Genomic DNA, 144179 nt, shown 5'->3' on the forward strand with positions numbered 1-144179 from the left:
CTAGCTCCACGGGCTCTACCCATGGGAACCCTCACCCTAGCTGCACGGGCTCTACCCATAGGAACCCTCACCCTAGCTCCACAGCCCCACCCCATAGGACCCCTGACCCTAGCTCCAGGGGCCCTGCCTATGGGACCCCTAACCCTATCCGTAGCTCCACGGGCCGTCCCCATAGGAACCCTCACCCTAGCTCGACGGGCCCTCCCCATGGGACCCCTAACGCTTGCCCCAGGGGCCCTGCCCATGGGACCCCTAACGCTAGCCTCGGGCCCTGCCCATACGAACCCTCTCTCTCTCTCCAAGGGCTCTTCCCATGAGAACCCTAACCCTAGCTCCACGGGCCCTACCCATAGCAACCCACTCCCTAGCTCTAGGTGCCCTACCGAAGGGACCCCTATCCCTCGCTCCACGGGCCCTGCCCATGGGACCCCTATCCCTCGCTCCACGGGTCCTGCCCATGGGACCCCTAATCCTAGCTCCACGGGCCCTGCCCATGGAAACCCTAATCCTAGCTCCACAGGCCCTACCCATAGCAACCCACTCCCTAGCTCTAGGTGCCCTACCGAAGGGACCCCTATCCCTCGCTCCACGGGCCCTGCCCATGGGACCCCTATCCCTCGCTCCACGGGTCCTGCCCATGGGACCCCTAATCCTAGCTCCACGGGCCCTGCCCATGGAAACCCTAATCCTAGCTCCACAGGCCCTACCCATAGCAACCCACTCCCTAGCTCTAGGTGCCCTACCGAAGGGACCCCTATCCCTCGCTCCACGGGCCCTGCCCATGGGACCCCTATCCCTCGCTCCACGGGTCCTGCCCATGGGACCCCTAATCCTAGCTCCACGGGCCCTGCCCATGGAAACCCTAATCCTAGCTCCACAGGCCCTACCCATAGCAACCCTCCCCCTAGCTCTAGGTGCCCTGCCCATGGGAACCGTATCCCTCGCTTCACGGGCCCTGCCCATGGGAACCCTATTGCTCACTCCACGGGCCCTGCCCATGGGAACCCTATCCCTCGCTCCACGGGCCCCGCCGATGAGAACCCTAATCCTAGCTCCACGGGCCTTACCCATGGGACCCCTAATCCTAGCTCCACGGGCCCAGCCCATGGGAACCCTAATCCTAGCTCCACGGGCCCAGACCATGGGAACGCTAACACTACCCCAGGGGCCCTGCCCAGGGGACCCATAACACTCGCTCCAGGGGCCCTGCCCAGGGGACCTATAACGCTCGCTCCAGGGGCCCTACCCATACGAACCCTATCCCTCGCTCCAGGGGCCCTGCCCATGGGACCCCTGACCCTGGCTCCAGGAGCCCTACCCATGGGACCCCTAACGCTAGTTCCACGGGCCTTACCCATAGGACCCCGGACCCTAGCTCCAGGGGCCCTGCCCAATGGACCCTTAACCCTAGCCCCTGGGGCCCTGCCCATGGGGACGCTAACCCTAGCCCCTGGGACCCTACCCATAGGACCCTGGACCCCTAGCTCCATGTGCCCTGCCCATGGGACGCCTAACGCTAGCCCCTGGGGCCCTGCCCATGGGACCCCTGACGCTATCTCCCAGGGCCCTGCGCTTGGGACCCCTAACGCTAGCTCCCGGGGCCCTGCGCTTGGGACCGCGAATGCTAGCCTCTGGGGCCCTGCCCGTGGGACCCCGGACCCTGGCTCCAGGGGCCCTGCCCATGGGACCCTGGACCCTGGCTCCAGGGGCCCTGCCCGCGGGAACCCTAACGCTAACTCCAGGGGCCTTGCCCGTGGGAACGCTCACCCTAGCCTCTGGGGCCCTACCCGTGGGAACGCTAAACCTAGCTCCAGAGGCCCTATTCGTGGGAACGCTAACCCTAGCTCCACGGACCTTACCCATAGAACCCCAGAACCTAGCCCCAGGGGCCCTGCCCATGGGAATGCGAACGCTAGCCCCAGGGGCCCTGCCAATGGGAACGCGAATGCTAGCCCCTGGGGCCCTACCCATGGGAATGGTAAACCTAGCTCCAGGGGCCCTACCCATGGTAACGCTAACCCTAGCTTCATGGGCCTTTCCCATAGGACTCTGGATCCCTATCTCCAGGGGTCCTGCCCATGGGACCCCTAACGCTAGCCCAAGGGGCCCAGCCCATGGGAACCCTAATGCTAGCTCCAGGGTCCCTACCCATGGAAGCACTAACCCTAGCTCCACGAGCCTTTCCCATAGGACCCCGGACCCCTAGCTCCAGGCGCCCTGCCCGTGGGACCCCTGACTCTGGCTCCAGGGGCCCTGCCCGTGTGACCCCTGACTCTGGCTCCAGGGGCCCTGCCCGTGGGACCCCTAACGCTAGCTCCAGGGCCCTGCCCATGGGAACGCTAACTCTAGCCTCTGGGGCCCTACCCGTGGAACGCTAACCCTTGCTCCACGGGCCTTACCCATAGGACCCCAGGTCCTAGCTCCAGGGGCTGTGCCCAAAGGTTCTGTAACGCTAGCCCCTGGGGCCCTGGCCGTGGGAACGCGAACGCTAGCCCCTGGGGCCCTGGCCATGGGAACGCAAATGTTAGCCCCTGGGGCCCTGGCCATGGGACCCCTAATGCTAGCCCTGCCCATGGGACCCCTGACCCCTGTCTCCAGGGGCCCTGCCCATGAGATCCCTAGCACTAGCTCCAGGGGCCCTGCCTATGGGACCCCTAGCGCTAGCTCCAGGGGCCCTGCCCATGGGACCCCTTAACCCTAGCCCCTGGGGCCCTACCCATGGGAACGCTAGCCCTAGCTCCAGAGGCCCTACCCATAGGCCCCCAGACCCCTATCTCCAAGAGACCTACCTATGAGACCCCTAACCCTAGCTCCATGTGCCCTGCCCATGGGACTCCTAACCCTAACCCCTTGGACCCTACCCATGGGAACCCTAACGCTAGCTCCAGGGTCCCTACCCATGGGAACCCTAACGCTAGCACCAGGATCCCTAACCCATAGGACCCCGAACCCTAGCTCCAAGATCCCTGCCCGTAGAACCCCTAACGCTAGCTCCATGGGCCCTACCCATAGGAATCCTATCCCTAGCTCCCTGGGACCTACACATGAGACCGCTAACCCTAGCTCCAAGAGCCCTACCCATAGGAAACCTAACCCTAGCTCCACGGCCACACCCATAGGACCACTGACCCTAGCTCCAGGGGCCCTGTCATTAGGACCCCTGACCCTAGCTCCCAGGGCCCTGCCATTAGGACCCCTAACCCTAGCTCCAGGGGTCAGCCCATAGGACCCCTAACCCTCGTTCCAGTGGCTCTGCCCATAGGACCGCTAACCCTAGCTCCTGGGGCCCTACCCATAGGAACGCTAACCCTAGCTGCAGAGGCCCTACCCATAGGAACCCTAACCCTAGCTCCACTGCCCTACCCATGGGAACCCTAACGCTAGCTCCAGGGGCCCTACCCATGGGAACCCTAATGCTAGCCCCAAAGGCACTACCTATGAGAACTCTAACCCCAGCCCCTGGGGCCCTACCTATGGGAATGCTAACCCTAGCGGCAGGGGCCCTACCCATAGGAACCCTAACCATGGCTCCACGGGCCATACCCATGGGACCCCTAACGCTAGCTCCACATGCTCTGCCCATGGGACCCTTAACCCTATCTCCAGGGGCCCTGCCTAGGGGACCCTTAACCCTAACTCTAGGGGCCCTGCTGATGGGACCCTGAACCGTATTCCAGGGGCCCTAGGCATAGGACCACTATCCCTAGCTCCAGGGGCCCTACGCATAAGACCCCTAACTCTAGTTCCAGGGGCCCTACCCGAATGATCCCTATCCCTAGCTGCAGGGGTCCCACCCATACGACCCCTATCCCTAGCTCCAAGTGCCCTGCCCATAGGATGCCGAAACCTAGTTCCAGGCACCCTGCCCATGGGACCCCTATCCCTAGCTCCAGGAGCCCTACGCGTAGACCCCTAACCCTGGCTCCAGGGGCCCTGCCCGCAGGACCCCTAACCCTGGCTCCAGGGGCCCTGCCCGTAGGACCCCTAACCCTAGGTCCAGAGCCCCTGCCCGTAGGACCCCTAACCCTAGCTCCAGGGCCCCTGCCCATAGGACTCCTAACCCTAGCTCCAAGGCCCCTGCCCATAGGACCCCTAACCCTAGCTAGATGGGCGCTGCCCATAGGACCCCTAAGCCTGGCTCCAGGGGCCCTACGCATAGACTCCTATCCGTAGCTACAGGTGCTCTGCTCATAGGACCCCTAACCCTAGCTCCAGGGGCCCTGCCCATAGGACCACTATCCCTAGCTCCAGGGGCCCTACGCTTAAGACCCCTAACTCTAGTTCCAGGAGCCCTGCCCATAAAGCCCCTATCCCTAGCTCCAGGGGCCCCGCCCATTGGACCGTGATGCCTAGTTCCAGGTGCCCTGCCCATAGGACCCCTAACCCTGGCTCTAGGGGCCCTGCACAGAGGTCCCCTAACCCTGGCTCCAGGTTCCCTACACATAGAGCCCTATCCCTAGCTACAGGAGCTCTACCCATATGACCCCTAACCTTAGCTCCAGGGGCCCTGCCCAAAGGACAGATAACCCTAGGTAGAGAGGCCCTACCCATGGGACCCCTATCCCTAGTCCAGGGGCCCTACCCATTGAAAACCTAACACTAGCTTCAGAGGCCCTGCCAATAGGATTCCTAACCCTAGCTCCAAGGTCCCTACCCATAGGAAACATAACCCTTGCTCCACGGCCACACCCATAGGACCCCAAACCCTAGCTCCAGGGGCCCTGGCCATCGGACCCTTAACCCTAGCTCCAGGGGCCCTGGCCATCGGACCCCTAACCCTAGATAGAGTTGCGCTGCCCATAAAACCCCTAACCCTGTCTCCAGGTTCCCTACGCATAGAACCCTATCCCTAGGTACAGGAGCTCTACCCGTATGACCCCTAACCTTAGCTCCAGGGGCCCTGCCCATAGGACAGGTAACCCTAGGTAGAGAGACCCTGCCCATGGGACCCCTATCCCTAGCTCCAGGGGCCCTGCCCATAGGACCGCTATCCCTACTACCAGGGCCCCTGCCCATAGGACCCCTATCTCTAGCTCCAGGGGCCCTACGCATAGTACCGCTATCCCTAGCTACAGGGGCCCTACCTGTGGCACGGCTAACCCTAACTCTAGGGGCCCTATCCCGATGATCCCTAATCCTGGCTCCAGGGGCCCTGCCCATAGGACCCCGAACCCTAGCTGCAGGGGCCCTGCCCATAGGACCCGTAACCCTAGATCCATAGGCCTGGCCGGTAGGACCCCTCACCCCAACTCCAGGGGCTCGCCCTGTGGGTCCCCTCCCCCTAGCTCCAGGGGCCTGCCCCGTGGGTCCCCTAGCCCTAGCTCTGGGGGCCTGACCCGTTTGTCCCCTAACCCTAGCTCCAGGGGCCCTGCCCATAGGACCCCTATTGCTAGCTCCAGGGACCCTGCCTATAGGACCCCTAACCCCAGCTCTAGCGGCTCTGCCATTAGGACCCCTATCCATAGCTCCAGGGGCCCTACTCATAGGACCCCTAAACCTAGCTGCAGGGGCCCTGCCCATAGGACCTCTAAACATAGCTCCAAGGGCTCTGCCCATAGGACCCTTAACCCTAGCTCTAGGGGCCGTGCCCATAGGGTCGCTAACCGTAGCTGCAGGGTCTCTGCCCGTAGGACCTCTAATCCTAACTCCAGGGGCCCTGCCCAGAGGACCCCTACTTCTAGGTCCAGGGGCCCTACCCATAGGACTCCTAACCCTAGCTCTAGGGGCCCTGCCCATAAGACCCCTAACCCTACCTGCAGGGCCTCTGCCCATAGGACCTCTAAACATAGCTCCAAGTGTCCTGCCCATAGGACCCTTAACCCTACCTCCTGGGGCCCTGCCGATAGGATCGCTAACCCTATCTGCAGGGTCTCTGCCCATAAAACCGCAAACCCTAGATCCAAGGGCCGTGCCCATAGGAACTCTAAACCTAGCTCCCGGGGTTCTGCCCAAAGAATCCCTAACCCTAGCTCAAGGTGCCCTGCCCATAGGACCCCTAGCAGTAGCTCAAGGGGCCCTGCCGATAGGACCCGTAACCCTAGCTCCAGGGGCCCTGCCCATGGGACTCCTCACCGCAGCTCCAGGGGCCCTGCCCATAGGACCCCTCACCGTAGCTCCAGGGGCCCTGCCCATGGGTCCCTTAACCCTGGCTCCAGGGGCCCTGCCCATGGGTCCCTTAACCCTAGCTCCACTGCCCTACCCATGGGAACCCTAACGCTAGCCCCAAAGGCACTATCCATGGGAACGCTAATCCCCGCCCCTGAGGCCCTACCTATGGGAACGCTAACCCTAGCTGCAGGGGCCCTACCCATAGGAACCCTAACCATAGCTCCACGGGCGTTACCCATAGGACCCCGGACCCCTATCTCAAAGGGCTCTGCCCATGGACCTCTAACCCTAGCCCCAGGGGCCCAGCCCATGGGACCCCTAACGCTAGCCCCGGGGGCCCAGCCCATGGGACCCCTAACCCTAGCTCCAGGGGCCCTTCCCATAGGACCCCTAACCCTAGCTAGATGGGCGCTACCCATAGGACCCCTATCCCTGGCTCCAGGGGCCCTACGCATAGACCCCTATCCCTAGCTACAGGAGCCCTATGCAGAGGACCCCTAACCGTACCTCTAGGTGCCCTGCTCATAGGACCCCTAACCCTAGCTCCAGGGGCCCCGCCCATAGGACCGCGATGCCTAGCTCCAGGGGCCCCGCCCATAGGACCCCTATGCCTAGCTCCAGGTGCCCCGCCCATAGGACCCCTAACCCTAGCTGCAGGAGCCCTGCCCATAGCACCCCTAAGCCTGGCTCCAGGGGCCCTACGCATAGACCCCTAATCCTGGCTTCAGGGGCCCTGCACATAGGACCCCTAACCCTGGCTCCAGGTGCCCTACGCATAGAGTCCTATCCCTAGCTACAGGAGCCCTACCCGTATGACCCCTAACATTATCTCCAGGGGCCCTGCCCATAGGACAGATAACCCTAGATAGAGAGGCCCTGCCTATGGGACCCCTATCCCTAGTCCAGTGGCCCTACCTATAGGAAACCTAACATTAGCTTCAGGGGCCCTACACATAAGACCCCTAACCGTAGCTCCAAGGGCCCTACTCATAGGAAACCTAACACTTGCTCCATGGCCACACCCATAGGACCCCTAACCCTAGCTCCAGGAGCCATGCCATTAGGACCCGTAACCCTAGCTCCAGGGTCCCTGCCCATGGGATCTCGAACCCTAGCTCCAGGGTCCCTGCCCATAGAGCCCCTAACCCTAGATAGAAGTGCGCTGCCCGTAATACCCCTAACTCTGGCTCCAGGTTCCCTACGCATAGAACCCTATCCCTAGCTACAGGAGCCCTACCCGTATGACCCCTAACCTTAGCTCCAGGGGCTCTGCCCATAGGACAGATAACCCTAGGTAGAGACGCCCTGCCCATGGGACCCCTATCCCTAGCCCCAGGGGCCCTGCCCATAGGTTCGCTATCCCTACTTCCAGGGGCCCTGCCCATAGGACCCCTATACCGGGGCCCTACGCATAGTACCGCTATCCCTAGCTCCAGGGGCCCTACCAGTGGGATCGCTAACCCTAGCGCCAGAGGCCTTACCCCAATGACCCCTCACCCTGGCTCCAGGGGCCCTGCCCCGTGGGTCCCCTCACCCTGGCTCCAGGCGCCCTGCCCCGTGGGTCCCCTTACACTAGCTCCAGGGGCCCGGCTCGTGGGGCCTCTTACCCTAGCTCCAGGGGCCCGGCCCATTTGTCCCCTAACCGTAGCTCCGGGGGCCCTGCCCATTTGTCCCCTAACCCTAGCTCCGGGGGCCTGGCCCGTTTGTCCCCTAACCCTAGCTCCAGGGGCCCGGCCTGTTGGACCCCTATCGCTAGCTCCAGGGGCCCTGCCCATAGAACCCATATCACTAGCTCCAAGGGCCCTGCCCATAGGACCCCTAACCCTAGCTCTAGCGGCTCTGCCATTAAGACCCCTATCCATAGCTCCAGGGGCCCTGCCCATAGGACCCCTAATCCTAGCTGCAGGGGCCCTGCCCATAGGGTCGCTAACCGTAGCTGCAGGATCTCTGCCCATAGGACCCCTAATCCTAGCTCCAGGGGCCCTACACATAGGACCCCTATCCCTAGCTTCAGGGGCCCTACACATAGGACCCCTACCCCCACCTGCAGGTGCTCTGCCCATAGGACCGCTAAACATAGCTCCATGCGTCCTGCCCATAGGACCCTTAACCCTAGCTCCATGGCCCGTGCCGATAGAATCGCTAACCCTAGCTCCAAGGGCCCTGCCCATAGGAACCCTAAACCTAGCTCTAGGGGTTCTGCCCATAGGACTCCTAACCCTAGCTCCAGGGGCCCTGCCCAGAGGACTCCTAACCCTAGCTCCATGGGCCCTTCCCATAGGACTCTTAACCCTAGCTCAAGGGGCCCTGCCCATAGGACCCCTTACCCTACCTGCAGGGGCTCTGCCCATAGGACCTCTAAACATAGCTCCAAGTGTCCTGCCCATAGGACCCTTAACCCTACCTCCTGGGGCCCTGCCGATAGTATCGCTAACCCTATCTGCAGAGTCTCTGCCCATAGAACCCGAAACCCTAGATCCAAGGGCCGTGCCCATGGGAACCCTAAACCTACCTCCCAGGGTTCTGCTGATAGAACCCCTAACCCTAGCTACAGGGGCCCTGCCCACAGGACCCCCTAACCCTAGCTGCAGGGGCCCTGCCCACAGGACCCCCTAACCCTAGCTCCAGGGGCCCTGCCCACAGGACCCCTCATCGTAGCTCCAGCGGCCCTGCCCACAGGACCCCTAATCGTAACTGCAGGGGCCCTACCCATAGGACCCCTCACCATAGCTCCAGGGGCCCTACTCATAGGACCCCTAACCATAGCTTCAAGAGCCCTGCCCATAGGAGCCTTATCCCTAGCTCCAGGTGCCCTGCCCATAGGATCCCTAACCCTGGCTCCAGGGGCCCTACGCATAAACCCCTATCCCTTGCTCCAGGAGCCCTACACATAGGACCGCTAGCCCTAGCTGCAGGGGCCCTACCCGTATGATCCCTAACCCTAGCTCCAGGGTCCCTGCCCATGCGACCCCTAACTCTGGCTCCTGGGGCCCTGCCCACAGGACCCCTAACCCTAGCTGCAAGGGCCCTACCCATAGGAACCCTATACCTAGCTGCAGGGGCCTAACCCATAGGAAACCTATACCTAGCTGCAGGGGTCCAACCCATAGGAACGCTATACCTAGCTGCAGGGGCCCTACCCACATGAACCATATACCTATATGCAGGGCCCTTCCCATAGGACCCAAACCCTAACTCCAGGGGCCTTGCCCACAGGACCTCTAACCCTAGCTGCAGGGGTGCTGCCCATAGGACCCCTAACCCTAGCTGCAGGGGCCCTGCCCATAGGACCCCTAACCCTAGCTGCAGGAGCCCTGTCATTAGGACCCCTAACCCTAGCTCCAGGAGCCCTGCCAATATGACCCCTAACCATACCTCGAGGGGCCCTGCTCATAGGACCCCAAACCCTAGCTCCAGCGGCCCTGCCCATAGAACCCCTTACCCTAGCTCCTGGGGCCCTAGCCATAGGACCATTAACCCTAGCTTCAAGGGCACTACCCATCGGAACCCTATATCTAGCTGCAGGGGCCCTACCCATAGTAAACCTATAACTAGCTACAGGGGCCCTAACAATAGGAACCCAAAACTAGCTGCAGGGGCCCTACCCATAGGACCCCAAACCCTAGCTCCAGGGGCACTGTCCATAGGACTCCTAACCGTAGCTGCAGGGGCCCTGCCCTTCGGACACGTAACCATAGCTCCAGGGGCCCTGCCCATAGGACCCCTAAGTCTAGCTCCAGGGGCCCTACCCGTGGGGCCCCTCACTCTAGCTCCAGGGTCACTGTGCGTGAGGCCCCTAACCCTAGCTCCAGGGGCCCTACCCCTGGGGCCCTAACACTAGCTGCAGGGACCCTACCACTAGGGCTCTTAACTATATCTCCAGAAGCCCAACCCGTGGGACCCCTAACCCTAGCTCCAGGGACCCTACCCGTGGTGCCCCTTATCCTAGCTCCAGGGGCCCTACACCTGGCGCCCCTAATTCTAGCTCCAGGGGTCCTACCCATGGGTCCCCTAAACCTAGCTCCAGGGGTCCTACACGGGGGGCCCCTAACCCTAGCTCCAGGGGCACAGCCCCTGGGAACCTTAACCCTAGCTCCAGGGGGCCCGCCCCTGGGAACCCTAACCCTAGTTCCAGGAGCCCTAACCGTAGGGCCTCAGACCCTAGCTCCAGCGTCCTTACACGTAGGATCGCTAATCCTAGCTCCAGGGGCCCCACTCCTGGGACCCCTAACCCTAGCTCCAGGGGCCCTACCCGTGGGGGCCCTAACCCTAGCTCCAGGGGCCCTACACCTGGGACCCGTTACCCTAGCTCCAGGAGCCCTAGCCGTGGGTCCCCAAAACCTAGCTCCAGGGGCTCTACCCCTGGGACCTCTAACCCTAGCTCCAGGGGCCCCACTCCTTGGGCCCCTAACCCTAGCTTCAGGGTCCCTACCCCTGGGGCCCCAGTCACAGCTCCAGGGGCTCTACCTGTCGGGCCTCTAACCCTAGCTCCATGGGCTCTGCCCCTGAGGCCCCTAACCGTAGGTCCAGGGGCTCTTCTGTGGGACCCCTAACCCTAGTTCTAGGGGCCCTACCCGTGGGGCACCTAACCGTACCTCCACGGCCCTGCCCGTGCGACCCATAACCGTAGCTCTAGGGACCCTGCTCCCAGGACCCCTAACCCAAGCTCCAGGGACCCACTCCTGGGACCCCTAACTCTAGCTCCAGGGTCCCTACCTGTGGGGCCCATAACCCTAGCTCCAGGGGCCCTACCCGTGACCCCACTAACCCCAGCTCCAGGGGCCCTACCCGTGGGGCCCCTAACCCTAGCTCCATTGGCCCTACCATGGGACCCCTAACTCTAATTCCAGGGGCCCTACCTGTGGGCACCCTAACCCTAGCTCTAGAGGCCCTACTCGTGGGGCCCCTAATCCTAAGTACAGGGGCCCTGTCTGCGGGGACCCTAACCCTAGCTCGTCGGGCCCTACCCGTGGGCCCGCTAACCCCAGTTCCTTGGGCCTTACCCGTGGGGCCCCTAACCCTAGCTCTAGGGACCCTTCCCCTGGGACCTCGTACACTAGCTCCAGGGGCCTTACCGTGGGGCCCCTAACCGTCGGTCCAGGGGCCCTAGCCATGGGACCCCAACCCTAGGTCCAGGGTCCCTACCCGTGTGGTCCCAAACCCTAGTTGTAAGGGCCCTACCCGTTGGGCCCCTAGCCCTAGCTCCAAGGGCCTTACCCTGGGACCCCTAACCCTAGCTCCAGGGGTCCTAGCCGTGTGGCCCTTAACCCTAGCTCCTGGGGCCCTACCCTTTGAACCCTTAAGCCTTTCTCCAGGGGCCCTACTCCTGGGGCCCCGATCCATAGCTCCAGGGGTCCTATCCATGGGGCCCCTAACCCTAGCTCCAGGGGACCTACCTGTGGGGACTCTAACTCTAGCTCTAGGGGATCTACTCCTGGGGCCCCTAACGCTAGCTCCAGGGCCCACACCCCTTGAACCCATAACCCTAGCTCCAGGACCTCCACCCGTGGGGCCTCTTACCCTAGCATCTGGGGCCCCACCTCTGGGATCCTTAACCCTAGCTCCAGAAACCCTACCCGTGAGATCCCTAACCCTAGCTCCAGGGGCCCCACCCATGGGACCGTTAACCCTTGCTCCAGGGGCCCTACCCCTGGGGCCCCTAACCCTAGCTCCAAGAGCCCTACCCGTGGGATACCTAACTGTAACTCAGGGGCCCTACCCGTGTGGCTCCTAACTCTATCTCCAGGGGACCTACCCCTGATATCCCTAACTCTAACTCCAGGGGCCCTACCCTTGACGCCCCTAAGCCTAGCTCCAGAGGCCATACCCTTGAGTCCCCTAAGCCTAACTCCAGGGGCCCTTACCCATGCGAACCCTAAATCTTGCTCCAGGATCCCTACCCGTTGGGCCCCTAACACTAGCTCCAGGGGCCCTACCCCGAGGCCTCTAACCCTAGCTACAGGGACCCCACCCGTGGGACCACTAACCCAAGCTCAAGGGTCACTACCCCTGAGACCCCTAACCCTAGATCCAGGAGCCCAACCCCTTTGGCCCCTAACCCTAGCTCCAGCGGTCCAAACCGTGCGGCCGCTAAACCTAGCTATAGTGGCTGTACCCCTAGGGCCCCTAACCCTAGCTCCAGGGGTCCTACCCATGGGGCCCCTAAACATTGCTCCAGGAGCCCTACCCCTGGGGCCCTACCCCTGGGGCCCCTTACCCATGAGGCCCCTAACAGTCGTTCCAGGGGCCCTACACGTGGGGCCCCAAACCCTAGCTCCAGGGTTCCTACCCGTGGGGCCCCAAACCCTAGCACCAAGGGCCCTACCCTTTTAGGCCCCTAGCCCTAGCTCCAAGGTCCTTACCCCTGGGACCCCTAACCCTTGCTCCAGGGGCTCTACCCCTGGAGCCGCTAATCCTAGCTCCAGGGGCCCTACCCTTGGAACCCTTAAGCCTTCCTGCAGGTCCCCTACTCCTGGGGCCCCTAACCATAGCTCCTGGGATCCTACCCATGGGGCCCCTAACCCTAGCTCCAGGGGCCCTACACCTGAGGCCCCTAATGCTAGCTCCAGGGGCCCCACCCTTTGGACCCGTAACCCTAGCTCCAGGAGCTCCATCCGTGGGGCCTCTTACCCTAGCATCAGGGGCCCCACCTCTGGGATCCTTAATCCTAGCTCCAGAAACCCTACCTGTGGGGTCCCTAACCCTAGCTCCAGGGGCCCTACCCCTCAGACCTCTAATCCTAGCTCCAGGGGCCCTACCCGTGGGGCCCCTAATCCTGGCTCCAGGGGCCCAACCCGTGGGACCCCTAACCCTACCTCCAGGAGCCCCACCGTGGGACCCCTAACCCTGGCTCCAGGGGCCCTACCGCTGGGGCCCCTGACCCTAGCTCCAGGAGCCCTACCCGTGGGACACCTAACCTTAGCTCAGGGGCCCTACCTGTGTGGCTCCTAACTCTATCTCCAGGAGACCTATTCCTGGGATCCCTAACCCTAGCTCCAGAGGCCCGACCTTTGGTGCCCCTAACTCTAGTTCCAGGGGCCCTACCTGTGGGGCCCCTAACCCTAGCTCCAGGGGCCCTTCCCCATAGAAAACCTAAATCTTGCTCCAGGGGCCCTACCTGTCGAGCCCCTAACACTAGCTCCAGGGGCCCTACTCCTGAGGACCCTAACCCTACCTCCAGGAGCCCCACCCGTGGGACCACTAACCTTAGCTCAAAGGTCACTACCCCTGGGACCCCTAACCCTATCTCCAGGGGCCCTACCCATTTGAACCCTAACCCCAGCTCCAAGGGCCCAAACACTGGGGCCCCTAACCCTAGCTCCAGGGGTCCTACCTCTGGGGCCCCTAACTACAGCTCAAGGTGCCCTGTCCATGGGACACGTAACCCTAGCACCAGGGTCCCTACCCATGGGGTACCTAACCCTAGCTCCAGGGGTCCTACCAATGGGACCCCTAACCCTAGCTTCAGGGGCCCTACCCCTGCGGCCCCTATCCCTAGCTCCAGGGGCCATAGCCCTGAGGCTCCTAACCCTAGTTCCAGTTGCCCTACCCCTAGGGCCCCTAAACCTAGCTCCAGTTTTCCCTACCCCTGTTACCCCTAACCCTAACTCCAGGGGTCTTATCCATGGGACACCTAACCCGAGCTACATGGGCCCTACCCCGGGGCCCCTAACGCTAGCTCCAGGGGCCCTTGCCCTGGGACTCCTACCCCTAGCTCCAGTTGCCATACCCATGTGGCCCCTAACCCTAGCTCGGTGGCTCCCGACCCCTGGGACCCCTAACCCTAGCTCCAGGGGCACTACCCGTGGATCCTCTAAACCTAGCTCCAGGGGCCCCACCCCTGGGATCCCTAACCCTCGCCACAGACACCGTACCTGTGGGGCTCCTAACCCTAGATCCAGTAGCCCTACCCCTTCAGCCCCTAACCCTAGCTTTAGGGTCCAAACTGTGGGGCCCCTAAACCTAGCTACAGTGGCCCTAGTCCTGGGGCCTCTAACCCTAGCTCTAGAGACCCTACCGCTTGTGCCCCTAACCTCAGATCCAAGAGCCTTACTCATGGGGCCCCTAACCCTAGCTCCAGGGACCCAACCCGTGGGACCCCTAACCCTAGCTCCAGGGGCCGTACACATGGGGCCCCTTACCCTAGCTCCAGGGGACCTGCCCGTGGGGCCTCTAACCCTTGCTGCAGAGGCCCTACCCATGGGGTCCCTAATCCTTTATCCAGGGGCCACACCCCTGGTACCCCTAACCCTTGCTCCAGTGGCCCAATACCTGTGGTCCCTAACCCTAGATCTAGGGGCCCTACACATGAGGCCCCTAACCCTAGCTCCAGAGGCCCTACGCGTGGGGCCCCTAACCATATCTCAAGAGGTTCTACCCGTGGCACCGCTAATTCTAGTCCCAGGGTCCCTAGCCGTGGGGCCCTTAACTCTAGCTCCAGGAGCCTTACCCGTGGGGCCCCTATCCCTAGCTCCAGGGGCCCTTCCCCGGGGCCCCTAACACTAGTTCCAGGGTCCCTAGCCGTGGGGCCCTTAACCCTAGCTACAGGTGCCCTTCCCATGGGGCCCCTATGCATAGCTTCAGGGGAGCTACCCCTGGTGCCCTTAACCCTAGCTACATAGGCCCTACCCTTGGGACCACTAACCGTTGCTCCAGGGGCTCTACCCATTGTACAACTAACCCTAACCCAGCTCCAGGGGCCTTTCCCCTGAGGCCCCTAACCCTAACTCCAGGGGCCATACCCATGGGTCCCCTATCCCTAGCTCCAGGTGCCCTTCCTGTTGTGCCCCTAAACTTAGCTCCAGAGGCCCTACCCTTGAGACACCTAACCCTTGCTCCCGGGGCCCTAACCCTGGGGCCACTATCCCTAGCCCCAGGGGCCCTATCCATGGTGCCCCTAACCCTAGTTCCAGGGCCCCCACCCCTTGAACCCCTAAACTTAGCTCCAGGGGCCCTACCCGTGGGGCTCCAACCCTAGTTCCAGGGGCCGTAACCGTGGGGCTCCTAATCCTAGCTCCATAGGCCCTACCATTAGGTCCCCTGACCGAAGCTCCAGAGTCCCTACCCATGGAACGCCTAACCCTAGCTCAAGGGGCCCTACCCATAGGGCCCATAACCCTAGCTCCGGTGGCCCAATCCGTGGGGCCCCTAACCCTAGCTCCAGCGGCCCCATCCCTAGGACCCCTAACCCTTGCTCCAGAGGCCCCATCCCTGGGGCCCCTATCCCTAGCTCCAGTGGCCCTACCCGTGGGGCCCCTTACGCTGGCTACAGGGGCCCGACATGTGGGGCCCCTAACGTAAGCTCCAGGGGCCCTACCCATGGGGCCCCTATCCCTAGATCCAGGGGCCCCATCCCTTGGGCCCCTAACCCTAGCTCCAGGGGCCCTACAAGTTTTGCCCCTAACCCTAGCTCCAGGGGCCCTACCCGTGGGGCCCCTAACCCTTCCTCCAGGTGCCCAAACCGTGGTGCCCCAAACCCTTGCTCCAGGAGCCATACCTGTGGAGCCCATAACCCTAGCTCCAGAAGCCAACCTGTGGGACCCCTACCCATAGCTCCAGGGGCCCTACCCATGAGACCCATAAGCATATCTCCAGGGGCGCTATCTGTGGGGCCCCTAACCCTAGCTCCAGGGGCCCTACCTGTGAGGCCCCTAACCCTAGCTCCTGGTTCTCTACCCGTTGGGCCCCTAACCCTAGCTCTTGCTGCACTACCGGTGAGACTCCTAACCCTAGCTACAGGGGCTCTGCCCCGGGGCCCGTAACCTGAGCTCCACGGTCCCAACCCCTGGGGCCCCTAAACTTACCTCCAGGGGCCCCACCCCTGGTACCCCTAACCCTAGCTCCAGGGGCCCCATCCCTGGGGCCCCTATCCTTAGCTCCAGCGGCCCTACCCGTTGGGCCCTAACCCTAGCTTCAGGGGCTCTACCCGTGGGACCCCTAACCCTAGCTCCTGGGGCTCTACCTATGGGGGCCCTAATCTTTGTTCCAGAGGCCCTTCCTGTGGACCCCTAACCCTAGCTGCAGGAGCCCTTCCCCTGGGGCCCCTAACCCCAGCTCCAGGGCCCTACCCGTGGGGCCCTTAACCCTAGCTCCAGGGGTCCCACCCCTGGAAACCCTAATCCTAGCTCCAGCGCCTCCACCCCTGGGAACCCTAAACCTAGCTCCAGGGGCCCCACCCCTGGTGCGCCTAAACCTACCTCCAGGGACCCTTCCCATCGGTCCCCTAACCCTAGCTCCATGGGCCCTACACGTCATAACCCTAACCCTAGCTCCAGGGGCACCACTCCTGGGACCCCTAACCCTAGCTCCAGGGGCCCTAACGCTGGGATCCCTAACCCTAGCTCAGAGGACCTACCCTTTTGGCCCGTAACTATAGCTCCAAAGTCCTTACCCATAGGACCCCTAACCCTAGCTCCAGGGGCCCTACACCTGGGGCCATAAGCCTAGCTCAGGGGGCCCTTCCTGTGGACCCCTATCGCTAGCTCCAGGGACCCGTCCCCTGGGGACCCTAACCCTACCTCCAGGGGCCCTAAACATGGCTCCCTTTATCCTAGTTCCAGGAGCACTTCCTGTGGGGCCCCTAACCCTAGCTCCAGGGGCCCTATCCATGGGGCCCCTAACCCTAGCTCCAGAGGCCTTACCCGTGGGAACTCTAACCCTAGCTCCAGGGGCCAAACCCTGGGGCACCTAACCCTAGCTCCAGGGACCCTATCCCTGGGGACTCTAACCCTAACTCCAGGCGACACACCCCTGGGACCCCTAACCCTAACTCCAGGACCACATCCCTGGGGCCCTGAACCCTAGCTAATGGGGCCCTGCCCGTGGGGCCCCTAACCCTAGCTCCTGAGGCTCTACCCGTGGGACCCCTAACCCTAGCCCCAAGGGCTCTATTCCTGGGGCCCCTAACCGTAGCTTCAGGGGCCACACAAGTGGGTCCCCTAAACCTAACTCCAGGGGCCCCACTCCTGGGACCCCTAACCCTAGCCCGAGGGGCCCCATTCCTGGGGCCCCTAACCCTAGCTTGAGGGACCTTCCCCGTGGGGCTCCGAACCCTAGCTCCGGAGTCCCCACCCCTGGGACGCCTAACCTTAGCTCCAGGGGCCCCATACCTGGGTTCCCTAACCCTAGTTCCAGAGGCCCTACCCGTGGGGCCCCTAACCCTGGCTCCAGGGGTCCTTCATGTGGGATCCCTAACTCTAGCTCCAGAGGCCCTAAACGTGGGACCCTTAACACTAGTTGCAGGGACTCTACCCATGTGGCCCGTAACCCTAGCTCCAGGGGCCCTACCCATGGGGCCCCTAACCCTAACTCCAGGGGCCGTAACCCTGGGGCCCCTAAACCTAGCTCCAGGGGCCCTACCCTTGGGACCCCATCCCATGGTGACGGGGCCCAACCCCTGGGGTCCCTAACCCTGGTTCCATGTGCTCTACCCGTGTGGCCCCTAACCCTAGCTCCAGGGTCCCTACCCGTGGGGCCCCTGACCCTAGCTCCAGGGGCCCTAACCCTGGTTCCCCTAACCCTAGCCCCAAGGGCCATACCCGTGTGGCCCCTAACCCTAGCTCCAGGGGCCCCAATCCTGGGACCCTAAACCCTAGCTTCATGGGCCTTAAACATAGAGCCCCTAACCCTAGCTCCAGGGGCCCTTCGTGTAGGGCCCCTAACCGTTTCTCCTGGGGCTATACTCGTGGGTCTCCTAATCTAGCTCCAGGCGCCCTTCCAGTGGGACACCTAATCCTAGATCCAGGGGCCCTACCCCTGGGGCCCCTAACCCTAGCTCCAGGGGCCCCAACCGTGGGACCCTTAACCCTAGCTACAGTGGCCCTACACATGGGGACCCTAACCCAACTGCAGGGACCCTATGCGTCGGGCTGCTAACCATATCTCCGGGGGCTCTACTAGTGGGACCTCTAACCCTAGCTCAAGGGTCCCTACCTGGGGGCCCCTAACCTAGCTCCAGTGTCCCTAAACGTGGAGCTTCTAATCTTAGCTCCAGGGGCCCAACCCGTGGGTCCCCTAACCCTATCGAAAGGGGCTGCACCCCTGGGACCCTTTACCCTAGCTTCAGAGGCCCCATCCCTGGGGGCCGTGACCCTAGCTTCAGGGGCCCTACCGGTGGGACATATAACCCTAGCTCCAGGAGCCCCATTCCTGGGGCCCCTAACCGTAGCTCCAGGTGCCCTACAAATGGAGCCCCTAACTCTAGCTCCAGGGGAAATACTCATGGGGCCCCTAACCCTAGCTCCATGGGCCCCACCCCTGGGAACCCTTACCTGAGCTCTAGGGACCCAGTCCCTGGGGTTCTACCCAAGGGACCCCTATCCCTAGCTCCAGGGGCCCCATCTTGAGTCCCCTAACCCTCACTCCAGGGGCCCTACCCTTAGGGCCCCTAACCTTGGCTCCAGGGGCCCTACTCTTGGGGCCTCTAACCCTGACTCCAGGGGCCCTACTCGTGGGACCCCTAACCCTACCTCCAGGAGACCTAAACCCTTGCTCCAGAAGAACTACCCATGGGGCCCTAAACCCTGTCTCCAGGGGCCCTACACGTGGGGCCCCAAACCGTAGCTCCAAGAGCTGTACCCCTGGGGTGCCTAACCCTAGCTCCAGTGGCCCCTGGGAACCCTAAGCCTAGCTCCAGGGGCCCCTTCCCTGGGACCCCTAATCCTAGCTGCAGAGGTCCTACCTGTGGGGCCTTTAACCCTAGCCCCAGGGGCCTTACCCGTAGGGCCCCTAACCCTAGCTCCATGGGCCCTACATGTGGGACTACTAACCATAGCTCCAGAGGCCTCACTCCTGGGACACCTAGCCTAGGTCCAGAGGTCCCACTTCTGGGATCCTTTACCCTACCTCCATGGGCCCCATCCCTGGGGCTCCTAACCCAGCTCCTGGGGCCCTACCCTTGGGGCCCCTAACCCTAGCTAAAGAGGAATTACTCCTGGGTCCCCAGCTCTAGCTCCAGGGGCCCTACTGTTGGACCCCTAACCGTTGCTCAAGGTGCTCAACCCCTGGGGCCCCTAACCCTAGCTCCAGGGGAACTACCTGTGGGGCACCTAACCCTGGCTTCAGGGATCCTACCCCTGGGGCTCTTAACCCTAGCTGCAGGGGCCCTACCCCTTGGACCCCTAGCTCTAGCTTCAGGGGCCATACACTTGGGACCTCTTACCCTAGCTCCAGGGGCCCTTGGCTTGGGACCCCTAACTCTAACTCCAGGAACCCTCCCCCTTGGCCCATAACCGTAGGTCCAGGAGCCCTACCCATAGGGCCCCTAATCCTATCTCCAGGGGTCCTACCCATGGTGACCTTAACCCTAGCTCCAGGAGACCTACCCATGGGGTCCCTAACCCTAGCTCTAGTGGTTCTACCCCTGGGACCCCTATCCCTAGTTCCAGGGGCCCTACAAGTGGGGCCCTTAACTCTAGCTCCAGGGGCCCTTCCCCTGGGGCCTCTAACCTTAACTCCAGGGCTCCTACCCCTGGGGCCCCTAACCATAGCTCCAGGTTCCCTACCCGTGGGGCCCCTAATGCTGTGTCCAGGAGCCCTAGCCTTGGGGAACCTAACCCTAGCTACAGGAGCCCTACCCGTGGAAACTCTAACCCTACTCTAGGGACCTAACCGTGGGGCCCCTAACCCTTGCTCCAGGGGCCCTACCCCTGGGGCCCCTAACCCTAGCTCCAGGTGCCTTACCTGTGGGGCTCCTTACCCCAGCTGCAGGTGCCCTACCCATGGAGACCTTAACCATAGCTCCAGGGGCCCCACCCCTGGAAACTCTATCCCTAGCTCCAGGAGTTGGACCCCAGGGAACCCTAACCCTAGCTCAAGGGACCACACGCCTAGGGCCACTAACCCTACCTCCATGGGCCCTTCTCGTGGGTCCCCTAACCCTAGTTCCATGGGCCCTACCCGTGGGTCCTCTAACCCTAGGTCCAGAAGCCCTACCCGTGGGATCTCTAAACCCAGCTGCAGGGGCTCTACCCGTGGGGCCCCTAACCCTAGCTCCAGGGGCCCTACCCATGCGTGCCCTAACACTAGCTCTAGCAGCCCCACCCCTGAGACCCCTAACCCTAGCTCCAGGGGCCCCATCCCTGGGGACCCTAACCCTAGCTCCTGGGGCCCTACCCGTGGGGTCCCAAACCCTGGCTCCAGGGGTCCTACACGTGGAGCCCCTAACCCTAGCTCCAGGTGCCCTGCCCGTGAGGCCCTTAACCCAAGCTCCAGGAGCCCCACCCCTGGGAACCCTAACCCTAGTTTCAGGGTCCCCATCCCTGGAGCTCCTAACCCAAGCTCCAGGGGCCCTTCACATGAGGCCAGTAACCCTAGCTCCAGGGGCACTGCCTGTGGGGCCCCTAACCCTAGCTTCAGGGTCCCAACCCCTGAGTCCACTAACCCTAGCTCCAGGAGCCCTACCCATTGGGCCACTACCCCTAGAACCAGCGGCCCTGCCTGTGGGGCCCCTAACCCTAGCTCCAGGGGCCATGCCCGTGGTTCCCCTTACATAAGCTCCAGGGGCCCTACCCGTGGGGCCCATTGCCCTAGCTGCAGTTGCTCCTCCATTGAAAACCCTAACCCTAGCTGCAGGTGCCCCACCCCTAGGGCCCCTAACCCTACCTCCAGGGGCAAAACCAGTGGTGCCCCTAACCCTAGCTCCAGAGGGCTTATACTTGGGAACCCTAACCATAGCTCCAGAGGCCCCACTCCTGGGTCCCCTAACCCTAGATCCAGGGGCCCTACCAGTGGGGCCCCTACCCCTAGTTCCAGGGTCCCTTCCCTTGGTCCCCTAACCCTTGCTCCAGGGACCCTACCCGTTGGGCCCCTTACCCTAACTCCAGGGCCCCAACCTGTGGGGCCCCTAACTCTAGCTCAAGGGGCCCTTCTCCTGGGGCCCCAAACCCTAATCCCAGGGGCCCTACCCTTAGGGCCCCTAACCCTAGCTCCAGGGGCCCTTTCTGTGGGACCCCTAACCCTACCTCCACAGGCCCAACCCTTTGGGCCCATTACCCTAGCTTCAGGTGTCGTACGCATGGGGCCCCTAACCCTAGTTCCAGGGGCTCTACCCATGGGGCCCCTATCTCTCGCTCCAGGAGCCCTGCGTGTGGGGCCCCTAACCATAGCTCCAGTTGCTCTACGCGTGGGGCCCCTAACACTAGCTGCAGGGGCCCTGCCCTTGGGGCCTCTAACCCTAGCTTCCAGGGCCCTATCAGTGGGGCCCCCAACCCTTAGCTCCAGGGGCCCCATCCCTGGGGTTCCTAACCCTAACTCCAGGGGTTAGGAACCCCAGGGATGGGGCCCCTGGAGCTAAGGGTTGGGGGCCCCACTGATAGGGCCCTGGAAGCTAGGGTTAGAGGCCCCAAGGGCAGCTCCAGGGGCCCTACCGTTGGGGCCCTTGCCCCTAGCTCCAGGGGCCCTACCAGTGGGGCCCTTGCCCCTAGCTCCAGGAACAAGCTCCATGGGCCCAACTCCTGGGACCCCTAACCCTAGCTACAATGGCCCTACCCGTGGGGCCCCTAACCCTAGCTCCAGGGGAACTACCTGTGGGGCACCTAACCCTGGCTTCAGGGATCCTACCCCTGGGGCTCTTAACCCTAGCTGCAGGGGCCCTACCCCTTGGACCCCTAGCTCTAGCTTCAGGGGCCATACACTTGGGACCTCTTACCCTAGCTCCAGGGGCCCTTGGCTTGGGACCCCTAACTCTAACTCCAGGAACCCTCCCCCTTGGCCCATAACCGTAGGTCCAGGAGCCCTACCCATAGGGCCCCTAATCCTATCTCCAGGGGTCCTACCCATGGTGACCTTAACCCTAGCTCCAGGAGACCTACCCATGGGGTCCCTAACCCTAGCTCTAGTGGTTCTACCCCTGGGACCCCTATCCCTAGTTCCAGGGGCCCTACACGTGGGGCCCCTAACCCTAGCTCCAGGGGCCCTTCCCCTGGGGCCTCTAACCTTAACTCCAGGGCTCCTACCCCTGGGGCCCCTAACCATAGCTCCAGGTTCCCTACCCGTGGGGCCCCTAATGCTGTGTCCAGGAGCCCTAGCCTTGGGGAACCTAACCCTAGCTACAGGAGCCCTACCCGTGGAAACTCTAACCCTACTCTAGGGACCTAACCGTGGGGCCCCTAACCCTTGCTCCAGGGGCCCTACCCCTGGGGCCCCTAACCCTAGCTCCAGGTGCCTTACCTGTGGGGCTCCTTACCCCAGCTGCAGGTGCCCTACCCATGGAGACCTTAACCATAGCTCCAGGGGCCCCACCCCTGGAAACTCTATCCCTAGCTCCAGGAGTTGGACCCCAGGGAACCCTAACCCTAGCTCAAGGGGCCACACGCCTAGGGCCACTAACCCTACCTTCTCGTGGGTCCCCTAACCCTAGTTCCATGGGCCCTACCCGTGGGTCCTCTAACCCTAGGTCCAGAAGCCCTACCCGTGGGACCTCTAAACCCAGCTGCAGGGGCTCTACCCGTGGGGCCCCTAACCCTAGCTCCAGGGGCCCTACCCATGCGTGCCCTAACGCTAGGTCCAGCGGCCCCACCCCTATCCCTTGTGCACCAATCCCTAGCTCCAGGGGCCTTAGCCGTGGGGCCCCTAACCCAGCTCTCGTGTCCTACCCCTGGGGCCCCTAACCCTAGCTCTAGGGGAGCAACCCCTGGGTCCCCTAACCCACTTAAAGGGGCCCTACCTGTGGGGCCCCTAACCCTAGCTCCAGAGGCCCTACTACTGGGACCCCTAATCCTTGCTCTAGGGGCCCTACCCCTTGCTCCCCTAACTATAGCTCCAGAGGCCATACCTGTGGGAGTCCTAATCCTAGCTCCAGGGACCCTACCTGTTGGGCCCCTTACCCTACCTCCAGGGGCCCTACCTGGTGGGCTCCTAACCCTAGTTCCAGGGTCCCTATCCGTATAGCCCCTAGCCCTAGTTCCAGGGGCAGCACCTCTGGGACCCCTGACCCTAGATCCAGGGGCCCCATCCCTGCGGCCCCTATTCCTAGCTCCAGGGGCCCTACCCATGGATCCCCTAACCCTAGCTCCAGGGGCCCTTCACCTGGGACTCCTAACCCTAGCTCCAGGGGCCCAACTCTTGGGACCCCTAACCATATTTCCATGAGCCCTACACGTGAGGCTCTAACCCTAGCTCCAGGGGACGTACCCCTGTGAACTCTAACCCTTGCTCAAGAGGCCCTACTGTGGGGCCCCTAACCCTATCTCCAGGAGCCCTACAAGTGGGGCCCCTAACCCTAGCTCCAGGGTTCCTACATGTTGAGCTCCGAGCCCAAGCTCCAGGGGTCCCACCCCTGGTACCCCTAACCCTAGCTCCAGAGGCCCTACCCATCGGGCCCCTAAGCCAAGCTCCAGAGCCCCACCCTTGGTAACCCTCACCTTAGGTCCAGGCCCCCCCCCCCCGGGCCCTAGCTCCAAGGTCCCTACCCGTGAGTCCCCTATCCCTAGCTCCAGAGGCCCTTAATATAGTACCCCTAACCCTACCTCCAGAGGCCCTACCTGTTGAGCCCCTAACCCCTAACCCCGGAGCTCTACCCGTGGGGCCCCTAAAACTAGCTCCAGGGGCCCTATAAGTGGGGCCCCTAACCCTAGCTCCAGGAGCCCCATTCATGGATCCCCAAACATTAGCTGTAGTGGCCCTACGCTTGGGGCCCCTAACCATAGCTTGAGGGACCCTATACGTGGGGCCCCTAACTATTGCTTCAGGGGCCCTGCCCCAGGGACTCAAATGCTAGCTACAGGGGCTCTACACATGGGACCCCAAACCCTAGCTCCAGGGGGCTACTCGTGGGGCCCCTAACAATATCTTCAGAGGTTCTTCCCGTGGGAACCCTAACCTTAGTTCCAGGAGCCCTCCCCATGGGGCCCCTATTCCTAGCTCCAGGGGCCCCACTCCTTAGACCCATTACATTAGCTCCGGGAGCCACATCCCTGGGGCAACTAACCCTAGCTCCAGTGGCTCTACCTGTGGGGCCCCTATCCCTAGCTCCAGGAGAGCTAACTCTGGAGCCCCTAACCCTAGCTAAAAGGGTCCTACCTGTGGGAGCCCTAAACTTTGATGCAGGGGCCGTACCCGTGGGGCCCATAAACCTAGCTCCAGAGGCCCTACCCGTGATACCCCTAACCCTTGCTCCATGGTCTCTACTCCTGGGGCCCCTATCTCTAGCTCCAGGGGCCCTACCCGTGGTGCCACTAACCCTAGCTTCAGGGGCCCCAACCCTGGAACCCCTAACCGTAGCACCAGGGGCCCCATTCCTGGGGCTCTTAACCCTAGCTCCAAAGGCCCTAACCGTGGTGCCCCTAACCCTGTCTCCAGGGGCCCTAAGCATGCGGCTCCTAACTCCAGTTCCAGGGCCCTTCCCTTGGTGCCCCTAACCCTAGCTCCAGAGTTCCTACCCGTGGGAACCCTTACCCTAGCTCCAGGGGTCCCATCCCTGGAGCCTCTAACCCTAGCTCCAGGGACCCTACCCGTGGGATCCCTAACCCTAGCTCCAGGAGCCCCATTCATGGATCCATTAACCCTAGCTCCAGAGGCCCTACCCATGGGGCCTCAACCCTAGCTTGAGTTCCCCTACACGTGGGGCCCCAAACTCTAGCACCAGGGGCCCTATCCCTGGGACCCCTAACCCTAACTCCCAGGACCCTACCCGTGATACCCCTAACCCTTGCTGCAGGGGCCCCACCCCTGGGTCTCCTATCCCTAGTTCCAGGGGCCCCACCACTGGGACCCCTAACTCTAGCACCAAGGTCCTCATCCCTGGTGCCCCTTACCCTAGTTCCAGGGGCCCTACCCGTGGGGCCCTAACCCTAGCTCCAGGGGTCCTACATGTATGGCCCCAACCCTAGCTCCAGGGGCTCTACCCGTGGGACCACTAAACCTTGTTCCAGGGGCCCTACTTGTGGGGACCCTATACCTAGCTCCAAGGGATCTACACTTCGGGCCCCTAAACCTTGCGCCAGGGGCCCTACCCGTGTGGACCCTATCTCTAGCTCCAGGGGCCCTAACGCTGGGGCCCCTAACCCTATCTCTTGGGGACATACCCGTGGGTCCCCAAACCCTAACTCCAGGGGCCCCGCACCTGAGAACCCTAACCATAGCTTCAGGGGCCCCATCCCTGGGGCCCCTAACCCTAGTGCCTGGGGCCTTATCCATGGGGCCCCTAACCGTAGGTTCAGGGGCCCTACCCGTGGTGCCCCTATCCCTAGATCCAGTGGTCTTTCCCGTGGGACACCTAATCCAAATTCCAGGGGCCCTACCCCTGAGGCCCTAACCCTAGCTCTAGGGGCCTAACCCGTAGAGCCCCTAACACTATCTTCAGGGGCCCCACCCTGGGACCCCTTTCCCAAGCTCGAGGGCCCTATCCCTTGGTCCCTACACCCTATCTCCCAGGGCCCTACCCTTGGGGCACCTAACCCTAGATACAGGGGCCTGCCCGTGGGGCAGCTAACCCTAGATCCAGGGACCTTACCCCTCGGGCCCCAACCTAGCTTCAGTGGCTCTACCCATGGGACCCCTAACCCTAGCACCAAGGTCTCCATCCCTGGTGCCCCTAACCCTAGCTCCAGGGGCCCTACATGTATGGCCCCTAACCCTAGCTCCAAGGGCTCTATCCGTGGGACCACTAACCCTTGTTCCAGGGGCCCTACCCGTACGGCCCCTATCCCTAGCTCCAGGGGCCCTACCCGTGGGACCCCTAACTGTAGCTCCAGGGGCTCTACCTATGGGGCCTTAAACCCTAGCTCCAGGGGCCCCTTCCCTTGGGCCCCTAACCCTAGCTTCAGGGGCCCTACCCTTGGGACCCCTAATCCTAGCTCCAGGGGCCCTACCCCTGGGGCCCCTAAACCTACCTGCAGGTGCCCAACCCATGGGGCCCCTAACACTGGCTTCAGGGGCCCCAACCCTGGGACCCCTTACCCTAGCTCCAGGGGCCCTATCACTGGGGCCCCGAATCCTAGCTTCAGGGGCCCCATCCTTGGGGCCCCTAACCCTAGCTCCAGGGGTCCTACCCATCGGGCCCATAACCCTGGCTCCAGAGGCCCTACCCGTGGGACCCTAACCCTAGCTCTAGGAGTTTTACACCTGTGGCCCCTAACCCTAGCTAAAGAGTCCCTACCGTGGGGGCCCTAACCCTACCTCCACTGGCCCCACCCTGGGACCCCTTACTCTAGCTCCAGTGGCTCCATACCTTGGGCCCCTAACTCTAGCTCCAGGGGCCTGACCCATGGGGCCCCTTACCCTGACTCCAGGGACCCTTCACGTGGGGCCCCTAACCCTAGCTCCAGGGGCCCCATCCCTAGGTCCCCTAACTCTACTTCCAGGTGCCCTACTCGTGATGCCCCTAACCCTAGCGGCAGGGGCCCCACCCCTGGGACCCCTAACCCTAGCCTCAGATTTCCTAGCCCTTTGTTTCCTAACTATAGCTCCAGGGGCCCTACCGTGGGGCCCTAACCCTAGCTCCAGGGGTCCAACAAGTGGGGACCCTAACCCTAGTTCCAGGGGCCCTTCAAGTGGGGACCCTAACCCTAGCTCCAGAGGCCCTACCCTTGGAACCGCTAACTCTAGCTCCAGTGGCCCTACCCCTGGGGCCCCTAACCCTAGTTCCAGGGGCCCAATCCATGGGGCCCCTAACCCTAGCTCCAGGGTCCCCACCCTTGAACCCCTAACCCTAGCTCCAGTGGCCTCATCCCTGGAGCCCCTAACCCTAGCTCCAGTGGCCTCATCCCTGGAGCCCCTAACCCTAGCTCCATGGGCCCTATCCCTGGTGCCCCAACCCTATCTCGTGGGGCCCCTTCCTTTGGGCCCCTAAACCTAGCTCCCAGGGTCCTACCCGTCGGACCCCTATACCTAGCTCCAGGTTCCATACCCGTGGGGCCCCTAAACCTAGCTCCAGGGGCCCCATCCCTGGGACCCCTAACCTTAGCTCCAGGGGCCCCATTTCTGGGCCCCCTAACCCTTGCTCTAGGGGCCACACCTGTTGGTCCCCTAACCCTAGCTCCAGGGGCTCTACCCGTGGGACCCCTAACCCTAGTTTCAGAGGTCCTACCCATGGGGCCCCAACCCTTGCTCCAGAACCTCTACCGCTAGGTCCCCTAACCCTAGCGCCAGAGGCCCTACCCATGGAACCCCTAACCCTAGATCCGGAGGCCCTACCCCTGGGGCCCGTAACCCTCATGGAACTCTTTGCCAGGGGATGGCGTGAAGACTAAAACTATAACAGGATTAAAAAAAGAGCCAGATAAATTCCTGGAGGATATGTCCATCAGTGGCTATTAGCCAGGAAGGGGAGGGATGCAATACCATGCTCCGAGTGTTCCTAGCCTGTTGCCAGAATCTGGGAATGGGCAACAGAAGAGGGATCACTTGATTACCTGTTCTGTTCATTCCCTCTGAAGGACCTGGCCTTGACCATTGTTGGGAAACAGGATTCCCAGGCTATATGGACCACTGGTCTGACCCAGTATGACCATTCTTATGTAAAAATTAATTATAATAAAAATAATGTTTAGTGCAGAAACTCCCCAACATAATGACCCCTCAAGATAGCAATGATGTGAGATAACAACCTTGGCAAATAATGCATTTTAAAAATCTTGGCCTACTAGGAAAGACATTTATATAAATTTCCATTCCCAGTCACAAATCTAGTATCTTGGAGCAAGGTCACTGAAATATAGTCCAACAAACAAATGTTTATTTAACGTGCCCCTCATTTTTCCTTCCACCTCACCCAGCTCATTGGTGTTGTCCTTGGTCAGTGGAGACTCAGAGTTCAGAGGTGCTTTCATGTGAGTACACCTCCCAGGTTGGTGACAAGAAGGCATCTTGCTTGTTCCTCCAGCTGCTCACTGTTCGCTCTGGCCACTGTCGTTCGTTGTGCCACCGTTCACTCCATCGCTCTGTTGCCAGTGGCCCTGCGCCATTACCTTCTGCTGCCACCTGCCACTGTGACCTCTGTGAGTTGGTCTTTTGAGGTTCCATCCAGCTCTCAGTGATTTCAGCTGAGCTCTTAGTGGGGAAACGTCACTGCTAGTGCAGTCTGGGCCATCTCTTACACAAAAACTCTGTACCCACAGGAACACTGTCCCAGCAGCAGGACTAAACACTTAGACCTGATTATCAGTGATTTCAGCTATAGTGATCACTTAACAAAACAAAAGACTATCTATGGAGCCTAATCAGCTCTGTCTTCAAACAGTGCAGAGGAGCAGGTCAAAGAGTACTTGTGACTCAGACAGACCATCAAGCAAAACACCTGTCCCCACCCTCCCTCTTGATGCCCGCAATCAGTACAGGTTAAGTACAGTTCTACTGCTCTTTACTCATACAATAAGAACAACAGTTCATTCTGCCACGCCCCTGCATTCAAATGATTTGTAACTCAATCACAGCCAAAATCTGTCACTTGGGCAACACAGCTGTTTGCTGGATACCTAGGTAGATTAGATGTAAATGTAAATACTATCTGGTCCTGAAGCCTTTCCCCCAGCTCATCACTAGCTGTCATGGAGAGCTCATTTTGACTTTGCTTGCAAATCATAATGTGAAATTATTAGGTTGGCCAACATCACCAAAATAAATGCACTGACATTGTCATAAAAAACAACAGCTGTATAAGGAAGCTAGTTTATGTTCATACTTTTCAAATCTACTATACTTTTTCAGACACGCATATCTTATATACGGTATACGCTTTTAAAGTGTGTATTAATGTTTCAGTTTCAATTCAGATTTCCAAACAATCACTAAATTGGCATGTAACTAGTTCACAAAAATGAGGCAGGGTGTTGGGGAAATTCAGGGGGGTATACACCCCCATGAGGGGTGTAGGAGTAATCTTCAATTTGTTTTTGGAGGGCTGGTGAGTTCAGGTAGAGAGTTTCTGGCCCAATGAGAGTTAAAAATAGGAAAAATTGAATAATCTAGTTTTATGTGTGTGTTCTAACCCAAGTTCAAGTCAGTATAAAATTAATTAAACAGTATCCCACTGTTCAATCTAGCAGAGCATTCAAAACCTGACCATAAATTGAAGGTGATTGAATATTGCCACAGTTCCAGGGAGCCACGGCCCCCAATAGATAGTAAAGGGTTGAATTGGCTGTACAGTTGTCAGTGTCTGGCAAAGAATATCAGGGTTGGAAGGGACCTCAGGAGATCATCTAATCTAACCGCCCGCTCAAAGCACAGCAAATCTCCAGACAGTTTTTTTAGTTTGTTTTTCACCCCATTTCCTTAAGTGGCCCCCTCAAGAATTGAACTCACCGCTGGATTTAGCAGGCCAATGCTCAAACCACTAAGCTATTCCCCCCACGTTTACAGGTAAGTGGGATGTTAATTGATAGGTCTTTGTAGCATCCATCAATGTGTGTATCCCTGGTATAAGATGCAGCCTGTCAGTTTTGCTGCTGAGGACAGAAGGGCAGTTCGAGGGCACTGACTAGGAGGCACAGACGTGTGTGTGTGTGTGTGTATGGCGAGGCGGCTCTAGACATTTCGCCGCCCCAAGCATGGCGGCATGCCGCAGGGGGCGCTCTGCCGGTCACTGGTCCTGCAGCTCCGCCTGTGGGAGGTCCACCGGAGCCCTGCCTGCCGCCCTCCCGGTGACCGGCAGAGCGCCCTCCCACGGTATGCCGCCCCAAGCACACGCTTGACGTGCTGGGGCCTGGAGCCGACCCTGGTATGTGGATGGATGACACACATAGTGGTGCAGGTAAACAAAAGTTCTAACCGGTATGGGAGGGGGCGGGCACACCAGCTGGGGGCACGTGACTTCCCCACGTGACTCCACCCACCTCGCAGCCCACGACCTGCCATTCTCTTCCCCTCCCCACGTCCCATGGGGGCGGGGCTGGGAGCGCTATGGCAGCTGAAGGAAGCTGGTGCTGTTCCGCTCCTTTCCCCCTGGCCCTGCCCCTCCCGGAGGGGAAAGGAGCAGAACCCCCAGCCCCGCCCACCTCCATGGGAGCTGCCACGCCTGCATGCGGGGCTGGGGGAAAGGGGCAGAACAGCAGCAGCAGCTTCCTCCGGTGGGGGCGGCGCTGCCAGCCCCACCGTGTGCGCAGAGCCGTGGCAGCTCCGGGGGAGGCGGGCTGGGAGGGGTCTGTGCGCTGCCCCGCACCGGCTACACATCACCTAGGGGCGGGGCGGCCTGGGCCCACTTGCACCACTGGGTACATAAATTCCTATGGTGCATATGGGGCGGTGCGGGAGGGGTGTGTGGCCTGGGTCCTCCCAGTCTCTGCAATGGGTTAGCGCTAGAAGGGTGCAGCTCAGTGACCCCATTCGGGTGCTTGTGCATCTCCCTCCTCCAGGATGTGCCCGGAATTGTCTCTTAAATGTAACTTTCCCTTTTGTGGTTCTAAAAGGGAAAAAAAACCGGAAAGTGTTCTGCTAATATGTATTAATGAGTATTTGAAACCTTAATTCCAGTTTAAGAACACCTTTTTTTCACTGGGAAAGGGGGAGGGCTGATTTTAAAGAGAAAATGCGGAGCCCGAATGTAGAAAGTGAAATGCTCTCAGTCTCACCGGATTGCGGAGTCCAGTGTTTCCCCCATTTTAGCATGAAAAAAGTTCTCAAATTCACCCTAAACACACTCTCTTTGGTGCCTCAGGGTGAGTCCACAATACATAATATTTTATTGAGTTATGTCATATTGCAATAATCAAGTTCTATGAAGAAAGGCAGAGTCATCTGTGCAGATAGAAAATGAACACATAGTGAGCTCTCTGCTCCCTTATCGGTACATGTCAAGTATAATTCCCAAATCTGGACCTTAGCGTCCAAAATATGGGTACTAGCGTGAATTCCCCTAAGCTTAATTACCAGCTTAGATCTGTAGCACTGCCACCAATCAGGAATTTTTTTAGGGCCTGATACCCTCTGGTCCCCCCAAAATGTTCCCAGGGGACCCCAAGACCCAGATTCCTTGAGTCTCACAACAAAGGGAAATAAACCATTCCCTTCCCCCTCCTCCCCTCCAGGTGTTCCCTCCCTGGGCTCCTGGAGAATTATACAGATTCAAGCTCCGTGAATCTAAACAAAGGGATTCCACCCTTTCCCCCCCTTCTCCTTCCCTGTTGAGTACAGACTCAATTCCCTAGAGCTTCAACAAGAGGAAAAGAAAATTAAACAGGTCTTAAAGCAAAGCTTTTAATAAAAAAGAAAGAAAAAAAGTAAAAGGTTTATCTCTGCACTTGAGATGGTAAACAGTACAGGGTCTTTCAACTTATAAACAATAGAAAGAAACTTTCTCCAGCAGAAACACAATTTAAGCTACTTCCAGCAAGTACACATATGCAAATGAAAAAGAAAACAAATTAAAAGCCTATGACAGCATTTTCTACTTACAATTCTGAACAGATAAGAGACTGTAGAAGGGAGATTGGCAGAAACCTGGTTACACCTCCAGCCCCGTCCAGGACTCAGAGAGAACAAAGTCAAACCCCAAACCCACAAACAAAGGCTTCCCTCCATGAGATTTGAAAGTATCTTGTCTTCTGATTGGTCCTCTGGTCAGGTGTTTGCAGGTCACTGTTTGTTAACCCTTTATAGGTGAAAGAGACATTAACCCTTAGCTATCTATTTATGACAGTACAAAGAGCATATGTTCCCACGGTCAGTCACGTTTTTCTGTGACTTCTGTCTTATGAAAACCTGCAGCAAGAACGGTGGCGTGTGCTCTGATTTCGGAACCTCTTGAAAGATCTCTGACAGTAAATGAAAGTGGCTGGGTCAGGGCAAAGGCAACGGCCAAGTGCTCCCTTCTATGCCTGCAAGAGGAGAGGAGATTGGATCTTAGGATCCCGGCCCTAGAGAAAGCTGTACTTGATCCACACCATCCTTCTGTTTTTGCCCCAGTCCCAAGGAGGCCCTTCCACAGAGCTCAGAGGGGAAACAGTCATGGGGAGGGTAGGGGAAATAGTCCTTGGTATTCTCTACAGTTTGATAAAAGGCCATTCTTTATTATATCCTCCTCACCCATTTAACTCCCTGTTCTCTATCTACATCAGGGGTTGGCAACCTTTCAGAAGTGGTGTGCCCAGTCTTCATTTATTCACTCTAATTTAAGGTTTCGCGTGCCAGTAATACATTTTAAAGTTTTTAGAAGGTCTCTTTCTATATGTCTATAATATATAACTAAACGATTGTTGTGTGTAAAGTAAATAAGGTTTTTAAAATGTTTAAGAAGCTTCACTTAAAATTAAATTAAAATGCAGAGCTCTCCCCCCGCAGACTGGTGGCCAGCCCCCCGGGCAGTGTGAGTGCCACTGAAAATCAGCTTGCGTGCCGCAGGATGCTTATCCTTGATCTACATTATATTGAATAAAAGTCTGTGAAACTCATTGTGCATCTGGTATTGCAGCAACTGCACAGCTGCTTCAGAGGCTGTTTTATAATACTGTGTGTGCTATTAGAATAGTCCTGATAAAGTCACTGTAGGAGCCTTAACTTATGAAATTTTCTGATTTGTATAATTACATTTTCCATCCTTCATGTCTGATTACCATAGGCTACAGCTGCATATAAATACAATGCTTTGCTCTTAGTACTCGTACTGGGACCCGTATCACTTCTGCTTCCAGTACAGTGTTCACTTTCCAGTTTATACGCAGCCTGATTGGCGATGATAAATGAGGGTAGAGGCTGAAACAAAATACAAAGACCCGTGAGCTTCTCCCTAGCTGCAGGAAATGTAATTGAAAGATTTAGAAAAAGAATCTGTGCATTTTACATCAACTTCCTTAATTAAAGAAAGCAAGATCCATATTTCCAGAATACTGACCTCTAAATACAGAAAGTCTTTTGTCTAACAACTTAATGTAAAGGATAGCCAATACACCCCTATCCTGCTATAACGCTGTCCTCAGGAGCCAAAAATCTTACCGCATTATAGGTGAAACTGTGTTATGTTGAACTTGCTTTGATCCGCTGGAGTGCACAGCCCCGTCCCCCCGGAGCACTGCTTTACCGTGTTATATCTGAATTCATGTTATATCGGAGTAGAGGTGTATTATTGTAGTTTGTTTTTAGAACAGCTGTCAGTGGTAAGCCTCACTGCACTTAATGATTGAAATAAACATATTGGACCTGATTCTTCACTTCCCACGCTATTTTTACACTGGCGTAATTGCACTGGGAACAGTGTGGTGACCCCAGCATAGCACCAGTGACATGGAGCAATGAATCAGGCCTATGTAGTTCTTGGCGGCAACTTTTCTGATACTTGAATTAAGAGGCATTTTCCCAGCACAGAAAGAAGTAAGGAACTGAGGTTTTACCCCACATAAAAGTGAAATTATTGGTCGGTCACCCTGGTGACACATCTATCACCATTAGGTAGTTCTGAAGATCCCAGGACTTGCTGCTCCCCAACACAGCTTATTTCTTCATGCGGAGTGCTACTCCAAGTCAAACTCTCTGTCCATCTCCATTTTGCAAGTGCTCGTTGAATAAGGAAATGGGGTTTGAATGGGTACATCTTCTTGAAGTACCGAAGATGTTAAACACGCTTGCTAGTTTGCAGCTGCTGAAAGCTTTCAGAAATAAAATAAAGATGATATGGGAGAGATGGGACACCATAATCGTAAGGGGACAAAACGGCAGTCATGGTTGTGGAACAGAGCCAAAGGGGTAGGTAGCAGAACTAAAAAGGAATCCTAAATTCCATCTTCAGAGAAGACTGTCAGGTCAATACAATATAATGAAGCAATGAATCTGGTTTCTTTGTATGGGCTGTTGAAGGATTGTTTTGTTCAAATTCTAAAAAAGGGAGCTAATTTGTTTAGAACTCACCAGAACCCATTTTTCCTATTCCCAGTCAAGTTTTCTATAATATTTGTCCCAGGTTCTTTTATATCAAATAACTGTCTATGGGAGGCTTGTTCTTTTACTAGTATGTCATCAGGAAGAATTTTGATGCATTTGGGAGATTAGGCATGAATTGGAATTTTCTAGGGTGAAGTCCTGGCCCCAGTCAACTCAATGGGAGTTTTGTCACTTACTTCAGTGAGGCCAGGAGTTAATGCTTAGAGCACATGCCCCTTTCCCAGGGTGACCCAGTGATATCACTAAGAGGTCTGATTGGGAGCCCAGGATTTCAAAGATGAAATATGGTTAACAGAACCTTTGCCCACCCATTCTTTCAAGCAAACCTCAGCACTGTTAGGTTTTTTTTTCCTTTTTAAGAGATAGCATGGTATTAGTGAAACAGCACCCTACAGTGATTTATTTTAATATAAGCTCATACAGAGGATGGAGCAACTCTTCTCCAAATCTAAGACCACTGCTTTAAAGATTTTCCCATTTTAATTTCCAGTTGCATTTTCCTCCATATCCATGTGTATGATTTCTGTGTAGAAACTGGGAATTAAATATTTCAGCTGGGATTGTCAAAAGTAACGAGTAATTATCAATGTTCAACTCGAGACATTTGAAAAGAGCCTATTTTTCAAAAAGCGATAAACATCCCTTTCCCCATCTGAAAATCAGGTTCTCCCCTTCAATGTGTCTCACTCTAGGCACCCAAGTCACTGGTCACTTCTGAAAATCTTGGTCTCAGCCTATAAACCAGGCTATTACAATTTTCACTTTGATAAATGGTATCTAAAATCCTTCACATCCTGAGCATGAAGTACATAGATTCAACTGTTGATAGGGGAGAGTAGGGTGATTGAAATCTTTCCATTCTTAAATTGGCTGTTCTGTTGAGAAAATGGTCCTATTTGCTCCAATGCACTTGTTTCTTCTCCTTGAAACCATGGTCCTCATCAGAATAATTTTCTCCCCCAGTACAATCTGACTTGCAGACCAGAAGTGTATTTGGTCGCTACTGGGTAGCATAATGGCATAGAGGTCACCCCACCACATCCTCTGCTGTCAGGTGTGGCACAGCAGGTGAGCCCTTACCTCATTCTCCTCTCACCCAGGATGTGACCAAGTCCAAGCAGGCCTTTGTCATACCAAAGAGCACCCCCTTCAGAGTCTCATTTATTTAACTGGAAAGGACAATGTGAAAACATAAAAAGGTTCAATCAGCTACTCCACCGAAGCTCCTCACCTCTGGGTTAATCACTCACTTGTATACCTTGCCCCACCAGCCCCAAAGTGTTCTCAGACTGGATTCCTTGCCTGGAGCTTGGCCTTCTGCTGGGCATTTGGATGGATGCCACTCTTGCCGTGACACTCTTCTCTCAGCAAGTCCTCAGTAGCTCCTCAAGAGGGCCCATACCCAGTCCATTCTGGGCTGCTCAGGTCTCTTGCCTGGGAGCACTTTTTCTTTGGGCCTATTCTCTCTCTGGGAGCCTCTGCTCTCCAGGGGAGACCACTGGTAGTAGCTTCCTAACCAGCAACGCTGAGGAGTCTCTCTCCTCAGGAGATTCCTCTGTTTTAGGGCTTCCTCACTGAGCCCTGATTAGCCTTTATTAAGTCCAGGTACTTGCTAACTGTCTCCTAGCCACCTAGGTAATTAGTTACTCACTAGTGGATCTGGCTTGACTTGTTCTCTGTAGCAGAGCCTGTCAGAGTAGGCTAGGTATTTGACTCTCTCAGAGGGCAGCTACCCTGTGACAGTAGGTAACTCAGGAAGAATACTGTGGGTTTGGTTTGCTTTCTTCACCATTCATCTTAATTTTTGGTTGTTAAACAATTTTTGTTTTTTCTTTTCATTTTTATTATGGCTTCTAGTTATTGGTGACTAAATTAATGATTCTTTTGCAACTCTGCTGAAAATTCTATTTAAGGGCATTTTTTTAAAACAGACTTCCAGCTTTGCCCCTGTCATAAACAGATAAGAAAAGTTAATAGCACAGAAGTACTTTATACCTCTTTGACTGTAAAGGGTTAACAAGTTCAGTAAGCCTGGCTGTCACCTGACCAGAGGACCAATCAGAGGACAGGATACTTTCAAATCTTGAGGGAGGGAAGTTTTTGTGTGTGCTGTTAGTTTTGGTTGTTGTTCACTCTGGGGGCTCCGAGGGATCAGACGTGCAACAAAGGTTTCTCTCCAATCTTTCCAATACAGGCTCTTATAGTTCAGACTAGTGAGTACTAGGTAGATAAAGCGAGTTAGGCTTATGGTTGTTTTCTTTATTTGCAAATGTGTATTTGGCTGGGAGGAGTTCAAATGTGTATTTGGCTGGAAGGAGTTCAAATTGGTATTTTGCTGAAAAGATTTTAATTTGTACTTGTATACTTAGGCTGGGAGGGTGTTCCCAGTGTCCATAGCTGAAAGACCCTGTACCTATTCCATTTTTTTAAAATTTACAAAGGTAATTTTTACTGTTTTTTCTTTCTTTAATTAAAAGCTTTTCTTGTTTAAGAACCTGATTGCTTTTTTATTCTGGTGAGACCCCAGGGGACTGGCTCTGGATTCGCCAGGGAATTGGTGGGGAGAAAGGAGGGAAGAGGGAGAGAGAGGCTGATTTCTTTCTGTGCCAGGATTACTTTCTCTCAGGAAGAGTCTGGGAGGGGGAAAGAGAAGGAGGGAGGAAGGTTAATTGTCCTCTCTGTTTTGTGATTCAAGGAGTTTGAATCACAGTGATCTTCCAGGGTAACCCAGGGAGGGGAAGTCTGGGAGAGGCAACTGTGAGGGAAAGGGTTTACTTTCCTTGTGTTAAGATCCAGAGAGTCTGGGTCTTGCGGGTCCCCGGGCAAGGTTTTTGGGGGACCAGAGTGTACCAGGCACTGAAATTCCTGGTTGGTGGCAATGCTACAGGTTCTAAGCTGGTCATTGAGCTTAGAGGAATTCATGCTGGTACCCCATCTTTTGGACGCTAAGGTTCAGAGTGGGGAATTATACCATGACAGCCCCCCTAATCCATTGGAGGCTCTGTACTGAGACATCAAATAATCTTGGACTCCAGTGTTGGCATTCAGAAGTCTTTCTGATGTGCAGGCACCATCAGTTAGTAAGTCTTCTGAGGCCACCATCCCACCAATGAATCCGTGTGGGTGCAAGAGTTGACCCATCCTTCCCTTTGCAGGCTCAGAGCCTGACATCTGTTGTGGCCGCAGTGATTTGCACACACAGAATTGCATCTGTCGCTGGCTGCAGGTAGAATACTGGAGGCTGTTTTTACATCTGTGATGTAAAGTCTCTGGCTTTAGTTAGGGGCATGGGGATAATTTTGTTTAGTTAAGCATGTCATACTTTCTGTCAGTGGCTTTTCAGGAATCTGTCAAACTTTCCTTTGTCCACAAATGTAGGAAGAAGTTTAGAGATTTGGGGATGAATCGTTCACGAAAATTTGGTTTACTTTGTTAGGGCTGAATTCCACCCTGCCTACTTACCTTGAGTATGTTTTATCTAGAAGTAATTCCACAGAAACCAACATGAGTAAAGATGGCAGAATTTGGCCCTGAATGCATAGAACAATTTGGCTACAGTCACAAAAGTTTGACTGAGGTTTTACTACGGATGCATCACGATGTCCAAATCTCTTATTTCACAGCTAATGTAACTGCCTGGGTATGAGATGAGTATGATTATCGCTATCTTACAGATGGAGAAACTGAGGCATGGAGACACAACATGAGCTGTCGAGTGAGTCATGTGTGAGGAAAAGCATCAAGGAGTTATGAACCTCATTGACCTACTGCCACCGCCAGACTACACTTCTTTCTTTTTCTACTTGGGAAAAATATTATATCATGTTAATGGGAGTTTGCGTTGTATATAAGTTTCATTTCCTGGTACCCAGTGATGGAAAATAGAAGCAGCAGAATTAGTGAGCTGCTCGTGCGTGCCCTTAACAACCTCTCTCATGAAAATTTCAAAAGATTTAAAGACAAACTCTTGCACTCTGACTTTGAGGGGAAAGGTAACATCCCCCGAGGTCGGCTGGAGAATGCCGACAGGATAGATACCAAGAGCCTCCTGATGGCATTCCATGGTGGAGAAGCTGCAGTAGATATAACTATGGACATTTTCACACAGATCAATCTCAGAGATTCTGCTTCTAAACTAGGAGAAGAAGGAAGGAAAGGTAAGGAAGTTACTGTAAAACCTGCAAGTTTCCATCCAGAATCTGCCCGAAGGCAGCAGCAGCAGCAGAAGGAGAAACAGGCTGATGGTAGGAATGACAAATTCTAAATCCCAGCAGGAAATTAGGGGGACTCAGCAGAGATGCCAAGAGTGGGGTAGTTTCTCTGATCTGCTCCACCCCCTTTTCACCACTCAGATGGCACAAGGGGAGCCAGTCAGCCTGTAATTCTCCATCTGAGTGTGGGGAAGTCCCCAGTGTGTGTAGACATAGCCTGGTGGTGCAGAAGAAGCGTCCTGGACAGAGAGGTGGGGAGGAGGAGTGACTGGGGTGCATACCCAGCTGGTGGCCCAATCCCTGGGAACCACTGGCAGTTGGTGTAAGTTAGAACTGCCCCCAGGCTGCTCTAACCTATGCAAGGCCGGGGGAAGAGAATTAAAGATCTGTAATTAGAAACTGATTACAGAAGAGAACCTGACCCAGTATATTATCACCAAACAGCTGCCTGGTCCCATGAGACATTTCTGGGGTTGTGGGCACAAACTTTATCGTCAAGAATATTTTTTAATTAAAGACAAATTCAGTAAAATACAGTCAAATAGCCTGCAAACCTGGAGAGCTGCAGTTCCAAAGGCCCCAGCTTGCCTTTCAGTGTCCCACAACAGCATAAGAGCCAGTGCCAGTGGAGATCCACTATTTAGTGCGGTGGTTCTCAACCAGGGGTCCGGGGCCTCCTGGGGGCTGTGAGCAGGTTTCAGGGGGGCTGCCAAGCAGGGTTGGCATTAGACTTGCTGGTGCCCAGGACAGAAAGCTGAAGCCGTACCGCAAGGCTGAAGCCTGGGGCCCCGAGCCCCACCAACTGGGGCTGAAGTTGAATCCTGAGCTTTGCTTTGTGGGACCCAGTGTGGTGTGGGGGCACTGGGCAATTGCCCTGCTTGCTACCCCCTAATGCCGGCCCTGCCTTCTATATGCAGAAAAACAGTTGTTGTAGCACAGGTGGGCCTTGGAGTTTTTACAGCATGGTGTCGGGACGGGGGGTGGGGGAAGGTGCTCAGGAGGAAAAAGGTTGAGAATCCCTGCTTTAGTGGAGCAATGTTAGAATCCATGTGCTCTGTGGTGGAGCTGAACTCAAACCCTGTTAGGGCTTGTCTACATTTACATTTTATAGCGCTCTAACTTGCTGGCTCATGTGTGAAAAATCACCCCCCTGCCCCTCGAGCGCAGCAAGTTGGAGCGCTTTAGAGCATTAGCATAAACTGGCTCGGAGCTAATCCCCTTGTGGAGGTGGATTACCAGGAGCGCTGGGAGAGCTCACAAGCAACCACATTCACACTTCAAATCACTGGCATGGGAGCACTCCTGCGCCAGCACCAGGGCCGGCTCCAGGGTTTTTGCTGCCCCAAGCGGCAGGGGCAAAAGCCATGATCGCAATCGAAGGCAGCTCCACTGCTCCTCTTTCTTCTTCAGCAGCAATTCAGTGACAGGTCCTTCCCTCTGAGAGGGACTGAGGGACCTGCCGCCGAATTGTTGCCGAAGAGCCTGACGTGTCGCCCCTTCCCCTTGGCCACCCCAAGCACCTACTTGCTGAGCTGGTGCCTGGAGCCAGCCCTGGGCAGTGCTTTGAACTTTCCAGTGCAGATGTAGCTTCAGTCATTCCTGTTACTGTCCCCTGTATCTCACGGTGACAGTGGAGCTCAGCTGGGCTGGTTCTGTCCGGAGTCCCTGGGACGGAAGCTTCAGGGCTGGCAGTGAGGCTCTCCCTAGAGGCCTTTGGAATTCACTGCCCTGGACAGTCCCCCAGTGCATGAGTTTAGCAGCCTCCATAGCACAATGCAGGGGGCAGTTACTTGCTTAGATTGTGAGCTCTGGCAGGCAGAGATGGTCTTGTTATATGTGAGCACAGGACCTAGTACAATGGGGCCCTGCTCACTGATTGGGCCTCTAGATCCTACCAGAACACACACAATAATAAATCTAGATTTGAGGGATGGAAAGAGGCTACTTTGTTCCTAACTTAGTTTATTAACAGATACTTGGCAATGGCAGTGGCTATTTTATGCAAGCTATTGTGAGTTGCTTATACAACTTTAAAAAAAAATCATATAGTTCAGTGCTTCTCAAAGCCGGTCCACTGCTTGTTCAGGGGAAGCCCCCGGCAGTCTGGGACAGTTTGTTTACCTACCGTGTCCGCCGGTTCGGCCGATCGCGGCTCTCACTGGCCGCAGTTCGCCGCTCCAGGCCAATGAGGGCTGTGGGAAGTGGCGGCCAGCACGTCCCTTGGCCGATGCCACTTTCCACAGCCCCCACTGGCCTGGAACGGTGAACCGCAGCCAGTGGGAGCCGCGATCGGCCGAACCTGTGGATGGGGCAGGTAAACAAACCATCCTGGACCGCCGGGGGGCTTTCCCTGAACAAGCAGCAGGTCAGCTTTGAGAAGCACTAATCTAGTTGACCAGACAACAAACATTTATTAAAAAATCAAATATAGTAAAATGCTGGGGGTGACAGGAAGGCCCCCTTATCCCACCCTCTACCCAATGTGACTGCATCTGAATGATCACTATCCCAAACAAACAAACAAAAGACCTCCATAACCACCCTTGGTGTTTGTAAAGGCTCTGCCGTGCCATCCAGTCCACCCCTGCACTAGGGCCGAATTGTCCTAAATATGGATCTATTATTTGTTTCTCCTAGTCTGAATGACTCTGCCCCAGTGCACTGCTCATTATATAAAGTACAGCCCACTCATGAATAGAAACAGGCAGAGAGAGATGAGTGTGACAGTGTGCTCCACGCATCACTAGGATGGCACCTCCTGGTGACTTTGAGGGATAGCACAGAAGGTCTGTGCCTCTTCCCACAGTTGCATGCCTCCCCTCTCTCATTCTATGAGCTGCTGTTACCTCTTCATGACTGAGTCCTCTGGCCACATGAATATACACATGTTCCCCTTTGGGGTACCAAAGTCTTTCCTCAACAGCAGTCCTAGGCAGTCTTCCCATTCACTGCCTCCTGGTGCCACTCTCTCAGTGGCTGGCAGGGGAACCCAGGCCAGACCTTTACTGCAAGTTCCAGCTCAGAGAGCCTCTAGCCAGCAGTCAAGGTCTGTTCCCTTCTAGACTTTACTGCCTTTCCCTGAGCCGTGTCTGTCCATCCGTCTGTCCATCCATCCTTTCTATCCACCTGGCTGGCTGGCTGGCTGGCTCTTCCCCCCCCAGGTTTGTCAGCCCACCCACATCTCCTTTCTCCCTAGCAGCTCTCCTTCTGTTTCCAATTTTCTGTCTTTATAGTCCCAACACAGCTACTTCCTCTCCAGCTGGGCTCCCTCTCTCAATCAGGGGATTGCTTGGTCACCTGATTCCCCTCATGTCATAAACAGATAGTTAAGGGTTAATGTCTCTTTTACCTGTAAAGGGTTAACAGGCTCAGTGAACCTGGCTAACACCTGACCCAAGGACCAACCAGGGGACAAGATACTTTCAAATCTTGGTGGAGGGAAGTCTTTGTTTGTGCCTTTTGGGTTGTTCTTTGATCTCTCTGGGAGTTAAGAGGGGCCAGACATACAACCAGGTTTCTCCAATCCTGAAAATCTCTCATGATCAAAATAGTAAGTACTAGATAGAAGGTGGTTTAGTCTTTATGTTTGTTTTCCTTATTTGCAAATGTGTATTTTGCTGGAAGGATTTTACCTCTGTTTGCTGTAACTTGTATCTTATGCTAGGGGGGAGGGAGCCCCTCTGGTTTATGTAAGCTGAGACCCTGTAAACATTTTCCATCTTGATTTTACAGAGATAATTTTTACTTTTTCTTTCTTTAATAAAAAGCTTTTCTTTTTAAGAACCTGATTGATTTTTTTCTTGTGTAAGACCCAAGGGGACTGGGTCTGAACTCACCAGGGATTGGTGGGGGAAAGGAGGAGGAGGGGGGGAAGGGGAATTCCTCTCTGTGTTAAGATTCAAGGAGTTTGAATCACACTATCTCTCAGGGTAACCCTGGGAGGGGAAAAGAGGGGGAATGCTTTATTCCTCTTTGTTTTAAGACCCAAGGGATTTGGGTCTTGAGTCCCCCAGGGAAGGTTTTTGGGGGACAGAGTGTACCAAACACTATATTTTGGTTGGTGGCAGCATTATCAGTTCTAAGCTAGGAATTAAGTTTAGAGGGGTACATGCAGTTCCCCACTTTCTGGATGCTAAAGTTCAAAGTGGGAATTAGATCCTGACACCTCAGCTGTGACTTGTTGGGCTAATTAGCCCTGTTCTCACTGCACTAACCCTTTCAGTGCAAGTCTGGAGTGAACACTCCATCACAATCAGAGAAATAGAACATCCTTTACTATATTTCACAAACTGCACTGAGTAAAATGACTGCTGGTAGCCATGCTCTTCTCAGCAATTACATTTAGCGTGAGATACAATGGCATCATTCAGTCCCTGGGTGAGTCTATATAGAATATAAATGCACTTGTCTTGGAATGCACAAAACATTCTTACTGTGTTATTAACAAGTACTTTCCCTTTCAGATTGGCGTCCAAATCAAAAAACATCAGAGTTGTCGGCTAAAGGTATGTGATATCTGCCTGGGAAGTTACCCCAGTGTGGTGGCCTTGTGCTTATTTGGTTGGATGCTTTCCTGGAACTGTCCCTGTGACACACAGAAACTGACCTGTCTTAACACAGCCTTTACAAATGCCTTTCCAGATATACCACACTAATGTTACCGGTTCCCAAAGGCAACAAAGTGAAGACTGTAATAGTGACAATGGCAATAGCACTCCAGCCAAAGAGAATTCCCTAGTTTGTAGTGGGCAGCAGCTGGCATCAGTCCCCAGGATATGCACTTATGGTGGTGCTGCTGTAATTGCTGATGTCCAGTCTTGTTTCTACTCAGACCAATGGAGAGAAAAGCGGAGCAAAGAGAAAATGCAGCCTCTCTCTTTCTGGTGCTGACTTTCCCTGGCAGCCTTTCTGCTGGGGATCACAGGTCCAGCACATGGTCTGATCACCCACTCTGAGCCTACGTCCACACTACAGCTTTAAATCGATATTAGTAAAATCGATTTTATAAAACAGGTTTTATAAAATCGATTTTACGCGTCCACACTAGGGCACATTACTTCGGTGGTGTGCGTCCATGGTCCCAGGGTACCATCGATTTCCGGAGCAGTGCACTCTGGGTAGCTCAGTAAAAGAATAGGACCAATAACTTCGATATCCGTCCACACTAACCCTAAATTGATTTAGTAATATCGATTTTAGGGTTACTCCTTTCGTTTAGCTGGAGTACAGAAATCGATTTTTAGACCCCTTAAAATCGATTTTAAGTGCCTTGTAGTGTGGACTGTTACAGCTTTAAATCGATTTAAAGCTGTTTAAATCGATTTAAAGCTCTAGTCTGGACCTGCCCTGAGACACAGCAAACTCTTACCAGTGTCTGGCTGTTTAATACATTGTATTTAGCTGCCTCTGTGGTCTCAGAGGGTGTGTCTATACTGGCTCATGCCAGCTGACTCAGGCTTGTGGGTCTCAGGATGCAGGGCTAAAAACTGCAGTGTAGGAGTTTGGGCTTGGGCTGGATCCCAGGCTCTGAAATCCTATGAGAAGTTGGGTCTCAGTTCACATCCCAGGTGAAGTTCATGAATTGGCAAAAGCCAGTGGAGATGGTGATGTCATTTGGTTACCTCTCTGGGACTCATTCTGGTCAGAACATCTTTCAGGATCAAGAAGATGAAGGCTCAACAGTGTCATGGTGGATCCCAGGTGATGGTGGGAATGGCGGCCATAATGGCAAAGCTCTCTACTTACAATCCACATGTCCTGCTCTTCTGTTGCATGACTCCTACCACACAAATTGTGTCCAAACAGGCTGTCTACCTCATTCCATCAAAATTAACCAATCAAAATGCATGTTAGTGTTTTTGACTATAAACATTTCCTCCCGTTTTTAGACTCTCTCAGCCCATTGTCATGCCTACCCATGACTTTACCATGAGCCTTGTAGACCCTTTGAACCAGTCACTCTGTTTTAAATCTTGGTGACTTTTACAAATAATTTTATGTAATGGGCCGAGTGGGACTTCTGTTACCTCGGGCAACTTATAACGTGTGCACAACATCTCTCTGGAGGACACTACTAAGAGGAGCATTATTTCAGCTCAGAATTAAATAGGAAGATAACTAGAAGTACTCAACTCTGATCATTAAGAATCCTATGACAGTTTCTCTTTCCAACTTAAATGCCCTAGGCACATTCTAATTTGTGAAGTTCCATTCTTTCCACCTCAGTTCTCAGAATTGTTTCAGTTGCATATGAAAGTCTGTTCCACTTTGTGTCATAACTTATATAATGTTGCTGTGAATTGATAAATGATTGCCAGGTTTTCCCCAAGCGGTGACTGCATTTGTGTGAGAGGTGAAGTGATGCCTGCAGTCTATGCACATGAATAATTTTAGTAGGATGAATTATTTGAGCAAGGCAGGGCGGGGAACCTATGGACCATGGGCCAGATCCAGGCCACTGCTTCATTTAATCTGGCCCATGGCAAATCTCTGCACTGTGGGCCAGAAGCCACTGGGTTGCCAGAAGTCTGGTTGGCTTCACGCAGCTCCCGGCAGTGACCAGCATGTCCCTGTGGCCCCTAGGTGATCAGGGAAGCTTCATGCGCTGCCCCCATTCCTAGTGCTGGCTCCACAGCTCACATTGACTGGGAACTGTGGCCAATGGGAGCTGCGGAGGTGGCACCTGCGGGCGTGGCCTAGGTGATGCCCCGAGCCTCCGTGCCTTCCCCTCCCCCACCCCCCACAGGGCTGTGGGTGGCCCATAGCTGATTTTTTCTGTGGGTCAGTGGCCCCTGATGGAAAAAAGGTTCCCCACCCCTGTAAGGGTTCAGGGCCAGGCACATAATCAAGTGATTTCAGGATCCAATTTATAGGTAAAGGTCCAACATCAGTGCTGAGTACCTTTTACTATTGTAGTAATTTTGTTGTAACAGATTAATAAACCTTTTTTCTGAACTTTCAGTTCAATATTTCTAATGTCCGATGTTACTGGTTCAGGTTATAGGAAGAAGTATAAAGAAGATGTTTTTAAGAAGTGCAGAGTAATAAAAGACATGAACAGTCGTCTTGGTGAGAATGTGATTCTAAACACAAGATACACAAAGCTGACTATTCTAGACAAACCTCGTCATGAAAATGAGAAGGAACATGAAATAATGGCCATGGGGCGGAGACATGCAAAAATCATGACTAAACAAGCTAGTTCTGTAATTACTATAGACACTCTATTTAAACCTGATAAAGATGGACAAACACCACAAATTGTTGTGCTGCTGGGAGCTGCAGGGATTGGAAAAACAATGACAGCAAGAAAGATCATGTGCGATTGGGCAGCTGGAGAACTCTATAAGGAAATGTTTGACTTTGTTTTCTACATAAATTGTCGGGAAATGAACCTACTTACTGAGCAGGGAAGTGTGGCTGACCTGATTTTTAAAAATTGTTCTAATACAAATGCACCGATTAGAAAGATTTTGGTGAAGCCAGAAAAACTTCTGTTCTTAATTGATGGTTTTGATGAACTGAGATTTCCTTTTGATCAGTCAGAAGATAACCTATGCTCTGACCCCTGGGAGAAGAAGCCAGTGGATATCATACTGAGCAGTTTATTTAGGAAAATAGTTCTTCCTGAAAGTTATTTGATGGCCTTGTAGTGATTAACTGCCCTGGAGAAACTGGGACAGTGTTTGGAGTGGTCCCGGTATGCAGAGATCCTGGGATTTTCTGAAGCTGAAAGGAGAGAATATTTCCACAAGTTCTTTCGAAATGACAGCCAAGCAAGACAAGCTTTACGATTTGTGAGAGGAAATGAAATTCTCTTCACCATGTGCTTTGTCCCCATCGTGTGTTGGATCATCTGCACTGTTGTGAAACAGCAGCTTGAAAAAGGTGAGGATCTTGCACAGACTTCAAAAACAACCGCTGGAGTGTATATACTCTACCTTTCCAGTTTAGTAAAGCCTCTAAGAAGCAATATGAAGCAACAGATGCAAGCTAATCTGAGGGGACTTTGCTCCTTGGCTGCTGATGGAATCTGGAAACAAAAGATACTGTTTGAGGAAGAAGAAATCAAGAAATATGGCTTAGATAAGAGAGACTCTCTTCCCCTCTTTTTGAATGAGAATGTATTTCAAAAAGACATTGATTGTGTGAGTGTCTATAGCTTCATTCACATAAGTTTTCAAGAGTTTTTTGCAATTTTATTTTATGTCTTGGAGAAAGATGAAGAAACAAGAAATGATTCAGGGACTCCCAAGAAAAATGTAAAAACATTATTAGAAAACTATGGAAACTCTCTAGAAATTATTTAATGTTAACAGTGCGATTTCTGTTTGGACTCTTAAATGAAGAAAGAATGAAGGACATGGAGAAAATAATTGGCTGTAAAATTTCACCTAAAATTAAACCAGATTTACTGAAGTGGGTTCAAGCAAAACAACAAACAGATTTATTCCTTTTTAGTCCCACTGAGTATGATGTGGAGATGTACGAGCATGACGTGTTTCACTGTTTGTATGAGATCCAAGAACAAAAGTTTGTGAAAAGTGCACAGGAATTCACTGAAGTAAAGTTAAATCGAAATAAATTTACCCAAATGGATCAAATGGTTCTTTCATTTTGTGTAAAGAATTGTCATAGGCTGGAGTCACTTTATGTGAATTGCTGTGAATTTATGTTTGAAGACCATGAGGAAGAACTTCCAACACCAACAAATGGGTTATATCAGTAAGTATTACCAGAGCTCAACATTTTTCAGTTTTTTTAATAGAATAAATGTTCTTTTCCCGTACATCTCGATAACTAATATATGGTTGAATCACCCACCACAAAACAATTCTAATATTTCAGCAACCTAATGAAATAGTTATGGAGCTTCCTTAGGCTCAAACTACCAGTTTATTATCTCTTATAATAATTATAATGATTGCTTGGTCTTCTCTGTTCTCTCCATTACTGGAAAGTTTTCTGTCATTTTATGTGTATGGGACAGGAATAGGGATGCAGCTGAGACTAAAGAATTCAGGGGAGGGGAATGTGCTTTGTGTCAGCAATTGAAAAAGGAAGTTAGAGAGCTCCTCATGAGACCTTGCTTGACTTTTCAAAGCCCTTCATCAGGGAGCCTGCAAATCACATCCTCAGTGTAAAAACTTCTCAATAAAGGGAGCAAAAATAACTCATGGGCTTTTTCACATTCTCTTTAGCCTAACTCAAACTATCTTCTCATACTTAATTTCACGGAACTCACTGAATGTAAAAGATAGAAAGTGCCACCTATACTCAGTGAATGGCAGGGAAACAATGTTTCCCTTGTAAAACACAGCAGATATGACTGATGCCTTTTTACTTAAAATCATAGAAATTGTAGGGCTAGAAGGCACCTCAAGAGGTCATCTAGTCCATCTTCCCATGCTGAGACAGGACCAAGTAAACCTAAAGCATCCCTGACAGATCTCAAAAACCTCCAAAAAAAGGGAAACCATAACTTCTCTAGGTAACCTGATCCAGCGCTTATCTATCTTTAGCTGACATTTTTTCCTAATATCCAATCTAAATCTTCCTTGCTGCAAACTAAGCCTATTACTTCTTGTCCTACCCTTGGTGTGCATAGAGAACAACTGATCACTGTCCCTGTAACAACAATTTTTAAAATATTTGAAGACTGTTATCATGTCCCCTTCAGCCTCCTCTTTTCTAGGCTAAACATGCCCAATTCTCTCAACCTTTCCTCGTAGGTCAGGTTTTCTAAACTTCTTATCATCTTTGTTGTTTTTCTCTGTACTGTCTCCAACTTGTCCACATCTTTCTTAGAGTGTAGCACCCAGAACTGGACACAGTACTCCAGCTGAGGTCTCACCAGTGCTAAATTGGAAGTAACTGTTCTGCTCTGTCTTACATATGACACTCCTGTTAATACATCCCAGAATGATAATAGCATTTTTCACAACAGCATCAAACAGTTGATTCATATTCAGTTTGTGATCCACTACAACCCCCGGTCCTTTTCTGCAGTTCTACTGCTTGCCCAGTTATTCTCCATTTGTTGTTGTGCGTTTGATTTTTTTCTTTCCTAAGTGCAGTATTTTGCACTTGTATGTATTGAATTTCATTTGTATTGATTTCAAACCTACAATTTATCAAGCTTATTCCGAATTCTAATCCTGTCCTCTGAAGTGCTTGCAGCCCCTCCCAGTGTGATGTCATCCACAGATTTTATAAGCATACTTTCCACTCCATCATTCAAGTGATTTAATAAAAATATTGAATAGCACCATACTCAGAATAGGTGCCTGTGGAACCTCACTTGAGATTTTCACTTGAGATAGCCTCCCAGTTTGACAGCAAACTATTGATAACTTCCATTTTAGTATGTTTTTCATCTCATTGTAATTTAATCTAGACCACATTTCCCTAGTTTTTAACAGAATATCATGTGAGACTGTGTCAGAAGCCTTAGTGAATTCCTGATATATCACACTTACTACTTTCTCTACAACCACTGGGCTGGTTACCCCATCAAAGAAGTAAATTAGATTGGTTTAGCATGACTTGTTCTTGACCAATCTACGTTAGCCATTATTTATCACCCTATTATCCTCAAAGTACTTATAAATTGATAGTTTTATAATTTCCAGGTATCAAAGTTAGGCTGAATGGTTTATAATTCCCTGGGTGCTCTTCCCCTTTTTAAAGATAAGTACTGTATTTGCCCTTCTCCAGTCTTCTGGGACCTCATGTGTCCTCCCAGAGTTCTGAAAGATAATCGCTAATGTTTCTGAGTGCATGGCTACACTTGCAGATGTAGGGTTGTTTGAGTTAAACCAGCCTTCGTAGAGCACAGTAGAGAAAGCGCTGCAGTCTGTCCACACTGACAGCTGCAAGTGCACCGGTGTAGCCACATTAGCAGCTCTTGCAACGGCCACAGAGAGCAGTGCATTGTGGTAGCTATCCCAGCATGCAAGTGGTTGCAACATGGTTTTCATGGGGGTGTGTGTGGAGTGTGATAGGGAGTGTGTTGTGCATATGTGGGGGGAGAGAGAGTGGGTTTTTGGGTGGCTGAGAGCATGTCAGCATGCTGTCTTGTAAGTTCACACAGCAGCAGACCCCCCTCTCCCCGCCTCTCTCCTGGAGCATATAAGCATGCCCACTGTCAGAAATGGAGCTTTGAAAGGGCATATCTGCATTCCTGCAGCAATTCCAAAACCAAGACAAGAGTGGCCACTTGACGTAAGGTGATTATGGGACATTTCCGGAGGCTGATCAGAGCGCAGTAATGCAATACTTTGTTCACACTGACTCCCGGGCATTTCAGCCAGTGCGCATCAAATGTTACTCCACTCTCCGAGGTGGAGTACCAGGAGTGCTCTAGCTGCGGAGTCCGAGCACTCTACGTGCCTTGCCAGGGTGGACAGGTAGTGAGGTAGGGTGCCCGGAGCTGCTTTAATGTGTTCTAACTTGCAAGTGTAGCCAAGCCTGATATTGCTTTGGCTAGTTCCTCATGTAGTCCAGGGTGAATTTCCTCAGAGTCTGCTAACTTGAATAAGTCTATCTTACCTGAATATTCTTTAACCTGTTCTTTCTCTATTCTGGATTACATTCCTCCCTCCTGGCTTTTGATATTAATTGTATTAGAGATCTGGTCACAGTGAATCTTTTTAGTGAAGACTGAAGCAAAGTAGGTGTTAAATGTCTCAGCCTTCTTGATGTCATCCATTATTAGCTGTCCTTCCCTGTTAAGTAATGGACCTACACTTACCTTCATCTTTTTCATGCTCCTAATGTATTTATAGAACCTCTTCTTACTGCCTTTTATATGCCTTACTAATGCTCAATAGTGGAGTAAAACTAAATGCTGAATTTAATGCTTGGTGGTGCAGATCCCTTTTCTGTAGTTCTCAGAGCAGCATCCTCCAATTGTTCAATGGTCTGGAGCTGTGGGAGATAAATTACATTGGGTTGCTCCGTAGTTGCTTGTCATCTCAGAGTGTTATGCTCCAACAACTACACTCAGTTTGAGCAATATACCCATTGGCATAGCCTGCAGCAGACAGCAGGCATTTTCCTCTGCTTTAAATCCAGTTGAACCAATTGCAAACAGAACCATAGGCTGCAGCAATCTGAGAACATTGCTGTAAAATGGACAAAGTGCAGAACAGCTCATAGGCAGTCCTTGCAGCACCTCAGCATGGAATAATCTGAGAATGGACCCTTGAGATTATGAAGGAAATGTCTGTACTGCTAAGGGCTTGTCTACATACACAAACTGTACCACTTTAACAATACCAATATAGTTAAAACATGGTAACCCCTCCCCCCCAAAACCCCACCCCTAACCCACCTAGTCTGCATGCAGTTATACTGGTATAAAGATACCTATATCAAGAGAGTTTATTCCCATCAGAAAAAGGGAATAAAGTACACCTGTATAAGGCACCTTTACATTACTGTACCAGCATTCTCACGAGGGTTTGTACCACTACCAGTATAAGTAGTTTAGTTAAAAAAATTACATCACTAGCCAAAATGGTTATGTTAGTACAAAATCTGTGTAGACCAGGCCTAAATAAAAATTAGCATGTAGTTCTGCAGTGCTGCAAAATGTGGAAATCTGTTTGCTTTAATAGTTCTTTGGTATTAAAATAAAATTAAAATGGCAAACGTCATTAAAAAGAGGCGATGTTGCTCAAGGGCACATTGCTACCACCAACCCCAAACCTTAAGAGACAGGGAATACCTTCATTCATGCACACCATGGTTGCTGAGGTCACAGATAAGGTTTTGCATTACAGCATGAGTCAGATAAATCCAAAATACTGTGTGTCTTAATTTCTATGTTTTGTTTATTGCCAGTTTTAAGACATTTCTTAAAAATAAAGGTTTAATGTTTAAATGAACTTGCTGTATCAGGGATTCTGCCGTAAGCCCAGTGTCAATAGGCTTACCACCATAATGTAGCATGTTAAAATAATAAAGAAGAAGTGTTCTCACTGGAAACCTCTTACCCACATGCAGTAAAATATGGTTAGAGCTAAAGTTAGTGTTTTAAAAGCATTCATTGCTACATATGATCTAAAATATTTCAGAAACTTGCTTCTATCAGTCAGTATCAGATAAAAACAAAATATTCTTGCCTTAAAATTAACTTCCCTTCTTATATACCCTTTGGTGTCAGAAACTAATAAGCCATCATTTCTGGTTACATGTGGAGATGTAATTTTGGAAAGTGAAACACCAATTATACAATACTGAATGTTAGTTTTCATAGGAAAAAAATTAAGCCAATGCTCATATTATCAGTGTTTATCTTTGCGGGTAAATTAAAATCAACAATCTTGGCCAAAAATGATCATTTCTATGATATCTCCAGAAATGATAAAAACAACTATTGACCAGTACAAAAGCATGTAACCACTAGAGACACTGGCATTTGTGTGAACGCTCAGAATTGTATTTGAATGCTCAAAGCACCAGAGTTCCACTAGGTCAAAAAAAAAAATAGAATGGGTTACTTAGTCGCACCTGTTCTATTTGACTATGTGCATTTAAGGAACACCTTTTGGTATCCGCTTTATTTTTGTTTGTGGAGGATTTACAATTAATAGAAACTGCAGCATAATTCATAAATCCTGTATGATTACACCAGGCAGGAGGCTACTTAAATGTTCTGGAAATAGAAATAAAATCTGTTTCCAGAGAACAACATAGACAATTTCTATTCTTTTGTTTTTAGGGAACAGCATCAGGATGTTCTGAAGTATTCTTCTATTTACCTGCTCTGTCAAGCGCTGAAGGATCCAAACTGTAAATTAAAGAAACTACAGTAAGAAACAATTCCTCTCTTGAGTATCTCTACATCAGTGCAGCTCTCGTTGCTGTGGCTGCTGTAGCAACTGTATAGATTCATCTGGTGCTTAAGAATTTGTTTAAATTTCTAGTTAGTATGTGTGGAGTTGGCTTAATGTCAGCCTAGTAGTTCAATGCCATTTAAGCCAATTACCATATCAATAAGTGAGGTGAACAGACAGAGGTAAGCAGTGCCGGGTTTACAGTGGCGCCATGGAGCCAGGCCCATTTCTCAGAAAGGGCCACGGCCTGCTCTGCTTGCACTGTGCCCTGAGACCCCACTAGCCTGCACGGTCCTCTCCCCCCCGCTCCTCTTGGCCTGCCCGCCAGCTGGCAGAGGGCTCCACTTCACCCCCTGGCCCCACCCTCTGGGTCCTCTCTACCTGGCCAGACCCCAGTGTACCTCTGGCTCAGGGCAGTCTCTGCTTTCCATCACCTGAGGGGACACGCCTGTCTCCCTGGAGCTGAGCCGCCTGGGACTGGTGCAGAAGGCTGGCCAGTCTCTGCTGGTTGTGAGGGGGGGGACAGTGTGGGAGGCTTGGATGGGCCCCTCCAGGCAAGTGGGTCCTGAAGGAGCCTGTCTGGGACAGGCCCTGGCCTGGCTGATCACACCACTCCCAAGGGGCTGGAGTGATTCCCCAGCCCGGCAGGAACAGTCACCTTCCAGAGGTCCGATGAGTGCGGCTGGGGGGGCAGGGAGTGGGGGAGGAGGGTGTCTGGAGGGTTGGGGGGTGGGGAAGATCTGTGTGTGTTGAGGCACTAGGGGGTGGGGGTTCTGTGTGGGGTGCTGGGCAGTTGTGGGCTGTGGGGAGGGGGGCACTGAGCATTTGTGGCAGGATCGGGGAGGGTGATGTGTATAGAGGGTCTAGTGGGGCTCTGGTCTTAGGGAATGGAGGGGGTGGTTCTGATGTTGGGCAAGGGGGATGTGTGGCATGGCATGGCATGGCCTGCCCCTGAGGGGAAGGGGCACGGTGACAGGCTACTGTGCATCTGGCAACTGCTGGTTTGTAAATAGTGCCCTGTCATACCATGTCCCTGGCCAGACCCTCGCTCCGGGGACCAACCTCCCCATGCCATGCACCACTTCACTCCTGGGGGCCCACAAATATGTTTGGCACCAGGCTCACAGGAGTATGGCATGAGGGAACTGCATGCGGTCTGCAAAGAGGAGCCTAGAGAGACTATCTTGGATATTTCTAAAGCACTTGTTCATGTATCCTCAGTTAATCTAATTTCCCCCTGATTTGGGTGGGAATGAGAGTTGTTTACTCTCTTTTTTTTTTCTCTCTCTCTCTCCTACTCACCTCTCTGTTATCTTTTCTCTTTTTCATTCTGTTTCCTCTTTTAATGCACTCTCATCTTCACCATCTCCATCTCATGAGGACCCTGGGAGTGGCTTTAGCAAAGGAGTGATGTAATAGATCGCAGGGCACACTCTGAGGCTATGTCTACACTTGCAGTTTTTGTGCTGTCAGTTTCACCAGTGATAGGGGAACGGTTAAAGAAAAGCGCTGGTTTGTGTATTAACTTAGGGTCACAGGCGTCAGAACTTCATCACTGATGAGAGCAGAGCCCTGAGGGTGGCTATCCCACAGTGCAGCTCTCCAGGAAACGTGGGGGTGGGGGTGATTGCAGGGCATCTTGGGTCCCTGTAAACCCCCCTTTCCCCAAACACTAGTCAGCTCCAGTAGCTCAGCATTGCTGCAATCGGGATCCTTTGCCCTCTGGAGCAGGCATTGTCACTTGGCCAGAAAAAAGGAAGAGGAGTTTCAAAGTTCCTGGGGCTTTACAAAGGGAGGGGCGGACATCTGTTTACCTGGCATCAAAGCAGCGGAAGTGCTGGCTAGAGTGGTCAGGTAGGCACTCTGGGATATCCTGCGGAGGCTGCAAGCTGTTATACAGGAAGAACATATCTTCACTTACACATCACTGCAAAAGCATCACCAGTAAGAGCTGTACACCTCTCGTGGAGGTGCTTTTCTTTTTGCAGTGAAATTTCTGAGTTTCACTGAAAAAAGTCTTTGGCAAGTGTAGATGCTCCCAGTTTTTTGCACAATAAAGGGACTTTTTCCGCTTTAAATGGCAAGTATAGACATGCCCTGAGACTGTGTCTCTGGATTTCAGTAGCCCTGTTTTTCACCATGGCTTCCTTAGCAGGTCCAAATGAGCTTAGGCTCCCTGCCTCCAGAGACTTGCCTTCTTGGAAGCTTTGTTAACCAGAAGGTGAATGCAGTGACGCTGCTTAGCCTTTTAAAACCACATTAATATTTACTAAGAATACAGTATGCAGAGAAACTGGATTAAAATAACAAAGCAGGCCTATATGCGTGATTCTTACCTAACCTTTTCACTTCCCCTTGCTTGGTTAAGTGAGCCACTGCTCAGCACAAGTGAGTTTCAGTCTTGGGTAGGGAGACAGCCTGAATGCCATGAGGCTCTCCCCACTATAACTGCTGTGGGTACAATATCAGAAGCATTATAACTGGCATGGAAGGGCGATAAATTATGCCCTTTTGGCCACTTCATTGCACTGGGAGCTTATGTTCTTCTTCGAGTGATTGCTCATATCCATTCCAGGTAGGTGTGCGCGCCGCGCGTGCACATTTGCCGGAAACTTTTTACCCTAGCAACTCCAGTGGGCCGGCAGGTCGCCCCATAGAGTGGCGCCACTATGGCACTAGATATATACCCCTGCCGGCCCGCCCGCTCCTCAGTTCCTTCTTACCGCCGTGTCGGTTGCTGGAACTGTGGAGTGCGGCTTGCTGTCCTCCACGTACCTAGCTCTCCTGTACTCTGTTTGTAGTCGTAGTTGTAAATAGTTTTATAGATAGTTTGAAGTAGTATATTAGTTAGTTGTTTATTATATATAGTTTGTTTAACTTGTTCGCGGGTGGGCCGTTGCCCTTCCCGGCACCCAGCACTGTGCTCATGCCTGGCTCGCCGGGCTTCAAGCAGTGCTCAGCATGCAAGAAGCCGATGCCGACTAGCGATCCCCACGACGCGTGCCTCAAGTGCCTGAAGGAATCGCACATAAGTGAGAAGTGTCGTATATGCAAGGCCTTTAAGCCTCGCACAAAGAAGGAGAGGGATCAAAGACTCCGCGCTCTCCTAATGGAAGCGGCACTGTCTCCGGCACCGGCGGCGCAGCCGGCCACTTCTACTCCGGCACCGAACCGCGCTGGCACCGGCAAGACTCCCCAGCACCGACCATCCCCGGCACCGGGAGCAGATCCACGACCCTCGGCGTCTGCAACATCATCGAGGCAGGCCCGAGTGGAATGCCCGGCACCTACCTTGGCCGCGGCACCGCCTGCAGGGCTGCTGTCGACTCCGGGTCTGGAAGGTCCGTCGAGTCCAGCCCCTCCTAGCTCCCCCTTGAGATCAGGGGTCGAGCTGTTAGTCCCATCTACGCCAGAGACCTTTGCCTCGGCACGGGACTTGATAGCGCTAACGGAGCCATCGCAGCCTCAGACGGCACCCCCGGGACGGGTAACCTCCAGAGGCAAACCAATCCTAAGAGCGCTGTCTCCAGAGTCCCGGCACTGATCGCCCCGGAGACGTGAACGCTCTCGCTCGGGGCGCTGCTCGCAGTCCCGGCACCGTTCTCCCAGGCGGTACCGGTCGCACTCGCGGCACCGATCAGTATCTCCACGGTTCCGGTCTGGCTCCTCTTACCGCCGGCACCGAGACTCTAGGAGCCGTTCACCTCGACGTTCGGCTCCTCGGTCGACCTCCCGGCACCGAGCCGGTGGTAGGTCCCAATCCCGGTCGACTTCCCGGCACCGCGTCGGTGGCAGGTCCCGGTCCCCACTGCCATCCCGGCACCGCGCTGATCGAAGATCGCGGTCCCACTCTCGGCACCGACCTCGATGCAGATCCCGCTCCAGATCCCGGCACCTGCTACTACGCTGTTCCCGGTCCCGATCCCGGCACCGATACGGGTTGCTGCACCGATCCTCGGCACCGAGGAGAGCGTCGGAGTCGGTATACAGAGACGCCTATCAAACAGGCTCAGCGCCTCCGTGGCCTTCCAGGGAACCATCTGTGTCCTCTCAGGCGGACAGCGCCTATGCCTTGGGCCAGGATAGACACTCGGCCCTGTTTCAGGACCCTCCACCACAGGAACGACGGCCTCAACAGTGGGGGTTTTGGACCCCATGGGCGTATCGCCAAGGCCAGGGCCCACAACATATTACCCCCCGCCCTGCGGCGGAACGCAGGCCACCAGAGGCGACGGTGTCTAGACCCCCTCCCTCCCCGGAAGCAGATGGCAGGTCCAGCCACCAGGACCCAGAGCTCCCTCCAGTGACGGAGGTGCAGCCCCAGATTGAACCCGCCGTGGACACTCTGTTGCCGGGGGTTTCCTCGTCGTCTTCACCAGATGAGGCAGTGGCAGGTACCTCGTCCTCCAGCCCTCCCCCGCTAGATCTTAGGGCACACCAGGACCTCCTCCGAAGGGTGGCACAGAATCTGGACATTCAAGCAGAAGAGGTCTCTGAAATCGAGGACCCGGTGGTGAGCATCCTCTCCGCCGATGCGCCCACCAGAGTGGCCCTGCCCTTTATCAAAACTATCCAGGCCAACGCAGCTACTATCTGGCAGTCATTGGCCTCCATCCCTCTGACCGCTCGAGGGGTGGAAAGGAAGTACATGGCCCCCTCGAAGGGCTATGAATACCTGTACGTTCACCCGACACCCTGCTCACTTGTGGTCCAGTCGGTGAACGACAGGGAGCGCCACGGTCAAGAGGCCCCAGCGCCCAAGTCGAAGGAGGCGAGACGGATGGACCTCCTGGGCCGCAAGGTCTATTCGGCGGGGGCGCTACAGCTCAGGGTCTCGAATCAGCAGGCCCTCCTTAGCCGCTACTCCTTCAACTCGTGGGTAGCGGCGGGGAAATTCGCAGAGCTGTTACCACAGGACGCCCGCCAGGAGTTTACCACCATCCTGGATGAGGGCAAAAAGGTAGCGAGGACCTCGCTGCAAGCCTCCCTGGATGCTGCGGACTCGGCCGCTCGGACCCTGGCCTCGGGGCTTATGATGCGCCGAATTTCCTGGCTTCAGGTCTCTGGCCTTCCACCGGAGCTCCAGCATACGATCCAGGACCTCCCCTTTGAAGGCCAGGGCCTGTTTTCCGCTAAAACATACCCCAGACTGAAGGACCTTAAAGACAATAGAGTCATAATACGGTCCTTGGGGATGCATATGCCTGCGACACAACGCAGACCATTCCGGCAGCAGAACCAACAACAACAGCGTCGGCCGTATCCTCAGTTCCGCCCGCGGCAGGACCTCGCTAGGCGCCGCGGCAGGAACAACCGACGCAGACAGTCGGGTGGCCAAACGGGGCAAAACCAAGGCTCCGCCAAGGCCCCTCCTGGACCCAAGCCTTCATTTTGAAGGTGCGCCCAAGGGCGCAGTACCAGTTTCCCCTCCGGATCCTTCCCCGCAGTTTTCCAACCGTCTTTCGTTTTTCCTCCCGGCGTGGACCCAAATAACATCGGACCGTTGGGTCTTGCGTACGGTGCAGGCCGGTTATCGCCTGCAGTTTTCTTCGCCCCCCCCCCCCACCATCCTCGTCCCTCTTCAGGGACCCCTCTCACGAGCAATTCCTCCGTCAGGAGGTGCACACACTCCTCGTCAAGGGAGCCATAGAGGAGGTTCCAGAGAGCGAGAAGGGCTAGGGGTTTTATTCCCGCTACTTTCTAATCCCCAAGTCCAAGGGGGGCCTCAGGCCTATCCTCGACCTGCGGGAACTCAACAAGTATATGGTGAAGTTGAAGTTCCATATGGTGTCCCTTGGAACCATCATCCCATCCCTGGATCCCGGAGACTGGTACGCCGTCCTCGACATGCAGGACACTTACTTCCATATCGCCATATTCCCCCAGCACAGGCGTTTCCTCCGCTTTGTGGTCGACCGCCAACTTTACCAATTTGCGGTCCTCCCGTTTGGCCTCTCTACGGCCCCGAGGGTGTTCACGAAATGCATGGCAGTCGTCGTCGCACACCTTCGGCGCTGCCGCATTCACGTGTTCCCCTACCTCGACGACTGGCTGATCCGGGGCACATCGGAGCTGCAGGTCCGCGACCACGTCCGCAGGATCAGCAGCCTCTTTGCTGCCCTAGGCCTCGTGATCAACGTGGACAAGTCTACTCTGCTCCCCACGCAGAGAATAGAGTTCATCGGGGCCGTTCTGGACTCTACCCTAGCCAGGGCCTTGCTACCCTTGCCCAGGTTCCAGTCGCTGTCGACCATCATTCTGCGCTTGCAGGCGGCCCCGCTGACCTCTCTAAGAACATGTCTGGCCCTCCTGGGCCATATGGCGGCCTGTATGTTCATGACAGCATATGCCCGACTCCGCATGAGGCCTCTTCAATCTTGGCTCATCGCGCAGTACCGGCTGGCCAGACATTCGTTGGACACAGTTGTCACCGTTCCCCAAAGGGTCCTGGAATCCCTTCGGTGGTGGCTGGACCAGTCCGTAGTCTGTGCGGGGCTCCCGTTTCATCCGCCCCAGCCCTCGGCATCCCTGACTATGGATGCCTCAGATCTGGGCTGGAGGGTGCACTGCGGTGCCCAAAGAACTCAGGGCTTGTGGACCCCTCAGGAGCTGGACCTCCACATCAACATACGGGAGTTGAGAGCCGTCCGTCTTGCTTGTCAAGCATTCGTCCATCATCTTCAAGGTCGTTGTGTCGCGGTGTTCACCGACAACACGACGACCATGTTCTACATCAACAAGCAGGGCGGCACCAGGTCCTCTCGCCTATGTCTCAGGCGACGCGTCTCTGGGAGTTTTGCATAGCCCATGCCGTTCATCTGTCCGCCTCCTATCTCCCGGGAGTACGAAACACTCTAGCGCATCGACTGAGCAGGTCCTTCCGCTCGCACGAGTGGTCCCTCCATCCAGACGTCGCCCTCTCACTCTTCCAGAGGTGGGGTCATCCCTGGATGGACCTCTTCGCGTCCAGGGAGAACAGGAAATGTCGAGCCTTCTGCTCCTTTCAGGGTCGGGAGCCCGGGTCTATAGCGGATGCCTTCCTGATCCCATGGGCGACCCACTTGTTTTAAGCGTTCCCTCCCGTTCCGCTGATACACAGGGTTCTCCTCAAGGTGCGCAGAGACACAGCTCGGGTGATTCTCATAGCCCCAGCGTGGGCCAGACAACATTGGTACCCCATGTTGCTGGACCTTTCAGTAGCCAACCCAGTTGCCCTGCCCCTGCATCCGGACCTGATCACCCAGGACCACGGCAGGCTCTGTCACCCGGACCTTCCATCTCTGCACCTTACGGCATGGCTCCTGCATGGTTGACAGGCTCCGAGTTACGCTGCTCTGCCCCGGTTAGGGAGGTTCTCCTAGGCAGTAGAAAGCCTTCCACCACGGCTACTTACTCGGCTAAGTGGAAGCGTTTCTCCTGTTGGTGTTCGGAGAAAGGTCTTCTCCCTATGGAGATTCCCATCACCACTATTCTAGACTACATCTGGTCCCTCAAGGCCCAGGGTCTGGCGTTGTCGTCCCTCCGGGTCCACCTAGCGGCTATCTCCGCGTTTCATCCTGGAGTGGACGGGTGTTCCGTCTTCTCCCACCCCATGGTGGTGAGATTCCTGAAGGGACTGGAGCATCTCTATCCACAGATCCGCCCTCCTGCCCCTTCTTGGGATCTCAACCTGGTCCTAACTCGGCTCATGGGTCCTCCATTCGAGCCATTAGCTACTTGCTCCCTGCTCTATCTCTCATGGAAGACCGCCTTCCTAGTGGCCATCACCTCAGCTAGATGGGTGTCAGAACTACGGGCCCTCACAGTCGATCCCCCGTATACGTTCTTCCATAAAGACAAGGTGCAGCTGAGACCACACCCGGCCTTCCTTCCCAAAGTGGTCTCAGCTTTCCACATTAACCAGGAGATCTTCCTCCCCGTCTTTTTCCCAAAGCCCCATTCGTCCAGCAGGGAGCAACAGCTCCACTCGCTAGATGTCCGTAGGGCGCTAGCATTTTATGTGGACAGAACCAAACCGTTCCGCAGGTCCCCCCAGTTATTTGTGGCGGTAGCGGACTGGGTCAAGGGGCTACCGATTTCCTCGCAGAGGATATCTTCCTGGGTTACCTCCTATATCAGGACCTGTTATGACCTGGCCCACGTTCCGACGGGCCGTGTGACTGCTCACTCCACCAGAGCACAGGCATCATCGCTGGCTTTCCTTGCCCACGTGCCAATCCAAGAGATTTGTAGGGCGGCGACCTGGTCATCGGTCCACACATTCGCTTCCCATTATGCCCTGGTTCAGCAGTCCAGAGATGATACGGCCTTTGGCTCTGCAGTGCTCCAGGCCGCGACTTCTCACTCCGACCCCACCGCCTAGGTAAGGCTTGGGATTCACCTACCTGGAATGGATATGAGCAATCACTCGAAGAAGAAAAGACGGTTGCTCACCGTTGTAACTGTTGTTCTTCGAGATGTGTTGCTCATATCCATTCCACACCCGCCCTCCTTCCCCACTGTCGGAGTAGCCGGCAAGAAGGAACTGAGGAGCGGGCGGGCCGGCAGGGGTATATATCTAGTGCCATAGTGGCGCCACTCTAGGGGGCGACCTGCCGGCCCACTGGAGTTGCTAGGGTAAAAAGTTTCCGGCAAACGTGCACGCGCGGCGCGCACACCTACCTGGAATGGATATGAGCAACACATCTCGAAGAACAACAGTTACAACGGTGAGTAACCATCTTTTCAGCTGATTATTCAACATGATGCCAAAGTCCTTTTCAGCGTCGCTGCTTCCCAGGATAGGGCCCTCCTTGTCTCTTAGCCTTGGAAAGAGAATTTACCACATCCTTCCATCCCTCGATGAGTCATATGACAGGCAAGCAGCTGTTCTGTTAATTTAGGTGAAATATATGGGCCAAAAGTATTAACACAACCTAGTCATTGTCCAACACCAAACAGAGCTGAACGAGGTCTGGGATTTGGTATGTGGGCACCTCAGCCTGCTTAGTACCACGGCAACACACCATTAAATTTCCTTTTAGCCTTTTTTTAAAGATAAAGAAGAGAGGAAAATAGTTAAAACATTGGAGGTATAAAGTATTAAATCAGACTTTCATTTTAGCAACATCCCTTTTCCCCTTTCCCTTTAATTGGAGAGAGTTTTTAGAAGGAGAAGAACTCTTGTTCGACAGTCTCTGAGATGGTATCAAAGATGGTAAAAACTGTCCTCTGGGGAAAAGAGAAGTCAGCGGAGATGGGCTGGAAATGTTGTTGTTAAAGTCCAATCCCATTTTATTGCAAGTGGTGTCTGGCATTCAGCTGGAGCTTGTCTGGCTGGTGATGTCATTGGGACCCCTCTGTCTGGCCCAGGCTGGTCAGAATATCCCTCGGGATTAGGACAAAGAAGGTCCAGGGTTCCGGGAGATGGTGGGCATGTCAGCCATGATGGTGAAACTCACTCCTGTAGCCTCCATCTGTTCTTCTATTCATTTCCCCGCCTCCAAAGTCTCTTTCTTTAAGGAATGAATAAGGGAGTGATGAGTGGAGTAGCCCATTCCCTCATTATTTTGTCCACCAACTAGGCCTAATACCCAACACACCAATTTTGATGCACTAATTTCTGGTTCCACATCATCTGTCTTTACCAAGCATAATGTGGCTCATTAAGGTAGAATTTCAAGACCCCCCTTGGGAGGAATCTCAGTATATATTGTCACCATAGCTTTGCAATATGGGGTAAGGTGGGTCAGTCGCTACTGCCTGAAGCTAATGCAGGGAGCTACTTAATGGGAGAGGTCAAAAGTGTCAAACCCCATATGAACTGGATGATAAGGGGCTGCGTATGTCATGACAGGCAGAAATAGTTGCTGAATGCTCCTGGATGGAGTTAGTCTTTAGGATAGACTCAGGTGAAGAAATTAGTCAGGCTGTTTTTGTTCGGGGCAAATAAAGGGTCCATGTGAACCTGTTTGCACATACTCCAGAAACCTTTTCCACTGAACATTACAGGTATTTCTGATCTGTCATTCCCTGGTCACAGACCACTCTTGAGGATTTATCATGTATTGGCTTGCTCTGTCTATGACTGTGTTCTCCTTCCCTGCCATGTATGTGATGGCTAAGAATGCCTGCTGGGGCAGAGCCTGCTCTCACTCCTGCAGGGCTTCCCGGCGCATGACTCGCTGTCAGGTGCCTCCTGCTTGTTTGTCCATTGGAATAAGGACTCCCTTTGGCGATACTAAGGGATTAAACCCTGGATTCACTTAAATTCATGAAGGTTTTGCCACTGACTTCAAAGGGGCCAGGATTTCAGCCCAGGTCTTTGAAGGTCCTTAGTGGTTAGAGGACTGTTTGCATCTTGAGAACATCTATGAGCAGTTGTTCTTGAACAAACCAAGCTTCCTGGGTTTGGAGTCCTTCTATATGGGCTCCCTGCCCCTGGCTGGATGTTTCTCTGGTCACTGTGATTAAGACAGGAGGGTTTTGGAAATCCATTCCCAATTGTGGATTGTCCCCTTTGGGCACCAAACCAGAGAAGCCCAGAGTTTGTCTGTTACCCAGATGTGATGAGAGAGTGCCTGAATCGCTTGCTTGAACAGGGGTTTGAAGAGCTAGTGAGGTTATCTCATGTGGAGATGTGCCCTGGGTACTATAGATTCCATTGCAGGCATCAGACCCAACATTTCTAGCATGTCATCTGTTGGCTTTTTTTCATCCTCTCATCCGGACTGGTGGTGTCTTGGATATTGGCATGTAACAGGAAGGCTTTGAGTTGAGCCATATCTTGCAAAGTTCCTACCCACTCTAATTGTCTTCTGGGGACAAGTGGAGATTTGGGGCAATTTAGTGTGAACCCAAGTGATTTTGATACCCTCCACAACTGTGTCCTTGATCACCCAAGTGTTCAAGTAAGTGGACAGTGCAGATAGTCCATAATTATCATCAATTGTTTTGTGAACATGAACAATACTGGCCTAGAAGGCAAGACACAAAATAGAGAGTGCTGTTCCCCACCAAATAATCAGAAATACTTCCAGTCCTTTGGAATTGTTCCTGTATACATTTAAGCACTGGCAGGGTCCTGACTGCTTGGTAGAATTCTGTCCTATCTGAGACGGTTTACCTTGTTTTTTTTTTTTTTTTAAATTCCTCTCTCCTGATTCCTTTTTAAATTCATTTTTGCAAAAGACTTTTGAAACTTTTGTGGATTTTTTAAAATCCAAAACAAATGTTTACTTTGGGAGTAAAATACAGCATATGTGTATGCCAGAACTGGTGGGACAGGATAGGGCTGTCAGGCCCAGGGTCACCAGCGATGGCTTCAGAACTTCAGGATTCAGAAGACCACTTTGCTGTAAGTCTGTGCAGAGTTCACATTGGAGCTGCAGCACCAGAGACAATATGACTGTCCCCTTTAGTGTGGAGAAGCACGTGACAATCACCATCTGGAAGCCTACCACCTCCAATTGCTACCAGTGTGTGGCTAACCAATGTGATGCTGGAAAATGCATAGATGAAGCTATTATAATTGATGTGTATATGGCTATTCAAAGGGTTTTTGCTGCCTGGGTCATAAGGTTGGTCCACATGCAGGAAGTAACTGATAGATCTAAACACTTAGGTTTCCCAAATTGTATCGGGGCCATGGATAGAATTTAGGTATCTATTTAATTTGCTTCCCATCACCAAATTTTCGACTTTCTCTTCATGATCCTGCACAGCCTGGTGATCCAGTATGGCAGGTTCACTAACATTAATTTGGGGTGTCAGGGCAAGGTCCATGATGCTCAGATCTTTAGAAACTCACCCCTTTTTCATGTAATGAGAAATGCTTGTTGAACTTTTCCCAGTGTGTGAGAATCTTGCTGCTGGGTGGGAGGCAAAGTAGACAGACTTTCAACTTGTTTTGAACAGCCAGAGAAGATGCTTCTGGCAAGTGCCTCTGTCATCAAAGGACCCAGGATCAAGAAGGCTTTGTGCTCATATTTTGGAAGCAGAGTGCAAGGAAAATAATTGTGCCATATTAACTCTTACGGGCGTGCTTGCAGGGCCTTGGTGCCAGGGCATGAAGTGTAAGCCTTGTGTATGTGCTGTTTAAAAAATGCATTCCTTTTCCTTGGGGAAATGTATGGGATTTCTGACATTTGGGGGTTGCCTGTCCGGTTCCTAATGGAGCACAGGAACCTTAGCTGAGTAGTTCCTGGTTTTCTGAAACGTGAGTATGAGCTTGTTCCCCTCCATATGTTCGAAGGCTACATACTGCGCAGCAGTCAGAGCTGCCTGAACAAAGGTTATCGTCAGAGATCAGAGAGGCTGGTCTGGCATTTAGATCTGATCATGGACAGTCCCAGGCTCAGTCTGATCTTCCCTGGGAAAGGGGATGGAATTTGGGAACTTTATCTTAGAATAACATTTGTATGTGGAATACAGGATCAATGAGAACTACAGATGCCCATGGATTCAAAAACACCACATGGTCATGTGGTCCTCAGCATCCACTACTCCAGCTGTGTGATTTTATTCCCAGAATAAAGGAATCTTTATTCCCATTGGTCTTCACTGAAGGAACTGGGCAGAGAGAAGTGGTCATTTTCTTCCCTGTTTATCTCTGTCTCCTGCAGCTTGGAGAGTTGTGGTCTCACAGCAGCTTGTTGCAGGGATCTCTCCTCTGTTCTCAGTATCAAACCAGCCCTGACAGAGTTGAACCTGGAGGGGAACAACCTGGGAGATTCTGGACTGAGGCTACTGTGCGAGGGACTGAAACATCCAGCCTGCAACCTGCAGAAACTGCAGCAAGTATTGATAAGTTTCCTTTCTGTAAAGAACTCAGCAGGGTGTGGGGATGGTGTATGATGTGAGCTCCCTGCAGGTATGTGGAGAGGATGAAAACTAAGTGTCCCTCCAGGACCAGAAGTGTCAGTGGCTACCAACACCTTGATGGCCCCTCATGTTTTGAATATGTAAGTTATATCTAAAGAGGGCCTTAAACTGGAGTACGACTTCCAAACTCCCCTGAACTTGAGGAATAAGTATTTGTCTTAATAAAGAAATTAAATATTATTATTACAATAAAAATTGAAGCATAATCTCATCCTTTTAAATACAACCCTATACAGACAGGGCCGGCGCTACCATTTAGGCAGCCTAGGCAATCGCCTAGGGTGCCAGGATTATTGAGGGGGCCACATTTTGCCAGGGGGGTGACAGGCGGCTCTGGTTGACCTGCCGCAGGCATGCCTGCAGAGGGTCCGTTGGTCTGTGGCTCCGGTGGAGCTGCCGCAGGCATGCCTGCGGACGGTCGGCTGCTCCCGCGGCTCTGGTGGACCTCCCGCAAGCATGCCTGCGGCAGCTCCACCGGAGCCACAGACCAACGGACCCTCTGCAGGAATGCCTGCGGCAGCTCCACCGGAGCCACAGGATCAGCGCGGGGGGGCGGCGAAAAGGCTGTGTGCCTAGGGCACGAGACACCCTGGTGCCGGTCCTGTATACGGGAGCTGAGAAGGGGAAGACCAAACCCAAGCACAAAAGCATGGCCCCTTTAAGAAGGCCTCCAAATGGACCTTGTTTGTAAGAATTCTTAGTTCCCTCCATGTTCTCGAAGGCAGGCTGGCTTTCCCCTTTCCCTTAGGCCTCAGGGAAGGAACAGCTTCACACAGGCCCAGATCTGCAAAGGGAATTAGGCACCTAAACCCCAGATTTAGGCCCCACTGCAATCCACAAACAGCCCACTTGGCTGTCACCTAACCCTGTAAGTGCCTAAACTCACTTGGCACCTATTTTTTACTAGAAAAGTTTCTACAGACAAGTTTCTGACTCTGGACATGTGTCCTGCAGCCTCACTCTAGGTGCATGGATGCCTCTCTCAGGTCTAAGCTCCAGCACGATTCACAATCCAGGGGAAGATAGGCATTTGCTAATCTGTCATCCCTGGGAGGCCTGATACAATGCAGTGTTGGTGGTAGTGCTACCACTTCCCTTATAATTTTTAGCCCAGTGGTTAGATCACTCACCTGGGATATGGGAGACTCAGGTTTAATTCCCCCTCAGTCTGAAAGGATTTGGACAGGGGTCTCCTATCTCTCAAGAGACTGCTCTAGCCACTGGGCTACAGGATATTTGTTATGTGGAGCGCTCAGTCTCTCCTGCTGAAGCCATTCCAATTTGTGTAAATATTTAAATAGTCATTGGGCCAGAGAAGGAGAGTGAGCCTGACTACAGCCCAGCTACACGTTTCTCTCTAAAGCCGAGGTTCCCTGGCGCACTGGAAATGCAGCCATGCTCTACCCCCTGCTTTCCTTCAGCTTTCCGCACATGCCTTTGTGGGGTGCAGGGTAAGGGCCATAACAGATACACATGGAAATTCACACAATGGGGCCTTCCAGGTTCATACTCCCAATATGGACAACCCCAAGAATGAGATTTATTGTTGTGTCTGGAGGAGGGGCCATGCACTGGGCTAATGTGGCTTTAAGACACCTGTACAAATCCTAAGTTCTGAGCTGCTCTGGGGGCTGAAATGGCCCCAGTGTAAAACTGGACAGTTCTGAGGGCTGCTCTGATTTACAGCTCCCCCCGCCAGGGGCTGCTCTGCAGCAGTGGAGAGCCCTGGCTGATGGCACAGGCTAAGGCCACTCTCCTCCAGCCCTTTAGTTCCACCCCAGAACAAGCCTTCTGCGTCAGGGATTGTGGGAGGGTCATTAGGTTTCTCCCCTCACCAGGCCTGGGGCTTTTAGAGCCCCATTGCACCATTCCAGCCCTTGACCTGGTTACCACCTTTCCCGTGCCCCCCTCATTTTCTGACTGCTACCTCCTGTGCCCCACTTTATTCGCACCCTGTTTTGTTTTTGCTCCCCACATCACTTTGGGTTGTTTTTAGTTTCCTGTCCAGTTTCCTACCCGTGGAGACCAGGGGATGGTAATATTCCCTAGGGATAGCCTGGCTTCAGTATCACAGGGGGCAATAGGATGTAGAAGCCATAGTTATTAGGGGCAGCTTTTACTTTCACATTCAGAAGCTATGAGGAAATATTAGCCATTGATCCCCTTATCCTCATTCTTGTGTAGTTCCTCTTGTTAAAGTTAAATGTTACCCTCTTTAAACTCCGGCTGTAACACTACAATTCCAAATTAAACAATCCCTTTCTAGACTCCAACTAACAGTGAGGGCGAGACAGGGAAGGGAGCATAAACAACCAGTCATTTGATTCTCTGTATGTATCTGTTTCCTACAGGTTGTGGTATTGTCATCTCACAGCTGATGGTTGCATGGATCTCTCCTCTGCTCTCAGAACTAATCAGAGTCTTACAGAGGTAGACCTGGGACACAATAAACTGAGAGATCCAGGAGTGCAGCTGCTGTGCGAAGGACTGACACATCCCAAATGCAAACTACACAAAATAAGGTAAACAGCTGGTTTCTGTAATTAACACCTGTTAACGTGATGCTGGCTGGCTGGGAAACAGTTTCCCTGTCCCACAAAAATGTTTGAAACTTCAGAAACTTCCCATTCTGCCTCAAGAGAAAATCAAGACCATTCAAAAATGTTCATGAACAGTGAAGGAAAGGGGGCATATGCAATCCCTTGTCCTTGTTCTTTGGATCCCTTCTGAGCCATTGCCTCCATGTGCCCCTGTCTGAACCCTGGCAACTACTCTGTCACCTATGCCTCTACACTGCTGACAACCCCTGTGGCAAAAAGAAACTCTTGTTCATTGCTACTGACACAACCTACAGATCTCAGTGCTGAGGTGCTCGGTCCTGTCACAGGACAGGGCAACTGCATCAGTGTTTCCCCTCAGCAGGTCATTAAGGGCACCCACTCTTGGCTTTCAGCTCCTCAGCTGTTACCGCTCTTGGACTGAGACACAGGTCTCTCTTCCTTCTGACTAGGGTATTCCCAAGCTGGAAAATTTGCTGCCTTCACTGTGTCATTCCCAGCACAGACAGGTTGTCCTAGAACACCTGTTTTCTCTTTAGAGATGGATAACAGCATAATTGCTACAGATATAAGTTACCGCACAATTCTTTCTAAGCAAGCCTACTTTATTCCAAAGGTACAAAGCATTACAGAGAAAACATTAAAACAATAGAAGAACCTACATGCCTGCTAATAAGTTTACCAGAGTTCATCCCAACTCTCACAGGGCCTCTGACAAGTGCAGTCTTTTAATACTCCTCCTCCAGGCATCCTTGTGTTTACAAGTTCATCAGAGCTTCAGTTCAGAACAAGCATTCTCATAACATGCTCAGTTCCCTTTTCCTACAGTTCAGGGGTCTTTGAACTGGAATTTCCAGAAGCAAGTAGTTAGTATACAAAAAGGTCTCTCTCCCCAGGCCATATCTTCAAAAGGTTGGCTTTCAGAGGAGGAGAATTTGTATTCCCCTCACCTCAAGGTATTTCCTAAGGAAATCCACTTCAGTGGTGGTCTTGGATGAATACAAGTGAATTTCCTCATACCTTCCAGAGATTGCATTAATCTTGTATTTCCTTAAAGAAGTTCCATACAATCTCATAGTAGCACATAAACATTTTGCATTTGAAATACAGTGAACTCCAAAGAGGTTACCCCAAATTCAGTGAGATTTAACTTAATTCAATAAGCTTTATCTCAATTCCATAACTTTTGTTCAAGTTTTACAGGATATTTTCATAGAATATTAGACTGCAGGAGGTCTTCTAGCCCAATCCCCTACTCAAAGCAGGACCAACACCAACTAAATCATCCCAGCCAAGGCTTTGTTAAGCCGGGCCTTAAAAACTTCCAAGGATGGAGATTTCAACACAGGTGGAATGTGGAATCTGTCAGTGCATCACAAGTCCCTTGAGGTACAGCTCATACAGCGCACTTCATATCACAGCAATAGCTTTGCCAAGCTGCTCCATCTAAGTCTCCATCATTCAACACAGCTACACTTTACACAGTGAATGCAGCTGGAACACATGCAGATAAATATGCAAATAAAATCCGTAGAACACAGCACACTCAATAGCACCTTTTCTCATTAGTCCTTCATCATATCTACTTATTATTGACTTTAAGGCCAGGAGGGACCATCAGATCATCTAGTCTGACCTCCTGTATAACATAGGCCATAGAATTTCACCCAGTTACTCCTGTGCTGAACCCAGTGTTTTTTATGTTCGACTAAAGCATCTTCCAGAAGGGCTCCAGTCTTGATCTGAACACTTCAAGAGGGGGAGAATCCATCACCTCCCTCCATCGCTAGACCTTTGCTCTGTCCTTACTAACCCACTCCCAGGGGCTACTGCCAGCTCCAGGGGCCGGAGTTAAAGTTGCACTGTAAGGGTAGCAAGTAATTGTACTTTGAATTTCCTTATTTTCAGGGTCCAAGTTCAGCCACTCTCCATTCTCTAGAAGGGCAGGAGACAGCACTGGGCAGCCTTAGCTGTGCACTAATAAAATTTGGGGGCATTTAGTTATATACTTTCATCATGTCCCCTCTTATTCATCTTCTAAGGTGAACAGCCCCAGTCTTTTCAGTCTCTTCATATGAACGTTCTTCCAGGAGCTTGGTCATTCTCATCACTCTTCTTGGAACCCCCTCCAGTTCTGCACGCAGTGTTCCTGTCATGGGGTGCATCATTCAGCGGTTGTGTGACATCTCCTCCTGGTTACCCCAGGGATTAGCTCTTAAGGTGGACACCCCCTTCTGTGGTTTGCTCACCGTTACACCATCTGTGCAGCTCCTCTCTTGTCCCAGGAACTGCAGTGTCCTCTTTGTGACTCAGCCCTTTGGCCAGGTCACTCAGCACTCCTGCTTTCGGGGTACAATCCTTCAATTCTCTGTCACTCCCACCGTGACCCAGGCAGTCTTCCTGTTCACTGCCCTAGCAGTCTATGTTAGTGGCTGGTAGGAGAACCCGGGCCCACCCACTACTCGGGGTTCCAGTCCAGAGACCCTCATCCCAGAAGTTCTGGGCATTCCTCTCCCAGCCCTCACTGCTTCTTCCATGGACTGCTTCCTGCAACTTCCTGTTCCCCTCCTTACTCTGGGTGTGCCGGCTCCAAACCCTCCTTCTTCTTCCCAGGGAGCGACTGCCCTTTCCCAGTAGCTGTCTGTTACCAGCTCCTTGGCTTTGGAGGCCCCACCTATTCCTGGCCAGCTGAGCCTGCTAGCCATGAATTCCCTGCTCCCTGGCTCTCCCTCCAGGTGTAGCCTGTGGAGTTAATAGTCCTACCTGGACATTGTAACCCTTTCCCATCCTGTGTGGGGTGAACAACCCATCAGAGTACTGTAATATTTTCATTGATATTTCCTGTCCCATTCCTTATGCATCCTAACATCTGTTAAACATCTGTCTTTTCAGTATGTTTAAGTTCTCAGCACCTACTATCCCTCCACTAGAATTTGACATCTTTTAAAACAATGTTTCTAAGAACCCACTGACAGCAGCAAAAGAATTTAGCCACATGTTCTCATTTTCTAACCTGTGCACCTGTCTCCTGCAGATTGAGGTGTTGCGAACTTGCTGGTGCTTGTTGTGGGGACCTCTCCTCTGTGCTCAGGGCCAACCCGTTCCTGACAGACCTGGAACTGAGTGACAATGAACTGGGAGATACGGGAGCACAGCTGCTGTGTGAAGGTCTGAAGCATCCAAACCGCAGACTGCAGAGACTGCGGTAAATATTGATTCATTTCAGTGAATCTGAAAATTTCTGATCCAACTCTTGCTCCTGACCCAGGAAGGGTTTCTGGTGGTCACAGAGGAGTCACTCCTTCTAGTTTTCTTTCTAAAGCCCTGTTTTATTTAATTCATACAGGGAGAAAACATCCTTAAAAACAGATTTTATAGTTAAAAATCATTGATCTGTTCAACCATGGTGCAACATAACAGGTAGTCTACTCTCCAGCCCTTGTCACATGTTAGTTGCTTCTGTCATTTATCACCTGGTTTGGAGGTTTGTGGCAATTCTCAGGGTACCCAGGACTTGTTACCATCCATCTCTAATGAGAGGTGGCCTTGCTGGCAGTGGCTGGGTCTCAGTTCACTGACACTGCCAGCCCTTCAGCCACTCAAGCTGTCTCCTAATCCTAACTTCATGTTAACTTCCACTTCCACACAAGCTGTCTCCTAACCCTAACCCCACTCCTAGTGTCCCTTTGAATTATTCCCCTCTAATATCCAGCCTGTGGTAACAGAAATTCCAGATCCTCTGCACCTGAAGGTGCAGTGTACCCCAATTTACCAGTTTCAGCTTAAACCCTGTAAAACCACACAGCACTTGTGACCATTTGTAATAAAACAAGAGAAGATTTATTTAAGAGAGGATAGAGAAATAATAGAGAGCAGTGGAAACAAATAGTTACAATATAAAACAAAATCATAAAATGCAAACCTGGATGTACATTAATTAATAGTTACCTTTCCTATCTAATAAAGTTGACTTTACCTCAGCTTGTGTGTATTGCAGAGCTAGCTGGTTTCCAAGAACCAAGATCCAAACATTCATGAATGCAACCCCATCCAGAAAGGGTTTTCCTCAGTGAATGGATCCAGAGTGCCTTTGCTACACTCTGTTATACTGAAAACAGTGGTTTGTCTTCATTCATAGTCAGGGCAATCCCATGCCTGCTGTAATGGTCCTTTTCACCTCCGAGTGGTTTTGATGATTTGTTATGGTCTTTGTTGGTTTTCCATTGACTTGGAAAGGTTTTCCGTTGATGTAACAACACAGCCTCCTGCTAGCTGACATGGGGGGGTGGCAATGCCCTCTTGCTTGAATGAGTTATCACTGAGACGTGTTACCCCAGATATTGAGAGGTCTGGAAGGTGGTTTGGGACAAGGGATTCCAGTCCCTCTTTGGTAGGCAGAGAGGATGCAAAGGTCCTGGATCATCAGCAATATGGGTGTTTGGTGTCAGAACAATCAGGTAGTTTGGCTTCTGGGTTGAAGGGTTTCTGTTCACACTGGGGATAGTTAATAAATGGTCTTGACCCCTGAGGAACATTTTTGGGGCAGGAGAGCTCATACCAAAATAACAGCTCCATCTGCTTAATCAGAAGGGAACCAGAGTGCTAGCCATGAAGCACAGTGAACTATTTCCCAGATACACCCATCTGCATTTTGTTCAGATTACCCCAGCTTACTGAAAAGACACCCACAGTGTGCCCAGTCCCTTCAGTTCAACAGAACATTCACTGGTGCAATACAGAGTAACTGCCATAAGGGGCCCTCAGTTCTGTACTTTCAAGTGTGTCTCTATTAATGGCAGTAGGTTAGCTCTAGAGTTACACCAGTGTAAATGAGAGCTGAACCCTGCCCAACAGGTATAAATAAAAAGAATCCTCACAACCAGCCTTCCAAATTTTTGTTCCCAATGCTCATTGCTGCAATCTCTCCCTGCACTCCCACAATATAGTGATTATGTCAAACATAGGCGCCAACTCCATGGTGCTTTGGGGCTGGAGCACCCATAGGCGCCGACTCCATGTGTTCCAGGGCTGGAGCATCCATGGAAAAAAAATAGTGGGTGCTCAGCGGCCACCAGCCACAGCTGTTTGGCAGCAGCTGCTGATCAGCTGTTTGGCGGCTAGGTGAGGCTCTTGGGGGAGAGTAGAGGGCAGTGAGTGGTGGATGGGCGGAGCCTCGGTGGAGAAGTTAGAGTGGGGCAGGAAGAGGCAGAGTGAGGGCGGGGCCCCAGGGGAATGGGTGTAGTGGGGCCAGGAAGAGGTGGAATGAGGGTGGGGCCTCAGAGGAGGGGGCAGAGTGAGGGAGGTGCTTTGGGGAGGGGGCAGGGCCTTGGGGCAGAGCAGTGGTGGAGAACCCTCAGGGAAAAAGAAAACTCAGCACCTGTTATATCAAAGATAAGCCACTGTTCTCTATCTCTTCATCCAGCTTGATGGACTGTGGACTCACAGCTGCTTGTTGTGGGGCTCTCTCCTCTGCTCTCAGAGCCAACAAGACCCTGACAGAGCTGGACCTGTGGAGAAACAAACTGGAAGATTGCGGAGGGAGGCTGCTGTGTGAGGGACTGAAACATCCTAACTGCAAACTGCAGAAACTACAGGAAGCAACTGCTGGTTCCTTTAGCTTATGCCTATCAGAACGGTAACACTGAAATGGTTTTACAGCAATCAAACACAGCTGCACCAGACAGCCCAAGACCAGACCTTGCTTTCCTCATGCTGTGTGGTGGAGGATGCCCACACTCTTCTGAGTCTGAGGGAAACCCTTCACCCTGGGAACTGTTCTCAACTGGCTGTACAAGATAAACAAACATTAATGATTCCTGCACATTCAGCTCTCATTCACATTTCAGGGGTAGGTTTTGCCCAAAGTTGCTGAACCAGCAAAGCTGCTGAAACCTCAATTCCCCCAGTGGTTGTCTTATTGAGACTGCAGAAGGTAGTGTAAATAGGCATGCTAGGATCATGATGCTACCACGGTAAGAGAGCAAGGATATTTCAGCACCACCTAATCTTTCTAGGCATAAAGCAAAACAAGTTACCAGAAAAAAATCTCTACCCTGCCATTCATACAACTTGACTGCATAAGTTTGCTACCCCAGCTGCTAGTCTCATAGCTCCAGTCCTGCACACCTGTCCCCGCTTCTCCCCATCAGTTGTTTTGCAGATGATGTTAAGAACATGATATTGACTGCTGGGTATGAATGAGGGCTCACCTGATTGCCCTTAGTTCTGATCAGCTTATACATCTTTTCCGAGTCGGACCACACTCCCTAGGCCCCCAGCCATGCAGGCTGGCATCTGTAGCAATTGCCAGCCTCGTTGGTCCCAGCAATAGGAATTCCTGATGAAACCTCAGGGGATGAATCCACCAACTGGGTTTGGAAATTACTGATTAGTTAGTTGCGATCTCTTCCTGATATGGTAAGAGGATTTTTGAAGTCCTTGTGTGGAATCTGGCCCAGTGCAAAGTATGCACACGGGAGTCTGGTGTGTTGAGGATTTGGGTCAGGACTGCTGAATTAATGAGGAGATCATCCATTCCTCTTTGAAGGCCTCTTGTGGGATACAGCACCTCGGGCATCAAGCTATGGAACTGCCTTGAAAAGCCATGTCCATTGTGGGGTGAATGAGTGTGTTTGCATGAGGATGAAGTTATTGTCTCAGCCTATATAAGGGAGGTCACCTCCTGACTTGCCTCAAGGCTTGTCTGCGTTGCAACTTAGTGCGCGGCAAGCCACACTGTGAATATACGGTGAACTAGCCCGGTGCATGCTAACTGGTTGCATGGAACCTGCTGCCACACGCTAAAAGCTTTGTAGTGGGCTTTGACCCACTGCCATTTGAATTTAAGAATGAAGTAGGTGAGCTTCTTGCAATAATATCAATTGCCCCAACACCCAGTGAGCACAGAATTAAAGTTGACTGGCAGCACCTTGTACCCTTCTAGAATGTCAAGTGCATCTGTACTTAACAACCTAAAAATTGGGAAATGGAAAGGTAAGCTCATTCCACAACCTTAACACTGTCCACTTTGAGCACCAGTCCACCCCTGAATCATAAATCATAGCATGCTATCCTTCCAGAAGACATGGACCACAGTGGGGACAGAGCACATCAGTACTAAAGGAGAAACTATTATACTATATCTTCCTCAAGGCAACAGCCAGGTTTAAGTTGGCCTCAGTGAAAAAGAGGTAGCTGCGCCTGGCCTGCACTCAACCACTTAGCCTAATCTGCACAAACCACCTTAGTTTCCAGGAATTACTGCCCCTTCATCCTTGACTTAAGGATTCCCTTTGGGACATGACTTTCATCTACCCCTTAGCGAGTCCTCTGATATCCTGCACCAAAATGCTACAAATCCCTATGGCAACCATATACCATTGTGGACCTCTGCTCAGACAATCAGCACACCAGCACAGAGACAAGAGGTCCCTGGTCCTCTTGGCATATCTACACCATCCTTGTATGACAGTGTGAGCTGTGGCACCGGCTGCAGTGAATCGCTCCTCATCCAATACAGCTACATGTAACACAGGGATGGGCAGTGCATGCAGGGGAATGAGTGAATATAATTCTGCTGGACACAATGCACAATGGCAGATTTTGTTAATCATTCTTCAGGTCTGCTTGTTATGGGGCAGCCCTGTCTGCAATCTACTCACAGTATATCCCTAGTGACTATTGCAGCTTCAGGGGGTGCAGAGTTAAGGTTGCAGGGCAGAGTTTCTGTGGACATTACCTGTGTATTTCTGGGATATCAGAGGATTACGTAAAAGTGCATTTAGCATTCTGCTATGAGCAGTTAAACTTAACTATGTTAATGAAGTTTTTGGGCAGTGAATTTCCCTTGTCTTTTGAGGAAATGCTGGTAGGGAGAATGACATGATTGTGAGGCACCTGCATGTGTGGGGGGCCTCAAGGAGGCTTCCTGGGAACACTTCAGTGCCACTCAGCTACCAGCTTTGGTCTCTTCCTGCTCCCTTCATGCCACCAGTAGGGTTGGTGAAGCCATTGTGAGGAAGGAACTTGGTACCGATGGGCTGTGAGGAGCACGTCTACTGGCTGGAGGCAGCGAGGGAGTAAAGGGGAGTCCCTGCCTCCCTACTCCACTTTGCAGGCTATCCTAGGGGGAAAAGGCCTTGCAGCATAGGAAGATTCTTAACTAGGGGTGCTACTGCCCCACTATAATGCACTGTCTTTAAAACCAGATACTAGGCCACAGGGTTGGAGATTAGTAAATGTTGTACCTATATTTACAGACAATATGGAGCAGAGGAATAAACACAGGGCCAGGAGCCATGAATTCCTGCCATCTATGCCCTGTTCTGCCAGTGACTGGCCTTAACAACACTTTGCACTTAGGTGGCACTTAACAAACCTAATTTAGTGCAATCCCTTCACCACTCCTTTGAAGTCGGTCAGTGTTATTGCCCTCATTCTAGTAGTAGGAGAAGGTGAGGGGCAGAGATTTTAATTGTGTTTTCCAAGATGTCACATTCTGTGGTCCAGACCCAGATTTCTTTCATAGGTAGCAGTTAAATAATGGGTTAAGCATGGAGGTTAACTACAAACTTCCCACAGCAGTTCAATAGTCCAAAGAATACCCTCTCGTCATAGGTGTTTTTGATTGTGGAGCCTGCAAATTTGCAGTGAAATGGTCATCACAGAGTTAACCGAGTTATCCAGAGTACTAGAAAATGAAGCCATACTCCAGCCTTCCCTCACTTCCTGTTTTGGGAGGGAAAGTTCCTCTCCCTCCCCCCACAATTAGTTTGGTGAGATGCAATTGAATAAAGTAGTAGATTCCCCAGCCTGCAGTTCTGTGACTAAAATGTTATTCTTGTAAGGCTGGATGGTCCCTTTACAAAAACAGCAGCATACAGTTTATCTGAGGGGTTAACTTGGACTTGAGATCATGTGTCCCAGCTAAGAAACTTATTAAAAGGAGCACTTGCTCGGATGCACTGTGAATCCCTTAGTTTCACAAGCACTGTAAACCCCCCATTTAGCCTGTTGTAAGTGGGTCTGATATAGGGGGGAGAGGAAGGTAATTTCTCTAGCAGCCCCAGAAAGTCCCTCTGGGAGTAAGGAATCCAGTTCTGTTAAACAGATGAGCGGTGGGGGAGGCTTTCATCTGCAGTATATGTAGCTGGGAGTCTGGCTGGGAGAAAAATAATGTAACTTGTCATCCAATTTGGAAGGGTTTTGCCTTCCACGGACATGACTGATTAGTTTTTAGGCACTGAGGAATGTTTTGGGGAAGACAGGGTCTTACCCAGGGTTTTCAGAACCCACAGCAGTGGTAACTTAATTATTTCACTCCCAGAGGTGTCAGGAATAAATCAATGGGAGCACAGCAATTCCACCTGATAAAAGATTAATGCAAGTAAACATGCTCTATCTAAAACCGCAGTTTAATAGATTTAAGCAAACACAGACATAAGCAATAGGTTTAGAACATCTCAGATATTTATCTGACATCTGGAGCGGTATTGAGTAATTGACAGCAGGTTCACAGTGGCCAGTTGCTCACCCATCGGGGAGAAAAGGTGTCAGGAAAAAATGTCTCTCAAGATGTGTCATAAACAGATAGCTAAGAGTTAATAGAACAGAAGTACTTCATATCTCTTTTGCCTGTAAAGGGTTAACAAGATCAGTGAGCCTGGCTGTCACCTGACCAGAGGACCAGTCAAGGGACAGGATACTTTCAAATCTTGAGGGAGGGAAGTTTGTGTGTGTGCTGATTGTGTTTGGTGGTTGTTCTCTCTGGGTTCTGAGAGTGACCAGACGTGCAACCAGGTTTCTCTCCAATCTCGTTGATACAGTCTCTTATATGTCCAGAATAGTGAGTACTAGGTAGATAAGGCGAGTTAGGCTTATGTTTATTTTCTTTATTTGCAAATGTGTATTTGGCTGGAAGGAGTTCAAATTTGTATTTTGCTGAAAGGATTTTTATTTGTACTTGTATACTTAGGCTGGGAGGGTATTCCCAGTGTCTATAGCTGAAAGACCCTGAACATATTCCATCTTAAATTTACAAAGATAATTTTTACTGTTTTTCCCTCTTTAATTAAAAGCTTTTCTTGTTTAAGAACCTGATTGTTTTTTTATTCTGGTGAGACCCCAGGGGACTGGGTCTGGATCCACCAGGGAACTGGTGGGGAGAAAGGAGGGAAGGGGGAGAGAGAGGTTATTTTCTCTCTGATTTAGGATTACTTTCTCTCTCAGGGAGAGTCTGGGAGGAGGAGAGAGAAGGGGGGGGGAAGGTGAATTTTCCTCTGTTTTAAGATTCAAGGAGTTTGAATCACATTGATCTTCCAGGGCAACCCAGGGAGGGGAAGTCTGGGAGACGCAACAGTGAGGGAAAGGGTTTACTTTCCTTGTGTTAAGATCCAGAGGGTCTGGGTCTTGGGGGTCCCCGGGCAAGGTATGGGAGGGACCAGAGTGTACCAGGCACTGGAATTCCTGGTTGGTGGCAGCGCTACAAGTACTAAGCTGGTAATTGAGCTTAGAGGAATTCATGCTCTTGGACGCTAAGGTTCAGAGTGGGGAATTATACCATGACACTTGTATTTGCTTTAAATTGTATGATGTGATCAGTGGGTCAGGGAGGTGCGCAGTGCAAAGAGAGTATCCCGGAGTGGGGACACCCTAGTCCCTGTCCTAGGTGACCACAGCAGGGTTGGGGGTTGAGCCCCCCAGGAATCCTGGGCCCAGCCTTGTTGGGGTTACGAGGACTCTGCCAGACAGGAGAGTGGAAGGGGAGCCCTTGAGGGCAGGGAGGCCTCTGGGTAAAGGAAGTGGGAATGAGGACTCAGATCCTTTCGCTAGCCCACTTCAGCAGGGTTAGTGCAGAAGCCAGGAAAGTTCCCCACAATAGCAGGACCATTCCCCTGCTTACATGAGGCACAGAACAAGTAAAGGGACTAAAGACCAAATTTGTAAAGGTATTTAGATGTTGTTCTGCTCCGTATCACAAGGCCTGAGTGACTTAGATTGCTCAATTCCATTTTCAGAAGTGATTTAGACACTTAGAAGCCTAAGTCTCAGTCTGACTTAGGCTGCTTAGAAGCTGTCAATTTTGAAAAGGCAGTGTAGCTAAGTCCCTTAGGTCTTGTAATGCCAAGTGGAAAGATGCCTAAAAATCTGGGGTTAACTGTCAACAGGCACCAAAAGTTTGCCTGAAAGATGTATGCAAAGCAATATGGCGTAGCTGCCTCTTCACTGTTGCTTCCCACGGAAACACCTTGAAATGCCTCTGGGAACGCATTACCCAAGGCAATGACATGCTACCACTATATGATTCACTCTAAATATTTCTGCTGTAACTTCTGAGTTTGTTGGCTTTTAGCTCATGCTAAGTTCGCAGAAATAGGGCTTTGGGTGGGTTATTCGCTTAGGGATGCCACAAAGGGCACTCTGAACCTTGTGTCTATTCAGCAGGAGAGGCATCAGATTCCTAGACCCTCCCCACCATCTTGGATGTGTGGATTCTGTGCTCACCTCTTCCATTTGGTGCAGAGCTAGCACACGCAGACCCCCACCAAGGCATGGGTCATGAGGTCGAGGAGCAGTATGGGGATGACTGAAGGCTCAGTGCTGCTCTTTGCTCTGCTGAGACAGGTCAATTAGTGGGCCCAGGAGCAAAGCATGGCGAGGAATTGGCTTTCATGTGTTCTAGGGCATACACCTTGGAAGCCACAAACAGCAGCTCAGCAGGTACATGGATAATTTCTTTGCTTAGGTCCTCTGTCCTGTGACCTTCAAGGGGCTTCAAGAGGCTTTTGCAGCCCCTCCATTGTTTCCATTCATGACTGAGACAGTGGGAGTTTACTGAAACCAGCTGGGGTCCCTACTTAGAATTAGGAAGGGATTGGCAGGCAGCCAACCTGCCAAATGCAATACAGAGAGAGAAGAGTCTGAGCGAACAGATTGTGAACAATTCAGAAGTGAAAATTACCCATCTGAACATTGTCATGTATACTTAAGAGTTACAAATATGGTAAAAGAAAATCAGTATTGCTTGTATGAATAATTTGCTTAGCAGAAACGGGGATAAATTCTGAATGAATGCTATGTCAATGGGATAGTTTGAGTGTCTCAAATGGCTGCTTGATCTGGCCATATCATTGCAATTGTGGTTTCATGACACAAAGTTGTGTTGCCACAGGGAATAACTAACTCTTTTCTTATGATGGACCAGTTTGTCTATGGCTGCATAAGGAGAAGGGAGGATATCAAGCCATATTCTCTTCCCTCCCACCCCCATGTACAGATTTTGAAAAGCCATACAAAGTACAAACATCTTCTATATCCTTGATTCCATGGTCCCACTACTGTTTTTGTAGCAGTTTCCATCTGTGACACCCAACACACCAAGGATTTAACTGGGGATCTCCGGAGGTAAAGGCAGGAGTTGGTAGAGCTTGAATTAAAGAGCAACAGCTTCAGCACTTAGGCGCATAGGAAGGTCAGAGACACACATTCACTAGTGAGTTACACTTTCACTGTGAATGGCCCCAAGTGCCTATATGAGATGGGAGGTCCCAGCACCAGTGATGCTGCTAGACTTCTCACACTTTTCACAGCAGTGGCACCCCAGACTAAGCATAGAGTGGAATATAAGATAACATCCTGGAATGGAAGCAGCAGTGGCCACATCACTAGGCATTTCCTCAGAACTCCCATCATCCTGTGCAGCCATGGTGTCTCTGAGAACTGATGCTGCAGTGAAATCCCATTGCCCCAGTCTTGTCACAAGCCCTGGTCCTGTCACAGCTGAGTCACATTATCACGTAGAAGAGAAATCCTAGCATTAGTCAGTCCCGTATAGCAGTGATTAAGGGGTGATGCAAAAGCCACTGAAGTCAACCTGGCATTTTTCCATTGATTTTGTTAGGCATGAGTTATCTTCCATTAAGGCCTGATCCAATGGCTGTTCACGCACAGCAGGTCCACAGAGCTTGTTGCCTTTTGCCCAAGTTCTCGAGGTCCACTTTCTAAGCATAGGAGTGAAATGAGGAACTTGACACAGGATTTCCTGTGCCCTCTTCTTATGTAGGGGACACAAGTAGAAGGAACCAGATAATAGCAAGATCTCTAAGTCCATCACTTGGTGAAAATATGAGAAGGCAGGCGAGGGGGCTAGTCATATTGAAAGATGGAGTTTTAAAACAATGAAAGGGACTATGGGATCTGAGTTACTGCAGAGAATTCTTTTCTGAGTGCTGGCTGGTAAGTCTTGCCCACATGCTCAGGGTTTAACTGATCACCATATTTGGGGTCAGGAAGGAATTTTCCTCCGGGGCAGATTGGCAGAGGCCCTGGAGGTTTTTCGCCTTCCTCTGCAGCGTAGGGCATGGGTCACTTGCTGGTGGATTCTCTGCAGCTTGAGGTCTTCAAACCACAATTTGAAGACTTCAATAACTCAGAGATCGGTTAGGGGTTTGTTATAGAAGTGGATGGGTAGGGTTCTGTGGCCTGCTTTGTGCAGGGATTCGGACTAGATGATCACATTGGTCCCTTCTGACCCTAGAATCTATGAATCTATGATTAACTCTCAGCAGAGCTTTGAAAGTTTGCTACAAAGACATGTTTAAAGTTGTCTAGGGGAGTGCTTCTTCAAAACTATTTCCAGTGAAGAAACCTTGAAAAGCCACTGGGAACTCATTAACCAGGCAATGACGCACTGCCACTACATATTTATTTTAAATATTTCTATTGTGACTTCACAGCAAAGAGAGAGACAATTTTTCCCAAAGAGCTTGTTGGGTCTTAGATTTTGCAGAGTGAGGGATGGAGATGGTCTTAGACCTGAGGCTTTGTGAGTTGGGAGAGTGGTTGATGAGAAAAGATTCCTGAGGGCTGCCTTGAGCAAACCACTTCTCTAGTTCGCTACTTTGGCCTTGGCAGAATTGACAGACAGCAAAGGACATCCTAACATAGGGCTTTTAAAAATCTTAGGATGAAATTTACAAAGCAGAAAATTCATATAGCAGGGAGTAACTGATGACCTTGTAAATCACCCTCATCAACTGCTTACTGTTGTTCAGAGCCGAACACCTTTGCTACGGGAGCAGGTTATAAGCAGGGAAAATAAAACGCATCACCATCCAGGTAAGTTTTGAGATCTGTAAATACAACCCACGTGAGTTTTCCAGCAAGGCTGAGTATTTTATGCTGTTCTTTTCCTGCTCAGCTCTACCAATGTAAAAAAAAAAAAAGAAAGAACTTATTAGGATTCATTCCAATCTAATTCCCCGCTCCACCAATCAGTCTCCAACTAATTCACCTAAAATATGATGAATGACTCTAAAATCTTCATTGCAAGCTTCCCTCTTGAAAAATCTTCATATTATTTTAATTTTAGTTTTGAAATGTATAAAATAGGTTTATTAGATGTTAGTCTGTAAGCAATGACCATCCCCACCTCATATTTAATCCATTCCTGCTTATGACCACACATAAATTCGTTTGTTTGAACACAGAAAATTTAATTCAAGTCACCTCACATCAGATGGTAACACACAAAGGGTCAGGTTTGCTAGTCGGCTTCAGCTGATTTCCACCACTCTGGTTTCAGAGTTAACTGGTCAATCAAACAGTGTTTATGGCTACTTTGCGTTTTTGGAGCAGCATTAATAATCTACAGTGTATCCGTGAGTCCTGCTGATAAATTAGTGTTTCAATTCTAGTTGAAATTGGGGTTTTGTGTAAAGCTGGTCAAAATTCTCCACTGAAACCATTTTTTTCCAGTTAAAATGGCTTTCAACTCAATGTAAATGTTGTGAAATAATTTTGTGATGAAAATAATCAGACCAGTTTTCAAACATTGGTTACTGAACGAGATAACTCAGTTTCATGTTTGCATGTACAAATAAATATTTTTTTGAGCATTTATGTGCTCAGATGCAAAGGTAAGAGATATCGTTATCCTTGCTTGAAAAATGGGATTTCTGAAGGTGTTTAACAATGCAGTATGAATAAAATGGAATGAGTATCATGGAAGGGCTGATTGCAAAGCGTAGTTAAGGTTAAATTTTTCACTTACAGTTAAAGTCTTTGATGGTTCACTGTAGAGGAAGAATAGAATGAATCGATTTCAGAGTTTCCACTCTAATTATTTTGAATATATACTGTTCATGGCAATATGCAACTCAAGCCAGTTTCCTCTAGTTCCTTGAGTTACATAGTGCTCATTTTCATTTTTGGACAAAGTCTACCACTTCAGTCAATGCATCTTGACATTTATCTTGTCAGTGGTCAATATCTGTTGATTGTTCCAATCCTTCTTTTGTGTCATGGCAGGTGGATTAGCGGTATTCCATATACCCGTTATTTAAACTGAGTCCATGAAGCCCACACAGAATGTGACTGAATTCATCCTTTTGGGACTTTGCCACAATGAGATGTTACAGCCTGTGTGTTTTGTGTTCTTTGTACTCCTCTATATCGCTACTGTGCTGGGAAACCTCCTAATCATTGTCACTGTAAAGAACAGCCAGTATCTGAAGTCTCCCATGTATTTCTTCCTCAGTTACCTGTCCTTTGTAGACATGTGCCTTTCCTCTGTCACAGCCCCAAAACTGATTGCGGACTTCTTCGTGGAGAGGAGAACCATCTCCTTTGATGGCTGCATCGCTCAGCTGTTTGTGGTCCATTTCTTCGGGTGCACTGAAATCTTCCTCCTCACTGTGATGGCGTACGATCGTTACATCGCGATCTGCAAACCCCTCCATTACACAACCATCATGACCGGGTGTGTTTGCGGCTCCCTTGTGGTGTCTTCATGGGTGGGTGGCTTTGTGCATTCCATAGTTCAGACTCTCCTGACCATCCAGTTACCCTTCTGTGGGCCCAACGAGATTGACCACTATTTCTGCGATGTGCATCCTTTGCTAAAACTGGCCTGCACTGACACTTATCGTGTTGGCGTCATGGTCATTGCCAATACTGGGATGATTTCCTTGACCTGTTTTGTTGTGCTAGTTGTGTCCTATGTCATCATCTTAGTCTCCTTGAGAACTCGCTCCTCCGAAGGTCGTCGCAAAGCTCTTTCCACCTGTGCCTCCCATATTGCTGTAGTGATTATATTTTTAGGGCCATGTATCTTCATGTATTTAAGACCTCCCACTACCTTCTCAGAGGATAAGATGGTCACGGTGTTCTACACCATTATCACCCCTATGCTGAATCCCTTAATCTATACCCTGCGCAATGAGGAGGTGAAAAATGCCATAAGAAAATTAGGGAGCAGAAGAGCGACGTTAGGGGTGAAATGAAGAATGGGATGTGTGGAAAGATGATAGTTCTGCCAAGTAATGCTATTCATCAGGAATTTTAGAGAAAAGAGATATTAAGATCACAGGTGTTCAGTTTTTCTGTGAAAATTCCCAATGATTTTCTCTGAATCCTGCTCTGTGTAGCCTATAGGATTAACCTGCATACATGTATATATACTATAAGGAAAGATTATATATAATAATTATATAATTATATATAATATTTTCTTATAGTTTAAGTATTTGGTTTATTGTACTAGGTTTGTAGATTTATACTAAAGTAAGTTTGGCTGTAATGCAGGAGACCTACAGGCCATATCCTGTATGTTAACCTAACGCAAAGTTAACATATCTATTGTGATAGACCCAGGCCAGTTGGGTACAGCAGAATAGCAGAAGGCAGATATACTGGCCACTGGATTAACAGTTTTCTGTTCTCTGACTGACCAGAGCAGGGACTGCTCCAGGCTAATGAGAACACCTGACTCTAATTAACCTGCAAATAGTCAGGTTAGGCCATTCAGTTAATGTGACCACCTGACTCTAATTAAGGCCCTGCTGATACTATAAAAAGGGCTCACTCCAGTCAGACAGGGAAGAGCCAGGAAGTCAGAGGAGAGGAAGTGTGGCTGAAGGGTTGGTTACTGAAGACACCCTCAGACCATCGTTAAAGGAGCCCTAAGGTAAGGGTGAAGAAGGGAGAAGCAGGAGAGCTGTGGGGAAGTGGCCCAGGGAAATGTAGCAACTCTGGCAGTGAAAGGTTGGCTGCCAACAACTGCTACCATTAGGGTCCCTGGGCTGGAACCCGGAGTAGAGGGCGGGCTCGGGTTCCACCCAACCCACCACTACAGGAACATCTCCTGGGAGGGGATTTCAGGCCTCTGTTAGGACAGGAGGCTGAACAGACACTGTGGGAGTTCTCTCACCAACCTCCTTTCAGGCCTCTGATGAAAAGGTCTCAGTAGACTGTAACCCTGGCCCTAGAGAGAGAAGGGCTACGTAGAGAGTAGTGTGTACAGTGAGCCACTGAGGCTAGTATAAACCACCTAGAAGCACAGGATCCACGGGAGCAAGGTCAGAGCTCTGCCACACTATATTAAGACCTTTTATCCAGAAAGCAAAGTTGATCTACATCTTGTTACCTAAATAGCTAAGAGCTTTTATCTAGACCAATAGACAATGGAAGAATGGCATGGGGGGGGTTCAATTTGTACCCACAGACTTAACAGGTGCACCACAAGGAAAGAACTGAAATGACTAAAGAACAGAAATAATATAAGTGCGTAGGTACATGTCATCAATACGCACATACATACTAATCTATGGGGTAAGCAAACCCTAACATTTTGTGGGTGAGGAATGAAATTTGGGCATAAGAAGAACAATTTCTGGCACTTGTGCCCTCTCAAAGAGGTGACCCACCTCGCTAGAGTATTCTATTTCTACTCTATCTCTAGTCCTCTTCTATCTCTCTACTACGACTAATTCTATTAGTAGGCTGTGCTTGTTCTTAACTTTCAAACTTTCAGGGGAACTAGCAAAGTTTGGTTTCCCTAAAATTTTATTCTTACTTTGTTCCTTAGGTTTTCTGTTTAAGTTTAAGTTAGTCAAGTAAGCCCTAAGTTAGTTCTGATAGCGCTGAGCATTAGTTTCTTCTAAGCACTGCATCTCTCACTGAAGAACTGAGAAACCCCAACCGCGAGGCTGGGACTGTGTCTCTTATCACCAGATTATCAAGGAAGGGTGTGAGTATATTAAGCAAAGCTTTGTAGCATAGAATACTATATTACCGTATGTATCTTTTGAATAGCAGTAATGCAATTGTAACTTTGTAACTCTGATTATTTTACCATTTACTTACTATTTCATTGATTTTAATAAAAAGTCTTTACAGCTATATCTGTGAGCTTCCTTTCATACCCCTGAAGGTCCTTTGTAAATTCTGTGGAGCCTGATTCGGGACAAGAACTTTTATCTTCTGATCAAACAGATTAGTGAGCATAAGACCCATACTAATTAATATTAATAACTTATTATTAATAATAATATTAATGAAATTAAAATATAATTAAATCAATAGCTTACATTAATATTATTAGTACACCCTAAATCAGACTACATATTACCATTCTACTTTGATGTGAATGCTTCCAACATTTAAGGCTCAGAGAAAAGTGAAAATTTTTCCAGTTCTTTGTTCAATTTTTTAGCTAATTTCAGTTAGATTATTTGTGGTCATTATTGTAGTCCCAGTAGCACTGGAGCAGTATGACCCAGTGATAGCCCTGGACTCTGACTCTGAAGTCATGGGGTACTAGTCTTGGTTCTGTTCCATTATGAATTTGGGTCAGTCACTTCCTTTCTCTGGACCTCTGCTTCCCTCTCATGGTTTACCATTTTAGACTGTAATCTCTTCAGGGCAGCTACGGTCTTTTACTATGTTTGTACAGCACCAAGCACATGGAGTCCCAGTTTCAGTTGAGGCCACTAGGCAATGCTGCAATACTACTAATAGTAATAATTTTGCATTATGTTCTCATGAACACATAGGCATGTGCTCACTATGAGGATCTGTTAAATGTGTCTTCCATTCTATGCATCCGAAGAAGTGAGCTGTAGCTCACGAAAGCTTATGCTGAAATACATTTGCTAGTCTCTAAGGTGCCACAAGTACTCCTGTTCTTTTTGTGAATACAGACTAACACGGCTGCTACTCTGAGTCCTGGTGTTGAGATGGTCAGATTCAACTTGATTAATTACAGTGATGCTACTTGTCCTTCTAAACAAGCTACATTCAATTTGAGACATTAACACTCCTCCTCACAATCAATAGATTCCTGCAAACTTTCTGAATGTGACCACCAGAACTTCAGAGCACTCAAATCAGAGCATATCTCCAGTTGTGAGAATACGAGACTCCTCTCAAACAAATCTATACGTTCCCTCTCTATGCTCCCATCACATACATATGCAGAAAGCTCATCTTTTTAGAATATGAGCCATCCAAGAGAGATGCCCCACTTGGATACCATGATTAGCAATCTCCAGAGAAGGAGCAAGACTGAACTTTTTCACCCTTGTGCTTGTCTCTCATGGACAAGGCTAACACCAATTGGTCAAGGAGCAAGAAGCTGTATTGTGATAACTAGATTATTTCATTCATCCAACAATACAGTTTGTAGAAGGCAATGGTATTTGGTTAATGTTGACTTGGGATGGTTTGAGATGGGTGGAAAAGGACCTCCTAGCTTATCACCTCCTCCACCTGTGGGTTCCTGCCTCTTGGAATTTGCCCCACAGTAGAAAACAGTCATGTCCCTGAAGTCCTGATACTGCATTACAAGGTCACATCAGCATGTGATGGTTTTGTGTCATAAGAACAGCTCGGTTAAATACTGTTAATTCAACATGAAGATAACAAGTCATCACACCATGATGCTGGTTTACGATACCCAAAACAAACGTAAGGCTATTTAACTGGACCTCACCCCCAGGACTCAGGGCAAGCAGAAACCGGATAACATCAGGAAATTTAATGGGATATGTGATCAGGGGTAATGTCACCATCTCAGCTATTTATTAGAGTCCCTTTGGAAATGAATCTTTACATAGCTCTTGAAGAAGTTGAGATAAAATACAATCTTCAGGGGAAATAGTAGGGAGTGAACCAGGCCCAATCTGTAACTTGGGAGAAACTATACACAGAATTTCATAGGGTGGGGCCATTGCTGTGGAGGTAGCAGAGAGGTTACAGCTACTGTTCCTCCTTTTCCTTCATCATTCCTAACAGTCCTGTTTCCCTAACTACCTCTTGGAAGTCAGGGCTGAATCCCCTTTCTTTTCCCAGGTCTCTGGATGTTTGGTAAATGGGAGCGGGGTGTGTGTGAAACAGGGTCTTCCTCACTCCCTGACACATGGCTGGGTGTGAGAGTCTGCTCTCTCTTCCTTCTTGCAGCTTGCTTTGCTTAGTAGCTCCTGGAAAATGTTCCTAAGAATGACTGTCTTGAGTATCAGCCAGAGCCTGTAAAATGCCTAAAACCTTGAGCACTGGCTGCAGATTTGGGTTCAGAATATTAATAACTCATGCAAACACTTTCTGTCACTATTTTGAACTCCTAGTTATTGTGATCATAGTGCCTAGTGAGCCGTTATCTTGGTGAACACCTATAGTGCTGCGCAGCGGAATCAAGCAGTGGGCAAGTCCCTAGCCGGTATAAATCAGCATATCTCTGTTGAAGTTAGTCAGTGAACTGGATCCCCAGCTGGTGTTTGGAGTTGTCTGGAGTCTAGGCAGCCATGCCAACTTCTACCAGCTCTGGATTTGGTCTTATTAACATTTAAAGTGACAGGACATTAGATCCAAAAATAAATTCTTTTCCTTCCTGTTCTCACCGCTTGTAACTATGATCACAGACTCTCCACGAAATCTGTTGACAATTATTACAGTGGGTTCCCTTGAGTATAATTAAAAGTTGGTTTTAAGGGGGTCCTGGTGCAATGCAACTTTTGAATAAGTCACAGCAGCAAATCTAATTCCAGTTTTTAGCTAAATAAACATTAAATGTTTGGCACCTAGAACAAGGCTGATGCTATATAAAATGTTATTGCTTTGCAAATGCTTCTGGAATCAGAGTCTGGAGCCCAGGTGCATGAATTTTACATAACTTACTTAACTATTTCTCCTTCAACTTCCTCCCAAGGAGACTGTCGGAAGAAGACAGTGAACTGGTCAGAGAGATAGGGAAGGAAGCTATTCACTTAGGTCAAGGTCTGTAGCCTGATTTAGGGTGTACTGATAATATTAATTTGGATAATATGGGAATTTAGTTTATTAATGTAATTTTATTTTATTTTAATAATAATAATAATAAGACTAATTAGTATGGGTTTAGGCTCACCAATCTGTTTGATCAGAAGATAAAAGTTCTTGTCCTGAATCAGGCTTCACAGAAGTAATAAAGGACCCTTGGGGGTATGACAGAAAGCTCACACTGAGACAGATATAGCCTTAAAGATTTTTTATTAAAATCAATAATAGTAAGTAAAAGGTAAAATACTCAAGAGTTACAAAGTTACAATTTCATTACTGCTATTCATAAGATACATACGAGAATATAGTATTATGTGCAACAGAGCTTTGGTTAATATACTCACACCCTTCCTTGATAACCTGCTGGTAAGAGACACAGGACCAGCCTTGCAGTTCAGGTTTCTCAATTCTTGAGTGAGGGATGCAGTGCTTAGAAAATGCTAAAAGCTGTTAAAGCTGACTAGGGTTTACTTGACTATCTTAAACTTAAATCAAAACCTAATAAACAAAGAATAAAACTTAGGGAAACCAAGTTTAGCCTAGTTCCCTTGAAACTTAAAGTTTAAGAAGAACAAGTTTAGCCTACAGATAGTAGCAGTCATCGTAGATAGATAGAGTGGAAGAAGTAAGTGAGAAATGGGGATACAGAGAAATGGAGATCTAAAGCTAGTAAGAAAATGGAGAAACTGGAAATAATGGAGATAATGGAGAGATGGAAATAATGGAGATAATCTATAGAGGTGGTTACCTCTTTTATAGGGCAAATACTGCACCTCCTTTCTCTTATGCCCAAATTTCATTCCTCATCCACAGAAATGTTAGGGTGCACTTACCCCATAGGCTAGTATGTATATGCTTATTGATGACAGGTATGTATGTACATCAGTCTCCTGTGGTGTACTTGTTAAGTCTGTGGGAAATCCCCCCATGCCATTCGTCTTTGTCTATCAGTCTAAATAAAAGGTCATAGACATAGGTGTGGGTACTCATCTATTTAGGTAACAAGATATAGGTCAACTTTGCTTTCTGAATAAAAGGTCTTAATCTAGATATGCTAACTTTGCTTTAGCTTAACACACAGGATATGGCCTGTAGGTCTCTTGCATTACAGCCAAACTTATTTTAATATAAATCTATAAACTTAATACAATACATCAGATAAAAGATATCTATATATATACACACAAGCGGTTTAGTCCTATAGGCTACAGGTCTGCCAGCAAGGACAGAAATAGCCATTGGTCCATTATGAGCTCAGAAGGGCCTTGGTATGAAAATTTAACTCGGTGCTGACAGGGTTAAATACCCTTTCCAGATACTTAAACACATCATTAGTGACCTCTAGATTGCATAGAGGGACCCTAAGAATGGGTCTCATTTTTGGCCTAGGGTGAGGTTTAAACATCATCCGGCCACAAACTCTTTACTGTACTGATTGTCCAATGTGACACTTTAAATAGCCCTGTAGGAACCAGGTTTCCCTGTAGGTTCTTAAGCTGATTGCACCTGGAAGACTTTAATTCAGGAGCAGGTTAAAGTAGCAGAAATTAAAAAAAAACACCCCAGAAAGCATTGACAATGAAGTCAATGTAACCATCCCACCTGTCTGTATGTCAGTCTGTCTGTGAATCTCTAATGCATCCTTCATCTAGGCCTAAATAGAGGGATTAGCTGATATATAATTAGTCTTCCTCTAGGACTGTAGCCTTTGCTCCTTCCACTGATAAGCCATATTTCTGAGAGATTGTTTTCCTTTACTTTTTCTTTTCTTACAAAGAAACTAAAGCACAGAGGGTCAGATTTTGAAAGGCACTTAGGTGCCTAAGTCACGTTAATTTCAGTTCCCTTAAAATCTGGCCCTAAACCCATCGATGTTAATAGGAATCTTCCTATTGACTTCAGTGTGCATTTGACTGGGAACCTAGTGCTGGCTCAGTCCAATTAAACTCTCTCCTTTGAGGAACTTGTTTTCCATTCTCCATTCATGTTTTGTTGGTTGTTCTGTATTTAAAATGTATCAAGGCTAGAAAGAGGGGTTGGACTGACAGAGCTGGAGAGTGAATGTTCGACAGTTATTGCTAGAACAGCTGCCCACCATGCAGACAAATTCCCCTGAAATGTGTCTCAGCCATGACTTTGCAAGACCCCACCCCCGACAGCTACTATCGGACTGGGGAATTCAGCCCCCATGATTCAAGAGAGACACCTGGTGTCAATTGTGATGGTGGTTTTTGCTTAGCTGACACCTCTCCAGTCAGAAACTATACTGAGAACCCACCAACTCATTTCACACATGTACCTGAAAAGCCAACAGATAGTAACAGTCCTGGACAAGTCCTATGAGAATATACTAGAGGAGTTAATGCAGGGCTGACCAACGGGAGTTTGGAAGCTAGGCGATTACTGCTTCTGCTGCTGGCCTGGTGTTGCCGGAGTCCTTATTATTTCGTTTAACATTTATAAATATTCTTCAGAATTACAAATATCGTCAAAGAAAATCAGGGTTGCATTCACGACTGGTTCGCTCAGCAAAAAAGGGGAAATTTCTCAAAGATCACTGCCACTGTTTGATCATGTCTACTAGCTTCTCTTGTGTGCTAGTTCTTGCAGTATTGTCACAATTGTGGTTTTGTGACCCAACATCTTGTTGCCATAGGAGTGATTAATGTCACTCATTTCTCATAATGGACAAATACGTGGAATACTGTGTAAATAGAAAAGAGGGTACCAAGCCTTATTTCCTGCTCCCCATGTACAGATATTGCAAAGGCAGATGAAGGAAAAATATAGTCTATATCCTTGACCACCTGGTTCCAGTCCTGCCTCTGTGACAGCTTCCATCTGGACTGACACATAGATTCATAGATTCTAGAACTGGAAGGGACCTCGAGAGGTCATCTAGTCCAGTCTCCTGCCCTCATGGCAGGACCAAATGCTGTCTAGACCATCCCTGATAGACATTTATCTAACCTACTCTTAAATATCTCCAGAGATGGAGATTCCACAACCTCCCTAGGCAATGTATTCCAGTGTTTAACCACCCTGCCAGTTAGGAACTTTTTCCTAATGTCCAACCTGAACCTCCCTTCCTGCAGTTTAAGCCCATTGCTTCTTGTTTTATTCTTGGGTGAATAGGTGAACAAGTTTTCTCCCTCCTCCTTATGACACCCATTTAGATACCTGAAAACTGCTATCATGTCCCTGCTCAGTCATGAAGAGTTTAATCAGGGATCTCCATAAGTAAAGGCAGGAGCTGGTACAGCATGAAGTAAAGAGCCAGTCTGGCACATAGGAAGGTTGGATATGCACCTTAACTAGTGGGCTACACTATGAATGTATCAAGGAGCTGGAGTGCAAGGCAGGATGTCACAGCACCAGTGGTACTACTAGACTTCCCAAAGATTCTGGGTTCCTCTTCCACACCAGTGGGGATCCCATACTAAACATGGGGTGGAATACAAGTGGCATCCTGGAATGTAAGCAGCAGGGGCCATGTCACTAGGCATTTCCTCTGAAATCTAATCATCCAGTGCAAACAGAGTGTCTTCGAGAACTGGTACTGCAGTGAAATCCCATTGCCCCAGTTTTGTCACAGACCCTGGCCCTGTGTCACAGTTGTCACAATATCATCTGGAGCAGAAATCCAAAGGTTAAGTCCTGTATACCAAGGATTAATGCAAAAACACTGAAGTCCACAAGGTGAATTTCCATTGATTTTGTTGGACACAGGCCTTAACTGAAGACAACTGATGGATGTTCACACACAATGGATATTGGCCATTGAAAAATCATTCTAGACAGGACCTCTGTGATCAGCACCAATTTAGGTCACATCTTTATGTCTCTCTAACAATAGAGACCTAACCAGGAGAACTATAAGACTCATGACATATCCTAGATCATAGTCTCCCAACCAACCTATGAACACAGATTTGGAGCTGTGCTAAAGCAATGCTTCAGCCATCTCTTTCTGGCCTCAGGGAAATGGGAGCAGGAATGAGGGGTAGGGCCAGAGACCTCCCAGTCGATGAGCAAGGAGCACCAAGTAGATGCAGAGGTAGGCAGGCTCCTATGCTCCTGAAATTTGGGTTGTGATGGACAAATGAAGGGCAGAGACGGGGTTCCCCAATACACAGAATTAGCTCCTCTTCTGCCCCTCACTCTGTTCTTTCCACTTTCCACATCACTAACAACCCTGCTCTATCCATATCTTCATATATCATAGAAGAAATCAGGGAACATCTCTGCCCTCCATGTCTGGCCAATGAGAGCAAGTGGTTCTTTCAACGCATTAGGAAAGACAGTGGTTGTGAGAATTCTCTAAATATCTCTTAGATGTCAAAACTGGGTCCCCTTCTCCTCCCCACAACTCTGGATGACTGGTAAATGGGGGTGGGTGGGAGAAATGGGGTCTTTCTCATTTCTTATCAAATGGTTAAGAGTGAGAGTCTGTTGTCTCTCCTTCCTCTAGACATTTACTGCTCACCCACGGCTGGGAAACATTCCTCAGAATTATTGTCTTGACGGTCTCCAGAGCCTGCTTGAGAATCAAACCCTTGAATTTTGGCTGTGACATTTGGGGATTAGAGTTTGGTCCTAAATACCCATAAACCTATGACATACAGGGTTTTGGTGCTTTGGGAATACCTAGGAACGGTGACCATATTACCTCATAAGCCATTATCTAGGTAAATATTTATAGAGCTGCACAGACAAAGAAAATATGAGGCCTGGGATCTTGCTGGCAGAAATCAGTATAGCTTCATTTAGGTAAACAGGGCCAGGTTATGTAAATCCACATATCTCTATTGAAGTCAATGGGCCAGACTCCCCTGGTGAGTAAACTGATGTGGATTTTTTTAGAAGCAGCATTAATATAAATAATAATTAATAATAGGTTTATACGACCATGATGACGAACTCCTGCTCAGCATTTGTCCCAATTAACTTGCAAAATGAGAGGTCCTTCAATCCAAAACTAATTTCTTTTGCTTCTTGTTTTTATGCCTTGTAATAAAATCACAGACCCTCAATGAAATCCTTTACCACTACCAAGACCGTGTTCCCTTGGATATCACTAAAAGATGGTTTCAAAGTGCCCTGGTGTGATGCAACAGACAAAATCTAATTCCAGTTTTCAGCTATAGGCCCACAACATCAAAAGTTTATTTCCCAGGAGGAGGCTGATGAAATAGAAAGTTTAATTGCTTTCCAAATGATGCCAGTGTCGGAGTTCGATCCCCAGGTGCATGACTTTCTACGTAACTTACTTTACATATTTCTGCTTCAGCTTACTCCTCTGGGAGATGAACGACTGCCAGAATAAGAGAGTGGATTGGTCCGAGAGATGGAGAGAAGCTGCCCAATTAGATCAGGCTCTGCCAGCAAGGACAGAAATAGCCATTGCTCCATTCTGAGCTCAGAGGGACCTTAGTATTAAAATTTCACTGAAAGCTGATGGCTTAACGTCCTCCCCAGATCCCTAAGTGGGTCATTAGTGACCTCCTGACTGCACAGAGGAACCCACAGAATACATTTTATTTCTGGGCATGAGGCTGAGGTTTATACATCAGTAGACAGCACTGCGCTGACTGGCCAATGTCAGAGTTTAAACAACTCTCTCTAAATCGGGTTTCCGATGCTGTTCACACCGAAGGACTTTTTTTCCGTAGCAGATGAAAGCAGCAGAGGTTAAACCAGACTCACTCAGGAAAGCATCGGCAACGCATCCCATGTAAGTGTCCTGTGTCTCGTCTGTCTGTCTGTGAGGCATCCATCAGCCTGCGCTAAATGCAAGACTTAGTTGAAGCCTCATTACTCTTCCGCTAGGGCCATAGTCTAAGTTGTATTTCTGGGAGATTGTCTGAGTTACTTCTTCTTTCTCTCACAGATAAATGAAAGCACAAAGGGCCCGATATTTAAAGGTACATTTAGATATTTGTCCCTAAGCCCATTGATGTTAATGGGAGTGTCATAACTTAGTCTCAGATTTGGACCTTGGCGTCCAAAATATGGGGGTTAGCATGAAAACCTCCAAGCTTAGTTACCAGCTTGGACCTGGTACGGCTGCCACCACCCAAAAAATTAGAGTGTTTTGGGGCACTCTGGTCCCCACAAAAACCTTCCCTGGGGACCCCAAGACCCAAATCCCTTGAGTCTCACAACAAAGGGAAATAATCCTTTTTCCCTTCCCCCCTCCAGGTGCTCCTGGAGAGATACACAGAAGCAACCTCCGTGAATCCAAGCAGAGGGAGTCCACCCTCTGTAATTCCAGTCCTGGAAACAAAAGCACTTTCCTCTTCACCCAGAGGGAATGCAAAATCAGGCTAGCAAATCCAACACACACAGATCTCCCCCTGATTTCTTCCTCCCACCAATTCCCTGGTGAGTACAGACTCAATTTCCCTGAAGTTCCCCACTAAAGAAAAACTCCAACAGGTCTTAAAAGAAAGCTTTATATAAAAAAGAAAGAAAAATACATAAAAAATGGTCTCTCTGTATTAAGGTGACAAATACAGGGTCAATTGCTTAAAAGAATATTGAATAAACAGCTTTATTCAAAAAGAATACAAATCAAAGCACTTCAGCCACTATAGACATGTAAATACAAAAACAACAAAACCATGTTTGGTACTCACACTTGGAAACAGAAGATTAGAAAACAGAAATCACTTCTCAAAGCTGAGAGAAAAGCAGGCAGACAGACAAAGACTCAGACACAACCTTCCCTCCACCCAGAGTTGAAAAAAAAATCCGGTTTCCTGATTGGTCCTCTGGTCAGGTGCTTCAGGTGAAAGAGACATTAACCCTTAGCTATCTGTTTATGACACGCCCCCCAAATTGCAGACAGTGGGGAAGCTCACTGGCGCGATTTCCTTCTAGAACTTTAAAATAAACAGATTAATACAACACATGCACCTTTACATATACCACTAAGTATATAACTAACAGACTTCAACATTTTAAGAACACTTTTTAACTACTAGATTCTGGGAAACTCTCACGGGAGAGTGCATCCGCTACTTTGTTAGAAGCTCCTGTGATGTGCTGAATTTCAAAATCAAAATCTTGGAGTGCTAAACTCCAACGAAGAAGTTTCTTGTTGTTCCCCTTGGCAGTATGGAGCCACTTTAGTGCAGCATGGTCAGTTTGTAGTTGGAACCGCCGTCCCCAAACATATGGGCGTAGCTTTTCCAGGGCGTACACAATGGCATAGCATTCCTTTTCACTGACTGACCAGTGACTTTCCCTCTCAGACAGTTTCTTGCTGAGAAACACGACAGGATGGAAGTTGTGATCTGTTGCTTCCTGCATGAGCACTGCTCCTATACCACGCTCAGATGCATCCATGTTTACCAGGAATGGCTTGTCAAAATCCGGGGCCCTGAGCACAGGGTCAGACATGAGCATCGCCTTAAGCTGGGTAAAGGCCTTTTGACACTCATCAGTCCACTTAACTGCATTTGGCTGCGTCTTTTTGGTCAGGTCGGTCAGTGGGGCAGCGATTTGGCTGTAGTGTGGTACAAATCGCCTGTAGTATCCAGCCAAGCCTAAGAAGGATTGGACCTGCTTTTTGGACCGTGGAACAGGCCACTTTTGGATAGCATCCACCTTGGCCTGTAGGGGGTTTATGGTTCCTCGACCCACCTGGTGCCCCAGGTAAGTCACTCTGTTTTGGCCTATTTGACACTTTTTGGCCTTAACAGTTAGTCCTGCCTGCCTGATGCGCTCAAAGACCTTTTCCAGGTGTAGTAGGTGTTCGGGCCAGGAGTATGAAAAAATGGCCACATCATCGAGGTAGGCAACTGCAAATTCTCCCAGTCCTGCTAGTAGACCATCTACCAGCCTCTGGAAGGTGGCGGGTGCATTTCGAAGGCCGAAAGGAAGGACATTGAATTCATACACCCTCGCATGGGTGACGAATGCTGACCTCTCTTTGGCAGGTTCATCTAGTGGTACTTGCCAGTACCCCTTGGTTAAGTCTATTGTAGAGATGAACTGGGCCCGTCCCAACTTTTCCAATAGCTCATCGGTACGTGGCATTGGATAGTTGTCCGGACGAGTTACCGCATTTAGCTTACGGTAGTCCACGCAAAAGTGTATTTCCCCATCTGGTTTGGGTACCAGAACCACTGGAGATGCCCATGCACTGGTAGATGAGCGGATTACACCCATCTGTAGCATGTTCTGGATCTCCCGTTCTATAGCAGCTTGGGCATGAGGAGACACCCGGTAGGGTGGGGTTCTGAATGGGTGAGCATTACCTGTGTCAATGGAGTGGTATGCCCGTTCAGTCCGTCCTGGGGTGGCTGAGAACAATGGGGCGAAGCTAGTGCACAGCTCCTTGATTTGTCGCCGCTGCAGACGTTCCAGGGTGGTTGAGAGGTTCACCTCTTCCACGCCACCGTCTTTTTTCCCGTCGTAGTAGACACCGTCAGGCCACTCAGCATCATCTCCCTGGACTGTAAACTGACAAACCTGTAAGTCTCTGGAATAGAAAGGCTTGAGAGAATTAACATGGTACACTCTGGGCTTTAGTGAGGAATTGGGAAATGCTATGAGGTAGTTCACAGTTCCCAGGCGCTCTTGGACCGTGAATGGCCCTTCCCATGATGCTTCCATCTTATGGGCCTGTTGCGCCTTTAAGACCATAACCTGGTCTCCTACCTTGAAGGAACGTTCTCTGGTATGTTTGTCATACCAGGCCTTTTGCTCTTCCTGAGCATCCTTTAGGTTCTCTCTAGCAAGGGCTAAAGAGTGTCGGAGGGTGCTTTGCAGGTTGCTTACAAAGTCCAGAATGTTAGTTCCTGGAGAAGGCGTAAACCCCTCCCATTGCTGCTTCACCAACTGTAATGACCCCTTAACCTCGTGACCATACACAAGTTCAAACGGTGAAAACCCTAAACTGGGATGTGGTACAGCCCTGTAGGCAAACAGCAACTGCTGCAACACTAGGTCCCAATTATTGGAGTATTCGTTGACGAATTTACGTATCATGGCCCCCAAAGTTCCATTAAACCTTTCCACCAGGCCATTGGTTTGATGGTGGTACGGGGTGGCAACCAAGTGATTCACCCCATGAGTTTCCCACAGTTTTTCCATGGTCCCTGCCAGGAAATTAGATCCTGAATCTGTAAGGATGTCGGAGGGCCAACCTACCCTGGCAAAGATGTCTGTTAAGGCCAGGCACACAGTGTTAGCCCTGGTGTTGCCTAGAGCTACTGCTTCTGGCCATCGGGTAGCAAAGTCCACTAAAGTCAGTACGTACTGCTTTCCTCTGGGCGTCTTTTTTGGGAAAGCACCCAGAATATCCACAGCTACTCGCTGAAATGGGACCTCAATTATGGGGAGTGGCTGGAGAGGGGCCTTGACCTGGTCTTGGGGTTTTCCCACTCTTTGGCATACCTCACAAGACCGGACATACTTGGCAACGTCCTTGCCCATCCCCTCCCAGTGGAAGGACTTCCCCAACCGGTCCTTGGTTCTGTTCACCCCAGCATGGCCACTGGGATGATCATGGGCTAAGCTTAAGAGCTTCCCCCGGTACTTAGTTGGAACCACCAACTGTTTTTGCAGCTGCCATTCTTCCCGGTGTCCACCAGAAAGAATCTCCTTGTATAAAAGTCCTTGGTCTATAACAAACCGGGATCGATTAGAAGAGCTGAGAGGCGATGGGGTGCTCCGTGCCGCCGCCCAAGCTTTTTGAAGGCTGTCATCAGCTTCCTGCTCAGTCTGGAACTGTTCCCTTGAGGCTGGGGTTACCAGTTCTTGCTCAGACTGTGGACTTGAGCTTGGTCCCTCTGGAAGCAATGTAGGTGATGGGGTTGGTTCCGTTGCTGGTGAACCGCTCTCCGCTGGTGCACCTGAGGGTATTTCAGGCTCTGGCTGAGCCTTTTGGATATGGCTGTCTGTTGCTTCTGCCAGTTTTGGCTCGCTGGCGCCCTCTGGCGTTGAGTTTGAAGATGTGGTTGCACTTGCTGGTGCTGGTTGCTGTTCCAGTTCTGGGCCTGGGACTGGAGGTGCTGTGGCAGTTTCAGTGGTTAGCATGGTATCCGGGTCCACTACCTCTGTCTGGGTCTCTGGTAACACAGACGGGGTGTCTGTGGATGGCTCAGGAACAGGAATGGGTCTGGAAGCTTGCCTGGTTTGGCTACGTGTAACCATTCCCACTCTCTTGGCCCGCTTCACCTGGTTGGCCAAGTCTTCCCCCAGTAGCATGGGGATAGGATAATTGTCATAGACTGCAAAAGTCCACATTCCTGACCAGCCTTTGTACTAGACAGGCAGTTCAGCTGTAAGCAAGTCTACAGCTTGTGACATGAAGGGGTAAATTGTAACTTTGGCCTTTGGGTTGATGAATTTGGGGTCAACGAAGGATTGGTGGATAGCTGACACTTGTGCCCCCGTGTCTCTCCACGCAGTAACCTTCTTTCCGCCCACTCTCAAATTTTCCCTTCGCTCCAAGGGTATTTGAGAGGCATCCGGGCCTGGGGATCTTTGGTGTGATGGTGGTGTAATGAATTGCACTCGCATGGTGTTCTTTGGACAGTTGGCCTTGATATGTCCCAGTTCATTACACTTAAAGCATCTTCCATCTGATGGGTCAGTGGGCCGAGGTGAGTTACTGGAGACTGGTGAGGTGGAAGAATAGGGCGTCTGTGGCTTTACTTGGGTTGTATGTGGGGTCTTTGGCTGTCCTCGGTTGTAGGGTTTATGGTCGGTGTGCCCCCTGGGGTATTCGTTTCCCTTGACCGTAGCTTTCTTGCTTTCTGCCACTTCCATCCATCTGGCTCCAATCTCCCCCGCCTCAGCGAGATTTTTGGGTTTTCCATCTTGTATGTACCGTGTGATGTCCTCAGGAACACCATCCAAGAACTGCTCCATTTGTATGAGGAGGTGCAGTTCTTCCAAGGTTTTAACATTGTGTCCTGATATCCAGGCCTCATAGTTTTTCCCAACATAGTAGGCGTGTTTGGGAAATGACACATCTGGTTTCCACTTTTGGGTTCTGAAACGCCGACGGGCATGATCCGTGGTTATCCTCATTCTGTATCTGGCCTTGGTTTGAAAAAGTTTATAGTCATTCATTTGCTGCTTAGGCATTTCAGCTGCCACCTCTGCTAAAGGTCCACTGAGCTGTGGCCTCAATTCAACCATGTACTGGTTTTCAGGGATGCCGTACCCAAGACAGGCTCTTTCAAAATTTTCCAAGAAGGCCTCGGTGTCATCACCTGCCTTGTAGGTGGGAAATTTCCTGTGCTGTGGAACAATCATTGGCGCAGGGTTGTTAGGGTTGGCTGTGTTTTGCTTAGCCTTTTCCAATTCCATGGCCTGTCGGTGGGTTTCTCTTAGGAGTTCCAACTCTCTCCTGTGGGTAGCCTCTTTTTCTCTTTCCCTCAGCTCCATGTCTTGTAGTCTTTTTTCCAGTTCTCGCCTGTGTTCAGCTTCTTTGATTTGTTCTTTGGCCTCAATTTTTGCCTTAGAAGTCATGGTTCCTGTTTTCTTGTGTTGGGGTGCCCTCCGGTGTTTATCCTCTGAACTGCAGGCTCTGTTGCCTCCTGGGGTCTGCCTAGCAACAGTGCCTTTTTCCCTTTGTTTTCAAGGTAAAGTAAACCAGAAAAACCACTTTATTTGCATGTATATAGTGCTGGTATTTGACTCCTAATGGGAGTGCTATTGTGTGACAAAAGACCCTTAACAGTCTTTTAATGGCTTCTTGCTTAATATGCAAGCCACAAACTGCCAGAGAGAGCAGAAAAAAAATTCTCTCTGGTTTCTTTGAAAACCAAACCCTCTCTGCTAAAAAGCCCCTAGCAGAGAAAAGAAAAATATAATATTCCTACTGGCTTCTGGATTCTATCTTTCCCATAAACGCTGCCACCATGTCATAACTTAGTCCCAGATTTGGACCTTAGCGTCCAAAATATGGGGGTTAGCATGAAAACCTCCAAGCTTAGTTACCAGCTTGGACCTGGTACGGCTGCCACCACCCAAAAAATTAGAGTGTTTTGGGGCACTCTGGTCCCCACAAAAACCTTCCCTGGGGACCCCAAGACCCAAATCCCTTGAGTCTCACAACAAAGGGAAATAATCCTTTTTCCCTTCCCCCCTCCAGGTGCTCCTGGAGAGATACACAGAAGCAACCTCCGTGAATCCAAGCAGAGGGAGTCCACCCTCTGTAATTCCAGTCCTGGAAACAAAAGCACTTTCCTCTTCACCCAGAGGGAATCTCACACAGATCTCCCCCTGATTTCTTCCTCCCACCAATTCCCTGGTGAGTACAGACTCAATTTCCCTGAAGTTCCCCACTAAAGAAAAACTCCAACAGGTCTTAAAAGAAAGCTTTATATAAAAAAGAAAGAAAAATACATAAAAAATGGTCTCTCTGTATTAAGGTGACAAATACAGGGTCAATTGCTTAAAAGAATATTGAATAAACAGCTTTATTCAAAAAGAATACAAATCAAAGCACTTCAGCCACTATAGACATGTAAATACAAAAACAACAAAACCATGTTTGGTACTCACACTTGGAAACAGAAGATTAGAAAACAGAAATCACTTCACAAAGCTGAGAGAAAAGCAGGCAGACAGACAAAGACTCAGACACAACCTTCCCTCCACCCAGAGTTGAAAAAAAATCCGGTTTCCTGATTGGTCCTCTGGTCAGGTGCTTCAGGTGAAAGAGACATTAACCCTTAGCTATCTGTTTATGACAGGGAGTTATTCACTTTAGGGACGTTAGACTGGGAGGGGACCTTAATGCTGGATTGGTCTAATTAAATTTTCCCCTTTGATGAATGTGTTTTCCTTTCTCTCTATGTTGTTTTGTTGGTTGCTCTGAATTTTCCATGAGTTAAGGCTGGCGAAACATGGTAGATTGTCAGAGCTGGAGAAGTGACATCCGCAATGATCACCAGAACAGGTGCCCACTACACACACACACACACAGAAAATGCCCCAACAATGAGTCTCAGGCATGACTATGAAAGACTGGCCCCACCTTTCCACACACACAATATTTGTGACAGGGCACTTCAGTTGCCACGATTCGTTCAGACCTTGTCCTCGGTTGACAGACCAAGCGGGACAGCTAGTGCCAATCATGGTGGTGGTTTTTGCCACCTGTCCAGTAAGGAACTGTACTGAGATCTCACCAACTCATTCCTCACATGCCCCTGAACAGCCAGCCCCTGGCAATGGTGTGAGACCTCCCTCGCTGAACTGCCATATCAATTGGTGAGCTAGAGGGGGAAAGAATCAGTAACCCACAACCAGTGTAAAAAATTGTGCAGCCCTTGGTCCCTGGTGTAGACAGTCAGCATATGAGAACTATCTGGACTGCAGGTGCATGGACATCCCATATGGAGCCTCACTCTCCTAGGTCTCTGCTGGTTTGAATACAATCCATTTTGTAGTCACTGAAAATCATTCCCCTCTGATGGCCAATTTGAAATGAACTGAGAGTTTGAGTCTCGTTCCTAGAGCCCCATTGTAGAAATCCATAGTAGGCACCTGAAATCCAGAGGGAATACACCCACAGTAAGAGGCACTCCCTGCCGCAAACCATCTAAACAGACAAGAGAGACAAAGGATGGGAGAAGAAACAGAGGAAAAGTGACTTGCCCAGAGTCACACAGCAGGTCTGTGGTAAAGCCAAGAACAGAATTCAATTTTCTGACCCACAGCCGGGGTTCCCTATCATACAGCAGAGCTATGTTGCATATTCTGCTCTCATAAATTTTAATGCCAGAAGGGACCATTATGGACTAGTCTGTAGGGTGACCAGATGTCCCTATTTTATAGGGACAGTCCTGATATTTGGGTCATTTTCTTCTATTACCTGCCCAACCCCCTGTCCCAGTTTTTCTCACTCGCTGTCTGGTCACCCTACTAGCCTGGAACTCCTGTTTAATACAGGACAGAGAACTTTCCCCGGAGAGTTCCTGCCATGGAGGGAGTTCTTCTTCTGTGCCCTGAAAATGAATGCTGCTGAGCCTAATAACTAGCACATTATCCTTGAGATAGTCATACAAACTGGAGGCAAAGGCTCCAATGGATGTAATTTTACTATATATCTTGTGTGCTGGAATACAAAAGCCACTGGAAAGCGTAAATTTTGAGCTCCATCACAGCGCTAAAGGGTACTCATTTGTAGCTGAATCCTAGAGCTGTTTTTAGTTTTGGTCTAAATGTTATCAGCTCTGAAATTCAGAAAAGTATAGTTAAGAGACAACGAGGAGAAGATAGAGGGATTTTCTCATTTGGCCTAGTAAGTAGTAGATTGGCCTGGGACTCAGGAGAGATCTATGATGTAACTCCCAGTTATGCTGGGTGATGTTGGTCAAGTCACTTCACCTCTCTGTACTTCGGTTTCCCCATATGTAAAATGGTAGTGACAATACTTATCTCCTTTGTAAAATACTTTGAGATCTACTGATGAAACATGCTATACAAGAAATAGATATTAGTGTTATTTTAGAGAAGAGCAAGAAACATATTGTAGCTGGTGGTTCAAACCAAACACACACACAAAACAAATGTTTATATGGAAAGTGCTCAGAGGTTTAGAACATTAGAATCAGCTGAATAGGGATGAATTAGTGGGCAGAGTGCAGGTGAAGCTGAAACCTTAGCAAACACAATTCATCATAGAGTCTCATTGCTTATTATGTGATACTCTGGCAAAATTGATCCGTCTACAATATACTGAATGTGCTGTAAATATTGAGCAAGGTGAAATTTTTCAGCTGAAACTTTTCAAGCTAAAATATGCAGATTCAGCAACATAAAAGTGTTTCACGAATTCATGGTAGTTTTGCCGCATTGTGTCGGTCAGAAAAAAACTCTCAAAATAATTCCATAAAAATCAAGTTTTTTTTCTTGAAATGACATTTCATTTCAAAACATCCTATACTTTTATTTAAAAAATAAACAAACATCAAAAATGCTTGAAATCAAGCCAAACAGTTTGTTTCAGGTCAAACAAAATGTTTCTTTGACCTCTATTTTTTTTCTAATTTCATCTTGGTGAAAATTTTGAAAGAAAAAAAACGTTAGTTCAATCCAAAACAATTTGGTCCCCTCATTTTTTTTGGAATGGCAACACAACCAACATTTCTGTTATTCACACAACTATATAAATGTCTTTGCTTGTTTATTTGTATGTGTGAATCTTGATGTTGTACAATGGACTTCATTATTCACCAGCCATGAGTGTGATTGTAACTTCCTCTCCCTCCCCTCCCCGTCCAGCTTTTCTGTAAAAGGCATGAACTGAAACCATGGATCAGGGGAACCACACAGTGGTATTGGAATGTGTTCTCCTTGGACTTTTCTACTCTCAGCAGCTTGTATTTTTTGTCCTGTTCTTACTGTCCCACATGGTGATTGTGCTGGGCAAACTCCTCATCACGGGGATGGGCCAGCTGGGATGAACCATTGTAATTCTCTTGATGCTAATAGGGCTATGATGATTTACATCAGCTGAGAATCTGGCCCATCAGTGCTACACAGCAGGGGAAATGTCCACTCCTCATTCCGGACACCGAAATGAGAGAAGTCTTCTGAAAATGTAGGCCCTGAAGTTTTACTCACATGTGCCACCAAAGTGGTATTGATGGTAAACATTAGGAACAGAATCGGGTGGAAGAGAAAGAGATTCTGTGGGCTACACCAGCAGAGCTGTGTGTGTGGGATAGTGAAGGGGCTGCTGGTTGGGACTGAGGGGCAGCAGCAGAGCTGAGTGGGTGGGTCAGGGAATCTAGGACTGGCATAGCAGTGGGGCTGCAGGTCAGGACCAAGGGGCATTAGCAGAGCAGACTGTGTATGCGGGGAGCCCAGGTCTAGGGCCCGCCAGTTGGGATTGAAGGGTGTTGGCAGAGCTGTGTGTTGTAAAACTCAGGATTGGAGTGGTAGGGGGCTGCAAGTCAGGATGGAGTGCCATGGGCAGAGCTGTGCAGGTGGGGAGCCCTTTTCAGCAGCTAGAGGAACATGATGTCAGATGTATTTCATTGCATTAATACAAAGTAAGGTGGGGAGGGGTGGAGGAGTGATGAACTATTAATCTACATGGCTAAATTCTATAATAAGTGGGAAGCCCAAGAAAATGACTTGAACGCCATTGGGGAACATTCAAGGAAGACCCTTGCTCAATATGCAGGAGCAGTTAAAAAAAAACCCAGAGAACAATAATGAAAATATTATAATCGTGATGTTGTCTATTTTTTTGGATTTTCCATCAGGGAAATGGAAAAGAAATATGTCATTTTAGGTTGGGTCAAACACAGTCTAAATATTTGGGTTCATTGACCAGAACTGAAGTATTTTGTCTCAGGTTAGTTCAGTGTTAATCTGAGTTTGCCTCAGTTGCTATGGGGCTTCATAGGAGATGACCATAATGATGAGCACATTATTAGCTTTAAAATGATACCTTACAAGGCACACTTTGTACAAAATTTATCATAAACCTTTGAGAAAGGGGTACAAGGTGTCACAGGTGCATTGTGGGAGATGTGGTCCAGTCGGAGTTTGGCCCATAAAGGAGAATGGAGGCCTGAGGCAGATCAGGAGGACGGAGACTGATGTGAAACCAAGATGAAACAAAACATATTGATCTGAAAATGTCAAAATATTTACATTCTGTTTGAAAGTGTCAAAATGAACCATTTCCACATTTCCAAATCAATATTTTTTGGAACTTTCCATTGAGTGAAAAAAAAATCATATGCTGCTTTTTATTCTGATTCAGATCAAAACCAAAGTCATTTGCATCTGTATCTATTGTTTAGTGGAAGTTCATTTCAATGACTGTGTCTCACGCCCACTGAGGTTCACCATTTGCCTTCTGTCTCATCTAGGCAGCAGAGAGAATGGACATGCTGTTGACATGGATCGAGGAAACAGAAGCACCATGGTCCACGAGTTCATCCTCATGGGATTCATGGACAGTCCACAGCTGCAGGTTGTCCTTTTCATGGTGTTCCTAATGATCTATACCATCACCCTGCTGGGCAATCTTGGGATGATCGTGTTAATCGAGATTGCTCCCCAGCTTCACACCCCCATGTACTTCTTCTTCAGTCACTTGTCCTTCTGTGACCTCTGCTACTCTTCTGCCATTGCTCCCAAGATGTTGCTGAACTTCTTAAGAGAGGACAAGACCATTTCCTTTGCTGGGTGTGCCGCACAGTCTCATGTGTTTGTTTCTTTCTTGGATGCGGAGTACTTCCTCCTGTCCGCGATGGCCTATGACCGTTGTGTGGCCATCTGCAAGCCATTGCTTTACAATATCATCATGTCCAGGCAGCTATGTGTCAGCCTGGTAGCTGGGGCATACACAATAGGTTTGGTGGATTCGCTAGTTCATACCCATTTCACCTTTTGGTTGTCTTTCTGCAGCTCCAATGTCATCAATCATTTCTTCTGTGACGTTCCTGCACTGCTAGCACTCTCCTGCTCTGACACATGGCTCAACAATCTCCTGCTCTTCATCACTATGAGTGTGGTGGAGATTAGCACCACTCTCTTGATCCTGGTCTCCTACCTCTACATCCTCCTCACAATCATACAGACCCGCTTGGCTGAGGGGAAACAAAAAGCCTTCGGCACCTGCGCCTCCCTCCTCCTGTGTATCACCATCTTCCGTGGGACTCTTCTTTTCATGTACACTCGGCTCAGTTCTAGCTACTCCCTGGACACTGATAAAATGGCCTCCGTGTTCTACACGGTGGTGATCCCCATGCTGAACCTCCTCATCTACAGCCTGACGAACAAGGACGTGAAGAACGCCCTGGGGAGAGTGATGTTGAGAAATTATTTTTCATCCTCTCTACATTAACATGTCTCAGAATAATGGGCAGGGATGGAAGGCAGGCAAAATGGTGTAGCATCCCTGATGATAGCACCTTGCAAAAGATGGGACTGAGCAGGTTCACTGTGCTCATATGTTTAAGGTTGCACAGTCAAACATGGAGGCATCCAAAACCAGAAGGCACTTTTTAAAAGCTAGACCTAGCAACTCCAATTAAAATGAGGAGGGGGATGTTACTGAGGTAGAATATATTGGCCAGGGACGGAATTTGATCAATGTCCTGTAAATAACATTCCCGAATGCTAGTGTCACTCCTCGTACCGTGGGATCTTTATTAGCTGCAAGTGACAGGGAGACTGACTCAAGAAGCATAGCATCCTACAAAGTTCTACTAGAGTGTCAGTAGCACCATGCTTGACAAGGATGCTTCTGTAGTTAAAACATTAGTTCAGGATTCAGATGACCTGAATCCAGCTCTGAATTCTACCATAGGTTCCCTCCATGGACTTGGTCAAATTACTCCTCCTCTTTGGCCCTCAGTTCTTCATCTGTAAAGCAGAGGTGATAATGCTTCTTTTGTCTTGTCTATTTAAACAGCAAAATCTTTGGGGCAGGACTTGTATCCACCAGGTGCTGGTACAGCATTCAGCACCATGAGCCTGCCAGACACTGCTGGGCTACATGATAATAGTGTATTTGATGGATATGAGCATTTATGCTGTTATGCTCCTTTGAACAACTCATATTTTCATCTTGTCCTTTTCATATGATGGGGCCTAATTGTAAAGATCATTGTTTTATCCCAAATAAAATATTTTAAAAATCCTTTCTATAAAAATCACAGTTTTTCTGCCTTCTTAACATAAACCTAATAGAGCAAATGGGGTTTCTTTCCCTTGGGGACAAGGGAAGGTGGGTAATACAGGAGTAAGGAAATAAATTACATTACACAGTACTCGTGCAGGCTGCACTTAATTTGTAATGAATGAGGTTCCAGGGCTCAAGCAATTAGGTTCTGGGACTGAAGCAATTTTTTTTTACATTTGTAACAGATGCAGAAAGCCCAGACGTGCCGGTCTATGAACTGCTGAGCCTAGAGGTGCCAGAGTGCAGAGTGTAGGAATTTACTGTGTTCAGGATTCCAGCAAGAAGAATATTGAAGCTCAGGTTCAACTCTCTGAGTAGCATTGTGTGCAGACTTTTTGCAGTTTACAGTATGCTTGCACTGTGTACACCACTTCCTGCATGCAGAGGGTTACCAGATAGCAACTGTGAAAAAACAGGACGGGGGTGGAGGGTAATGGGCGCTTATATGAGAAAAAGTCCCCTCAAACGAGACTATCCCTTTAAAAATGGGACATCTGGTCACCCTATCCATACAGGCTCATACCAGAACAACAGTACTTATGAAGGCAAGCAAACAAACCCAACCCTAACAGGATAATAGAGCAAGAATTATGTTCAGTTTGACCTTTTTCCCACTAGGTGGCGATAGCACCTTCTAGACACTGTTAATACTTTGCCTGTTACTGTAGCCATGTTATTAATAGTGGTATTACAGCCTATCTGAAATCATGCCATAGGCTGCAGTGTGGAGACCAAGAGTGTAAAGAGTGACTAGTGCCCTAAATTTATGGCATGCTCAGCCACAAAAGCCCACGAAAGCTAATGCTCAAATAAATTTGTTAGTCTCTAAGGTGCCACAAGGACTCCTGTTCTTTTTGCATAGAAGGGCTGATTTTCAGAACATGCTTGAGCACTCTCCCAGGTCCTGTGAGGGCATCTCACGTTCCATACCCCAAAAGGGAGGCAGCCAGACGCTCTAATTTGAAAATTGTTGCCAGCGTGTTTAATTACACAGAATGCGGTGGAAACCTGAGGGCATCTCGGCCTTGATTGGCAGCAGCGGTGCAGCGGTGTCCAGTCTGCATTGCAACAGGCAGGTAGTAAATTTTCTAGTGCAGGTAAGATCCCTGAGTTAAGCTTTCTCAGGCAGACCCCACTGTACAGCCTGATTCTGATATCCCTTATCCTGCTCGAGGTCAGGAGCAACACCTCTGAAGTTAAGGGAGTGACAAGGGATGAAATAAGAGGTTAGACAAACATCTGTCAAGATCGACTGCTCCCTCCACTCCCATGTTCTTCTTCCTATGTCACCATTGTGAGTGAGGTCAAAATCAGCTAGCTGGACCTGGGTGTGCTCTTGACCAGTGTGCTCTATGGCAGGATTCCACGTACCAAGCCCCTGAGTGCAGCCTAGCAAAGAGCTGCAATTCTTTGGTGGCATTGATTCATCACTTACACCCGCTGCATGTAGATGGTTTTATGACTGGCTGGTGATTTTCTATTCGCTCTTGTAGCTCACTAAGGACCTGATGCTGCAAGCACACATGTGCTTAATTTGAAGCTCATGCATCAGCCTCTTGATTTCCGTAAAGCTCCTCATGTTAGCCCAGCTAAGCATCTGCGAAAGTGGTTTGCTGGCGTGAGCCCTAAGAGCTTGTGTGGGAGGGGAGGTGGATGTGACACGGGCGGAGCCGTTGTTTAATGCTATTTTTTCTTATGTCTGCTAACTCAATAGGGATCAGGCTTCAGCTGGGCACCTTGGTGGCCCCCAATCCAGCCTTTGGCTTAGTTCAGCCCTCCTGTTACAACTTAAGGTCGCCTCGGAGCTGCACTGAGTCTCAATGAATCAACAGCCCCTTAACAGCAGGGGATCCCTAGTGGTGCTATTGCCAACTAGTGGGGAAAATGTAAAACTGAATAGAATTCTTGCTCTTTGCAACAATAATTAATATAATTCCATTAGGGTGGGCTGGTTTGTGTATTTAAATACTGTTGTTCTGGAATGAGGCTGTAGTGTGCTGGGACAGGCTCAACAGAGCACGAGGGCTCTCTGGCCACACCTTCTTTTCTCTGGCCACACTCCTAAGCTGGTGACGGGCTAGGGATAGTGGTGCAGATATGACTACCCCTACTCTATGTTACCCAGCAACTCACTCATGGCAGGGGACTCCTCAACTTGGTGACTGGGTTGGCTTTGCCCCCCCCCCCCTTCGTGCTACCAGCCTGATGCATGGGGGCCAGAAAAGGAGGAAAGATTTGGCTCATCCTGGAAAATCATATGAAGTGCAATGTAACATCTCCCAGTGGAAAGGAGGGTGTCTGTCTCTATGAGAGTACAAGAGACAGAGCTTTCCCGAATTCCATGCTCACCCCCTATCCCACATTCATAAATGGCTGAGGGACTTATTTCTCTTTCCACCATGAGACATTCATTCACTGTAACAGGACTTCTCTAAAGACATGCCATACCATTGACAAATTCAGACTGAAAATAAGGTGCACATTTTTAACAGTGAAGGTAATTAACCACTGGAACAATTTACCAAAGGTCATGGTGGATTCTCCATCAATGACAATTTTAAAATCAAGATTGGAGGTTTTTTTAAAATCTGCTCTAGGAATGATTTAGGGGCAATTCTCTGGCCTGCACTGTACAGGTAGTCAGACCAGATGATCACAATGGTCCCATTTGGCCTGGAAATCTATGAATCTAGGTTCTGACAGAGCCTTGCCATCCTGTGTGACATCACTAGAAGGCAGAGGGATAATCATAGAATATTAGAGTTGGAAGAGATCTCAGGAGTTCATCTAGTCCAATTCCCTGCCCAAAGCAGGACCAACACCAACAAAATCAATAATGCAAATTCTGTCTTCATTAGCTTGACTAGGGACAAGGGGCTGCTGCTAGGACATTCTCTATGAGAGTATTGTGCTGTAAAGGCCCATCTGTATTACAGAAATAACCGAGTCATGGAATCTGTAGGAAGAGAATTCAACTTTGCAGTGCACTTGAGCTGCTGGTGTTGTAACTGAGTCACATCACAAGCCTAAAGCTCTGGACACTAAAAATCTTGACTTATGAGGAGAGGCTGAGGAAACTGGGATTGTTTAGTCTGCAGGAGAGAAGAGTGAGGGGCGATTTGATAGCAGCCTTCAACTACCTGAAAGGGGGTTACAAAGAGGATGGAGCTCAGCTGTTCTCAGTGATGGCAGATGACAGAACAAGGAGCAATGGTCTCAAGTTGCAGTGGGGGCGGTTTAGGTTGGATATTAGGAAACACTATTTCACTAGGAGGGTGGTGAAGCACTGGAATGGGTTACCTAGGGAGGTGGTGGAATCTCCTTCCTTAGAGGTTTTTCAGGCCCGGCTTGACAAAGCCCTGGATGGGATGATTTAGTTCGTGTTGGTCCTGCTTTGAGCAGGGGGTTGGACTAAACGACCTCCTGAGGTCTCTTCCAACCCTGATCTTCTATGATTCTATGACACTCATGTTATTGGACAAAAGAGATTCCCTGTCCCAAAGGGCACCAGCTCTGATTAGTGAGAGCTACAGGAGGAGGTGGAAATGGCCTGAGAACCAGGGGGTAGAGGAGGAGTAGGGGGCAGTGTGAAGGAGCTGATGGGAGAAGACTGAAGATGAACAAGTTAGAGAAAGAAAGAGGGGTAGGAACATGGGAAGGGGATGAATGGAAGGAGATGCAATGCTAGATTGTAACCTTACAATTTGCCCTGCGTGTGGGTCAGTAGGTAGCTGCACCACCCAAGGAGACAAGGAGTCACAGTTTCTGTCATGCTTCATGGGGGGAGGAATAACTAATCATCCTGGAGCATCCTACCCCCTAACCCACCAGGCCGAGTGCAGGCAGTCAGCTACTCTCTAGCTGACGAGTAAGGGGCTCGAGCCGGGGTTCATCCCTCCTTGTCATCCTCCCCACCTGCTCGTTCCCAGAGGAGTGTATTGGGTGAGCAGCATTGAGCAAGGGGCCAGGGGAGAGGCCTTATTCTCCCTAGCTGAGGAAGGACTGTGACAATCTAGCCCTGAGAGAGGGGAAAGGGAGAATGGAAATCATGCCATGGAAAGGCTTAGGGAAAAGAGACGGGGAAATGTGAAAGGGAGGGGAGCGAAGGGAGAATTAAAAATAAATAAATAAATAAAGGAGATATTGTTGGTTAAAATTATTCATCAGAGCATGTGGGGATCAGCATGGGACACCAGACCAATTCCGGGGTGGCTTTGCTGTAATTAGAGTCTTGGGGTTGGAAGAAGGACAACAAGATCATTTCGTAGGACAAGAGGGGATTTGGAGACACGGACATCTCACACTGGGGTAACTCCATTGACATCCCATTTTCTCTCTCAATCTCCTTTCCTCCCCACTCCCATGATATTCATCACACCCACTCTGCTCTTCATCCAGCTCCCGGTGAAACCAGCAGAATGAAACATACCCATAGCTCTGCCCTGGGTAACTCTGCAGAAATGGGACCGTTTAATAACAAACAAAGCAAAGGGTGCAACAGATTAAACCCCAGGGTATGAGTTACATTCGGGGTGGCTTTGGCTGACCCAATGTGTTTTAATTGTGTTGTGCACCTTGGAGAACAAGATTGCTTCAGGGATCAGGTCCCCCAGGTCACCAAGAACAGAGTAAAACTTCCTGAATTCTCCAGAGTAGCAGCTTCTCTTGACGGGGAAGCAAAGACACATCTCTCTGTCTTCTGCAGGTACATGCAGTTGGACTGAATCATGCTTGCATACAAATTCAGACACTACGGTCGTCAGCGAGGATTGAACCAAGACCTTTGGAAGCGAAAGCATCACTTTTTTATGTCTTGTGCTAAAGGGAAAAAAAACCTCATCTTTTGGAGAAAGTAGCAGTTTACAGGTGCGTGTGTGTGTGCATTATATTATGACTCTGGGATTTCATACAAACAAATGCAAAGCCGATTTTCATTTTCTGAACAGGCTTAATTATCACCCTAAGTAACTGGGTCACACTAAGTAACCCAGAACTGAAATGCCAGAGCACAGAGCTCACCTTGTATGAATTGGGAAGAGCTCCGATAGGCTGAAAACAAGGGGTGAGAGTTTCTGTCAGACATTTTCATGCAATAGTCAAAAGTCACTATTCGCTGCTGTGCTTAGAGGCCAGCAGTGCCCATGTTTGGGGCATAGTTAACCCACCTGTTCTTACATTTATGCTGTGTATTCATTTTATCGGATAACTGGAATGATCAGCTCTGAGCCTCTGGGTCAATGGACTAAGGCCTTTTCTTGATTCAGCGGGCGAGTCCCTTAAGAAACTAACCTCCATCATTTCTTTACTTCCTCTCTTTATAGGGAAAGGATAGAATTCCTGAGCTGTCTGCCTGCCCACATCACCGCAGCTCCCTGATCTTGGTTCTGAGGAGATGGAAAAGGGAAATCACTCAATGGTGACAGAATTCATTCTCTCGGGGCTGACAGATCGTCCAGAGCTTCAGGTCCCTCTCTGTGATGTTCCTAATGATCTACATTGTCACCCTGGTAGGGAATCTGAGAATGATCATGTTAATCCAGATTGACTCCTGTCTCCACACCCCCATGTACTTTTTCCTCGGTAATTTGTTTTTCTGTGACCTCTGCCTTTCCTCGATAATTTCCCTTAAGATGCTGCTGAACTTCTTAGCCGACAGCAAAAGGATTTTGTACAATGCCTGCGCTGTGCAAATGTATCTCTTTGGTACTTTTGGTCATGTCAATTGCCTCCTGCTGGCTGTGATGGTGTATGACCGTTATGTGGCCGTCTGTAAACCCACTGCTCTATACGGTCACCATGTCCAGATGGCTCTGTCATCAGCTGGTGACTGGGGTGTATGCTGTGGGCTTGCTGGACACAATGGTACACACCATTTTTACTTTGCGTTTATCATTCTGCAGCTCCAATGTCATCAATCATTTCTTCTGTGATTTTCCACTGGTATTGTCGCTCTCCTGCTCCGATACACGCGTCAACGAGATTTTGAAGTTTGCCTTGATTGGCTGCATGGTGGTGAGCAGCATTGTGATCATTCTCCTCTCCTATGCCTATGTCATCATCACTATCCTGCGGATCCACTCTGCTGAGGGTAGGCGCAAAGCCTTCTCCACTTGTACCTCCCACCTAACGGCTGTGGCCATGTTCCATGGCTCCCTCCTCTTCATGTATTTCCGACCCACCACCAATTACTCCTTAGACACTGACAAAATAACCTCTGTGTTCTACACGGTGGTGATCCCCATGCTGAATCCCTTCATCTACAGCCTGAGGAACAAGGAGGTGAAAGATGCCCAGTGGAATGTGATACACAAATTGCTAACCTTCTCTTGAGCCTGTTTACTCCATACTGAGTTACTGATTGGGAGGTGGAAGCAGGAGAACTCAGTTCCCACTCCACTGCAATCTCATTCCTCATCACGCTTATTATCACTGTGAATTATTTGTATTGGTTTTTTTTCCTTCTGTTTTGTTCCAACAATATCTGGCAGCCCCAGAAAGTTTCAAGAAGGTTGTGACACTTCCTTGGGGAATTCAAGACTGTCTCTCTAGTGCATCAGTGAGCAAGGGACTTGCAGGGGCTAAATTATGTGTCAGCTCTCTGACTCGCCAGTTTGTTAACCCTCCTGCATCCCCCCAGCTAATCTCCTCCAAAGCTCAGCCAGCCTTTCCTTTGCCTCGCAGGTCACCTCATTTGCACTCCAAGCCTGAAAGTTCCTTGAAACATGTTCCCCGGCAGTATGCAGCCCCTATTCCTGGGCTCTCACAGAAATGACTGAGTCCACTGTCTCCAGAGAGATAGTATACACACCAGGCTGCTAGATCAGGTGAGGATTTGCTATTCTTCAACAAAAGTGTCAAAAACAGACTTCAACAAGAAACTTGCAGAACTGGAAATAATTTGCAAATTTGACAACATCAAATTAGGCCTGAATAAAACCTGGGAGTGGCTGGGTCATTACAAAAATAATTTTCCCTCTATTGATATTCACACCTTCTTGTCAACTTCTGGGAATGGGCCACATCCACCCTAACTGAATTGGCCTTGTTAGCACTGGCTCCCCTACTCGGTAAGGCAACTCCCATCTTTTCATGTGCTGTATATTTATATCTGCTTACTGTATTTTCCACTCCATGCATCTGATGAAGTGGGTTATAGCCCACAAAAGCTTATGCCCAAATAAATTTGTTAGTCTCTAAGGTGCCTCAAGGACTCCTTGTTGTTTTTACTGATACAGGCTAACACAGCTACCACTCTGAAACCTCTGGGACAGTGAACTGAATACCAAAATGGCACCTGGGGGTGGGAAGGTAGGGCGGCATTTTTTGTAAAAGAGAAATAAACAGGAAAAAAAAAGTCATATACCACACAATATATTTACACCACATCACCATGTTTACTGTGAGTTCTTGCTTTTAAGTCTACTGGAAAATCTAGATTCTGAAGAGCAGGGATTCAGGGAACATTATAGCTCAGGGCACTGTGAATGAGACATGGACAGAGCTGGACCTGCTATCAGTTTGCTGGAAAAAAAATATTCTGCTTCATCCCAACCAAAAACTGCCCAAAATATCGGTGAATCAAACGAGTCGACAAAGCAAAAAATATTCATTTTGGGTTGAATGAATCATTTCAATACTACTACTTTCAGCACCGATGCATGGGAGGGGCAAACTGAGTCATGCACCCTTTTTTCACAGAGGCCTATGCAGGCCCACTCACTTTAATGTCAGTGTCCCTCCCCCCATTTTCAAGAGTCGCTCCTGATCACTTTACCATCTCCTCCTCTGACATGGTGCCCAATTCCTGACCAAAAGAAAAGTGGCTAAAACTATTCGTGGAAAGTTTCATCCTCTTCTAGCTACATTTTGTGTCTTGGTCATTGAGTCAAGTGATGATGATGACCAGGGGAGTGCGCAAAGGGGAATGAACCCTCAGAATCTCTGCCACTGCCCGCAGCTTCTGAACCAGCCCCTGCCCCAACCTTGCCTCCCCCAAGCGCCTCCTCCCCCCTTTCTGCCAGGGTGGAAGTTGGACTGACCATGGCTGGAGATGTGCCTGGGAATCCACTCTAGCTAGCACTCCCGCTGAGCACCACTAGATGGCACCTAGAACAGGGAAGATGGGCTAACAGCAGAGTTCTGCTGGAGGGGGGGGCCCAGGAAGCCTGTGGAGCCCTGTCTCTTTCTCACCCACAGCCTCCAGTAAGGGTTCAGAGCCTGGAACAATGGGGGATGGAGGCAGTGGGGTGCTGGGGGGATGGGCGGGGATCCCACGGAGGCAGCGGGAGCTAACAGGGGGGCAGCAGGGCCTGGGGGCATCGGGTGGGAAGGGGTCAAAGTTTAAAATGCTCCCCCCCAATAGTCACATTTAAATCCCCGCACATGTCCCTGATTATGAGTAGAACGGGTTATGGAGCCTTTCAACTTCAAGGCCCTTTGTGCATCTTGGGGTTAAAGGGCTAAGGGAATGGACCATCCGAACACTCAGCATTCTTGATCTTAGCCTCAGTAGGCAATGCTAAAGGACTCATAAAGTGTTCTGGTGTCTGCTGACACGTGCAGTAAAACTAGGTAGGTAGGTAGGTAGATAGATACTTCACTGCAGGGTTCATTGAGTGGATGTTTTCAGAAAACATCATACAATGTAATCCTATAACATCACATGCCACACATATTTTATCAGGACAATACTGATCAGCAAATTATGAGTTTTCCAACAGCACATTATAAGGCATACATTAAAAAGCCAACAAAACAAAAAATCCTCAAACAATTCCATCCCCACCACAAGCTACACTCTCCCAAATACTAGACAAAAAAAATCAGCTATTCAAACATATGAAACATAGAATGTGAGAGAACTACTGTCTGTGAAACACACCAAACAGATGTAGCCACACCCATACCCTTATGTACTCAGCAGCACAATCAGAATGATTTCCATGGGAACAACCCCTGGATTGTAAAGTAACACCATTTAAAGTCTAAGGGAATGTGAAAGTATTCTATTGCCATGAAACTCTTCACTCCCATCCCTCCCACCTCCAAAGAAACACACAGCAATGGCTCATAGTGTGTTTAACCTGCTCCCAATTGGTACATAACTTGGGGACCCAGCTGTGGAGGGGACCCAGCTGTGGAGGGGACCAAGCAGGAGTTAACATGGATTAGAATTTTGTTAACATCTGGTGTGGTCTCAGTGAAGTGTGGAGCTACCTCCACATCCCAGACAGTTCATGAAAAAGGCCTTCCAAGGGAACCTAGGACAGGGGCCAAATTCTGCAAACCGAGTGCTGCTCCTTCAATGACTCTTGCTAGATTTGACATCCCTCTGCTCTCATTCATTAAGAGATGAATACAGTCCTACATTTTGGGGAGATGTTTAAACAAGTGAAAACTCCCCCTCAGTGGATCTGTTAAGGAATGAAACAGGTTTGATTGAAGCCCCACCCTCCTGCGTGACATCACTAGAGAGCAGGGGGATAATGCACATTCTCGCTTCCCTAGCTTGACTGGTTTCTGGGTATGAAAATGGGGTTGCTGTTAGGGCAGTCTCTAAGGGACTCATTTAATGCCTTTAGGGGTCTGTAACTGTGTGGCATCCACCTCTCACAAGCACCCCTTCTGGTTGGGTGTGTCCTGTCATAGTATAATTCCCAAATCTGAACCTTAGCATCCAAAATATGGGTACTAGCATGAATTTTCCTACGCTTAATTACCAGCTTAGATGTGATAGGCTGCCACCAATCAGGACTTAGGTAGAGCGTCTGATAGTCTCTGGTCTCCCCAAACCCTTCCCTGGGGACCCCCAAGACCCAGATTCCTTGAGTTTCACAACAAAGGGGAATAAACCATTTTCCTTCTCCCTCCTTTCTTTCTCCCAGCTCTTTCCCACCCTGGGTACACTAGGAGACCACCGTGATTCAATTCCTTGAATCACCCCTTCCCCCTCCCTCTTCCCCGGAGAGAGATATAGAGATAAACGCCGAGAGCAGGTTTTTCTTCCCTCCTCCCTTTCCTTTCTCCCACCAATTCCCTGGTGAGTGCAGACTCCCTTCCCTGGAGTCTTACAAAAGATAACCAAAAAATCAATTAGATTCTAAAAAAAAGAGGAAAACTTTAATAAAGAAGGAAAAACATAAAATTTGTCTCTGTAATCAAGATGGTAAATATACAGGGTTTTTATAGCTTATAGACAATAGAAAGAAGCTTTCTCCAGCAGAAATACAATTTAGAATACTTTCACCCAAATACACCGTAAAACTACCAGCCAGATACACAGTTGCAAATACAGAAAAACAATTAAAAAGACTAAACTGTCTTTCTACTTTTGTACTTACAAAATTGGAAGAGAAGATTAGAGAGCCTGTAGGTATGTGTGGTCACTCTCAGAGCCTAGAGAGAACAAAGCAAAACCCAAAACCCACAAACAAAGGCTTCCCTCCACCTAGATTTGAAAGTATCTTGTTTTCTGATTGGTCCTCTGGTCAGGTGTTTGGGTCCCTGTTTGTTAACCCTTTACAGGTAAAAGAGACATTAACCCTGAACTATCTGTTTATGACATGTCCACAGTCATTAAATAGTCCCAGCCCTGGTATCTGGCCATAACCCCAGTGCTTCCTCTCTGGAGACAACAATTTTGCTCTTTCTGGGTCCTTCTGGGCCTACCTCTCCAGATGGTCCTCTAAGCAGTTTGATCCCTTTTACTGTGGTTCAGTTGAAGGCCACTTCCTCAGTGGCCCAACCATGACTCCAGGTCCCAGCCCAGGGACCTAAGACCAGCAGCCGCACATCACTGTATCCCCTTAACTAAACTGCTTTCAGCTCCCTTGGGCTACTGCCACATAGCCCCAGCCCTGACTCATGCTTCACCTTTACCTCAGGGCAAATGTACGTTTAGACCTATCAGCCAGCCAGGAGCCCTTTCTTACTCCCTCAGACCACGTCTACACTACCCGCCAGATCAGTGGGTAGTAATCGATTTATCGGGGATTGATTTATCACATCTTATCTAGACACGATAAATCGATCCGTGAATCGATGCTCATACTCCGCCTTGGCAGGAGGAGTAAGTGGAGTCGGTGGGGAAGCCATGGTGGTCGACTTACCACTGTGAGGATGGCCAGGTAAGTCAAACTAAGATACTTCGACTTATCTTATATATCTTACATCGACCCCCACCCCTGCAGTGTAAACAAGTCCACAGTCCCTGCCACTTATGAGCTGTCCATGGTGCTGCAGTTCCCTTTAATGAGCCAGGAGTTCAATCGCACTACAGTGATTGATACCAGCAAGGGATCTGGGCCACTGACTTCTATGAAGCTGTGTCAATTTACACCACCTGGGGATTGGCTCATTGACTTCATTGAAATGACACAGATTTTCTATAGAGTCATGATTTCTAGTCTGACCATTGGCTAACACAGGAACCTCACCCACTAATGAAAACTAGAACATCTCTTTTAGAGAGCAATCCAGTCTTGATTTAAAGATGTCAAGTGATTGTGTTTTGGTACATTAACCCATTCATGATTCAAAACATACTCGATCCACGTGAGTTGAAGATCTGGCTCATTGGCTTCACTACTGTGTGCAGTTCTGGTGTCCCATGTTCAAGAAGGATGAATTCAAACTGGAACAGGTTCAGAGACGGGCTACGAGGATGATCCAAGGAATGGAAAAACTGCCTTATGAAAGGAGACTCAAAGAGCTTGGCTTGTTTAGCCTGGCCAAAAGAAGGCTGAGGGGGGATATGCTCGCCCTATATAAATATATCAAGGGGGTTAACGTTAGGGAGGGAGAGGAATTATTTAAGTTTAGTACTAATGTAGCCACGAGGACGAATGGGTATAAACTAGATATTAGGAAGTTTAGACTTGAAATTAGACGAAGGTTTCTGACCATTAGGGGAGTGAAGTTCTGGAATAGCCTTCCGAGGGAAGTAGTAGGGGCAAAAGACTTTCCTGGCTTTAAGACAAAGCTTGATAAGTATATGGAGGGGATGTTATGATAGGATCGTTAATTTGGGCAATTGATCTTGAATTACCACCAGACAGGTCTGCTCAATGGTCTGCGGGGAGATGTTGCATGCGATGGGTACTGAGTTGCTGCGGAGAACTCCTTCTTGGGTGCTGGCTGGTGACTCTTGCCCACATGCTCAGAGTTTAGCTGATCGCCATATTTGGGGTCGGGAAGGAATTTTCCTCCAGGGCGGATTGGCAGGTGCCCTGGAGGTTTTTCGCCTTCCCCTGCAGCGTGGGGCACGGGTCGCTTGCTGGTGGTGTCTCTGCAGCTTGAGGTCTTCAAACCATTTTTGAGGATTTCAATAACTCGGTCCTGGGATAGGGGTTGTATAAAATTGGATGGGTGGGGTTCTGTGGCCTGCCTTGTGCAGGAGGTCAGACTAGATGATCAGATTGGTCCCTTCTGACCTATGAGTCTATGAGTCTATGAGTCTATGAGCTAGGCTGATTTATACCATCTTGATCTGGCCCAATGACTCCCAGGGAAAGGCATCCATTTACACCAGCAGGGGGTGCGGTCTAATGGGTAGTGTCCATATTATGGTTACTTCTTTAAGCAAGTCTAGCAATATCCACCAGATGTAGGCACAGTGCAGAGAAGCCCTGAACATCATTAGTGGGTACACATTGAGGAATGTAGGTCTAATGATGCCCCGTCCGCCTGTGCGATATCACTAGAAGGCAGGGGAGTATGCACATTCTCTCTTTTCTAGCTTCACCAGGTTGCTGGGTAGGGACAAGAGGCTGCCACTAGGAACATCTCCTTGGAGGAGATTGTGCAGGAAGGGCTCATCCGTATTTCAGAAGCAACCAAGTCCTGAGACCTGTAGGAAGAGAATGGATATTTGCAATGCACAGGAGCTGTTAGGGTTCCCACTGGGTCATTTCACAAGATGAAATCCCTGGCCATGCATTGAAGAGATCCCAGCATGGAAGGGCACAGAAATTAAATTGTCCTCTCTTTCACGGGGACTTTACTATTTTTCATTCTTGAATCAAGCTTTTCCCGTGAAAGAAAAGGCATTTGCATAGAAAGTTGAAGGCTACTCCTTGGGTGTGAAACCAGAAAAATCAAGATCTTCATCTTCATCTCATCTGTCAAAACCTGCACCACCACTATCCAATATTCCATCTTTATAATACTGATTCCATTCAGAAGGGTAATATCCACAACTCCCACTAAGGAGTGTGTCTGGATGGGTCCACGAGAGAGTAAACCTCCATGCACCTGGACCGTGGAGAGAATGCACGCGTCAGATGAGGTGGTGGCCTTGGGAGGAATAAGGAGTAGGTGGCGGAGCATTTGTTTGGGGAGAGGTATTGAAAACCATTAAGGCCAGATCTTTGCTCTCTGGTATAGTTTTGGCTTTTCAGAGTACTCCCATTGACTCATAAGTAGCAAGAAGCATGAGGTTTAGTTGGGGTGCTAGGTGTTTTGTAGGATAAAGATCTTATTTGCAAGCTCTTTGAAGTAGGGATCTCTCTGCAAATCCCAAAGCTATGTGTTATTGTCCTGAAGGGTGTGTAAAAACGTAATGAGTCAACCTACTCCGAGTTTTTAACTTGGTGACATACACAATGTGAAACCAGAAGAACTTTGCCAGTTTCTACAGGGCTTTGTTGCGCTTGCACTGCATGGGTCAATAACACTCATTTAAAATACCCATCATCAACCACTTGATGGTTTACTTCCCTTCATATTTTCAGTGTTGTCACTTATTTGTTTGTGGCTTTATTTTGCTGTCTGTGTTGCTTTTTTACTTATTTTTCCTGTTCTCTGTGTGTGAAGTATTAATCAAATTAAGTGTTGACATTCCAGAGAAATCGTATCATGCCAAGTGAATGCCTTTTACTCTCCTTTCCAGCATGAGAAAATATTGTATTAATATTTGCAGTTAAAGAATTTCTTTTTGACTCATACGTTTATTTAGCATCTTAAAGCTGAGCTGTGTGTGCAGATAATATGCATGCACGGTGGATAGTTTTGTAAACTGCAGAAGTCCACACCATGCTAGCATTTTGGCAGATGCTTCATTTTTTGAGAGCAGCTTTCCCTGAAGATTTAAGTGGTCTGTGGTAGGAGTAGGTTATTTAATTAGGCCTCTGATGCATATTTTTATGCTTTCTCTTAATGACCACGGTGACTTTGTTTTATTTATATAGCTGTTTTCAGTACGTCACATTTTGCTGTGTTTACTAGCTTGAGTAGTTAGAAAGGATGGTAAAATACATGTACTCCAAGGCACTGTTATTTTTTTTATTATTTGATTTCATATTAAATAAGAATCTAAAGCAGTGCACCCTGTTAATTATCCCTTGTTTTAATATTCTTTCTTCTTCTTCCTCCATACCTATGAACTTTTAAAAATGTATATTATATCTAGAATTAGTATGCACAATAAATGACCTTGATATTGGTGCTGAACATAACATTCAATCTGAACATGGATAAAAAAAAATTAGAGGGAACATTGGTCATTTCCAACTTTACAGAGAAGCACCAAATTAGCAATGGAGGGCAGCTGGCTGTGGTCTCCTCCTGAGCGACGCTGGTCATCATGTGGTCTCCATCAAGCACAATGCATGAACCTATCCTTCCTACTTTGGGGAGTAACCTAGCAAGGGAAGGACATAGAATACCATGGTGACTGGTGTGTGATAATCTGGAGAACTCATACATGTGTTACAGGTTTTACATATTACCTATTAAGGTCGGGACAATGAGTTGTTTCTGAAACAATTAGTGTGTTTCAGGTGTATCTAACTTTCTGTTCCTTTGATTCCAGACTTGTTGCTAAGGCTGGTTAAAATTTTTTCTTAAAGTTTTTTATTTGGAAATTGCATTTTCAATTGAACTATTTTTTCCCATGAAATTATCTTTTTTCTGGAAAATATAAGATTTCCATCAAAAAGACCAAACTCCCCTCCTCCCCAGACCATGGCTGCAGGATTCTGGTGATTTTCCAGAGCAGTTCAGTAAGATGAGAGACCATCATGTCTCATGGGGAATGTAGTCCAGCCGGGGAGCCTGGTCCATGGAAGAGATTGGTGGTGTATGGTATCTTATGCACCCTCATGGTATTTCCAAGCAGAAATGCTTTCAGTCTCCACAAACAAATCACATTTGTGGATCATCTCTACGCAGTACCTGGCTTGCACTGAAAACAGCATGATGAAATCTACCCCTAACATCATACTCTGTAACTCTGGTAGAAGTTGCATCATTTAATAACACAGTAGAAAAGAGTGGAACTAATTAATCCCCAGGGCATGAGTTACATCAAGGGTGGCTTTGGTTCACTGAACCCATTAATTAGGTGTTGTATCTCTCTGAGCTCAGGTATTCCCAGTTGCTTCAGGAATCATGTCCCATAGATAAAAAATCTCACTATAAAACTTCCTGAATGCTCCAAACTGGCAGATTCTGACCATGGGGAAACGCCAACACATCTGTCTCTCTCTTCTAAGCAGGTAAGTATGATTGTCCGGTATCAGAGTCACACACACATACAGACACCATGGGGATTGGCAGGTACTGAATTCACAACCTCTAGCAGTGAAAGCCTCAGTCCCAACTTCTACCCCTTCAGCTAAAGAAGCGACCTCCATGGTTGGAGAAAATAGGCAATTACATAGTCACTGAAGCCAGTACTTTCCACTATGTCTCTGGGTTTCCATACAGGCTAAAGTAAAGGCTCAAAAGCTTTATTAGCACACTAAGCAACTTTACCCCAACCCGACATGTCAAGCCACAGAGCTCCCCTTGCGCAAAGAGGATAGAAAGATTGACACTCCTTTCCTCTCACCCCTTATTTAGCTAACAAATAATCTCTCCAGACTGAGATTGTTTTCACCCTGATTGTCTTACAGCAGAATCACAATCACTGTTTGCTGCTCAGATTAGTGAACAGGAGTGTCCCTGTGCGGAGCATGATTAACCTGCATGTCATTGTATTTATGCAGCGTGTTTTTTATCAAACAACTGAAATGACCAGCTGTGAACATCTGCCTCTGTGGATGAAGCCCTTTCCTGAGCAGGTACTGAAGTCTATTGAGAAACTGATCTCCGTTTATTTTCACTTACTTCATTACAGAGAAGGGACAGGTTTTCTGCACCATCCACCTGCCCACATCTCTGTAGTTGCCTGATCTGTGTTCAGAGGCGATGGAAAAGGGAAATCACTCGGAGGCGACTGAGTTTATGCTCTCAGGACTGACAGATCGTCCGGAGCTGCAGGTCCCCCTCTTTGGGGTGTTCCTACTGATTTATGGTATCACCCTTGTAGGAAATGGGGGAATGATATTGTTAATCATGATTGATCTCCTACTTCACATCCCCATGTACATCTTCCTCAGTAATTTGTCTTTCTGTGACCTCTGCTATTCCACGATAATTTCCCCTAAGATGCTGCTGAATTTCTTAGCTGAGAGGAAAAGCATTTCTTACACTGCCTGCCCTGTGCAACTGTATCTCTTTTACGCCTTTTCAGATTTTGAATGATTCTTGCTGGCTGTGATGGCATATGACCGTTATGTGGCCATCTGTAACCCGCTGCTCTATATGGTCACCATGTTCAGGCAGCTTTGTAAACAGCTGGTGGTCGGGGTTATGCTGTGGGGTTGGTGGATTCAGTGATACAAACATGTTTTACATTTAGGCTGTCATTCTGCCTCTCTAACATCATCAATCATTTCTTCTGTGACATCCCCCCGTTGTTGGCGCTCTCCTGCTCTGACACCCGCATCAATGAGATTGTGATCTTTGCTTTCACATGCTGCATTACAGTGAACAGCTTTGTCACTGTCCTCCTCTTCTATGTCTATATCAACTCCACCATCCTGTAGATCCGCTCTGCCGAGGGGCGGCACAAAGCCTTCTCCACCTGCTCTTTCCACTTGATCACAATGGTCCTGCTTTTTGGCACCTTCCTCTTCATGTATTTACATCCCACCTCCAGCTTTCCATGGACACAGACAAAGTAGCCTCAGTGTTTTATATGGTGGTGATCCCCATGCTGAACCCCCTCATCTACAGCCTGAGGAACACAGAGGTGAAGGACGCCCTGAGGAGAGCAATGAATAAACTCCTAACCAATTTATGAATCTGTTTAACTCCGTACTGGCTTAGCGATGGGGAGTGGAAACAGGTGAATTCAATTTCCAGCCCATTGCAATGTAATTCTGCAGAGCCCGTGGTAGTATTGTTATTATTATTAATTTGTTTGTATTCCAACAAAGTCTGCAGGCCCCAACTGAGATCAGTGGACGAAAGACTGGAAGCATCACAAGACAGAGAGAGAGAATGATTCTATAGGCTCTTGGCCTAGATGGTGAGATGCTCAAGTTCATGTCTCTGTTCCAATGGTTATTTAATTAGTTAGCCACAATAGAACAAAGATTGAGAGCAACCCAGACTGGAAGAACACATGACTCAGGGGCTGGGATGCTTTCTGGAAATGCAGGAAACCCAAATGCATAGTGTGACAGGTTTGGTCACCTGATATGCTGAAATTTCCTCTGATCCTGTTTCCTTGCCAGCCTGGGTCTCCAGAACCCTGCCTTGTTGATCCAGGCACACTAGTCTGCTGAAACACAGACCAAGGGTCTGGGCCATACCCTTGAAACTGCAGATCTAGACTGAAACCAGCTCAGCAAGATACATGTCTCCAGGATGCAGATACCCAACTCTCAATGGGATCTAAACCACAGATAAATCTGTTTTACTCTGTATAAAGCTTATACAGGGTAAAATGATAAATGTTGACCCTTTATATCACTGCAAGAGAGCTATGCACGTCTGTTTGGCCCCTGGGTAACAATTACTTACACTGAGTTTATAAATAAACAAAAGGAATTTTATTAAGTATAAAAAGTAGGATTTAAGTGGTTTTAAGTAGTAACATAACAAATTAAGTCACAAAACAAAATAAAACTAAACATGCAAGGCTAAGTGTAATACACTCAGAAATTAGTTACAAATGTTAACTTTTCACCCCAGTTGTTATTTCAGGTGAAACCCTTCTCAGGTCAGATGCCTTTTCTGATCTTGGTCCAGCCTGTTCTCCCCCACCCCTGTGGTTACAGTCCTTTTGTTTCCTGGTATGTCTGTGAGGTGGGAAGCCTGTCTCTTAAACCAGCTTGAGACACTCATTGTTTCATAGAATATCAAGGCTGGAAGGGACTTCAGGAGGTCATCTAGTCAAGCCCCTGCTCAAAGCATGACCAATCCCCAGACAGATATTTGCCCCAGATCCCTAAATAGTTCTTTTAACAATTGAACTCACAACCCTGGGTTTAGCAGGCCAATGCCCAAACCACTGAGCTATCCCTCCCCCCAATTTATATAGAACTTCCCAAAGGCAGAAATTGATAGGCAGAATATATTGATAAGCCCAGGCACTGGCACCGCCAACAGAGGTGAAAAGAGAAAAGGGTTTTTGTCAGTCCCGAATCAAGCACGGGCAACATAGAATTTTAGAGTGATTAGAAATACCAACCAGCTGATTTGGAAGACAAATTTGCAAAATATTTGTTGATTTATAAACCTTCATCCCCAATAAAAAAGGATTTGGCTGCACTCTGGCTATTGTGGGAAACCTGTAATGAGGCATTCCTCTGGCTGACAAACTGCCAAGCAGAAAATACTACACTGTGTGAAAAGCTTGGAGAGAGTGAGCAAGACACAGATTAATGGAAATTATTGACTACAGGGGTCCACAGCCAATTGGACATGCTTAAGGACACCCTATAGTACCTAAAAGCAAAGGAAAAGAGATTACTGGAACAGGTAGAGGAAAAAGATAAAATATCAAGAGAAAACCAAGTCCTACAGGGCATGGTGAAGAAATTAAAGCTAAAATAGGGCAAAGCTCCTGCAAGCATAACCGATGTGAATCAATTATCAAGCAGCTTAAGCAGAAGCTAGGCTTTGCAACCTGCCAGGTTGCAGCAGTCACAGCAGGAGAACTGGATCAAACCTTCCCCAGAGGAAATCCGTACTGGGAGGAGGAAATATGGGACCCCAGGGAAACTTGGGAGGGGAATATATGGGATAATGTGGGAATGTAGGCATGAAGAGCTCACTCCCATAGCCCCGGTAGCAGCGATCCAATGCACCACCGAAATGACTCCCGTAGATGGTGGGGGTAGCATGACCGTTACCACAGTTCCAGTATCGGCCTCCAATTTAATGCGATGGCTGAACATTTGGGGACCCAGAAGCGAGATGCCATTTCTAGTTGGTGTACCAACACATTTTTACTTGCAGCAAGGGACGGGCTAACTGCCTTGGAAGTCCATTGACTCATGGGGGTATGTGCAGCCTTGGAAATTAGAGCCACTCTGGATAGATTGGTTGTTACTGAGGACTTTGGTATCCTGGGTCTAATGGCAAAGTTTGGGGAACAAATAAGCAGGTGTAACTTTATAGCACAAGTTGTAGCCTCCGTCCAGGAGCCTGATGAAGACCCCGAGAATTATTTAACTAGATGGGCTCTGATGCAAGTAATGGCTGGTCTGGTAACAGTTGACAGTGCCACTCCCATAGATGAGCTACCATTTAGCATTCAGTCCTTAAGGGACTGCACTGCCTCTTTGGCCTCCTATTACTCTGGAAAACTTGCAGTTTGGCAGAATAACTAGCCAGCTAACCTAGGGGAGCTAAGGGGACTGGTCCAACAAATAACCACTCACTCTGGACCACAACCCACTACAGTAACTCCTCACTTAACATTGTAGTTATGTTCCTGGAAAATGCGACTTTAAGTGAAATGACGTTAAGTGAATCCAATTTCCCCATAAGAATGAATGTAAATGGGGGGGTTAGGTTCCAGGGAATTTTTTTTGCAATATAGTACTATAGTTGGGAGGTGCCCCTACCTTACCCCACACAGGCACAGCCCACTGCCACTGGAGACAATGAGGCAGGCAAGGAGGCTGAAGGTGCTGTAGGCTAGGAGAAGCACATTGCACAGCAGCAGCAGCTTCCCCTCCTCTGCAAGCACCAGGGGCAGAGGGGCTCAACCCTCAGCCTGCCCACTCCACCCCTTGTCCCAAGCCCCCACCTTTAACTCACCTCTTCTTCCCCCTTTCCCCTTTACTCCGCAAGCCGAATTCTCACTCCCACCCTCCCCCAAACGCCACAAGCCAGCTGATTGCTATGGGCAGGAGGCAGGGGAGGGAGGGGGAGGCACGCTGCATCCTCGCTCATAGACTCATAGACTTTAAGGTCAGAAGGGATCATTATGATCATCTAGTCTGACCTCCTGCATAGTGCAGGCTACTGAATCTCACCAACCCATTCCTGTATCAAACCTGTGTCTGAGCCACTGAAGTCCTCAAATCATGGTTTAAAGACTTCAAGATGCAGAGAATCCTCCAGCAAGTGACCTGTGCCCCATGCTGCAGAGGAAGGCGAACCCCCCCAGGGCCTCTGCCAATCTGCACTGGAGGAAAATTCCTTCCCGACCCCAAATATGGCGATCAGTTTAACCCTGAGCATGTGGGCAAGACTCACCAGCCAGTCACCCAGGAAAGAAGTCTCTGAAGTAACTCAGATCCCACCTCATCTAACATCCCATCATAAGTAATTGGGCATATTTACCACTAATAGTCAAAGACCAATCTCATTATACCATCTCCTCCATAAACTTATCAAGCTTAGTCTTGAAGCCAGATATGTCTTTTGCCCCCACTGCTCCCCTTGGAAGGTTGTTCCAGAACTTAACTCCTCTGATGGATAGAAACTGTCGTCTAATTTCAAGTCTAAACTTCCTGATGGCCAGTTTATATCCATTTGTTCTTGTGTTCACATTGGTACTGAGCTTAAATAATTCCCCTTTCTCCCTTGTATTTATCCCTCTGATATATTTGTAGAGAGCAATCATATCTCCCCTCAGCCTTCTTTTGGTTAGGCTAAAAAGCCAAGCTCTTTGAATCTCCTTTCATATGACAGGTTTTGCATTCCTTGGATCATCCTAGTAGCCCTTTTCTGTACCTGTTCCAGTTTGAATTCATCCTTCTTAAACATGGGAGACTAGAACTGCACACAGTATTCCAGATGAGGTCTCACTAGTGCCTTGTATAATGGTACTAACGCCTCCTTATCACTACAGGAAATACCTTGCCTGATGCATCCCAAGACGGCATTAGCTTTTTTCACGGCCATATCGCATTGGCAGATCATAGTCATCCTGTGATCAACCTTCCCTCCTCCCTCCTGCCCGTGGCAATCAGCTGGTTTGCGGCATTGAAGAGGGAGGGGGAGTCTGCGCTCCGAGTCCTCGCTCCTCCCCCATCCCTCCTGAATGCCACAAGCCAGCTGATTGCTGCAGACAAGAGGCAGGAGGAGAAGGGGGAAGGCACTGATCTGCGGGGTCTGCTGGCGGCCAGAAGGCGCCGGGGGGGAGGCTTAGGGCAGCTGATAGGGGGGCTGCCAGCTGTGGACAAAGCAGGCAGCCAAATGACTTTACAGAGAAGCATTGCACAAATTTCAATGGAGCATGTTTTGTAACTGAGCAGGGACATACGATTGAAACAACGTTAAATGAAAGGCTGTTAAGTGGGGAGTTACTGTATTAGCAAAAGGAGGAGAAAGGTCAATTGCGGCATTATCAGCCTGGCAAAATGAGGAATGGTGCCAGAAATTCCCCTTGGTCTGGACTCAGAAGAAAACAGGCTGTGGTAAAATCAATGCCTGTGTAAAAATTGTTGCGGATTTAGTGCCTCCCCAAAAACAATATTCTTATCCAAAGGAGGCAGAGGCCCAGTTGGTACAAACTATCAAGGAGCTGGAATAGCAGGGAGGAATCTGAAAAACAAATTCACCCTTCAGCTCCCCTGTGTGGTCGGTATGAAAAGCAGACAAACAGTCCTGGCACCTAACAACAGCCTACAGAAGGATTAATACATATACAATACCAATGGCTCCTATTGTGGCTGACATGACACAGGTTATACAAAAGGTCCAAGCCACATCGAAATATTTTTCAGTAATTGATTTATCCAATTGTTTCTTTGCTATTCCCCTAAACCCCGAATCACAGGATCGGTTTGCCTTTACAATAAAAGAATATCAGTGGACTTTTTGTCGATTGCCCGAAGGGTATCACAACAGTCTGGCAATCACACACCGGCAAATGATAGATATGCTGGATAGATTGAGTCTGCAAGATTGACCATTTGTGTGTTTGTATTTGGATGATATTTTAGTCTTTGGGGAAACTGAGGCACAGACTCAGATGATAACCGAAAAAGTGTTAGCATTAATCCTGTAAAACCAGGATTTAGGGGAGCCTTGGATAAGGATCGACTTGTGCAGCCCAAGGTCACATATTTGGGTATAATTATTGGAAAGAAGGAAGGCAAATAGACCAGTGCAAGATGAGAGCCCTACTAGGAATGCCAACTCCCACTGACGCCCACTCCTTGAGAGTGCTATTGGGAGGCTTTAACTTTCTCAGATCACACATTGACAAGTATACTGAAACAACGCACCCTTTGTGGCAATTACTAAAGACAAAGGCAAATTGGGAGTGGGGAGTAGAGCAGGATGCTGCTTTAAGGCTTTTAGAGCAAAAGGCTTCACAGCTCCAGCACTGCGTTTTCCCGATGAGTCACAGCCTTTTGTTATTCGATTATCTGCCAGACAATATGGTCTTGGCTGCTACACTATTACAAAATAATGAGGATGGAAAACTGGTTCCAGTAGCATATGAATCCTGGAAGCTACAAGGAGCTGAGATAAATATTGATCCCTGGGAACGCGAATGCCTGGCAACTGTCCGGGCAGTGCAATCTTTTGAATCAATCACAGGAATAGCTCCAGTCACTATTCAAAGCACCCAAACTAAAGTAAAATACATTTTGTCAGGAAAACTGATGGGAAGGAAAGTCTCTAATACTTGAATGGCACAATGGACGCTGATTTTAATTAACAGAGGGGTAACCACGGAAACTCTATCTAAAACAGATATGTTAACATGTGCTTTAATTGAAAAAGGAAACCAGCACGACTGTCCAGAGTTTACTCTGAAACAGAGAATTGCTGTATGGAGGCACCCCCACTAGAAGAATTGGATACGATAGGACAAGAGAAGCATATTTGATTCACTGATGGAAGTGCAATGGTAATAAATGGGAAAAGGTGTGTAAAATATGTAGCAACCAATTTAGATAAGGAGATTATTCAGGGACAGCTGGACCACAGGTTAGTCCAACATGCTGAATAACGTGCAATTTATCAGGTTCTGAAACAATATGAGAACTCCTCATGGCCAGTGTATATTTACGCCGACAGTGATTTTTGCATAAAGAGAATTCAGTTCTGGATGCAGGACTGGAAAAGAAACGGGTGGAAGGAGGAGGATGATAAAATTATTGCACACTTAGATGAGTGGGAATGGATTTACCAGTGAGTAACAGAATCCTAAGCAATTGAAAATCAGGCATGTGAAAGCCCACAACAAGGGAACAGGCAAGGAAGCCATTTGGAATAATCGGGTGGATACAATAGCCCGACAACACAGTATAGCAATTGTAACTAGAAGCCAAGCTGAAAGCACCCCTAGTGATGTCCCCGAACCAATGTACGCTGCTATAAATCACCGAATTCCAGGAAAAGTGGAAAGGCAAGAACAGATTAACGTAGCCCATTAGTACATGCAGGAGGGGGTAAAAGGAACCTTAAATAGGTTAAGACAAGTTACAGAATGGAAAAAGATGGAAGATGATATTAGAACGTGGGTAAGGAATTGCATTTGGTGTGCACAGGATAGAGCATGACCCCCTCACTTTGCACCAACGGAGGCTCGGGCCCTGGCATAGGGTTCAGATTGATTTTTGTGACAAGTTACCAAGAAGTAAAGATACATGTTAGTAATAATTGATTCCTTTTCAGGATGGGTAGAAACATTTCCCACTAGAACTAATAGCACCAAGGCGGTAGCTAAGAAGTTTTTTAATGAGGTGGTGTGGTGTGTAGATATGGTAGGCATGAGTCAACAGTGTGCCCTTGTTGCCAAGAAGGCTAACGGCATTTTGGGCTGTATAAGTAGGGGCATTGCCAGTAGATCGAGGGACGTTATCATTCCCCTCTGTTCGACATTGGTGAGGCCTCATCTGGAGTACTGTGTCCAGTTTTGGGCCCCACACTACAAGAAGCAGATGGAAACATTGGAAAGAGTCCAGGGGAGGGCAACAAAAATGATTAGGGGCCTGGAGCACATGACTTATGAGGAGAGGCTGAGGGAACTGGGATTGTTTAGTCTGCAGAAGAGAAGAATGAGGGAGGATTTGATAGCTGCTTTCAACTACCTGAAAGGGGGTTCCAAAGAGGATGGATCTAGATTGTTCTCAGTGGTACCTGATGACAGAACAAGGAGCAATGGTCTCAAGTTGCAGTGGGGGAGGTTTAGGTTGGATATTAGGAAAAACTTTTTCACTAGGAGAGTGGTGAAGCACTGGAATGGATTACCTAGGGAGGTGGTGGAATCTCCTTCCTTAGAGGTTTTTAAGGTCAGGCTTGACAAAGCCCTGACTGGGATGATTTAGTTGGGAATTGGTCCTGCTTTGAGCAGGGGGTTGGACTAGATAACCTCCTGAGGTCCCTTCCAACCCTGATATTCTATGATTCAGTGATTCTACCCCTGTAACAACAGATTCTGATAATGGGGTGGGGGCTTCGTTAGAGAATTTTTTACATCAGTGTTACAAGCTTTAGGAATCAAACAAAAATTTCATATATCCTATAGACCCCAATCCTCGGGTCAGGTAGAGCGCATGAACTGAACCATTAAGGAAGCACTGCGGAAAGTAGTACATTCTATGGAAAAGATTGGCCAGACAAGCTGCCTCTCATTTTAGCAGCTATCTGCAGCAGCAACAGACTGAAAACCAAAATCTAGCCTTTCAAAATTATGTTTGGACACTCAGTGACCTTATGATTAACCCTAGCCACCTAACACAAGATCAGGGAGAAATCCCTAATGTAACACACAGCGAATATTTATAGTGTCTTAAGCAGCTGCAAGAAGACAAAACCACTCTCCAATATAGGGTCAATCAAGCTATGGAACAAATCAATTAAAAAATCCATGCACAAAAGCATACTGAAACAGCCCTATGGGAAATAGGAGATCAAGTTGCGTACCTCAAATTGGGGAAAAGGGGTCACTCAATGGAATCAAAATGGACAGGCCCCTATTCCATAGGGGACCACCTCAGCCCAATGGTATACCACATTGAGTGAGAAAGATGGAAAATTAAAATGGGTACATGTCTCACAGATTAAACTTTTTGCATGAATAATAATGTCTTGGACTTTTTACAGAAAAGGATTCCTGGAATTCAGAACATAAGGTGCTGCTTGACCACTACTACCCTCCAAATCCATGAAATCTCAGTATAAAGGTTGGCAGTCCCTGTTCTTGGGGGCCTTTATGTCCCAGATATTCAAAAATATCTTGGGGAAGCCCACTGCAACCTCTCTCCTGGTCAAGTATCATTCCCTTCTAAATAATCAATCTTGGATCCCCATCAGGGAACCAGAAATCCTCTTAGAATGGTATGATAAAAATACAAACTGAATTTCCACTAGGAAATACCAATATTTATGCTTGGGACGGGGAAGTGGGACTTAAGGTTCACCTTATAAACACCACAGGAGTACCAAGCCACTGGGAAATAGGGGTTAAAATAGAGGGTCGCTATGGGGATACCACCTGGAGTTCCAGCTACCCATGATTACCATATCAGTGGGATAAGCCTCTTAAGACAGGGACAATACTAACTGTCATAGTAGCATATTGTCCAATATTGAACGGAAATTCAAACCTTTGGTCCCCAGATATGTGTACTAAGACTTGGACCAAAGTTGTTGCTTTCAAAAGAAGCACTCCTGTCATAAACAGATAAGTAAGAGTTAATAGAACAAAAGTACTTCATATCTCTTTTGCCTGGAAAGGGTTAACAAGAACAGTGAGCCTGGCTGTCACCTGACCAGAGGACCAATCAGAGGACAGGATACTTTCAAATCTTGAGGGAGGGAAGTTTTTGTGCTGTGCTGTTAGAATTTGGTGGTTGTTCACTCTGGGGGCTCAGAGGGACCAGACGTGCAACCAGGTTTCTCTCCAATCTCCCTGATACAGGCTCTTATAGATTCAAAATAGTGAGTACTAGGTAGATAAAGCGAGTTAGGCTTATGATTGTTTTCTTTATTTTCAAATGTGTATTTGGCTGGAAGGAGTTCAAATTTGTATTTTGCTGAAAGGATTTTAATTTGTACTTGAATACTTAGGCTGGGAGGGCATTCCCAGTGTCTATAGCTGAAAGACCCTGTACATATTCCATCTTAAATTTACAAAGATAATTTTTACTGTTTTTTATTTCTTTAATTAAAAGCTTTTCTTGTTTAAGAACCTAATTGTTTTATTATTCTGGTGAGACCCCAGGGGACTGGGTCTGGATTCACCAGGGAACTGGTGGGGAGAAAGGAGGGAAGGGGAAGAGAGAGGCTAAATTCTCTCTGTGTTAGGATTACTGTCTCTCTCAGGGAGAATCTGGGAGGGGAAGACAGATGGGGGGGGGAAGGTGCATTTTCCTCTCTGTTTCAAGATTCAAGGAGTTTGAATCACAGTGATCTTCCAGGGTAACCCAGGGAGGGGAAGGCTGGGAGAGGCAATGGTGAAGGAAAGGGTTTACTTTCCTTGTGTTAAGATCCAGAGGGTCTGGGTCTTGGGGGTCCCCGGGCAAGGTTTAGGGGGGACCAGAGTGTACCAGGCACTGTAATTCCTGGTTGGTGGCAGCGCTACAGGTTCTAAGCTGGTAAATGAGCTTAGAGGAATTCATGCTGGTACCCCATCTTTTGGACGCTAAGGGTCAGAGTGGGAAATTATACCACGACAACTCTGATCAGGATAAAGAAACCCAGACTGTTTGTAACTAGAGTGACCCCATAAAGGTCCTCCTGAATCCTTTGTTAGCAGAAATTAAAATTAATATGGATTGGACCCAGCCGAATGTGCCAAGAGTGGAACTAAACTGTTTGCCCTACTCTCTTCCTATTTTAAAAGCCTGGATAAAAAACTTGCAAAGGCCCTATGGTCAGATCAAACAAGATATAGCAGACACTGTATTAGGAGGGGTTGGTTTTGGAACAGGGATTATGAATATGGTACATTTAGAGATAATCAGAAATAAATTGAGCACTTTATCACAATTACAGGAGAGTCTCATACACAAGCAGGCAGATGCTAATGTGGATTTAGTACAAATAGGCCTGGGCAATCTGAAAGCGACATGGAGTCTGTGGAAATGGTTAAACACCACCACCTGGCTGCTGTACAAGGAACAGCTGGAATTGGGAAACAAATCTGCCTTAGCCATGGGGTGCACTGAGATGCAAATTCTTAGTTTAGTATCACTAGAACATGAAATGTTCTGGGTAATATCAGGAAATGTTAAAGTACTGGAACACCTTTTAAAAGAATGGAAAAAATCTTAGGATGGGAGGGATAGTTCAGTGGTTTGAGCATTGCCTTGCTATACCCAAGGTTGTGAGTTCAATTCTTGAGGAGGGCATTTAGGCAACTGGGGTGAAAATCTGTCTGGGGATTGGTCCTGCTTTGAGCAAGGGGTTGGACTAGATACCTCCTGAGGTCCCTTCCAATTCTATGATGCCTATAAGCATGAATGGATACAATATGTCTCCAGCATGATTAAGTCTGAACTCCTACTAGGAGAAATTATTGTCAAAATTGCCCATCAGCAATCTATGGAGAAAGAGCTATGGAAAGTCAGTCCACTACCAAAATTAACCATGGTATCTTTCTGGTTACCTCTCATTATGGGTCAGTGGGACGGGAAAGAGAAAAGACTATTGGATATGCGACAGTGTACAAAATGGGACCATTTCAAATGGGTCTGCCTCCCCCTGCCTGCCACCACAAAACCATGCAGTAGGGATAGATCATTAGACACATGCGTTTGGGATGAACTGGAAAATGTAACCAGTGTTTTATGTAATGAACTATGTGTATGTGTTCTATCCTGGGAAACAATATTTTGGATACAATATTTTGGATATGCAGTGCTAGCATTTTATACACCAATGACCACACTTATTACTTTCCTAAGCTAGAGAAAGCCCAAAGTACCATGATCGCTCCCTTAGTTAACTTCTCCATGTCCCTTGGTTTGGATTGGCAGGAATTAGTTGATTATCTGCTTCTAGAAGCAAAACTAACTCAGTTTTTGCAAGAAAACCAAAAGGATGTGGGAAAGCTATTTCTCCAAATAACACATGTAAATGGAGATATGATTAAAATTGCTAATTCTGAAAAAGAACTTACTGCATATCGTTGGTATGATGTTTTTACAGGCTGGTTGCACTTCCCACCTCACAGGTGAACACCCTAACTATTGGGATAAAAATTACAAAGGGAAGGACCACCACCTCCTCCTACAGTGGTTGCGTTGCGATCGACACCTAAACTGTGATAATACCAGCCAAACCTGCACATCTATGGGGGATAATTTCTGCTACCATAGTGAAGAAGGGAAGAGTCATCACTGGGCCTGCCATGGATCTCCTTGGGGATAGGTGATGATCATAATGTCCTTGCACATCTGCAGCCATAGATCAGTGCATGGGCCCATCCCTGTGGTGACCTCACCCTTTCATGTCAATCAAACACTACTGTGAATCAACACCACCTTTGGTGTTACTGGGATATTTTCTAGGTGGGTGGCTGTGACATACCGGCGCCCAACCCAGACTAATCGGCAGCTGTGTCACACCTGCCTGCAGCCTTGCAATGCCGTGCTGAAGTGGCTTCCACGTGGGCCAATCACAAACAACCGTCTAGTATGCAAATCAAACCCTGAGCACGTGTGTGTAACTGCAGCCTGGCCAGGAATAGTTGGGTTACACTCAGCTCTCACCACCCTTGGTTATACTGCAGGGTGACTCCAACACACTTCCCAGTCTTTGATTCCCTCCAGAAATATACGTCCTGTGCTGCCCAATCCTCTCCTGGACAATACATTTACATTGTCCATTATTTCTTTAATAGCACTAATATGCATACAATTTAGCTTCTCAGACACTTCTATTTAAACACACTGGATTAGATAAAACAATAAAACAAAGTTTTTGACTACAAAGATAGATTTCCAGTGAGTGCAAATAAGGAGGCATAGACATCAGACATGGTTACAAGAAAAATAAAGCTGGAATGCAACTTGTGCCTAAGTTAACAAACAATGTGAAATTCAAAGCAAATGTATTATCCCCACATGTTTTCAGCAGTCTTTCTGACAAAACTTCTTAGTTCAGGACACCTTCCCCCAGTTCAATGGCTGCTTCCTTTGTCCCTTCACATGCAGTAAATCAACGGGCAGAGAGAGAGAGAGGGAGAGTGAGTGGTGTCTCTTATAATCCGATCCTCCTTTTGAGAAACATTTCCACCTGGTTACCTGGAGACAAAATGTCTATGTGCAAGGATGTTTCCTTGCTGCTTTTTCCTCACCTTTTTGATCTTCTTTGGTTTCTATTCCTGCTTGATAACTCTGTTTACTGCTTAAATACAAAATTAAGCAGTGCACACATTTCTTTGTTTAAGATAGACCTGTTTGCCAACCTCAGTTTGAAACGTAATAATAAGAACTTAAGAACATAAGAACTGCCATCCTTGGTCAGACCAAAGTCCATCTAGCCCAGAATCCTGTCTTCCGACAGTGGCCAATGCCAGGTGCCCCAGAGGGAATGAACAGAACAGGGAATCATCCAGTGATCCATTCCCTGTCTCTCATTCCCAGCTTCTGGCAAACAGAGGACAGGGACACCATCTCTGGCCATCCTGGCTAATAGCCATTGATGGACCTGTCCTCCATGAATTTATTTAGTTCTTTTTTTAACCCTGTTATAGTCTTGGCCTTCACAACATCCTCTGGCAAGGGGTTCCACAGGTTGGCTGTTCATTGTGGGAAAACATACTTCTTTTTTTGTTTTAAACCTGCTGCCTATTATTTTCATTTGGTGGCCCCTAGTTCTTATGTTATGAGAAGGAGTAAACAACACTTCCTTATTTACTTTCTCCACACCAGTCATGATTCTATAGACCTCTATAGTCTATAGACCCCTTAGTCATCTATTTTCCAAGCTAGAAAGTCCCAGTCTTATTAATCTCTCCTCATACAGAAGCTGTTCCATTGCCCTAATCATTTTTGTTGCCCTTTTCTGAACCTTTTCCAATTCCAATATATCTTTTTTGAGATGGGGCAACCACATCTGTATGCAGTATTCAGGGTGTGGGCCTCCCATGGATTTATATAGAGGCAATATAATGGTTTCTGTCTTATTATCTATCCCTTTCTTAATGATTCTCATCATTTTTTTCACTTTTTTGACTGCCACTGTACATTGGATGGATGTTTTCAGAAAAGACCATACAATGTAATCTTATAACTTCACATGCCACACATATTTTATCAGAACAATACTGATCAGCAAATTATGAGTTTTCAAATGATACATTATAAGGCATACGTTAAAAGTGATTTCCATTAAGTTTTAGCATTTTTGGGGGGAGCGGTATTGGAAAACATTAAGGCCAGATCTTCGCTCTTTGATATAGTTTTGGCTTTTCAGAGTACTGCCATTGACTCATAAGTAGCAAGCAGCACTAGGTTTGGTGGGGGTGCTAGGTGTTTTGAAGGATAAAGATCTTATTTTCAAGCTCTTTAAGGTAGGAATCTCTCTGCAAACCCCAAAGCTATGTGTTATTGTCCTGCAGAGCATGGAAGAATGTAATGGGTCAGTCTACTCTGAGTTTTTGAGTTGGTGACACACACAATGTGAAACCAGGAGAACTTTGCCTGTTTCTACAGGGCTCTGTTGCACTTGCACTGCATGGGTCCTAAACACTCATTTAAATACCCATCACCAACCACTTGGTGTTCTACTTCCCTTCGTATTTTCAGTGTTGTCACTTGCTTGTATTTGGCTTTGTATTGTTATTTGTGTTGCTTTGTTACTTATTTTTACTGTTCTCTCTGTGTGGAATATTATTCAAATTAAGAATTGACATTGGAGAGAAATCGTATAATCCTGAGTCAATGCCTTTTACTCTCCTTTCCAGTGGCAGAAAATATTATATTAATATTTGGGGTGAGAGCATTTCTAGTTGACTCATAAATTTATTTAGCATCTTAAAGCTGTGCTGTGTGTGCAGATAATATGCATGCAAGAGGAATAGTTTTGTGAACTGCAAAAGTCCGGTGCATGCTAGTGTTTTGCCAGATGCTTCATTTTTTGAGAGCAGCTTTCCCTGAAGATTTAGTGGTCTGTGGTAGAAGTTCGTTATTTAATTGGCCCTCTGGTGCATATATTTTATGCTTTCACTTAGTGATCATGATGACTTTGTTTTATTTATGTAGCTGTTTTCTGTACACAACATTTTGCTGTGTTTACTAGCTTGAGTTGTTAGAAAGGATGGTAAAATACATGTACTCCAAGGGCAGTGTTAATTTTCTTTTTATTTGGTTTCATATTAAATAAGCATCTTAATCAGTGCACCTTGTTAATTATCCCTTGTTTTAATATTTCTTTCTTCTTTTTCCTCCGTACCTATGAACTTTTAAAAATATATATTAAATCTAGGTTTAGTATGCACAATAAATGACCTCGATATTTGTGCTGCACGTAACGTTCAATCTGAACATGGATTTCCTGTTTTACAGAGAAGCATCAAATTAACAATGGAGGGCAGATGGCAGTGGTCTCCTCCTGAGCTCCTCTGGTCATCATGTGGTCTCCATCAAGCACAATGCATGAACCTATCCTTCCTACTTTGGGGAGTAACCTAGCAAGGGAAGGACGTAGAATACCAGGGTGATTGGCATGCAATAGATAGATATATAGATAGATAATCTGGAGAACTCTTACATGTCTTACAAGTTTTATATTTCACGTATTGGGATTGGGACAATGAGTTGATTCTGAAACAATCAGTATGTTTCAGGTGTATCTAACATTCTGTTCCTTTGATTCCAGACTTATTGCTAAGACTGGTTGAAATTTTTTTTGAGAAGTTTTTTTGATTGGAAATTGGATTTTCAATTGAACTATTTTTTCCATGAAATTATCTTTTCCCTGGAAATTAGAATTCCATCAAAAAACCAAACACCCCTCCTCCCTAAACTGTGGCTGTGGGACTCTGGTGATGTTCCAGGGCAGTTCAGCAAGAGGAGAGACCATCATGGGTCATGGGGATGTAGTCCAGCCTAGGAGTCTGGCCCATTCAAGAGATTGGTGGTGTGTGGTATCTGATGCACCCCCCATGGTATTTCCAAGGAGAAAGGCTTTCAGTCTCCACGAACAAATCCCCTTTGTGGATCAGTTCTGTGCAGTACCCAGCTTGCACTGAAAACAGTAGGATGAAATATACCCCTAACCTCATACTCTGGTAGAAATTGCATCATTTAATAATACAGTAGGAAAGAGTGGGCCGAATTAATTCCCAGGGCATGAGATACACCAAGGTGGCTTTGGTTCACTGAACCCATTAATTAGTTGTTATAGCTCTCTGAGCTCAGATATTCCCAGTTCCTTGAGGAATCATGTCCCATAGATCACAAATCTCACTATAAAACTTCCCGAATGCTCCCAACTGGCAGTTTCTGATAATGAGGAAACGTCAATACATCTCTCTCTCTCTTCTCAGCAGGTACGTGCGATTGTCCTGAATTACAGTCTCAGAAACACGCAGACATGATGGTGTTCAGCAGGTATTGAACTGAAGACCTCCAGCATTAAAAGCCTGAGTCCCAACTTCTACCCCTTCGGCTAAGCGAGTGACTTCCTTGCTTGGAAAAATAGCTAGTTACATATTCCCTGAAGCCAGTGCTTTCCATTGTGTCTCTGGGTTTTCATACAGGCTAAAGTAAATGCCAAAAAGCTTAATTAGCACAGTAAGCAACTTTGCCCCAACTGGACATGGCAAGCCACAGAGCTCACCATGCCCAAAGAGGGTGGAAAGATTGACACTCCGTTACTCATCCTTTCTTTAGCTAACAAATAATCTCTTCAGACTGAGATGGTTTTCACCCTGATTGTCTTACAGCAGAGTCACAAGTCACTGTTTGCTGTTCACATTAGTGAAAAGGAGTGTCCCTGTGTGAGGTTTGATTAACCTGCATGTCATTGTATTTATTGAGCATGTATTTTATCGAACAACTGAAATGACCAGCTGTGAACATCTGACTCTGTGGATTAAGCCCTTCCCTGAACGAGTACTGATGTCCATTGAGAAACTGATCTCTATTTATCTTCAGTTACTTCATTATAGAGAAGGGACAGGTTTTCCACCTGCAGCTATCTGATCTGTGTTCAGAGGAGATGGAAAAAGGAAATCACTTGGAGGCGACTAAGTTCATTCTCTCAGGACTGACAGATCGTCAGGAGCTGCAGGTTCCCCTGTTTGTGGTGTTCCTACTGATTTATGGTATCACCATGGTGGGGAATGGGGGGATGATCTTGTTAATCACCATTGACCCCCAACTCCACACTCCCATGTACTTTTTCCTCAGTAATTTGTTTTTCTGTGACCTTTGCTTATCCTCGATAATTTCCCTTAAGATGCTGCTGAATTTCTTAGCACAGAGGAAAAGCATTTCTTACACTACCTGCGCTGTGCAAATGTCTCTCTTTGTCGCTTTTTCAGATGTTGAGTGTCTCTTGCTGGCTGGAATGGCGTATGACCGTTATGTGGCCATCTGTAACCCACTGCTCTATACGGTCACCATGTCCAGGCAGCTTTGTAAACAGCTGGTGGCTGGGGTGTACGCTGTGGGATTGGTGGATTCAATGATACATGTGTGTTTTACATTTCGGCTGTCATTCTGCAGGTCCAACATCATCAATCATTTCTTCTGTGACATCCCCCCACTGCTGGTGCTCTCCTGTTCTGATACTCTCATCAATGAGATTGTGATGTTTACTTTAGTGTGCTGCATTATAGTGAGCAGCCTTGTAACTGTCCTCCTCTCCTATGTCTATATCACCTCCACTATCCTGCAGATCCGCTCTGCCGAGGGCCGGTGCAAAGCCTTCTCCACCTGCATTTTCCACTTGACTGCTGTGGTCCTGCTTTTTGGCACCTTCCTCTTCATGTATTTATGTCCCACTTCCAGCTATTCCATGGACATGGACAAAGTGGCCTCAGTGTTTTACACGCTGGTGATCCCCATGCTGAACCCCCTCATCTACAGCCTGAGGAACATGGAGGTGAAGGAAGCCCTAAGAAGAGCAATGAATAAACTCCTAACCAATTCCTGAATCTGTTTAACTCTTTACTGGTTTAGTGATGGAGAGTGGGAACAGGTGAATTCAATTTCCAGCCCATTGCAATGTAATTTTGCAGAGTCCTTGATTGTATTGTTCATCATTGTATTGTTATTATTATTAATTTGTGTGTATTCCCACAAGGTCTGCATGCCCCAACTGAGATCAGTGGACAAATCACAAGAAGAATCACAGGTCCAGAAAGAAAGAATGATTTTATAAGCTGGTGGCTAGGGGTACCCACCTAGAGTGTGAGATGCTCAACTTCTTGTCTCTGTTCCAGTGGTTATTTAATTAGTTATCCGCAATAGAACAACTTTGAAAGGAGAGATTGTGAGCAGTCGGATTGCAATAGCACATCGTGCAGGGGCATATCCATGTGCATAGTGTGACAGGTTTGGTCACAGAGAACCCTATTGGTCTGTCACCTAATGTGTTGAAGTTACCTCTGATCCTGTTTTCCCTGCCAGTCTGGGCCTCCAGAACCCTGCCTTGCTGAGCCAGACATACTAGGCTGCTGGAACACAGCTAAAGGGTCTGGACCACCCCCCTAAAACTGCAGATCTACACTGAAACCAGCTCAGCAAGGTACCTGTCTCCAGCATGCAGACATCCCACTCCCAATGAGATTTAAATCTCAAACAAGTCTATGTTAGTCTATATAAAGCTTATAGAAGGGTAAAATAATATTTGCCCTCTATATCACTGCAAGAGAACTATGCACAATTGTTTGGCCCCCGGCCCCCTGTAACAATTACTTACACTGAGTTTATAAATAAACAAAAATGATTTTAATAAGTATAAAAAGTAGGATTTAAGTGATTTTAAGTAGTAACAGACAGAACAAAGTAAGTCACAAAGCTAAATAAAAGAAAACACGAAAGGCTAAGCTTAATCCACTCAGAAATCAGTTACAGATGTTAACTTCTCACTCAAGTTGTTACTTCAGGTAAAATCCTTCTCAGGTCCGATGTCTTTTCTGAGCTGGATCCAGCCTGTTCTCACCCACCTCTGTTGCTACAGTCCCTCTGGAAAAGTATCAACTTCAAGGTGGATTTCAGTATCAGATTACATTGTTTTATGTCACTATAAGATGACAGTGTGAGGTTGCACCCCATAAGGCTTATTGGAAATATGCTTATGAATGTAAATATATCATGGATGGAATATGTTTTATCTACACATGCCATGTAACATATCCCTGCGAAGGTTCTGATCTACTGAATACATTCCTCCAATTTGTATGCATGTATCATTTTTGTAATCAAAGTTGTGAATATTGGTTATGTATTTGTTTAATTTTAAATAGCCTCAGTGAAGCAGTTGATCAGCTTCGTGAGAAAAGACTATTCCCAGTAAGTGCCGCGTCAAGAAACACTTAAGCCAACAGTGAACTTGGAGACACCCATCCACATGTCAGCTTTCCCAGGAATGGACTTGGCTGGTAAGGAATTGAGTCATGCATGGACATGTGACTTGCCCATGTGACTCCAAAACTCTGTCTTGGAGTTGAGATTCCACACAGGGGGAGGGAGAGGTGTCCACCCACAAGAGAAACTCTATTTAAACCCTTTGGAAACCCTCCATTTTGTCTTCAGCTGGCTCAAGAGATAGCCTTTGCAGGTGGAGAGGCTACCTGAAAGAAACTAGTACAAAGGACAGTAACTACAAGGAGTGTGAGTGATTGCTGGACCCAGACTAGAAGGAGACTCGTCTGTAAAAGGGACAAAGCTCTTAGGAGTATTTTTAACACTTCATGAATAGTATCAGGTCAATCCAAATGGTATTGTTTTTGACAATAAATTATTAGTCCAGAAGAAATTCACCAATTTTTAGACACCTTTAAGTAATTTCCCAGCATTGGGACACAAAACGACATTTGGAGAGGTGACCAACAAATAAAGTGTAATACATTCACCGCAGTTTTTGTATCATATTAAAAAGCCTCAGGGGAGAGCCAGCAATCCAGACTAGATGATGCTCTGGCCCTCAGTGTTCCATTTTGAGAAGGAAAGACAGTGTCACAACATTAATTGCATGTGCTACGCACACCTCTTGTTCTGGAAGCAAAGATGTTGCAGGAATCAAATCTCAAAGTCATTCCAGGAGGTAGCTCCAGAAGTGTTAAGGGTAACATTGGCATGGTTAAAAAAGAGGGAAAGATTGAACTTTAAGGCTGATTTTAGGGTTCTGAGCAGGTACTGCTACTGTACTCAACTCATGGTAAGTGAAAGGAGGAAAAATAAAGAGGTACCACCAAGACATGAGCAAACAAGTCAGTTTCAGAGCACTTCAGTCTTTAATTGAAAGATTTAATTCATTGGAGGGGAAGATAGGAATTATCCTGCAAGGAGAAATTTCAACTTTTCTGAACATATTTATCTCTCAGAAGAAGGAAAGAGAGGGAGAAAAGTGACTGGAAAAGGAGAGAAAAATAGTTTTAAGAGGAAGTGGGAAAACTCCCTCATCGATTCAGGGAATGTCTATACTAAAGCCATTACATTGACTCAGCTCTGGTGTGCAGCAGCGCCATCGTGTAGTGGGCACTCTGTGTGTGTGGTTTTGGTGTGCAGTGGGCACTGTGTGTGTGTGTGTGTGTGTGTAGTGGGCACTATATGTGTGTATGTGGTGTGGGGTACAGTGGAGCTGAATGTCAAGTGTA

The 144179-nt window shown here is 48.6% G+C and overlaps 4 protein-coding genes and 2 pseudogenes across 5 annotated transcripts; all 6 read left to right on the forward strand.

The window, feature by feature from the left end:
* The first annotated feature begins 30475 nt into the window (after nucleotides 1–30475).
* On the forward strand, nucleotides 30476–73025 carry LOC127052361 (NACHT, LRR and PYD domains-containing protein 3-like). The gene is given in 10 exon segments (XM_050955962.1): nucleotides 30476–30701; nucleotides 37590–38072; nucleotides 42590–42631; nucleotides 45123–46417; nucleotides 46420–46850; nucleotides 51853–51942; nucleotides 64570–64740; nucleotides 67180–67350; nucleotides 70421–70591; nucleotides 72809–73025. Coding segments are annotated over 9 exon segments (2871 nt in total). The 5' UTR covers nucleotides 30476–30701; nucleotides 37590–37789.
* A 7718-nt stretch (nucleotides 73026–80743) lies between these two features.
* On the forward strand, nucleotides 80744–83666 carry LOC127051077 (olfactory receptor 4S2-like). 2 transcript variants are annotated; one of them, XM_050952955.1, is made up of 2 exons: nucleotides 80744–80758; nucleotides 82752–83666. In XM_050952955.1, exons 1-2 carry the CDS (start codon nucleotides 80744–80746, stop codon nucleotides 83664–83666), a joined length of 930 nt encoding a protein of 309 aa, XP_050808912.1. The 2 variants fall into 2 exon arrangements, with proteins under 2 accessions (XP_050808912.1, XP_050808911.1); XM_050952954.1 differs by lacking the exon at nucleotides 80744–80758 and having other exon boundaries at nucleotides 82737–83666.
* Nucleotides 83667–105364: 21698 nt separating this feature from the next.
* On the forward strand, nucleotides 105365–106315 carry LOC127051068 (olfactory receptor 1019-like). Its single transcript, XM_050952948.1, has one exon. The coding sequence runs from the start codon at nucleotides 105365–105367 to the stop codon at nucleotides 106313–106315; it is 951 nt and encodes a 316-aa protein (XP_050808905.1).
* A 6232-nt stretch (nucleotides 106316–112547) lies between these two features.
* Nucleotides 112548–113485, forward strand: LOC127051072 (olfactory receptor 1009-like; annotated as a pseudogene).
* A 9852-nt stretch (nucleotides 113486–123337) lies between these two features.
* Nucleotides 123338–124280, forward strand: LOC127051096 (olfactory receptor 8U3-like; annotated as a pseudogene).
* Nucleotides 124281–137573: 13293 nt separating this feature from the next.
* Nucleotides 137574–141511, forward strand: LOC127051100 (olfactory receptor 1019-like). Its single transcript, XM_050952989.1, has 2 exons — nucleotides 137574–137585; nucleotides 140570–141511. The coding sequence occupies exon 2, from the start codon at nucleotides 140573–140575 to the stop codon at nucleotides 141509–141511; it is 939 nt and encodes a 312-aa protein (XP_050808946.1). The 5' UTR covers nucleotides 137574–137585; nucleotides 140570–140572.
* Nucleotides 141512–144179: the final 2668 nt, after the last annotated feature.

The sequence above is a fragment of the Gopherus flavomarginatus genome, chromosome 5 (genome assembly GCF_025201925.1).
Source record: "Gopherus flavomarginatus isolate rGopFla2 chromosome 5, rGopFla2.mat.asm, whole genome shotgun sequence".
NCBI lineage: Eukaryota > Metazoa > Chordata > Testudines > Testudinidae > Gopherus > Gopherus flavomarginatus.

Bases quoted from the DNA above. Each gene is read 5' to 3' on its own strand.
- LOC127051068 (XM_050952948.1), top strand. From the start codon at position 105,365: ATGGATCGAGGAAACAGAAGCACCATGGTCCACGAGTTCATCCTCATG.
- LOC127051100 (XM_050952989.1), top strand. From the start codon at position 140,573: ATGGAAAAAGGAAATCACTTGGAGGCGACTAAGTTCATTCTCTCAGGA.